This window comes from Salvia splendens, chromosome 5, assembly GCF_004379255.2.
Source record: "Salvia splendens isolate huo1 chromosome 5, SspV2, whole genome shotgun sequence".
NCBI classification, from domain to species: Eukaryota; Viridiplantae; Streptophyta; class Magnoliopsida; order Lamiales; family Lamiaceae; genus Salvia; species Salvia splendens.
In genome coordinates this window covers 9,646,498-9,775,079 of record NC_056036.1, presented here as the reverse complement: position 1 = coordinate 9,775,079, position 128,582 = coordinate 9,646,498, and the positions used below count along the sequence as shown (strand labels likewise).

Genomic DNA, 128,582 nt, shown 5'->3' with positions numbered 1-128,582 from the left:
TGCTCAATTCCCTGCCCAAAAGTTATGAGCACTTTAAGGATGCAGTGCTTCTTGGTAGAGAGGCCAAGGTTACATATGAAGAGATACATTCTGCATTGAAGCTGGAGGAATCGCAGAAGGCTGATGCTAAGCAACCTGATCCAGTGGCTGAGAGCCTGCATGTGAAGAACAATCAGAATAAGAAGGGTTCCAAGAAGAAGTTCCAGAAGAAGGAAGAGGGTGGAGGGTGGAAGGAGAAAAGAAGCTGTCACTACTGTAAAAAACCCGGCCATTTAAAGAAACATTGTTTTGCTTGGAAGAAAAAACAAGAGCAAGAAAGGGCTGGGAATGCAGAGACCGCTGATCTGGCTCAGGATGTTGAAGATAATGAGGCTTTGAATATCCACTCAGGGGCCAAGATTGAAGAATGCTGGATCATGGATTCAGGTTGCTCCTTTCACATTTGTTCCCACAAGTCTTGGTTCCAAGAATTATCAGATTGGGAAGGATCAGTGATGCTAGGGAATGATCAAGTGTGTAATGTCAAGGGCATTGGGAATATCAGACTAAGAATGAAGGATGGGAGTGTGAAAACTCTCACAGAAGTCAGATTTATACCTAAAATTAAGAGAAATTTGATATCTCTTGGAATGTTGGAATCAAAGGGGTGCAGGTTTGATTCTGGTAATGAGGTTCTTAGAGTAACTAAAGGCCCCAGAATTGTGATGGAGGCTCAGAGAAAGAACAGCCTATATTACTTGGTTGGTGAGACAGTGGTGGATTCTGTCAATACTGCTCAGTCAGAGAACTTGAATCTTTGGCATGCCAGGCTGGGGCATGTGGGTAAGAAGGGCATCAGAGAACTTGCTAAACATGGAGTTATGAAGCTGGGTGCAACAGAGAGGTTGAGTAAGTGTGAGTCCTGTATGCTTGGGAAGGCCAAAAGGTTGCCATTCACTGGAGGAAATCACACATCTACAAGACCTTTTGTGTATGCCCACAGTGACCTATGGGGGCCATCTCCAACAGAATCCATAGGTGGAGGTAAGTATTTTATCTCCATCATAGATGATTACTCTAGGAAAGTGTGGATTTATATTCTGAAAGAAAAGTCTCAAGCATTTGAAAGATTCAAAGAATGGCATACAAGATATGAGAATGAAAGAGGATCTGTCTTGAAGTATCTGAGGACTGACAATGGGATGGAATTTCTATCTGCTGAGTTTGATGATTTCTGTAAAATGAAGGGAATAAGAAGGCATAGGACAGTGCCTAGGACCCCTCAGCAAAATGGATTGGCAGAGAGAATGAATAGGACATTGCTGGAAAGAGTGAGATGCATGTTGCTCTACTCTGGGATGCCAAAGAAATTCTGGGCAGAAGCTATGTCTACTGCAGCTAATTTGATTAACAGATGCCCCTCCTCAGCAATATCAAATGAAACTCCAGATCAGAGATGGTATGGAAGCATTGGTGATTACTCCACTCTGAGGGTGTTTGGATGTGGTGCCTATGCACATGTCAAGCAAGATAAACTAGAACCGAGGGCAAGAAAATGTGTAATGCTGGGGTACCAAGATGGAGTGAAGGGGTACAGATTATGGAACTTGGATAAAGCAGGCCAAAATATCATTGTGAGCAGAGATGTGACATTTAATGAAGAAAAGATGTCATTCAAGAAGAAAAAAGAAGTATCTGATAATGAGAGCAGCAGCTCAGGAGTGCAGAATTTTGAGTTTAACAGAGAATACCACAGATCAGACGGTGATGAAAATTCTGAGCTCACAGAGAACCAAGAAGAAGGTGGATCATCTAACCATCAACCAGCTCAGGACACTAATAGCCAACAATCATCAGAACATCAGACTGATGCAAGTCAAAGAGTTAGAAGAAATCCCAGAAGAAATGCAGGATTGCCTAGCAGATTTTCAGATTATGATATGAGTTTCTTCGCTCTTTGTGTGGCTGAGGTACTCATGTTTTCAGAACCCTCAACCTATGAGGAAGCCATAAGTTGCAAGGAAAGTCAGAAGTGGGTCAGAGCCATGAAAGAAGAAATAGAGTCCTTGCTGAGAAATGGGACTTGGATTTTGGTGACTGATCCAGGGACTCAGAAACTGATTAGTTGCAAATGGCTATTTAAGAAGAAGGTAGAGGTGGGGGAAGTTGAAAGCATACGGTTTAAGGCGAGGCTGGTTGCTAGAGGGTTCACACAAGTGGAGGGGATTGACTACACTGAGGTGTTCTCTCCAGTGGTGAAACACACATCTATTCGGATCTTGTTGGCCCTGACAGCTCATTTTGATTGGGAGCTGCATCAGCTTGATGTGAAGACAGCTTTTTTACATGGAGATTTGGAAGAAACAATCTACATGGTGCAGCCCAAAGGCTTTGAGAAGCCTGGAGAGGAAGAGAAAGTGTGCTTGCTGAAAAAGAGCTTATATGGCCTCAAGCAAAGTAGTAGGCGTGGAATAAGAAATTCCATGAGCAAATGGAGTTGATGAATTTTGAAAGGTCAAGCTTTGATGGTTGTGTGTACATCAAGAAGAAGAGAGATCTGATAGTTGCCTACCTATTGCTGTATGTAGATGATATCCTACTGGCAGGCTCAAGCAAGAATGAACTGCAAACTGTGAAAGAGGAGCTGAAGCAGAGGTTTGAGATGAAAGATCTTGGAGAAGCCAAGAGGATCCTGGGCATGGATATTGTCAGAAACAGGAGGAAGAAGGAACTAAAGTTGGTCTAGGCTGACTACATCAGAAAGGTGGTGGAGAAGTATCAAGTGAAAGATGCAAAGCCTGTTTCCACTCCACTGGCATGTCATTTCAAACTTAGCAAAGAACAGATGCCAAGAACAGAGGATGCTAGGAGAGAAATGAGCCTGATACCCTATGCAAACATAATAGGGAGTGTGATGTATTTGATGATATGCACAAGACCGGATATAGCTCATGCCATAAGTGTGGCTAGTAGGTACATGGCTGATCCGGGCAAAGAACACTGGGCTGCCCTGAAATGGATTCTGAAGTACCTAAAAGGATCTGCAGTGATTGGCTTGAGGTTTGGTGGTGGAATTTGGTCTGAGGAAAGGGAAGTTCTCGAGGGATTCTGTGACTCAGACTATGCAGCCAACTTAGACAACAGAAAATCTCAAAGTGGCTACATTTTCACTTTATTTGGAACAGCAGTCAGCTGGAAATCGAATCTACAGCCTGTGGTTGCGTTATCCACAACCGAGGCTGAATATATTGCATTGACAGAGGCTGCAAAGGAGGGAAAATGGCTGCAAGGGATCATGCAGGATCTGGGAATGGAGTTGGGAGCAGTGAGGATTAACTGTGACAGTAACTCAGCAATATGTTTAGCCAAACACCAAATGTTCCATGAGAGGTCGAAGCATATAGATGTGAGGAGACACTTCATCAGAGATGAGATTCAAAGTGGGAAGATCAATGTGGTGAAAGTTCCTACCGAAGAAAATGCATCAGATATGTTGACAAAATCTCTGCCAACTTCGAAGTTCAAACATTGTTTGAAGTTGGTTGAGATTGTGGAGTGTTGAGACTTGTAAACAAGGATTGAGAAGGAAATCTAGATATTGATGGAGCTTTGCAAGGACAAGGTGGAGATTTGTGAATGTGTGTCCATGCAAACTATCATTCTTGCATAAGCAAACTATCATTCTTGCATACCTCAGCTTTCGCAGCAAGGTGGAGATTTGTGAAGGTGTGTCCATGCAAGCTACTGACTCAGTCGAGTGATAGAGCCGTTGGAGCTCGAGGAAGAGATCAAGAAAGGAGCTCGGTTTGGTGAGCTGGAACTAGCCGTTGGGAATCGGCGGTTATAACTGCTTTTGGAATATGGAATCAGCTAGTTGGTTATTTCTTGTTCTTCACACATATATATAGCTCGATAGTTTCAGTTGAAAAGAAGATTTGAGAAACACACAATACACATACACAATTAGGAGATTATTGCTTTAGCTTGTGATTAGTTTTGGAGTAATTGAATTGTGAGTGTGAGTTCATTGTAATTGAGAGTTGTTCATCAATAAGATTCCGGTCATCTTCTCCGTGGACGTAGGTGGTTTATCACCGAACCACGTTACATCGTTGTGTGTTTTATTCTTTCGTTCGTACGCGTGTGAGATTGGCGGTATCACGACCCAACACCACCACTGAAGATAGATTGGCTCGCATTATTGCTAGCAAGAGACTGAGGAAACGATTAAGAAAACAATACCGTTTTTATGCTGAGAGGAATTGTGAGATATGCAGAAAGAGGATGGTGCTGGACAAAGATGTTGCTGCTCTGTTAAATTGCAGTAGTGGAAATCCTCATGGGGTTGGACAACATCTCCACTTCTCTTTTTCATTAGTTAGCTAGTATTTGATATTTCTCCAAATTAATTAGCTAGTATTTGGCCTTAGGCATTACTACACTAACACTACTAGGCCAACTTACACAATTTGTTTAAAATTAGTTGTTAAAAAGGCTATGCAGTCTTTTAGATTAGCTACTGAAGAATAATTGTCTAGGTTGCCACAACTAAACTGAACTCAACATCTATACATAACATATTGTATTCCACTAATCAAACAACAAACACAATCAGCTCTACAATTTCCATCAACATATTTAAAGCAGGTAGTAAAGTCACCTTCCTTGATCAACTGTTGAAAAAGTGACATCATTAACTTGATCTCTTGGTAGAGGACTCTGTGGATTGAGAGGTCTGCATCCCAAGAAATGCTGGATGCTTTGGGCGAGCAAGCTCCACAATCTCACAACTAAGCATCGACAACACTTAAGACATGTTAGGCCTATCTGCAGCTATTTCTTGCCACCGAAAATCCTTGCCATATCAAAGTCGGATATTTTAGGGTTAAACACTTCATCCAACAAGATATTACTTGCCTTTAGATCTCTGTGAATAATCCTTAACCTTGAATCGCGATGTAGGTAAAGGAGGCCTCGACAGATTCCCTTAATAATTAATTTGCGTGTTTGCCAATTAAGAAAGTCATGTTTATGGGAACCTAAAAAAAAGTTATTTGGACCATCATAGAACAACTCCTAACACATAATACTAATCAAGAGCATCACAGACATACCAAAGAGATAGGTATCCAAGCTTCCATTTGGCATGTATTCATAAACTAGCAGTTTTTCTTCTGATTCAACACAACAACCAAGAAGTTTAACAAGATTGCGGTGCTGAAGCCGAGAAATCACCTCAACCTCATTCATGAACTCTTCCACCCCTTGGTTTGAGGATCTTGCTAGCCTTTTTACAGCAATTTCTACTCCATTTGGCAATTTCCCCTGAAAACCAGTTATAATATTACATTTCTTATGGCACACTACAGAGTGAAGAGACGTCTTGAAAGAAGAAGAACTACTCTGTAAACAGAACCAAAGCCACCCTGTCCGAGCTTATTGGTGCGATCAAAATTTTCTGTTGCATTTGAGAGCACCATAAATGTAAATACGGGTAGGGGTGGATAGGTACGGTATACCTTACCGAAACTACCATACCGTATACTTTACCGTAAATTCGGTATGCGAAAAAATCATAACTTTATCTTACCAAAATTTTCGGTATATCGAACTTCGGTATACCTTATTTTCGGTATGGAGAATTTTCATACCGATATCGTACCTCATTTTCGGTATGCCGTACCAAAGTTCGGTATACCATACTTTTGTGGTATACCTTACTTTCAATATCAATGAAAATTGAATATTTGAGTTTTTAGAATACTATTTATATTTTATAGTAATTTAAATAATATACGGGGTATTAAATACTAGTATATTTTATTCATATTATATTATATTTCAAAATAAATTTTATAATTTAAAAATATACTATAAAATACTTTATATATTATTATATTCATATTTTACGGTATATACCTTAAATTACGGTATATACCGAATTTCGGTATGTCGCGGTATACCGCGGTATATAAAAATTCATACCTTTACCTTACCGAAATATTTCAGTAAGGTATCATACCGTACCGAAAATCACGGTATACCGAAAATTCGGTATTTTCGGTACGATAAGATCGGTATTTCGGCATTTCGGTATTTTTCCCCAGCCCTAAATACGAGTAGCTCCTCAAGTTAAACTCCATGTTTATCATGTTTGAGAACCCTTTCTTCAGAGTATCCTGTATCACTATCATTGGTTCTGAAGAATGGCAATCTAAGTATATGTTTTCCTGCTGCATAAAGTTCAAATAAGACCAGACAATAAGGTCATCCACTACGCTGTCTCTATACCGTCCCTTAAACCGTCCCTTAAATACTATTTGACCACTATTTGAGGGTCCCAGTGTCCTTTTTTCCTCCATCCCTTAACTAAGGGACGGAACCTGCAACGCTCCGTCCCTTAACCGTCCCTTATTCCGTCCCTTAATTACTATTCATTCAATTTCATTTTTTATTTTTTTCTCAACCCAATCCAATTAAAACAAACACACTTTATTAGAAACACACTTTATTAAAAAAACACACAACATAAAAAAACACACAACATAAAAAACACACAACATAATTTAAAATATAAATTTAAAGAAAAATAAAAAAACTACTCCGCCGGCTAATCATCCTCCGGAGGCGGTCGAGGTTGAGGGGGAGTCGGAAGGCCAAGTTGTGCTGCCATATACACAATTCCGTTCCACCAGGCCGTGAATTGGGCGTACGAGAAGCGGGAAGTGTCCGCCATTGTGGCGGTATTGTACGCCACCATAAGTGTGTCCGAGCCTCCCCGCGAGCCCGATCCCAAGGCCGACTGGCTTGATTCGCCTCGACCCTTCCTTGCTCTAGTCGCTTTCGCCGCCTTCGTCCCTTGCGGCCGACGGCGCCCACTCGCGGATCCTCCAGCATCGCCGACCGTACCCGCAAACTCCTGGGATTCAGCCTCAGGTTGGCTGATGCCCTCAGCGGTGTCACCACCAGACGAGTATTGACCACTCGCCGTATGCTTCGTGCGCTTCGAGGTTGAGCCTGAGCTGGAGCGAAAACCGCCGGCCCACCGTTCCTCGTCCTTGACGGCCTACCAAACATCAACAAATCTGAATTGATGACGTTCGTCCTGGTAGTAGGCGCGCAAAGCGGACGTCAAAATGTCGGTTGCCGTTGTGCCGCTTTGGTAGCGCGCCTCTTCGGCCGAGTAAATGCCGCATAATTTTTTGACCTGTCGGTCGACTCGGTCAAAGTGAGAGCGGAGCATTTTAAATTTGCGCTTGCGGGAGCCTTTCGGCTTTATCTGGTGGTAGACCTCACAGAGCTTTTCCCAGAAACACTTCCGAGATTGTTGATTCCCGACGATGGGATCGTACGAGACGGTGATCCAGGCGTTGTACACTGCCAGCGTTTCGAGGTTGTTGTACGGATGCCGGCCTAGATCCTCTTCCTCTTCTTCCTCTTCCTCCTCGTCCTCGCCCGCCTGGGGTTGTACACCGCCTCGGCCACCTCCACTGCCTTCGCCTACTCCCAGCGTGGGATCAACGGGAAAATCCTCCCGGATCTGGGATAATCCCTGCGAATACCGCGGGGCGGAGGGACGGACATATGCATCAAGGTCAAAATTGGGTGGTTGGTACCCCCTGGCGTCGCCGAACCCTGGGTCCCCGGCGTTGACAAACCGGAACTGCCCAATGTGTTGATCATGGTCTCCCAATCGCCGAACGCGTTGAGATCCCACCCGCCGGAGCCGGAACCGCCGTAGTTGTCGTCGTCGTCACCGGACATCTTGAGTTGTTATATGAAAATTTGAGAGAAAATTTAGATGATAGGAAGAATAGATGTGTAGTTGTGTGTGAAATGAGGATGAGTTTAGGAGTATTTATAGACTAAAAAAATTAATTAAAAATTAAAAAAATTAAAAAAAAAAACAAAAAAAAAACGGTATTATTACCGTTACAAATTTTTTTTATTTTATTTTATTTTTTTTAAAATTCGAATTTTAAAAAAAATATTTATTGCGTCAGCACGTGACGACGCCCACTCGCGGGCCGGCGAGTGGGCGTCACGCACGACGCCGGGTCGCGCCACGTCGCTTAGGCGCGTGGCGAGACAGCCCGTCTCGTGGCTCGACAGGACGCGACGCGGGACGAGACGCGGGACGGGATGGTGAGCTGCAACGCGTCGCGCCGGGGTCCCGTCTCTCCGGGACGGGACACGAGACGCCGGCGAGACGCGTAGTGGATGGTCTAAGTGTGGGTGAGAGAGAATCAAGTTGAGAATATAACATGTGTATGTAGAGAATCAATTTGCACAAATATATTACCTCTGTATTCATCAAAAAGTATGCACACACAGCAACAAGTATAAATCCCAAAACTATTGCTATCACAATAATTGTTGTGTGGTCTTTCCTCTTATCTGATCTGTTTTAAGGCAGAGGAAGCAAATAAATGAGTCATTATCTCAGAAGTGTACAGAATGGTATATAAAGGGATGAAGTACCTAGTTCCGAATGTACCAATCGAATATACAAGTCATCATTACCATTAGCAAACTTTTGAGTATGAGTGTTAAGTTATTCATCATTGTGAGGCTTGTTCCTATAAGCTACCCATACAAAAGTCATCACTGGGAGATTATACATGATACCGAGGTAACGGAGAGAGCTGTTTAGAGGGCTGACGAAACTCAATTTGAATCTATTTCCATCAGAAATCAAAGCTTCAGAATCCCTGAGATATTCATCAGCTCTTATGGTATCGATGGCTGTAGAAAACATACAGAAACAAGACAACATGTAGAGAAATGGTTGGAGCATATAATATGGAAAGTTTTTATGGTAGCTCAGCCCCATGATTTCTTGTTCTTCAATAGTTATTACTAACTGTAACCTGCATCTCAGAGAAAAAAATCAGATATTTAGAGATCAAATAACTCGCAATGTTATCAGACTCTTCTTTGATATTTGTATTTGTAATTGTATTAATGTCCACAAATGTTTTTGACCTGGGTTTGCAAGTGTCAATGTCACAACTATATTCTAGTTAACAAAAACGAATTTTCCATATGTACAATTAATGATATAAACATGTCTAAAGTGAGTTCATGTCTCATTCATGAACTCCTCCACCCCTTGGTTTGAGGATCTTGCTAGCCTTTTTACAGCAATTTCTACTCCATTTGGCAATTTCCCCTAAAAACCAGCACTGGAATCACATTCTCATAGAGTATAAAAATTGAAAATATTTTAAGTAAATCTTGAAAGAAGATATACTTTGTAAACAGGACCAAAGCCACCTTGTCCGACCTTGCTGGTGCAATCAAAATCTTGCGTAGCATTTGAGAGTATTTGTTTTCATTACTAATATATCGTTGTGCTTTAATTATTAACCACTCGAATGAATGAATCACAATATCACACACAGTCACTCATCCAACCAAAACAAAATCGTGAAACATGTTTGATTCCATCGTATTGTAATTATACAACAACAAAAAATTGTGGGATATGTAATTATACGATAGCTTGTATAACCATAATTATAAAAATAAAATAGAACACGTGATGATTTTGATTTTTGAATCATGGTTTAAAAATAGGTAACTCAACTGAATCGCGGCGGAATAGTGGTGGCGTGCGCCGTTTCTCATCAGGTGGCGGATGCTTACTCCGCCAACATGTTCCTCGTCTCATGGGCGGAGATGATTCGTTGCAAGCAGCTATCCCAGCCTCCCTCCTCCTCCCCGGCCGCTTCGACCGCTCCGTCGACGACATGTTCGTCACCATCTCCGACCTACCTCCCGATCACTCCGACGGCGGCGAATCCGCAATCAGTTGCATCTACTACATCAAGGCCAACCGCATCGTAGAGCTCCAGCAAGAGGCCAACGCCGGAAACTCCAAACACACTCCAATAACCAAGCTCGAGGCCTTCTCCGCATTCCTCTGGAAAACTGTAATCTCCGATGACAATTCCTGCCGGGATAACGTCTGCCGCCTCGGGATCGTCGTCGACGGGAGGAGCCGATTGATCGACGGAGACGCCGATAAGGCGAAGCTCATCAATCCGTATTTTACGCGAAGGAGCATTGGGTGGAGGAGCGGCGGCTGGAGCCGGCGCTGGCGAAGATTTATGCAGCGAGGGCGACGGAGGAGGACCCTGCGGTGGTGGTGTCGTCGGGGAAAATGTTTCCAGTAGAAAAAATGGACTTTGGGTGGGGTCGACCGATCTTTGGGTCGTATGATTTCCCGTGGGGTGGGAAATCGGGATACACGATGCCGATGCCGATGCCGATGCCGATGCCGAGTGCGAAGGGCAACGGGGATTGGGTAGTGTACATGCATCTATTGAGAGGGCAATTAGAGTTGATTGAGAGGAATGCTGCATCGGATGTGTTCAATTCAACCCTCTCACTTCTGATTATGTTTTGTCTAACGTTTAATTTGTTTAGTGATGCGATGGTATATGCTAGTTAAGATTCTTACATTATTCAAAGGTTACTAACTAAGCTTCCGTTTTTATTTCGCCCAGCTCAAATAAAATTATACTCCTACTACTATTGTTTTATGAAAATATGGTGTGATTTAATCCTCCACAAATATGTAATATACATACACGGATAAGTTGTAGATTTAAAATCCTAAAATTTGAAAGAATGGACTTTTTTTTATAAAAGAGCAAGTGTTTGAAATTTGAAAGCACGAATTTTAAAGAATAAATCTATTGGGCCGGGCCACCAATTTATAGAATATGATTGAGTTTAGGCTAAAGCTTGGGCTGGGCTTTTCAAGACATATTAATGGACTTATCTGAAAACTTAGAAATATACACACCATTATAAATGTATGTTTTGACATAATTTTGTACACTTTCGATTTTCATAATGACAAAAATCAGTCTTATTTAGTTGGATATATTCTCCCGACGAACATTTGCTAGGATCAGGAACAAGGCGGACGCAGAAAAAAATATCGATAGATGCTATGATTCCTAAATTTTATTTTATTGTATGTATTTCGTGATTTAGATCATTTTTAGGGGCCTTCGAACAATTATTTATGGAGTAATAAACTTTGATACATTTCAGAATTTTATAAAAGGAAAAAGTCTATAAAATTATTGCGGTGAGGGCGATAAGGAACACTTGTGATTGTAAATAACCGCAATCAACTTTAAGACTAGCTCGGTCTAAGATGGTCCAAGATTTGCCTAAAATCACAAAACTGTCCGAATATTTAAATGGTATAGTAATTTTATTAGACAAATGTCGAACTAAGAAACTAAGTCTTAAACGTTGAAACATTGTAGAGTTTTAGACAAGTATAGACACAGACACAGACACATTTTAGGTTGTTGTATTATACTTCTCCCATCCATCAAATGTTCTTCACATTTTATCCGGAGTGCGTTTTAAGAAATGTGAAGAAATGAGAATTGAAAAAGTTAGTGGAACATGAGTCTCATTTTTATACACCGTATTAATTTTATTGTGTACTAATAGAATGTGAGTGTATTGAGTTAATGGAAAGATAAGAAGATACAATAAAATAAAATGGACAATATTTATGATGGATTGACATGGCAAATGATGGACAACATTTGTGGACAGAGAGAGTATTATATATAGTGATCAAAACTAAACAAAATTTTTATATAAAAAATCAACCATTAAGTTGTTTCAGTATCATCGAGCTCGAGATTTATTTCCCGATCGAATATCTCAAGACTAACAAGGTTACCCAATTATAATTGAGCTTAACTGGATTTTCTAAATTTAAATCTATACTAAAATATGAATTAATCTCCTTTAAATATAAATTATTTTATTCATTTGCATTTCTAAACATCCTTATTTTGTTAAAAAAAATATACTCCCTTCGTCCCACCGGAGATGACTCACTTTCCTTTTTAGTTTCTCTTATCCAAGATGACTCATTACTAAAAAATAGAAATCCATTTATCTTCATTGGATGGAGGGAGTACTAGTTTGAAACTTAATACTGGTATTACTAACTACTAACTACACTATATAAGGCATATATAGTACTCCCACCCTTGGGGAATGACATGAGATGTTAGGAGATGTTGTTTTGTGTGTTAGATGTAGAGAGAAAATAGTATATTTATATTAATGTTAGATGGAGCTTTTTTCAAAAAAGGAAATGTGACATCTTTTATGGGACAAACGAAAAAGGAAAGTGTGACATCTATTATACTCCCTCCGTCCCAGCCTAAGTGAGACGTTTTCCTTTTTGGTATGTCCCAACCTAAGTGGGACGTTTCCTTTTTTGGCAACAATCAACTCACTCCCATCTCCTACTTTTTTCTCTTATCTCTCCTACTTTTTCATCTCTCTTACTTTATTCTCTCTTTCTCTTTCTTACTTTTTCTTATCTCTTACTTTATTTCTTTCTTACTTTTTCTTATCTCTTACTTTATTCTCTCTTTCTCTTTCTTACTTTACCATCTCTCTTACTTTTTTCTTTCTTTCTCTTTCTTACTTTACTCTCTCTCTTACTTAACTATTAATAATTTAATTCATTAAACACCACTACCTAAATTCATGTGTCAAAATAGAAACGTCTCGCTTAGGCCGAGACGGAGGGAGTAGTAGTATTTAGTTATAAGGGGCTCCCACCAAATTTAGGTTAGTTAATGAGCTTCAATACTTTAGCTAAATTAGAGAACCTTTGAATGGATCTGAATGTTACTCCATTGCATTCCAACTAATATTCTTTATGAATTTTTTTATTTCTATATTAGTATAAGAATTTGTTACAAAACTACAAACTGGAAAGAGGTAATTAATGTGACTAATGTCTTATTGCATATGGCTTCCAAAATGTGAAGTACAAAAGTTGAATTGAATAGAGCAAAAGTTCAAATTACATTTCATTATTTAGAAGCATATACTAATAAATTAGAGGGTTCCAACATCCAACTTCAAAACACCACAACACCTGTCAAACTTATGGACTTGAACATCCAAAAAACCTAGACCTAAAAAATTTCGATCGTTGGGCTAGCTAAATCATGGTTAAATAAAAATATTCCATCAATAATCAGAACTTGAGACTAACAACACTTGCATTACTCTCTTCTCCTTCTACTCTCCTCCTCTCTCCGCTGTTATCCCCGCCGCTGTCCGCCTTCCAGCTCCCACTCTCCGACTTCCCGTCCTCGATGCTCTCAGACGGGTCTCCTCCGCTACCGGGAGAGCTGTTCCTCTGCGTCAGGGGAGGCGGCTTGTTGTACAACTGCAGATGCTGGTGCTGGATTGGGGCGGCGTGTGGGTGGCTCGGCGGCGGCGGCGCTATGGCCGGGTACATGTCTTGTTGCATGGGCGCGTTGAATGGGGCGGCTCCGTAGAGGGCGGCCTGTGCCCCTCCGTACTCTTGTGGGACCCATATGCCACCTAGGACCACCACCTGAGGGGCCGCTGTCACTGCCGCTTGTGGGCTCGGGCTCGGCCTTCGTGTGTGCAGTCTGTATTTCTGCTTTCACAAACTTTGATTCAGATTTACTATCATTCATGGGTCTACTCACAAAACACACACGATACACTCTTTTTCTTTTTCTTTTTCTTTTCTTTTTTTGTAGCATGAATGTCCCAGTTTTGATTTGATTTTTTGCGCTTTTTTAGAGAGATAGAGAGAGAGAGAGTCACCTGCAAATGACTTTTAACTTCATCATTGGTCAAGCCATCCACCTTCATCAGTTCTCTTATTTGTTTGGGAGTAGCTACTGCCAACAATAACATAAATTATAAAGCTGAGCTGAGTTTTTTTTTATTAAAAAATAAAAATAAAAAATCCCTACCTTGTGAGCCACCCAACATGTGGAGAGCATTAACAAAGCGGCGGTGCAAATCCGGCGACCAGCACCTCCTTGCCTTCCGGTGAGTCTGCGCACCATTCGTCGCGGTCCCACAGCCCTGCTCCTTGTCCACACTGTCCCTCTTCGTCTCCGACGAGCTCCTTTTCTCATCCATCTCCTCCTTGTGTGACGAGGCGAGGGCTAGCTCCGGATACGCCTCACCGGAGGGCGAAAACGGGAGAAAACCCCCGCTTCCGTTCGCTCTCTGCTTGCAATTCAAGGCAAGCTTGATCTCAGTCTCTTGAGGCGACGTCGTCGCCAATGGAAACTGGGGGGCCTTGGCCCCCTCATTCCATAGCTGCGCAGATGTCATCCAGTTAGCTTTATCTGCGTAAGTGTTTCCTTCGCCCATCTCAGCCTTGGATGAATTCGATTTCTTTAGAGGAATGAACTCTTCCAGCACCGGCCTTCCACCTCCGCCTTGGCTGGCCCTCTCCGACTGCAGCTGCTGCCGCGACGCCTCCATTGCTGCCACCAAACATCGATCAAGTAGAAGAAGAAAACTAGCTAGGTTTGGTTAATTGAGGCTTTAAGATTTTACCGTTGGCGAGGAGTTGCATACAGAGGGGGAGCTCGCGCTTGAAGGCGTCGATCTTGAGGCACTCTTCCTCCAACCGGCTGAGGAAGTCTTCGAGTTTCTGTGTGTGGTTGCTTGCTTCATCTCCTAAGGATTTTGGGAGCATGGAGTAGATTTGGGGTTTCGTGTCAAAGCTAAGTTCGGATGGAGATGCCTTCATTTCTTGATCTATAACATAAATTGAGCAATCTTCAATTTTTTTGTATGTGAAGAGATGGATATTTGTGGATGGAGTTACACCAAATAATATGATATGAATGTTTGTAAACACAAAGAGAAGGGGTGAGGTGAGGGGTGTATTTAGGGTTGAGTTGGAGGGAGAATAAAGTGGGTTTTTGGAGAGAAGAGGAGATGGGAAAATATATAGAAAAAAGAGGGGGAGAAAAGATAAGGGATGGTAACTTCTTGCAAAGAGCAAAGGCAAAAAAGGCTATATCTAATGGTTCTTGCAGGAAGGAATCAATGGTTTCTCAAAGAACCTTGGTCTCAAATAAATACTTATTTTGAGCCTTCAAAAACTATAATACCCATAAGCAAATTATTCTCGTCTTGGACTACTTTAATTTTCCTTTTCCTTTTTCACACTTTACATTGTTGATACTCCCTTTTGTTTTATCCCTTTAATGAAGGTTGTGTGAGATATTGAAAGAAGTTAGAATAAATTAATAGGATGGGAAAAGGATGAGGAAAAAGAGAACTTATATTCATCCACATCTTGATAACATGCATAAAATGGAATTATATATTTTATGGGATGATTTATGTTCAATGTCTTTTTATTCTACAAAGAAGATAATGTTAAGGTTTTGATACTTGATGTGGCCTTAAGTATAATACAGTAGATATTATAGTCCCTGCTTTCAATATTCCTCAAATTCGAAGAAATCGAGCTATCTTAATTTATCCATTGAGATTTTTAAGAAATTCATCTTAATCGACTACAAATGAAAATAGGTATCAACTTGAAGAAATGTTTGACTAGAGATAGTCGTTAAGCAAAAAGTGAACAAAAAGCCATCGTGACAAAAATTATTTTCCTTAAATTTGATGTCCACACTTTGTCTATAAACCTTGGATACTTGAATCAGAGTAAGAAACTTAAAATATATTTTCCTTAAATAGGTATGCAATAATAATTTCTATGGATGTACAAAAATCCAAATCTCAATCCCTAGCTGCATATCACCCGATTCACGAACAAAAAAAGAAAAGAAAAAAATATGGTTGTTTAAGATTTAAAATAGTAAAATGGAAGTCTCTAGTTAAAAGGTATTGGGAATCATAGCATGTACAATTAATGTGATCTCTGGTGGTACAAATATTCGTGAAATTGTACTTAATGAAGAAAAAATCGCAAATAAGTAAAATAAAAGAAGATAAATTAACGGCGTCAATAATTTGGAAACAAAATGCAGATTCATAGTTGAATGTGACTGGGGATTCGATGAGGATGGATTTAAGGCGGTGAAAGCATATTATTAGTTTATTATTATGATTAAATACAATAAAGGGCGTGAGGAAATATTCAAAATGGCAATTCAGTATCAATCCCACACACAGCAACTTTCTTTTTGGGTTTTCAACTTTAAAAAGTTGCATAATTCCCTTACATTAAAGTGCATTAAGAGAGGTGATAAAGCGAATATCTGTTCAAGTGCAACACATTTTTGTTTGAAATGAAAGAAAGAATATAATACGCACACACATACATAGATAAAGATAGTATATATATATATATATATATATATATATATATATATTTATTTGGTTAATTGAGAGAGGGAATATCTGAACTCTAATTCTACGACTCAAAATTAGGACCATAGAAATCCACGAAGCTTAAAGGAGGAAAAGATGTTCTTTGTTAAAGAATATCAAAGGATGTCTTAAGGGATATGGGAATCTTCTTTTGCATGCTACCAGCTTTACTGAAGTGGGCTGTAAGCCATCAAGATTCTCTCATATCACACCATTACTTAGGGTATTTATTTTGTCTTTTAACAAAATCAGTCATCTTTCACAAATAAATTGATTCCTTATAAATTCCATGGAAAAATTACATCAAGATAACATGCACTTCATCAAGTTAAATTTTTTTAAAAAAAGGAATAGGTAGTGTGAAATTAATTAGATATGTAGTATAAATGTGAACGAGATTAATTGAATTGAATGGAAAGGGAAAAAGGAAAAGAAAGGAATCGAATTCGGGGAATGCAATGATGAATGGTTGGTCGCTTTCTATAATAAGGCTTGAGGTACAAGCCTCCAATTCATACCTTTTCTGCAGATTCTCTCTTTCATCTTTGCCTCAAATTCTTCTTCTGACACGTATCCTAAATATTCTCTCTCAGCTTCTGAATATACCTTCTGTTTCCTGCTTAACAATTAGGGTTTACATGTCAACTATAAATTTTTTTAATTTTCATCTTTTGACTAAGCTATTGAAATGGAGAAATTGAAATTCGTATTCTGATTACAGAAGGGAGAATTATCAATGAACTATACACAATGTTTGTGGTTGGATCAATACCATTAGTAGCAACTTATATACTATTGAGCTTTAAATTAAATTCGACTTTAGTTTATAGCTAAAAAGGTTACAACTTGAGATGTCTTATAGTTGGCGTTTCACACGGGTGCATGCATGGTGGCACCATTTTATTTTTTAAAATTTAAAATCTAGGCAAATGATTATATTTTTTTAGATTTTCTTCTTCGTTATTTTATACAGTAGTATACTACTTTTATTTCTTTCAATCAAGTGATTGGCGCTGTTGATTTATCCGACTCATATTACATATACAAATCTGGAGTATAATAAAAGGGTTTTTTTGTCTCTGTGGAAAAAAATAATTATAACCAACTTTTTAGACAATTTTGTAATTCCAAACCAACACATTCCATTATAACAACTTTTATTATGCGAATGTGTCGATTTTTGTTTTATTTTTGCATTAGGTTTTTTTAATCTTAATTTCTCATCCCCACAAGCCGCCATCACCATTATCTGCCACTATTGTCATAATTCATCGCCACCAACGCACCAACACATTAATTATCAACACCTTGCCGGATATATTTATAAAAATGGAAGAACGTATTCGAAACTTAATACTTCAACGACCAAATTCACTTTGCTCCTTCTACTATAAACAAGTTATGATTCATTTAATTTAGTTAATTTTTTTTTTAATTTTTAATTAACTTTAGATATTAAAAGCAAGCCTTGTAGATATTTTAATTTATTAGATGTATTCATCTATTTCATATATATAGATGCACAGTCTCGACTTCGATGATGGGACCATATACGACGTCGATTTATATATGTTAATAAATATGCACATAATTTCTTCTTAATATTGTTATAGGTGTGCAACATGTGAATATGATGAAGCACATATCAATTTTTTGTTCAACATGGAACAGAAAGTTGCCAACTGTTTGGATTATTACTTATGCAGTCTTCAAATCATTCTAACATGGGATGGTCAAGCAAGATATCACGAGGAATAAATGAGAATTCTCAAGATATTCAAATAAATCAAAATATTCTTAAACATCTAAAATCCAACAAATGGGTGGTGAACGTGATGAGAATGATGTGATTTTAAGAGAATGAAAGAGTGTGAGTGAGATAGAAGAGTTTCTCAGATGATTTTTAAATTATGGAATAAATTAGAATTTAACCAAATTTTATATACATTTTACCACAATTTGCCCTTATTAATTTAGGGAGTACAAGTTGATTGAATTCGGTTGGGCCAAGCCCATTTTCTATATAGACGCCCAACGTGGGAAACGAATCTCTTAGTTGAGCCTGGTATTCTGGGGGCCCAATTGGCATCAATTCTGAATTTCTGACCACAGTGACCTGTTTGGATTAACAGCTTTCCCAAATTGGAAAAAAGATTAGTCTCGTTCGATCAATCTAGGGTTTCTTTCCCTCGATATCGCTTTCCCTAATTCCCCAAATTGAAACCATTCTTCCGAGTTCTTCAATCTCAGATCGCTAAATATGCCTCAGAGACACTCGAAGAACAACAACGATTTAGCATTCTTCACGTACGATGAGAAGCGGAAGCTAGGGTACGGCACGCAGAATGAGAGATTGGGAAGGGATTCCATCAAGCCCTTCGACGCATGCTCCCTCTGCTTGAAGCCCTTTATTGAGCCTATGTCATGCGGCAAGGGCCATGTTTTCTGCAAGGAGTGCATTTTGGAATGTCTTTTGGCACAGAAGAAAGATATTCACAGGTCACCATCTTTACCTGCTATGTTTATGCTTTCAATTTTTTGTTTTAAATGCTAATTGCTTGAATATCGGTTTAGTTGGTTCACTGCTGTGTGCTAAGTGAAGTGCAAATTATTTTGTTTTGCTGATGACCTATCATAGTGGTGTAGAATATGAGTTGCAGAAAGAATATTTGTTAATGAATTCTGTATTATTATCTAAGCACTGTGTTTCAAGTATATTGGTAATTCATAGTATTGGTGATTGTTATGGTCTTAGGATGTCATCCCATCTTGCTTACTATTGTTTCATGTCTTCATCTTTTTATTTTCAATGTATACTTTCTTGCTCAAAGCAAGTAAGAAAGGATTTGTTCAAATTGAAGAATCTCTTGAAGACCACCTTGCTTTGCCTACTTTCTGAGCCTTATTATTCTGTTTATGCTGTCAATCATTTTGTACTCAAATCTGACTTACTTATCTTGGATTGGTTATGTATCATATCATCTATTTTATGTCATAGTAAATGGATAGCTCTCGTATCCCATAAGTAAATACGAAATTTTGGGAAATTATGACTTAATGGTGTTCGGGATCCTGTTTTTCTGATGAGGACCGGAGAGAAGTTTCATACAGTGCAGAGTATAATTTTTTTCTTGTGATTTTATATTGAAAGAGATTTGTACCAAATGCAGGAAGTCAGCCGCCCATGCTGCTCAACAGAAACAGGAAAAAGAAGACGAAGAAGAGAAGCTAATGGTGCAAAAGTCTAGAGAGCTCGATGCATTTGATCAGCAGAACCATGGAGCGATACCTCAGTACAATGATAAGAACTACAATAGTGACAAGAACGGTTTCCATGGAGCCAACAGTGTAAAGACGACTTCATATGAAGAGGAAGCACTTCGTACGATGAAAGCATTTTGGCTACCTTCCGCAACCCCTGAAGCTCCTAATAAAGTACATGCCCCGTCAACAGACACAAAATGCCCTGAAGGGAACGAAAAACTCAGGTTGAAGACACTTTTTCCCTTGGTTTTCACAGAAGACACTAATGAAGAGAAGAGATCAACTTCTCTTGACAAAACTTATGTCTGCCCTAGCTGCAAGGTGACACTAACAAATACACTCTCACTTGTGGCCTTGAGTTCTTGCGGGCACGTCTTCTGCAAGAAGTGTGCTGATCAGTTTGTTGCTGTCAATAAGGTTTGTTTAGCCTGTGACAAGCCTTGCAAAGAGAGGCATCTTGTCAATCTTGCCAAGGGAGGAACTGGTTTTGCAGGCCATGGGGATCATCTCGAAGCCAAAGACTTTAAACATTTGGGAAGCGGGTCGGGCCTCGGGCTCGTGAGACCAGCAACCAAGACTTGATCTTGAGATTGTTTATATACAATTGGAGTTTGTTTTAAGGAGAACTATATAGTTTACCTTCGTACGACAGACTATATATGGTTTCATCTTTGTTGTAATGCAATTATTCCCCTCAACTGTGCAAGAGAAAGGTGCCAGGTTGTATTTTGATTTTCTAATTCCTCTACTGTCTCCAGCTCTAGCTTTCTCATGTGGAGTAATATTTTGATTTAGTCATAATTATGTAATCGTTGCACTACATTGTTTGAGGATAATTCATTTTTAAGTTTTCTGACACCACTAGAAAACAATATTCTTCCACTAGAAAACAATATTCTTCCAACATCAAAAATGATCTGTGTTCTGACCGTTCAAGTTTAACGTTGTTGAATTTTAGATACTCTCACTCACTGCATATCGAAGTCTTCTTACTTCTTCCACATTAATCTCGTTGTGCACTCTTGAGAAAAAAATATTAAAGCTTTCGTTTTTATCTTCATCCTCTAAAGCCGTATGAAATAATGGGTAATTCGTCCAACTCCAAAAAGTATGGAAGCAGAACAAAATGTGAAAACAGAATATGAAAACTGGGTGGTTAGATAATACTTACTGTAATACAGAAACAAATTTAGAATAAAGTAATTAAGAAAATTAAATTAAATTTTAAAGATATAAAGTTTAATATTTATCTTGAAGCAAATTAAAGTTTACTAGCTAATTTAATATACAGTAAATATTAGTATAATTTAATAACCTGTTATGAAATTAATCCTACTTTATCAAGACATTTCAGGCTACGACCATAACTTCTTAGCTCAATCATTAAACGAACCTCCAAAATGATTTTGACATGAAATTTCAACCAAAACAAATCAAATTGCTCTACCAAAGCAAACCAACACTTCGATTTGGTTTGGGTTTTAAATTTTAGGTTGGATTTGGGTTTGCTCAATCTTGACACCGTTTATATTGATGTGTCTAGAATTTTTTAAAATATTCTACTCAATAAGTTAAAGTTTATGCTCATGTCGCGGAGCTCCTTTATTCTTCATAGAAAGTTTAAGCTTATTTCAAATAGGTTTTGCAATTTCATTGATAATTTAGGCTCGTAACAAAGAACTCTGTCAGTTTTTTATTGACATTTTGACTCATGTCAATGAGCACTTCAAAAAATTCATCATTAACAATTTCAACTTGCATTGCAGACCTAATCATACAGTTTTGCTCATGCAAGGAGCCACTTCAATTTGAAATTGTATTGGATCATAGTTTAGGTATTACAGGGAACAAACTAGCGATTATTCATACATCGTGAACATACCATTATAGAAAATAAAATGCAGAATATAAAAAACTTAATGCAAAAAAATAAAAGACGGAAACAAATTGTGTTGTGCTTAGGTGGTTCAACTCTATAAACACCCAATTCTTTATATATAGTTCAATTCTGTACCATTAATAAGGAAGTAAATAATCTATTCTGACATGATTACCTTTGATTGATATATAGATTGATTCATGCCTTTCTTGAATAGGCTAATCTTGAATCACACATTTTCTCTTCATTCCAAAATGGAGTATATTTCATTATTTTATATTGCAAACTAATTTAGGTCATGGAGTATAGGAGTATTTAACTATTTATATTGATCCAATGAGCGACTTCTCTAAGGGATAGATTGAATAGGCTATACATAGACATTGGTGGTTTACAAGATTAGATGATCAAACAAGCTGAAAACCATTCAACTGGATGATTTTAAACAAAACATATTCACCAAAGAAGATAAACATTTGGTGAAGTAATAACTCAACATGAAAAGATATATTCACCAACAGCAAGAAAACCTAAATTTGAACAATAACAAACCCAAACCCCAAACCACCTGCGAAAATCATATTCACTGCAAGACTCTCACCAAACTAATAGTACATCACAACTTGACAAAAAGGTGGCATGGCAAGCTGAAACTTCAAGAATCACAATTTCACTCTTGAAGAGCTATTCATCAGTTATACTCTTCAATAGTGCAGAAAACGCGACTGAACAATATATAGTGTGCCACATCAAGAAAGTTGAAGATACATTTTGCTTTTTCCAATCTCGTCATCAAAAAATGCACATAAATTTCTGGCATTACCATTTTTTCTACCAGTAATGGTGGAGGCTCCTCGCCATCTAGATGTGTTTAACTTCAGAAGGTTTTAGAGACTTCCACATCAGATTTTACTTCCTCTAACATGGCTACTCAGTTGTTCATACTAGGTTTCGATAAGGTAAGCTAATATTTTTCTTACATGAGCCAAAAAGGAAATACGAATAGGCCAGAAGAAAACTTCAAGTTCCAAACAAGCATCTTTGATTAATGTGCCTTCTTATATACTCCATATTTTAGGATAGTACTTCCTATGCCATTCTTCTCAGTATCTCTAGTTTCAGATATAAAACTGTCCGTTGCTATTCAGCAGAATATATGTTTGAGCACATCTTTAGTATTGTGCTGATGTGCTCACAACATGCTACAACATCCACTAAGCCATTCAAGTTGAGAAAGATATGTTAAGATTCCTGCTGCAATGAATCATCTAAGTGATTCTCTGGGATTAAAACTTAATCCGTTGAACATCACATTGAAATGCAGAGTAACATACTTCATCAAGACCACCTATAGTCTTACAAGGATGGATACAAATATTAAGGTTCTAAATAGATCGAAGATCTATTCCATTAACTACTCCATCCAGATTCAGATAAACAAGTAACATGCAGAAATAAATGACAGCTACTACTTACTAGCCACGAATTATGCATATAACACGGAGATTGCTAACAAAAGCCAAACAGAGGATTTACAGCACAAATATCATACACTTTAAGCCGATCAAGGGAAGTTGCATTGCATGAACAGACATAAATATACATACTCAAAGAAACAGAAATCATATAAATCATCTTTGAACAACAGGGATTAAATAAGTATAACAACACGTAATACTAGCAAAGAACCAGGCGCAAGAAAGCATAACCACGAGCATTTCCAACTTACATTATGAACACGTTAACATGGAAGTTTCCATAATTATGTTAAGTGCCTCTTAAAGCCAATATGGTATTTGCATTGCAACAAATGCTGGATCCAACTAATTCATTCACAAAAAGCATAAAGCTTACATGATAAAAGTGAACCACCGCATAAGCCCCTAAATTCTAGATAATGCCCAAAATAAGCTACCGAAGATAGAAATTAAATACTATATATAACCATTAATCTGTTTCACCATTACTGTCATACTTGTTTGCACCAATACTATACCTCTACCAAGGAACCATTTGCTTTATAATCTTCATATCAACATCAGATCTACCTCTGCACATCAGATTCTCAAGTAATCAGCCGCTGTTAGGGAAAATCAAACCAAACCAGTTCAACTGAAAAGAAACTGAAGATAATGCAGGCAGCAACACTGTAAACATACAAAAACACCAATCCAGACAAAGCAACCACAATGCCCTTATTCCTGATGCATAATTAAACACTAATCCATCAATAATTGTTGGAATTTCACACAAAATAGCAGCACACAGTTCCATAACATGCATGCAGAAATGCTTCAAATATACAAAGAAACAGGAAAATCAGGCCATACCAAGACATCATAACCCGATAAGAGTCCGCCGCAACTCCAACCAAATACAATCCAGGAAATACACCCTGATACAAAAAGGGGGAAAATAAAACCCTTGTAAGAAATCAAAATATCAAAATCAGGAATATGTATATGTAGATGACATACTTCAAGTTGTTTCTGAACATTCTTAGGCCACTTTTTGGGGCGGCGGGCGGGCTTCCCTCCGGTCACGGCGTAGACATCCTCCTCAATTTCTTCCCTCGACAGAGAAATCCAGACCTTCCTCTTCGCATTGCGCTCAACGCCGCCGCTCTGGTGGGCCCCTTCCCTCAGTCGCTGCGACTTCAGCCCGTTGCTGCTGCCATCATTGTTCGCGGTTTCCTTTTTGGAACTCGACGCCGCCTTGATGGCCTCCTTCCTCGGCCGCAGCTTCCACGGCTTGGCCTCCTCCGCCGCTGCAGCGTCGTCCAGCGGTGGCGGCGGGGGTTGCGGCTGCTTGGGGTCGGAATCGGGGTGCTGATCAGCGGAATCGCGGCGGCGGAAGCGGTGGTTGTGGGGGGAGGAGGAGTTCTTGTGGGCCCATTTGAGGTGGGGGAGGGAGAAGTTGTGCAATGGTTGCGATTTCACAGGTGGTGCCGCCATCAGATATCACGGCATCAATACTTGAATAAAACCCCTTTTTTTATGGAATTGTTGTGGTCAGTAGCGGAGAATTGTGAGGAGTTTTGGGGAGGTGCTTGCGGCGGAGGGAAGCAGAGACGCAATGGCGTGTGGGTTTGTGTTCAAAATGCGGTGAAACGAAATATATGTAGGAAGGAAGCCAAGCTAGGCGTAGGTATTTTTTGTAAGGTGTGTTTGGTTGAAACTTGAGACACAAATACTCGTCCCTTTACCCTACTAGTATTAACACCCGAGTTATACATGGGCAATAAGAGTTTCAAATAATAAATATAAAATATAATAAATTTATAGAAAATAAGAATTGAACAATATGAAGATTTAAAAAAACAGAAATGTATGTTTATTGAAAGTGCTATGAAAGTCATTAATCCAAATAAAATGTAAATTAATATATAAATTTAATAGCTTCATTTATAAAAAAATATTTTGAAAAACAATATATGGAATATTAAACATATCCACATTAAATATATGAATAATTTAAATCATACTACCTCCGTCCCTAAAAATTCGTCCCAGTTTACCATTTCGGTCCGTCCCTGAAAATTTGTCTCACTTCAAACTTACTAAAAATGGACATATCTTTATACTCCTCCACATTCTTGTTATTTACACTTTGACCCATCCCATTTTGCAATCGGGTCCTCATTTCTCTCTCCACCCTTTTGCCTCCCTCAACACCCTCCCCACCCTTTTGCCTCCCTAAACCCTCCCTATTCAATGCAGTGAACCCACCCACCGCCGCCTTCAAAGCTCATCAACCACCCCGCCGCCTCCATCGGCGAATCCAACGCCTTCAGCTTGAATTCTAGGCCTCCGATCTGGAGCCGCGTGAAGAGGTCTCTTACAAAAACGTGAGCTCCTCCTTCGAGGAGGCGGAATTAGGGCGGGAGAGGACAATGGCGGTGGAGTGATGGAGGACACCGGAGCGGAGGAGGAGCTCCAGGTCGTTGATTTGCTTCGACAGCCACCCCGTCGCCATGTCGAGGTCGGATTGTATCAGCAGCTTGCCGCGGGCGGCGGCCTCGCCGCAGCAGTGGTGGCATAGGATCTCGGTGCGGCGGAGCGTCGGGAGGAGCGTCGGGAGGAGCGGATTGTCCGACCAGTGCGGAGAGTCGTTGATTTCGGCGGTGAGGGTTGGCGAAGGAGGTGACGGAGAGAGTGGAAGGGATGAATTTTTTAATCACAGAATTATTTAGCCACATTAATTTTGCAGTAATCCTTTAATCACATTAATTAGGTAATCACATTAATTATGTAATCACATTAATTTTGCATTACTTTTTTAATCTCATATTTTTGTAATCACATTAACATTTAATCACACCTCATTTAAACAACAATAAAAGAAAAGCAAGATGTGGGACCCAAACTCCACTACACTCTTTCATTTAATACAAAGTCAAACAATTCCTTAAAACCCTTGCCCGGTCAAACCGGGACGAATTTTGGGGGACGGAGGTAGTATAAATTTAAAACTTATTTGAGAAGTCAAGTTAGAAAATTTGTATTATCCAATAATCACATTTTAGTTGACTGTTTATTTCTTTCTTTTAATTTCAGACCATAGCATAACTTGATATACATTGCCAAAGACTAAATGAATTTTTTTATATTGGAAATAATAAATTTCTTACTTCCCGCCACATATACGTATAAAAAGTAAATTACTATTATCACTTAAAATAACGATAATATTTTATGCATCTTGTTTGTTTTGAATAATGTGAGAATTTACACTACTCTTTATATTAAGAAGTTATACAAACTTTATAAGTTAGATTTAATTTTAAATATATATAATGTCATCTTATTCCTTAGTTTAATCTATAAACTTAGTAGTATTGTTTAATTAGAGGCGAATTAAAATATAAGAACTAAAAACTTTAATTGAGTAAATATAGGATGGAAACTGTAAGCATTACATATATGTGTTGTCGTTTAGCTTGTGAATTAATTCGGAGAAAAAGTATTGCAATAAATGATTAAATCTCAATTTTAACCTAAATAAATGGAAGGCAAACTAAACTCTCTAGCACAATTCCAATTTAACTCAAATATAAGTCTAATTAATATATAAATTTAATAACTTAATTATAAAAAAATTTAATGGTAGTGCACTATTTAAATGTGTTTTAAAACTTCTTCAAGAAGTTAGCATTTTATTGGGCTATTATTTATCCAATTGTTTTTTCCTTAAAAAATTATTTTTGAATAGAAGACACCTCATCTTTCCATTTTTCCTCCAAAAATGGTATTAAGGACTTTTCATCAAACTTGCACCTTAGATTAGGATAGATTTTACCACTCAATGCCTCAAGGGTATGTTTTTAAGATTAACCTACACTAATCTCTATTCAATTAACCCATTTTATTAATGTTAATAGATGAGAATTATAAAGACACAATATGTACGAATGATATGAGAATAAAAGAATACAGTATGTTTGATTCTTTATATCAAGAGTGAACTATATATTTAGGCCTATAACTGTTATGACAAATGTTTGTGGTCCTTATACATATAAAATACCATTTGTGAGCCCTATACTTGTACGTATGCACGTTTTTAAGACAATCCACAACGCCGCGGGCTGAACTACACCTGGGTCCCGGCTCGCAGCATGGGCTGTTGGAGGGAGGCGAGACGCTTCTGAGCCACGCCTGGGTACGGAGGAGAGGCCTGAGGCCGGGTCTGGTTGCGGCCCGACCCCACGTTGGATGCTCCCGGGACGGGCCTCGTCGCGGTCTGACCCAGCGTTGGAGGGGGTTCGGGCAGGACCCAGGCTGAAATTTTGAATTCTTTTTTTAATTCAAAATTTTTCTATAAATTCCACACCATTTTCATTTCTATTCTACTTCATTTCTCTCCCTATCAAACTATATCATTAGCAAATATATCCGTAAAAAATGTCTCCTCGGCCTGATGATCAAAGAGCATTCGAAACTGAAATTGCCAGAATGTTAGAGGAGGCGATGCCCGCAATCGAAGAAATCAACAACGAGGCTGCTCGCTACCAAGCTACTGTTCAAGCGTGGAACGAACAACACGTCCGCGTACCACGGACTCATATGTATATCCACTGAGACCGTGAACAAGCTCATTTGCGGCTTTTCACATATTATTTCTCTAGAGATCCTCGATGGAGTGATCAGATGTTCTGTCGTCGGTTCCGGATGTGGAAGCTTTTATTCCTGCGCATTGTCAACGCAGTTGTAGCTCGTGACTCGTATTTCATGCAAACCACAGATGTTGTTGGCTGGCAAAGTATATCGACTTTGCAGAAATGCACATATGTTATACGTCAACTCGCTTACGGAACTACTGCAGATATATTCAATGAGTATCTCCATGTTAGCGAGCAAACTGGACGAGAGTGCCTAGCTAAATTCTATCGGGCAGTCATCGAAACATTCAAGGATACATACTTGAGAAAGCCAATAACCGACGACACCCAGAGGTTGGTGAACATGCACGAGCGGGTCCACGGCTTCCCCGAGATGCTGGGCAGCATCGACTGTATGCACTGGCATTGGAAGAATTTTCTAACGGCTTGGAGAGGACAATTCACTAGCGGGCACTAGGGCACACATCCAACGATCGTGTTGGAGGTCGTTGCCAACCAATGATTGTGGATCTGGCATGCCTACTTTGGTGGGTATAGTGAAAGGAGCGGCCCGTGGATGGCACCGTCCACTAATCGCCGACATCATGTATGCATGTATCATAATGCATAACATGATTGTTGACGACGAGAGAGAAAATGTCACGGCATGGAGCGACGATGCAAGCTCCAGCACCGCCAATAACCACGTTGTCACCGACCATCCGTGCAGGGTGTTCCTCCCGACATGCTCAATGTTATGACCCGTTCAGCTGCGATGCGCGAAGAAGAAGCACACACTCGCCTCCAAGCAGATCTATTTGGAGAAATTTGGACACGCTCCAACGTTTTCCAGCATTTATGTTATGTTTTAATTTTAAATTTCCATGTAATTTTCAATTTCCGAATGAAGAATGAATATTCCGTGTTTTAATTGTTCAACGTTTTTTATTTCACTCATAAAATATGTTGTAAATTGTGAATAGTGTAATTTAATAGTTGTGGCCTGGATAGGTCCTGTAGAGTTAGAGTTGTGGCTTGGCGCAGAAATTTAGGGGAATGATGACGTGGAGAGGACTTGGGGCCTGAATCCGGGTCGTGGTTGTGGATGCTCTAAGGTTCTTTTCACTTTTGACCTTTTTTCAGACGAAAACACCCCCAATAAGGTAGAGGGCAAATCTGTACACTATTTTCTCTCTTTCCTCTTCCTCCTTTATCTTCCTTTTTTCACAGGTTCGGGTTTTGGGCTTTTAAAAGGTTCGTCCATGAACTTGAAGTTGTTGACGAGGACCGCTGGCTGGCGGAGAATGTAGAGCAAAAGAACGTTGGTTCTTGGAGTGAGCCTCTCGGAGCTCTGGTCGCTAGCATACATCACTTGAGCTTACCAGGATGAAAGCCCGGCGAGTGCAAAACTATAGGAAACGAACTTATAGAGAGGTCTTATTGAAAACTGAAGGTGAACTATTTTTCTGAGTGAGTGAGTGAGTTTGTAGTGCTGGTCACTGATTTCTTACTAGTGGTAATAATTTCAAGGCAGCAGTACGAGAATATGGGGTTTGTGGCTTAAAGCCACACTCGATAGAGCTAAGAGATTAACTGAAGAATACTCTGGGGCATTTCTTAATGTATTCCCTAAAAGAATTCAGGTAAACTAAAAATCAAAAAAATTGTTGTTTTTTCTAGTGGTAACATATGTTAATGCTTATTAACTCATTTGGAGATCGACTCGATTTTGGATAGTGAAGCTTTTAGGAAACGCCTTTGGGATACCGGATAACACTGTTACGGCGTATGATGAAGCTGAGATCCCTGTCGTGTATGATACTCCAGTTTATTTATTATCTCTACATGGATGATTAAGTAATCATTGTAGCCATTTAATTTTCGACGGGAAAAATACAATGTCATTTTTCACGTTTCAAAAGTGTGCACCCTTCTTCTGAAAGCTTTTAGGAATGTTCTCGGATCTAAAGGCTGGGATATTCTTGTAAGTTTGTAACGGGAAATGTTGTTGGAACCCTCATCCATTTAAATTGCATGCTTTTATAGAGAAATTGGCTTAATCATTTCCGGAAAGAGGAAAGAGGAAAAAGGAAGAAAGAGAGAAAATAGTGTACAAATTTGTCATCTACTCCTTTGGTTGTGTTTTAGTCCGAAAAAATGCCAAAAGTGAAAAGAACCTTAAAATGTGCATAAGTATAAGTATAGGGACCACAAACATGCGTCGTGACAAGTATATGGCCTAAAAATGTAGTTCACTCTTATATCAATGACACATTTTGAGAATATGTGAAATCATATTAGTTTTAAAGTTATTTACAAATTACATTTCTAGACATTTGAGTCCTAACTTTTCCGATTCCCAATGAATTTTAATATCATGTATAGTTTTCGACATAGGAGAAAATCACATTTCATAATTTTTTTAACTGATCTTGGAATTTTTTTAACCTCTTCCCTCCCCCCTCCCCAAAATCTTTTTCCTTCTTGGATTGGATCAATATCGGCTTGACCCGAATAATGACCAAACCCACACGATTAGTCAGTCATAGGTAAAACTTATACCAAGCTAGCTCTGAACATTATGTATTTATGTATCTCGCTTGAAGTAAACATCGATTCCATGTAATGAAAACAAGACTATGAGGTTTACTTAAGAGCATCCGTAATGGGGTGGATGATAGGCCGCCTGATGCCTCGGGCGCGCCATCGTCCGCCCACTGTGGGTGCGCGGACGATGCAATGCGTTTTTTTTTATTCTGAAAAATTTATTTATATAAATACCTCCTACCCCACCTTCATTTGTAACCTTTCCATTCACTTTTCCACACTCAAATTACACTATAAAATAGATTCTGATGAATACCCAAGTCCGAATAGTCCGGTTTGGGGGTGGTGCACGTTGGTCGGGTACAGACCCTGACGAATATCGGCCGTTTTTGTAGAGTAGTCAACTTTTTTTTCATTTCTAACTCGTGTGAAACTTTTTTTTAATCAATGTAGGATTTGCTGTTTTTAATTAATCGTGGTATTTTTATATTATTTTGCATTGACATATTTGAAAACATTTAAATTAATTAATAAAACAATAGTGAAACCTATAGGGCGGCCTTTAGAGCAGCTTATAGAGCGCCCTACTGCAGGTGAAAGGATAGGAGGATAAAATGCTGACGTGGCGGTGCATAGGGAGGGCTTTAGGGCGTCCCTTAGGGCGCCCCACTGCTAATGCTCTAAAGTCCATGTTGATTTTTGCCCTAGAGAAAATATGTGTGACTTATATTGAAGAGTGATGCTAAATGGCCATATTATGGCCAGCCATAATATTAAAAAATTATTAAAATTCTGTGTACTTAATGCTAAATTGGTGAAATTTATGCATCTAGAGAGTTGCAATTTTTAAAGACTAATATACCATCAAATATTAAATACTTATGTAGTAGTAGAATATATTGTATTTGTATCTTCAAATATAAATGATACTCGTATATTTGTATCCAACCAATAATACGACAATTTGGACTTCAAATTTCATTCTTCATTCTTGACTTGATTGGAAAATAATAGATCCAACTCTAAGGCATGATGAAAAAATGTACTTTTTCCTAGTTATTTCCTAATGCTTACATTTAGAAAACATTGAACCATACAGTTTAGTTACGTAATTTAATTATTTTGAAAATTTTAATTATACTAATATTTAATTATTATAAAATTGTTTAGTAATCAAACATGCACTTATTTGTAATCAAACACATATTTTATTAATTCAAAAAGAGGTACTAAAAATTATTCAGATTATTTAATATGTATAACTAATTTTGAAATCCTAATAAAATATGCTCCTGATATTTCAATTCTATTATTAGTGATTATTTATGTTTAGCTTCACTTATTTAATATAAACTAATTTAAAGTATACTATAACTTATCCTATTATTAAAACAAGTTGTGATTAAAATACATGTAAATACTATAACAATCTATTGATATAAAAACAATTCAATTTTAGTTATACTATAGATTAGTTTTCTGTTTAATTATAGTGAAATAATTTAAATTAAATGAAAACAATACTATTAATAATATTAATATTTTGTCAAGATAATTCAGATTTAACTATTTACTAAATTTTATAACTAATTTTATATATAAAATATATTTAACCTTGGTGTTATGTCACAACCTACTCACTAATAAGGAAATGTAATGCTACATATTCACAACTTATTTGAAACTATATAGAAAATTGTTAAATTGAATTTTGATATTTCAATAGCTGGTAAACTAATGAATTAATATTGACTTTTAAAGTAATAAACTAAACTGAAACAATGAAAAAAACCAATGCATAGATGGACTAAATCAGAATTGTATTAATGAATAATTCTCACATAAAGTATGTAGCATAGTAATTTAATTTCTCCCTCTTTCTTGAGTATGCTATACCATAACATCTTATGGTACATAAAATTAATAATTAAATCTAAATATATTAAAATCCTCAATCTCACAAGACTTTATCAATCATTAAAAAATTAAATAATACTCAAAAAATTTACTTTACTTGAAAAATAAAATCTATAAAGGCATCTCCAACTATTTACACTAAACTCAAACTTATTTTTGAGTATATGTCACACCAAAAAGTGATTTTACTCCAACCATATACAACATTTTTTGGTATATGTGTCATAAAATTTTTGTAGTAGCTTCATATTAGATGTTGTTCCATAGAAATGCTTTTAATTAATAACTAAAATTTTAATTTTAACTATTTTTTTTAAAATTTAATCATAATATTCAAGTAACTTATAAAAATTAATAAAAATATTAATTTAATATTTTTCGAATAAGAGTATTTCACTTAAAAATATGATGTCATATTTTGATATATCATTTAATTTACTATATATGTATATAATATGAGTGGAGTAACTTCATCATTATCTTATTGATTATATATTATGGAGTATTGTACTCCTGGTAACTAAAATTAAAAACTATTATTAAGATTATATAATATTATAATAATAAAAACAATGTAGTAAAAAAGTTGAGTACAAATTATTCAAATAAAGAAAGAAACCACAATTAAAAACTAAGGATAATATTGTCAACTGAATTAAGCATTAAATGAGACCATTAAACTATTAATATAAAAAAATATCTATATTTACCGAAATGCCATTTATGGCCAGCCACATTATGATCACCTAGCTTTACCCTATATTGAAAGAGGTGTTTATTAGGACCCATAATATGTATTATGTGAAGTGAGATGGCAGCACAGTTAAATGTGGTGGCGGTTACTTTAGCTTATCTCTGGTTACGTCACCACTTAAGAAATTTGGTGATGACACTGAGAAAATATTTATTGGTCAAGTCAATCCACTCAATGAAATTATGATAAGTGGAAAGCTATATATGGAAATTAACAAATGTAAATTTATGACTACTCATAATTTTAAAATATTCTATAATACTGAAAATTTCCCAAAAAATTATTAGCGTATAATTATCAATTTTTAATATTTACTTTTTTCTTAATAGCATGCAAGAAATTTAAGGTTTTTTTAAAAAAATTATGAAATAGTATTAAATATTAGTTATAACATAATACTAATTAGAATTATAATTTATGAATAGAATTATTCGTATAGTTTATTTACTTTACACACTATATAATCATTTATATAATTAGTTTAATTTATATTAATTCAAAAATATGGAAAATTTCTTAAAACATTTTAAGCATCTCATGTATATACATAATACACATGAATATTCTAAAAAAATTATACTCTATAGCTAATAGAATATTCATATATTCATGGTAGTGGATTTAGTTTAATAAATAAATATTGACTATCTTATAATGAATATATTAATTCTATTACACCATTCTATTCATAAATTTTTATTAGAACTATTATAGTATGTTATAAAGAATATTTAATAGTGTTTAATACTTTTTAAAAAAAATCGAATTTCTTACATGCTATTAAGAAAAAATTAAATATTAAAACTGTTAAATATACGCTATCAAATTTTCGGGAAATTTTCAATATTATAGAATATTTTAGAATTATGAGTAGATTTAAATTTGTTAATTGTCATATATGGCTCTTTACTTGTCATAAATTCATTGAGTGAACATACCACATCGTATTGCCAAGTGGTAAGTCTTGACATTGAATATTTTTTCGATGACACTCCATACATGTGTATAATAATTATTGATTTTTTTTCTTTTCATGATTTAATTCGAATGTGGTTTTGAATATATGTAACAGTCAAAGAGGCATTCGCTCTCTTATCTATCATCAATCTTTTATATAGGCAAATAGAGAAATTTAAAGGTAACGTCATGATTGAATCGTACCCGAGACCAATCACTTTATCACTAGCTAGGTCAACTCACACACCCTCTATCAGTTGCGGATAGGGGTGAGCAAAAAAACCGGAAACCGAATATCCGAACCGAACCAAACCGAAATTTTGAAATTCGGTTCGGTTATTTCGGTTTTTCGGTTCGGTTCGGTTTTGAAAATACAAAAATTTCAGTTTTTCAGTTCGGTTCGGTTCGGGCGAAGAAAAAAATCGAATAACCGAATAACCGAATTTATTTTATTATTTATTTTATTATATATATGTTACTATTATTTAATTATAACTAAAAGTAAAAGCTCTAATTGGAAACTCACGTTTTTTAATTCTGAATCAGATCTGCCGCTCTCCGCTCTCCTCTCCCTCTAACCCTTAATCCCTCCACCAACTCCATCGTCCTCCGTCGCCGGTCGCCCCTCCAACCGTCGCCTATCGCCCCTCGCCCCTCCAGCTCCTGTCGGCCCTTCACACCGTCGTCTCCACTCTCCACAGCTCCGACTCCAGGTAAATCTCTACTTACACCTTCAATTGCATCCCTAAACCCACAGCTGTAAGCATGCAAATTCTTCCATCCCTCTAATAATTCAACATTTATTTATTAAGTTACCTAGTTCCTAATATGGAAGTATGATTAATTGATTATTAGTTTTTGCCTTTTGTTTCAGATTCTATCAATGAAATTTTTAGATTGTTTCAGATTCTATCAATGAAATTTTAGATTGTTTCATATTATTCCACTGTGTCTGATTCTATCAATGAATTTTTTTCCAGATTCTATCAATGAATTTTCTATTTTTTAATTCGGTTTTCGGTTTAAGGTTTTTCAATTTTTCAGTTTTTTATATAATTTTGGTTTTTCGGTTTAGTTCGGGTTTTTAAGTTCGGTTTTCGATTTTTCAGTTTTCGGTTCGGTTTTAGTTTTAGTCGAAATTCAGTTTTTCGGGTTCGGTTCGGTTAGGGCGAAAAACCGAACCGAAATCCGAATGCACACCCCTAGTTGCGGATGCAGCGTATAACAAGAGGGTACAACTGTATCCCAAAATATAATTTCTTAATGCCAAATTTAGATATCTTAATATTGTCGCTTAATGACCTAAGTGGTGAAAAAGTTGGTCTTCTCGGATTTAGACTAGGGTTTGATTCCTTATTATTCAATTTTAACTTTTATCATTTTCTAATGCAGTTTCTTTTTTAGTATTTTAAAGGTGAGACATTATAGCAATTTTCTGTCGTATTTCTATTTTTTTAAGTCAGTGTAATTATTTCTATTTTGGTTATCCCTTCTTAGTTGTGGTAGTACTATATTTTAAGGTTATATATGGAGTAGCGTTTTTCCATCATCTAATATTGCATTTTTGACATTTGAGTCTTTTTTATCATGTTTTTGAATTATCGTAATTATTTTTTGCACCCTTAATTATCCTAGATCCGTTATCGCCTTCTATCTGTTTTTATTAAAAAAATACCAAGAAGATAGAGGGGAGAGGAAAAAGGAAGGCTATAAAACACTATATAAAACAAAATTAAGAAGAATATGAGTGGCGAGAGAAAGCAGGTAATAATCCTTCATTGTTGACGGGTGTTTGAGAAAAAAAATCTCTAATCATATTTAATCAAAGTTATTTTTAAGTATCACATAAATACAAGTGACAAAGTAGTACATATGCTAAATTTAAAATTCTCTCCATTTTTTACCCTCAATTCACATTCACAGCCACCAACAATAATAATTAAAAAGATGCGTCATGTATTAAATTTGAAAATCTGCAGAACAGACAATATGTGAAATGAGTCATTTTCATAAGATGTGCAACTATAATATCCACAGATGAAAGGTAAAAATTTGTAGGAGTATCTCTTTATTTACTAGTATAAATGTATAATGTAAAGACAAAGATAATGGGCTCCATCACTAAAAAAATAACTACAAAGTTGACTTCTAATTAAATCTAATAGGAGTAGTTTGTTATTAAAATTTCATTTATTTATTAAAGGAAAAGCAGCTATTTATTCAATTTATGTCGCGAATAACATTTAAAAAAAAAGAATCAATCGTAAAACTGCAATTTTTGACATTAAAGAATAACACTGATTTAGCAAAGAACGTGCAGAAAATCCAACATATCACGAAAACTAAAAACTGTACGTAAAAATTTGCATTTTCACATATTTTTTTCCAGATCGTGGAATTCACAATGTTGTTTTCAAATTTCCACAAAGAGTCGATAAAACAATGAAGTTGTAGGGTTATTTATTTATTAAATAAATGAAATTTAAATAACTAAGTTTATTTTAATAATTTATTCCTTTTTATTAGTGGGATCCATTAAAGTAAATTTTGTCTTGAATAAAAGGTAGCGATTCATACTTATATGCAGTTCACCCAAAAAAGAATCTATATATATTTAGTTCTCTGGCATCTTAATTATTGTCTATACAATTTGATCCAACAGCAAATTGAATTATGAGCAACAAAATCCTATCCACATATTAACTACAATCCAAACCAAAGATATAAAACATTCTTATGTCCCACCATAACAAAAATTATTATCTTCAAATAAACATAAACACTTGAATTCCCTACCCCATTTTGCAAATCATTATAGGTTACCTGATTTTAGACCTATATTTCATGATCCTTGGGAGACCCGACCCGACATCATGTCCGGGCCGGGTGCCTGTGCCTCTTCCCCTCCGGGTACACCCATACCCGGATAAGAACCCGGAACAACGGCCACGTTCCTCGGCGGCCCGTAATAAACCGGCTGACCCGAATTATCAGCGATGAAACGGGCGGGCACTTCATACGGCCTCACACCCGCTCCATACACGTGATTCATACCCGGATACCCGATAGGTACTTGACCCGATGGAACCGGGTACGACTGCAGAAACTGTGCCCGGATTGGAACCTGTGGAACGGAGGCGTTCGCCGCCTGCACGTGACTGCCGGGCATGTAATACACCGCGGGCATGGGCTGCACCTGCGGGTTCGGGTAGTGCCAAACGGGTCCACCCGAATACCCGGTTGGTTGAGAGGCCATTTTATCGTGCACCATTTCACTCTCCTTTATATGCTCTGCAGCCTGGATCGGGTTAACGGGTCGGGTTTTCACGGGCGGAAGATCCGGGATCAGTTGTAAGTTGGGTGGGGCCAGGGACGAGGATGTGGAGCAGAACGGAGATGAGACGACCGGGGCGGGTGAGCCCGGATCCGACATCGAAACGTTGTCGTTTGGGAGGTTTTTGTTCCTGATTTTGGTGCTTCCCTCTTTCACCGCATCGTCGGAATTATCCAACCCGAATAAGTAATCCGGCACTTCGGAGACGATCGAGGAGACCTCAGACCGGCCGCGCTCGAGAACCGAACCGGCAGTCGGTCCACCGTTGAGAACGTCGACGAACCAGCTCTCGCGCTTGGCGGAGCCGTCGAGGAGCGAGTTGATGCTGGAGGCTCTGGAGTCGTTGAGGTTGTCGTCGATGGGGAATAGGAAGAGGCGGAGGCGAGCCGATTTCTGGCTCTGGCTGAGGCGATCGTACTCCTCCATCATGTTCTCGACGTCCTCGTCGGCGGTGACGGTTATCAGCGCGTCGAGGTCCTCGTTGGGGAGCTGGTACTTTATGCTTATGTTGGTTGTACCTATCGAAAACCGTTTCAATTGGATATGCCGTGATCAAAATCAAAATCGAAACTGAAATACAATTCTTCATCGCAGGCAGTTCAATTCAAATAATGAATTTTCGTGGAGTCAAATTAAAAATTAGTTTACTGGAAAGCTTGGAGAGCTTGGAGAGGAGAGCGGCGAAGGTGGTGTGGCGGTGGATGGCCACGATGCGAGTGTCGCCGCCGAAGTAGCGGAGCTGGTTGTCGTGGGGGCGGGGGAGGATTTTGCCGCCGAAACTGCACATGAAGCGGACGCGTGGCTGCGGGGCGTCATCGTGGAGGTTGTGGTGGTCGGAGCGTGGGGTGGAGGCGAGGGAATCGGCAGGGTTGGAGTCGAGATCGGCCATGAATCGGAAAAGGTGAATTTAGAGAGAGAGATAGTAGTAGCGTAGGAAGAAATGGGAAGAATGTGTTGGTTGTGTTGTGTTGTGTTGTGCGAGTGGTGGTGGGGGGAATATTAAAGCGAACGTAGCTGTCACAAAACCACCATTTTGATTTCTGACTGCATATTTTTGTCATGGACGGAGTAAACCGTAATTTATAAGGCATCTCCAGTGGCTTTCGCCCCGCAATAGCCATGCCACAGACTCTTTCTGCTCCTGCGACATCATCAGGATAAATAAATAGCCCAACAATAGCCAAGCCACATCACCCCTAATTATATAAAACAAATAATTGACAATCACACAAAATACGGAATTAAATGTACGACACAAATACGGGAAAATTCAATAATATTATTTAAATTAAAAAAGTACAATAACAAAAATACATTAATTTTAAAAAAATTACATTAAAAATATATTAATTTAAAAAAAATAGATTATTTAAAAAAAACAAGACCTCCGCATCACTCCTCGTCTCCGTCGCCCCCCTAGCCACCGTCACCGTCGCCGCCGCCTCCGTATCCGCCGGAACCCCCCGGTCTTCAAATCGTCACGCATGTTCACGAGCATTGCGTGAAGAAAACTCTTCTCCTCGGGGTCCGTCGCCGTCCGCCATTCGGCTAACGTCTTGGCCATCTGAGCGCGCGTTTGTTGACGCGCGAAGAATTTGAAATCCTCTGTCGACTGGCCAAGGGAGAATGCCGACTGTACCTCCTGGGACCCCCCGACGCCCCCCTCGCCTCCCGTTGCACCCGCCTTTGACCAACCGGGCGAGTTCGGCGAGCGAACGATGGCGAGGACGGGAGCTCCACCGCATTCTCGGGGAGGTCGTGGAAACCGCCGCTGCTGCCGCTGTAATCACCGGTATAGTTCAGTCGTTGCTTCTTCGGCCAGCCAACGTCGACACCTGCCCGGAACTTCTCGGAGTCGTTCAGCACCTCGTAGCAGTTCCAGTAGGTGAACTCCTTATACAACCCGGGCTGGGGGAAGGCTTTCTCCGCTATCCTCCTGCAGTCATCCTCCGTTTGGCCACTGCTCTGCATGCGGAGGGCGTTGGCGTACAAGCCCGAAAATCGGGAGACCCCAGCCCTGATTCGGTCCCACCCCTTCCGGCACTCCTCCCCGGTGCGCGGCCTCCCCTCCGGGCAAAATCTCATGTAGGCTGCAGCAATTTTGGCCCACAAGTTGACGATCCTCTGATTGTTCGAAGTCAGAGGATCATCACAGACACTCACCCATGCCTTGGAAAGCGCGACGTTCTCCGCGTCCGTCCACTTCCTCCGCACCGAGGGGTCGTCCTCAACCGGCTGCGACGACTGACCGACCCTCTTGTCCTTCCCCTTGCCCTTCTTCTTTGCGGGACCCCGACCCCGCCCTACTCCCCCCGTTTGAACGGGAGTTTCCGGAACACCGAGAAGATCAAACCCCAACTCCTCTAAGGAGAAAGTCTCATATTGCATGAACTGCGCCTCCGTTGGGGTCGATGTGTGCGAAGAATCAGTCGAAAAATCAAAACTGGGGCGATAGACGTCCCCCCCCCCCCTGCGTCGCCGGTACCCCTCCCGGCATCATCTGCATCCCGGGACCCCACCCCGACATCATCTGCATCCCGGGTGTCCACCCCGGCATACTCCCCCCGGGTGCCATCCCGGGCATCATCTGCTGCCACGGGTACATGTTGTAGTACCCGGGCATCGGACCCCATCCACCTCCCGCGGGTATCGGGGGAGTTTGAGACCCGCTCGTCACTGTAATACCTTCGTTGTTGTTCTCCATTTCGCGTTATTGATCTTGTACAGAAATTAAGATAGAGAGGGTACTCGTTAAAACAAGTAGTGTGAATGAAAATGACGTGCAAATCGCATATATATAGTGTTTCGAAAATTTAAAAAAATTTATATTCGCTCGCCGAACGCTTGCCGGTCCTGAGCCTGCAATGGCGGCGAGCGCTCGCGAATCGGCCAGCGCTAGCCGATTTTTTTGCCGAAATGGCACTCACCGGTTCCAATAGTTCGGCGAGCGCCGGAAATCGGCTAGCCGGCCCGCTCGCCGCCATTGGAGATGCTTTAATAGAGCACTATAAATTTGATCCATAGCAACATAGAGAGGCTACATCTTTTAGCTCCGTGAATGGAAAAAATATCATTTGAGTTTCTTTTTCTTTTTCTTTTTCGCCCATGAATCCTAAAAGGCGCAAGTAAGCTAGCTAAACCCACCGTCATTGACCCATTTTCGTATCTAATTTTAGCAATGTTGAATTAATACGATGCTTTCAACATTTGTGATGTAAGTTTTCAAACATTAAAGGAAAACTAGTGTCAAAGGTTAAAAAGAGTTAACCCATACATATTTTTTATATTCTACTTTCGGTCCAAAAATTTAATCCTACATTAACTATCATGCTATATCTCGTCAACACTAAAAAAACGAGTGCAAGGGAAATACGAAAACAAAAGACTTTAAATATTATTATTCATTTAAGAAAAATTTGTAAATATATTATATTTCTAATTTAGAGACATAAAAAGTGTAAATTCTATTTTCTAAAAAATAAATTGGAAGTCGTCTACATAATAAAAAGAAACTTATAATTTATGTCATAATTTGAATCAGTATAATTATATTGATCGCATGGAACACTCGAAACCGGACCATTCGTAATAAATTGAGTCGCGCGACATTATACATTGATCCCATTTCTTACTTTATTTAACTCTACATTCGAACTTGAACCACTTGTATAGAATGGATTGCCTTCTCTCATAAGGATATTTTACATTTTTTGCATTAATTTTACAATTATTTATCCAAAAGTAATAAGTACTGCTGTATTTGTGGCGTCAAACACAATGAACAAGCTCGTTGTTAGAATCAGAAGACAGAAGCAATGCGGTGAACTGGTGAGCATCGCTACCTACCATTAACTGAGAGAGTTTTGTCACCTATGTCTTGGTGTAACTGTGTGGATCACACGTTCGGGTCGTCCAGCTATGGACAATGATATATATAAGTAAGCCATAGATGTTCATGCCAGAAAATTATTCAGAAATGCGTCTTATATTTTTAGGTTTTAATATTTGCTCTTGGGATGTCAGATGTAATCATGTAATGATCATGCTTGGAGATTGATATGGATTTTCAAAAAAGATGAGGAAAAAGTAAACAGTCTTATTTATTTTGTACATTCGGAGGTGTTCGGTTGGCAAGATTAAATCTCATGATTAAATATGTATCATGTTTGGTTCATAAGATTGAACCCTTCAACTTAATCCTAGATGGATAGTCTAATGATAATTAGTCATAGCCTCCCCCTTCCAACTAAAATAATCCCACAACTCAATCCTAGATGGATAGTCTCATGATATTAGTCATGACAACCGAATGTCACCTCAAAATTGAAAATAATAACACTACTACAACAAAAAAAATGTACAGCATAATAGCTACTAGTAAATACTAGTATTAAAACAAAAAATCCAAAAAAATTATGTAATAAAAAGTTGATGAAAATGGACATGCATTAACAATGTAATAATTAAATAGCAAAAAATTTAAAGTAAGTCCGATTTTAAAAAAATAAAAACTTTTGTCTCAGACTCGATTACTTATAAAAAAATGGATTATTCTTTTTTATTTTGACTTACGCTTTTGAGTAGCCCAGTCGAAATTCAACTCCTATAGAGTACGAAATAGGCTGTGATTAAAATTTTAGAATGGAAAGAGAAAAGAGCCAAGAATGCGGTTAGTCAAATTATACAGTGTTCTGTACTATAAACTTTCTAATTTTAAAATATTTAAAAATATAGTATTATTTTTACGTATCATTTTATTTACAATTTATATCGCTACAGTACACTATTAATGATGTGGAGTCATGTCGAACCAAATGTTCATTCTTTTAGGGGGGGGGGTAATATTTAGTTGTATCCGAAGAGGTTCAAAGTATTAGCCAATAGTGACTATTCAACAAGTTTAAGTGCATCGATCGACTTGAAACACGAGGAACCCGCCAACCATGCCTCGTCTCCTAGCACTCAGAATCATCCCATAGTAACTAAAGCGGCAAAGTGAAAAGCGGAGGGGAAAAAGGGTATGACAGCTCCGGGTACTTAACCGTCTCTAGCTGGACCCACCTCGACTCTAGATAGGGTTGCTTTCGCTATGTTCAGCCGCAGCAAAACTCTCAGCTCCGACAATTGAAGACAATGGTAGAGAAAGATATATTGGTGATGTCTGAGTTAGCTTTGGATTTACACGAACATAATTAATGAACTTCGCTATGATATAAAGTTGAGGAAACTTAATAGGATGTAGTTTCTATTCTTTGAAAATTTTAAATTTTAATTTCTTGAATTTTAGTCTTAAGACCTGTATTATAATTTTTTTACTAGTTGTGTTTTAATGTTTTTTAAGAATTAATTTCCTTTAGTTATATTGTTGTGTATTTTAATTTTATAAAATAATTGATAAAAATACAAATTGAAATTAAATGAGAGTGGTATGAAGATATGTATGATTTGTATGACATAAATATTGAGGGAAATGATTATATGAGAACGACTAGAGGTACGACGAGAGGTATCACTGTTGATTACGGATGATTTTAGACCTATCTTAATAATAATATTAATAATTAATTTATAATATTCTTATGCACCTAAATTTGTTACTCATTATTTACTTGAATGATTGGAATAAAATATTTGTGTGGCTGCGAATTGAAGAAACTATGCACCAATGACAACTTAGCCTTCTTTTCTAATGGGAGTTGATCATGTCAGCGTAGACCGAGCAAGAACTATTTTTCTAAAAATATCTAAGTTTTGAATAAAATCCTCACATTTTGTTCGACCTAAAAATAAGACGAGTGTACAAACAATATTGGCAAAATATCACGTCATTTTTATGTATTTTTTATTCGACAATTGTTTTAGACATCCATCTTATAAAAATAAGCTATTTTTAATATTTTAAGCAATCTTATAACAATAGATATTTTTATTTTTATTAATTTTTTTGCTAATAAAATTTTCATTTTTTATTAATAATATGTCAATCACTTTTTCTGCCTAAATCTATTTTATTTTATTATTTATGTATTAAAATTTATATTATTCCAAAATACTGTCGGTATTATTTTTAGAAATGTTGGATATTTTAGTGTAATTGGATTAACTTGATTTATCAACGTGATCATAATGAGGCATCAAATAAGTTGGAAGTGCGGAGTGTACACTTATTTGAATTCCTTATGATTAGATGGGGGTTCGGGGGCAGCGCCCCCGAGTAGCGGGGTCCAAGGGGCAGAGCCTCTGGCTGGGGAAAATTTTTTATTTCCATTAAAGTTGTTGTACAGAAAATTCATCCGGAAACGTAATTTCCAAAAGTTGAAGGACTATTTTGCAATTTACTATTCCCGCCAAAAACTGTTGAAAACAGTTGTGAAACGAAGAGAAGCGACTCTTCGTTTTCAGCCTCTTCTTATGATCAATTTCTGGGTTCAAAGTTGTACAGAATCTACATACGAATATCTTTGAAACCTGAATTGTATCCGATCAAATATTGGTAGAACCGCCAAATTGATTTGATCTGAAAGTGTTTCAAGCCTTTCAGGACATCCGATTTGTTCACGTTTTGTTTAAACTCCTTAACCAGAAATAGATGGAATATTATTTTATTTCAAACTACTATTATATGGTAGCGTTGGAATAGACGTCAAATACTCCATATTTATGTATAGAACATGTCGCATCGAGAGAGAGAGAGATAAAAAAGAAATGGAGGAGAGAGTTAGCAGGTTTTGAAGGGAGGAGGTGGGCCATGAAAATGGGGAAGGAGAGGCGGTGGGCGCAGCGGCGGCGAGTGGTGGGATTAAAGCAATTAGTGGGGCCAACTAACAATCTTATTTTTGCTTTCTCTTACGTGTCATGGGATTCCAAATTATCTCTAGCTTTAACCAAACTTTTATTTTTATATATGGAGTTGTTTTAGCTACAAAAATATCATTGCTAATTATATTAACAATGGTAAGTACGTGCGGAGTCAACTTAGGATTTGGGTTCATGCAAAATTTTGCTTATCAGTCTTTTGATATCTCCGTATCTCTACCATCGATCAAGAAATTGTTTGAATAACGATAAATGTTTGAATGACAAACTAAATTATATATCTAAAATCAAACTTTAAAAAAAACGACCAAATAATTGCTTGAATAAACTACTCAATTGCTCAGAATCAAAATCGTTGTAAATTACAAATTCAATTATCTAAAAGTTGTAAAGTACGAGACACTGTCATTGAATCTACATGTATCATTGACATCTCAATTGGAAACATTGTCTTTCTTTGAATTGACACACCGACAATTTATTTACTACAGTACTTAATTTTCTGAGTCAATATGTCTAGTGAGTAGTGAATTGAAGCGATGTATATCGTGGATAGCTAAGTTTGCAGCATTATATCTCCGTCCCTAAAAATTTGTCACTTATTTCCATTTTCGTCAATCCCTAAATATTTGTCACATTTCACTTTTATCATTTTTTGGAGTGAACGTTACATTCTACTAATTCATTCTCACTCACATTTTATTATAAAATTAATATATAAAAGTAGGACTCAAATGTCACTAACTTTTTCAACCTACTTTTTATTAAATTTCCTAAAATTAATGCCGAGTCAAATGATGACAAATTATTAGGGACTGATGGAGTAAATATCAATAAGTTAGCTTCCAACTTCACACATTAGTTTTTAAGTTCAGAACAAATAGGTACATGCTTTATTTATATATACTGAAAAGTCTAATTTATAATTTATAAATTATAGTTAATTTTAGACAACTAGGGCATATTATAGTTCTAATGAAGTTAATTAAGGGATAATTTGTATAGTTCTTATAAATTGTTGCAAATTTATGCAATTGATGAATTTTTTTTCAAACACTCCTTATGTGAATCGAATCACTCATAATTTAACATTTTTTGACTTGGGCATTTCACATTAAAAATATAAACTCCTCTCATAAACGATAACTTATACTATGAAGTTATATACCCTCGAAAACCATATACTACTAATAATTAATTGGAAAGTCATGCAAATTCATGATCTATGATGTTGGTCATTTCAATTATTATGGCAATTGGCAAGTCATCCTAATTTAGAACTCATTATGTTACAAATCTATGTATATCAATCAAATCAATGTCATCTTTTCGACCAATTGAATATATTTGCAGTAAAAAAAGGAAATAATTGAAAGATTCGGAATTGATTTTTTTACAGTTTCGAAAGGAAAATTTACTATCTCTGAAGAGTTTTGAAAGGAAAATGATTTAAAAATTATTTCCGCTGCCGGGACTTGAACCCGGGTCTCTCGGGTGAGAGCCGAGTATCCTGACCAACTAGACTACAACGGATAATGATAATCTTCATGTTGTATATTTATAATTATATTTTTAATTTATAGTCTGATAAAAAGATATATGGAGTTACATGTTAGCAAAAGCTCTTTGAAGAACCAGGATCGTCATTTTTGTGCTGTTCATAGAGTGGTTAATTGACCATAATTTGAGCCATGGACATTCACTCTTTTTGTTGTTTCATAAGCAAATCATATAACAATCCAATGAATTTGTTGTTTGTATTTAGAAGGTCATTAGTATAGTACTACAAATCAAAATTTGGTTTTTCATTTACACTTACTCTCACAATTTGGTTATTTTCCATGTTTTGTGCTTATTTTCATCTTTCTCTCTCAACACAAATGTCTCTGGGAAGCTTCCAATTGTGAAGCGATTTCGCAATAGGCTGCTGTGGAAACTTCCAAAACATTTGATCTTGTTGTTGCTACCACATGTAGATAATGAACATGTAAAACTGAAAATGGAGAGATTCAGTTCATTTTGAATTAAACTATTTCAACCACAGTCCCCAATTATATGGTTATCACAAAGAGCTGATATTTGAGAATAAAGACGATACCTTCAACTTTTTCCAAGATTCTTATATAAAAACACGGGTGAACACCAACTAGTCTCTTGATAAGTCAGCATTCAATTTCTCCCCAATAACTCAAGAATCAGCTTGAATAAATTTTTAATACTTCTTCTAGTGTTTAAAGTGCTTGAAAATTGGGCAATCTCCATCAAAGTATGTAATGAGACCGTAAAATATAGCTTAAAATTGCAGCCATTGTCTTCGTCTAACGACATGAGTTTCATCATTTTAGGTACCGGAACAGGATGAATTGGCCAATATGTCAGTTGTATTTTTTCTTGGTGGTATGTATGTGTATGGGTGCTCTTCTCAACTGGTTGTGGGCTTTTATCAACAACGGATCATTTTGTCGTTTCATCTTAACTTCATTTATAGTGGAAATCAAGTGACTTTAGTTGTTCTATTTTCATGGAAGAACATGGAGCTCCTACATTTTTTTGGTGCATTTTCGTTTGAAGTAACAACCAATTTTATATGCAATATCATGATAGGAATCTAGTTTTCAAGAACTATTGATAAACTATGGTAGTATAAGATTTGCATATTTTCTCCTTTTGTTTTGAGCTACATTGTGATGGATTCTAATAGACAAAAATTGGATAATACAAAGGACCTTAGTTATTTCAAGCAATAGACCAAAAATATGGTAAAATAAAACGAGAAGGAAAAGGAAAAAGTAGTGATGGAATGAAACATAAACACCGGCTTCGTATCATATGCTAAACAGCTAAAGCACCGATAAAAAAATGATGAGAAGAAATATTATTTTAGTTACAAATAATTGGATATTACTATAATACTGTTGTACCATAATTCGTGTGTTCTAGTATGAACATAAGCGGCACACCTTCTTAAGTCCTTACCAGTAAATTTTTTTAATTTTATTTTTATCGAAATTTTCCGAAATTATTTTCATCTTTACTATATTGACATTAGATGAATAATAGGAGCTGAAATTAGAGAAAATAATCGAAGAAAAATTGCTACAAATAATTAGTATGAGAAAAAAAAATCAGGAATAGGAAGTAGTATAAGAAAAAGTAAAAAAAATATATAGTCTCACATAAACATAGTTTTAAGAGTATCCCCAACAAGGAGGGGACGGGCCGTAAATGGGGTTAGGCTCGGGCCGCGGGTGTTAAACGGGGTAGATTTGCGGCCTGGGACGGTCCTAGGGCCGCGCCGGGGTCCAGCCTGGCACAGGGTTAATCGCGAAGTGACGTGACGCGATACGGTCCGGCCCGGCGTTATATGGGGTTCGGGCTGAACCGGGGCCGGAACTTCAAATTTTTTTTTTGTAATTCGAAAATTTATCTATAAATACCACTCCATTCATTTTCATTTTTATTCAACTTCATTTCTCTCCCTCTCACACTATAAAATTCGAAAAATGCCTCCTCGCCATGAAGGTCAACGAGCAATCGAAGCTCAAATGGCCCGAATGTTAGAGACGGCGATGCCCGCAATCCAAGAATAAATCAACAACAAGGTGGGACGCTACCAAGCTGCTATTCAAGCGTGGAACGAACAACACGTCCGTTGTAATTTTCTATTTTTCGACTGAATAATGAATTTTCCCGGTTTTAATTATTCAACATATTCTATTTTACGAGTAAAATAGGTTGGAGTTGTGAATAGTGCAATTTAATAGTTGTGGTTAGGGTTGGGGCCTGTAGGATTAGAGCAGTTGTGGCCTGAGACTCAAATTTAGGGGAATGATGACGTGGAGGGGACTTGAGCCTGAATTGGAGATGTTGTTGGGGATGCTCTAAGATAGATAAATAAATTGTACTCCCTCTGTCCCATTAGAAATGAAACGTTTTCTTTTTTAGTTTGTCCCATTAAAAATGAAACATTTCCTAAAATGGAAATGTCTCTATTACAATTTTTTTATCTCTCTTACTTTACTCTCTCTTCATTAACTCACAAAATAACACTATATAAAAACTCGTGTCGATTTCAAAATGTTGAATATTTAATGGGACGGAAGGAGTAGTGATTTTAAAAGTACTAAGGACTAGTACATTATTGACACGATTTTTATATTAAATAGTATTATTTTAATATGGAGTATATTTTTATTTGATTATAAAAAATTAGACACAATGAAATCACAGCCAATATATTTTCTCTGATTCCACCACTTAGTATGAACATACGATCAAAAATAAGTCAACGTCGTTGAACAACCCGCCAAACCATTGACCTTAAAATTTAAGAGATTGTACAGTAATATAATTAAGAGTAGTGCTAAATGGCCACATTATAGCCAGCCATAAAAATAAAAAATTAATAAAAGTTAGTGCATTTAATGTCATTTTGGTGAAATCAATACCTCTAAAAAGTATAAATTTTATTTGGACAAATGTACCCTTAATTATGACATACTATAAATATGAAGAAACTAGTATAATTTATTCAATTGGATTATACATTAACTCATGTTGCATCAAATTTATATAAACAAAATCAAATTTAATAATGTTACATGATTAATTCAATTTTATCTTATATTTATAATACCAACGCATCGTGATAAGTATTTACGCACGAATAAAAGTATTGGTCCGATATTGAAATATTGGCATATTGCAATGATAAATTCAAATTTTTATTTTTAGCTTTATTTGTTAGTAAATATATTAAAATATGAAAATAATATTATATAAAAGATAAATGCATTAATATGTAGACTGTGAGTGGATTCTCAGAGGTAATATTATTATAATTTAATTTATTTAGTGGTTTAGCATATTTACATGAATTATAAAATATGAAATCATGATTTACTTTTTATTCAAATATAAAATATATGTGTCATTGTATTATTTAAATATTTATTTATTCTTTAAATTAAATTATTTAAGTAAAAGTTGTAAGCTAATACTTATGGAGTACACGGTGATGGTGATGGTGATGGTAATGATGTTAAGTTATGTAGTAACGGAGTAGCACATAGTATTATAGTCTATATTAACAGTAATAATATTAATTGCTATTATTATTAATTAGATTATATCACAACTTAATTGGAAGTATATAAACATATAAACTATTATGTATAACGTTACATTTTGGTACATATTTTAATGCACAATTGGTAAAGTAAGAGAGAGAAAGAAAGAGAGAGAGAGGAAGAAGAAGACAAAAATTAATAAAGTATTGTTAGAAGAGAATGAGTCTCACACTCTCACTTCAATTGAGAGAAAAAAGTTTTCCAAATTAGAAAGTATATATTCTTGTGAGACGAACTAAAAAATGCATATTATTGAGGGACGAAGAAAGAATATTATAGGCTTATAGATTACTAATATACAAATGCAATATGGGAATGATTTTGATTTTTATAAGAGAGTGGGAGATTGCCAGAGACTTATGGGAATGGGAATTTCATGTTTAAAAAAATATTTATTCTATTTTAAAATTTATTATTTTTAAAATAAAATTTAAGTTAGAACTAACGTAATGTGTTTAAAATAAAAAGAAAAGAATAACTATGTAAACACAACTATATCATAGTATATACAAAATAATTAGTATATTGATTTATATAATTATATTATAATACACCCTATAATTTTAGTATATTTGATAATCTTAAACTATAACATAATAAAAATATTATAGACTATTTGATTTTAAAAATAAATTACTAAAAACAGAAAAGTAAAAAATAAATGAATAAAAGAAAGAAATGTAAAAATCGGAATAAAGAAATGAAACTAAAAAATAACTACAATTAAATAGAAATGGTAATAGTGTAAAGTTATTGGAGCAATTAATAACCTATTTGAATCATTAATAGCCAATAATATCAAAATTTACTAAAATGACAGCCAGCATGGCTGCATAGCATTTCCCTATAAGTAATACATAAACAGCGCATATTGTCCATATGCATCTATACAGATTCCTTCTACATTGCTTTTTATCTATTCATTACTTTCCATCAATGCCTCCAATCGGGTCCTTTTCTTTATTTCAGCATTATCAATGAATTGAGCACATCAAGATGTGAATACAAACTAATTAATGATTCCGTCATATTATGGGAAAACGGAATCAATGAAAAGGAGATTGTACATCTGTTCTCATTTATTGATTCATAAACCATACAGAATCCTAATTTAATTTCGATATTTAGAGTACAGCTTCTTTTTCATAAATCTGAGTACTCTTTCAGAATCTTCAATTTGGCAGCCAGTCAATTTGAATCCTCAAATTCAATCATTTCGCGCAAATTCACGTCATTCCTTAGTTATTAGAGTTTCCTATTTTTTCTTTCAAGTAAAAAATCACTCTTTATTGTATAAATTTCTAGGTTTATAATATAATTAAAACTATACTTATAAGTTATACCCCTCCTCTCGCTCTCTCATTTTTCTCACTCTTCAGTTGTTTAGAGCAGAAGAAATGAGTAATGGAGTTTCAAGCATCGACACAGTTCCTACCAGAATTGAGGTTTTGTATTCAATTGATTCTACACCCTTAAATTTAATTCCCAGCACTTGAAAAATCAATCTTGATTTCACTTTTTTTTTTGTTTGTTTTGATGAAATTTTTCAGGGAAAGTTTAAGGCAACGGTGGTTTGTTGGTTTCTTGGACTCGGATCTCTCGTCTCTTGGAATAGTATGCTGACAATTAGTGATTATTACTACAAAATTTTTCCAGTAAGTTTATGCCTCAAATTCAATATCTTTTCCCATGATTTTGTTTGCCAACTTATCAATTTATTTAATTTGCAGGATTACCACCCTTCAAGAGTACTCACTCTGGTTTATCAGCCATTTGCGATCGGGTCAATGGTGATTCTTGCTTACAAAGAGGCCAAGATCGATACAAGGAAAAGAAACATTTTTGGTTACACCCTTTTCTGCCTAAGCACATGTGCACTTCTCTTAGTAAGCTCTTCATTTTTGTTGCTCAAATTAGATTGATTCTCCACTGATTGAAATATTTTTCTAGAACTGAATGAATGATTGTTTTGAATGAAGATCGATATAGCCACATCAGGGAAAGGAGGGATTGGGAATTATATAGGTGTGTGCGTGTTTGTTGCTGCTTTTGGAGTTGCAGATGCTCATGTTCAAGGTGGAATGGTTGGGGATTTATCCTTCATGTGCCCTGAGTTTATGCAGGTCTCTCTTTTTTCCAATCCCATTTCAGCCTTCTCTCTTGGATAACTTGATTTGTGTGCTGATGTTTTGTGTGAATCGCACAGTCATTCTTCGCTGGCGTGGCTGCTTCGGGCGCCCTAACCTCCGGCTTGAGGCTCGTCACGAAAGCAGCTTTTGATAAGAAAGAGGATGGCCTTAGAAAGGGAGTTAGTGAGTCCTCTCTGTGTATATGTATAGCAGTTGCAATATTTATAGTCTTAGGTAGTTGATGGTGATGGTTTTGTGTTTTGTAGTGATGTTTCTTGCAATCTCGACGTTCTGTGAGTTTCTGTGTATATTCGTCTACACGTTCGTGTTTGGGAAACTGCCTATTGTGAAGCATTTCCGAAAGAAGGCAGCATCAGAAGGATCGATGACAGTTACAGCCGATCTTGCAGCAGCCGGAATCAAGACTACAGATGGCGAAATTGTAAGCCATTTTTTGACAAAATCGAGTATTTGAAGTCATGGAGCCTGATTTCAGCTGCTGTTGTTGCAGGTAGATGATGTTAAGCAGGATAGGTTGAGTAACAAGGAGTTGTTGCTTCAAAACCGTGGTTATTGTTTCGATCTTTTCCTTATATACGTGCTCACTCTGTCAATTTTCCCTGGCTTCTTGTACGAGAACACGGGTAAACACGGACTAGGCGATTGGTAAGTCTCTATAGCAAGATTGTTTATTAAGTGGGATAATACAAGACTAAACGAGTTGAGCTTGAGTTACATATTGCTAAACGTACGGATGTAGGTATGCGCTTGTCCTAATAGCAATGTACAATGTTTGGGACCTGATAGCAAGGTACATTCCTCTGATCGATTGCATAAGGTTGGAATCGAAAAAGGGTCTTATGATAGCATGCTTGTCGCGTTTCTTGCTCGTTCCTTGCTTCTATTTCACGGCCAATTATGGGGATCAAGGGTGGATGATTTTGTTGGTGTCATTCTTGGGGCTGTCTAACGGATACCTAACTGTTTGCGTCCTCACAGTTGCCCCGAGAGGCTACAAGGTAAGGTCGTTGTTGCGGTGCAGGATGGCTTGACTTTGTCTCCCTATTTTGGTATTTTAACGTGTTTGTGTGTTTTGCAGGCACCAGAGCAAAACGCGCTCGGGAATTTGTTGGTAGTGTTCCTTCTTGGTGGTATATTTGCGGGCGTTGTTCTCGACTGGTTGTGGGCCATCGGAAAAGGCCCTTTCTAAACGCCTCGTTTAGATTTCATGTATCATTGCCCAGTATGCAATTTTCATTCGCACAAAGTAGTCGAAATGAATTGGGAGGTAGTTAAATGAATTTGTGTTATAATTGTACACACTTGAAGTTGATGGCTACACCAATTATGTCCTTCGTGTAAGAGGAATTGTATTGATATACAAGTAAACACTTATTTATTTCCATCTCACTTACGTTACGTATGTCTACTTTGGGACTTTCAAGTCTTTTACATTTAATTTGTCCTATCGCCTAATATTGATTTATACTATCAATTTCACTTTAAATATTTATAAAAAGAAAAAAACTTTTCGTATAGAAAAAAGTTAGGCGTCTCAAGTAAAAAATACTCGATAGGAAACTTTAAAACCGAAATTGTGCTTAAAACGCACACAATTTAGCTATATGTTTTTTCATTCTTTCTAGGAAGAGATATGAAGTTTGATACTATAAGAATATGAATTTCTAGATAGATTTTATATTTATTCCGAATTGTCTATATTAAATTAATTGAAGATGGCATTTCGGAACTCAGAATGCAATTTTCTCTGAAAACCATGCTTTTCAAGGTGGACCCTACTGCTCCAGCATAAATGGTCATTGTTCTTAAATTAGAAAAGGACAAACATAGTATATAATTCCAAAATCTTTAATAATGACTAAAGCTGGGTAGCATTTTTCTACTATATGGATTTCCCCATTTTAATGAAAAACTAAAAGCATGTGATAACAACAGTTGACCTTTTCCTCTACAAATAATAGTCAAATTTGCCAAAATAAGTGGAGTAGTTATTTCCGGAAAAGATATCATTCCATATAAACAGTTGATTACTTGATTAACCAATGGAAAACGAGTTTTAAAATATCTCCATAAAGTGTTTCTTTTGAGCACTTGCTTTTAAAAGTAATGCTTAAAGAATTAATAGAGATAAACTAAAGTAGAGGAGTGAAATGATAATAGATGATACAATAAGAGAAAATAATTGTATTATATTTTGTCAAAAAAGAAGTGGCCAGTGGGGAAGTGGGGACAGAGTAAATGTTTTCTCCTTATGTTTCATAACTAATTGATTTTGAATAATTTCATATTTTCTTTATTGATTATAGATTTTTTTCATCGAATAGGGAAAAGTAATCAAGAATTGAAAAGTGAAGAAAAAAAAATTTAGTTATATTTTTAACTATATTAGTATTTCATAATTAAATTTTCGTTCATTTACAATTGTTTTATTTCTTGTTATACTAAAAAAAATCTACTGAAGTCATTCCTTTGTAACATTTTAATTTGTAGTTTTAACTTTATCATAATTTAGTTTCGATAATATGGAATACTATTTAATTTTGAAGTAAGTTATTTACTAGTCAATTTGGATAATTAAATTTAATGTTTTTACTATATATTTTAATTCATATTGATAATTAAATTTAATGTTTTTACTGTATAGTATCCGATAAAAAGAATAAGAATATAAAAAGGAAAAAGAAGTAAATTTCTTTTAAACCACACCATATATTTTTTCTCCTTTTTTGTATTTTTATTTTTTTATAGAAAATCTTTTTTTATAATAGTTATAAATTTAACTATCAAAATGACGTATAACTAAAAGGATAAAAAAAACTTAAAAGATAAAATATACTCCATATTACTGGGCTGCAATAAAAAAACACAATCCTATAAAAATAATTAAGAACATAAAAGTTAAATATATGAAATTATAACAGAAGAAATCCTGGTAAAGAAAAAATAGATTCAAACACGGCGGCGAGAAAACTCACATACTCTCCTAGTAAAATTGGATTCCAAAAATAAATAAAAGTGATTAATATGTGCAACATATAAAATCTCTAGAGATATATTTTAGTACTATATGTTAGTGCTGGAATATATGATTTGTTGCATAGATAAATTTGATTAGATTTGTTTTTTAAAATAAAAAAATCAAAATATATTATTATCCTGATCGATAAGAGGGCAAGAATATCTATATACTAATACTAGTATACTAGTACAAAAATTATTATTTAATAAATATAAATAAAATAATAATCCCTATATAAAGTAAATCACTATCCTTAACTAATTTAGAGAGTGTGCACTAATGATTATTTAAAGGAATGACTGAAAAAATTAACCAATTTTAAATAAAATCTTAAATTAGGTAATTGAGCTGTGTTACTAGAAAATAATAGCTAATAAAATATGGGAAAAAACACAAGACATATATGTCATGACTTAGTTGTTTTGCTCTATGCATCAACTCACTCTCTCTCCATTTGTTTAGAGGAACAACAATAACCAATATGAGTAATGGAGATTCAAGCATTGTTTCAACTCCTAGCAGGATAGAGGTCTGTGTTTAAACTGATTTTTCACCCTTTCCCAATACTCAAAATGATCCTCTTCTTTGTTTTTGTTTTGTTTGAATATGAAATAGCAGGGGAAGTTTAAGGCAATGGTGGTGTGTTGGTTTCTTGGACTAGGGTGTCTCATTTCATGGAATAGCATGCTAACAATTGTAGACTACTACTATCAAATTTTCCCAGTAAGTAAACATATAATGAAACAATCCATAATTTTTTTTGTTATGATTAATTGAACACAAACAAAAACAAACTGCAGAGTTACCATCCAGCCAGACTCCTGACTCTGGTCTACCAGCCCTTCGCCCTCGGATCAATGGCGATTCTCTCTTACAACGAGGCCAACATCGACACAAGGAAGCGAAACATGTTTGGCTACGCCCTCTTCTGCTTCAGCACACTCGGACTTCTCTTGGTAAGCCACTATATATCCTTCCATTTCATGAAATTTCTAAAACATAGTTCTAGACTGATCTTCTTGTCCATGCAAGATTGATGTGGCTACGTCGGGGGGAGGAGGGATAGGGAACTATATTGGAGTGTGTGTCTTTGTTGCTGCCTTTGGAGTTGCAGATGCTCATGTTCAAGGTGGGATGACTGGTGACCTATCTTTCATGTCCCCTCACTTGATGCAGGTCCAGTCTTTTCATTTGTCTCTACTTGACAAGTTTTATTGTATGTTAATTGATGTTTTGTGTGAATCGTTGCAGTCGTTCTTGGCCGGTTTGTCTGCTTCAGGGGCGTTGGTTGCAGGCCTGAGGCTTGTGACAAAAGCGGTTTTTGATCAAACTGATAATGGTCTTAGAAAGGGAGTTAGTAAGTCTCTTTATAACATGTATAGTCTCAAGTACACTAGTTGACCAAGTTATTATTATCTCACTAGTGATCTATGTGCAGTTTTGTTTCTTGCAATCTCCATCTTCTGTGAGTTTCTGTGTGTGTTGCTCTACGCGTTCGTGTTTGGGAAACTGCCCATTGTGAAGCATTTGAGGAGGAAGGCGGCGTCTGAAGGGTCGAGGACAGTCTCAGCTGATCTTGAAGCAGCCGGGATCAAGACAGCTGATGGCAAAAACGTAAGAAACTTAATGATTTTTGATGGCCTAATTCGGGTTGTTGACACCATGTTTAGTTTTTGTAGTTGCAGGTGGATGATGATCGGTTGAGTAACAAGCAGTTGTTGCTTCAAAATATCGACTACGCATTGGATATTTACCTCCTACACGTGCTCACGCTGTCTATTTTCCCGGCTTCTTGTATGAGAACACGGGTAAAAATCACGGACTAGGGGAGTGGTAAGTCACCGTATCAGTATATAACTAAACGAATCGATCTTGAGTTATTTATTGCTATAAGTAAAAAAATGCAGGTATGCACTCGTCCTTGTAGCAATTTACAACGTTTGGGACCTGATAGCACGGTACATTCCTATGATCGGGTGCATAAGGTTGGAGTCAAGAAAGGGTCTTATATACGCGTGCTTGTCGCGTTTCTTGCTCATTCCTTGCTTCTATTTCACGGCCAAGTATGGGGATCAAGGGTGGATGATTTTCTTGGTGTCGTTCTTAGGGCTGACTAACGGATACCTAACGGTCTGTGTCCTCACGGTTGCTCCAAGAGGCTATAAGGTAAGGTGGTTGTAGTGGTGCACGAGGCTTGATGTTCATCTATGTTTTCGTGTTTTAACGATGATCGGGTTTGCAGGCACCGGAGCAGAACGCGTTGGGGAATTTGTTGGTTATGTTTCTTCTTGCTGGTATATTTTCGGGCGTTGCTCTTGACTGGTTGTGGCTCATTGGCAACACTTCCTTTTAAACCAACTCCTTTTTATGTGAAATCTATTCATATGTTGGCTTGTATTTCATGTTTCAAACTTAGTGTCAATATAAAATCTCATTTATTTGATGATATGCTTTAGGATTTTACATTTCTATTTACAAGTTGCAATGATTAAGAAAAGTTTAGAGCTTATGTAATACTCCTCTAGCATTTGCCAGCTACAAGTTGCAATAATTAAGAAAGACTAAATGATTGTAAACTTGTACTAATCAGGTCGCAGCTTTATATTTGGATTTGCTTATGAAATAGTAGTACTAAAAGATCTGAAAGCAACATTTGATTTTTCTAATTTTAAATGCATCCAAGAACATAGTAACAAGTTTTTTAGGCACACGATAGCGACATGTACATGTTAATCGTGGAATAAAACGTCAAAACATATCTTTCTGTATTTGTTTGAGATGATTGTATCTTTCTTACTCAATTAAAATATAAGGATCAAATCAGCTCTTGTTGCACTCCTTCCTTGACAATATTTAATTACAAACTTATAATCTAGCCGTATCTTTATTTTGGATCTGCTTATTAAACAAAAAACAACATTTAACTTCTCTATCTTTTGTCCAAGTATAAGATAGTAACGAGTTTTCTTTAGGATCATGAGGTTAACGAGTTAATCATGGAATAGAACACCAAAACATAACTTTCCATATTTGTTTGTGGGTTTTTTAAGATTATATGAAAAAAATTTATTTTTTAAGGGAAGTATGTATTACCAAACACACTCATGAGCAAATGATAAGACCCTTCTTCATAAAGATTGGAGTTTCATCCCTAACATAAGAAAGAGAAAAATTTTGGACATTCTAGCATTTTTATGACCTAAAAACAAATCTGTGTGAACTTAATCCAAATCGGATAATATCAAACTAATGTGCAGTCGACGATCCTAACACTTATTAGTGGATGTGAGTAGGTGACAAGCATTTGTGCAAGAAAGTGAAAAGTTGGTTCTACCATATTTTTGTTTGATGGTGATGGAAATACTACCGTTAATGTTAAAAATTGATTATTTTTACTTATATTAACCTTTATTTGATTCATAGTTTATTATTTTTTATTATAATTTAGATTTTTTAAATAAAACTAAGTTAGCTTAATCTACTAGTTAATCTAACCTACCAAGCATATCTCATTTTTTTTCAATTTTGATTTTAATTTTACCTGTTAAACAATAACATAGAAACAAATGGAGTACTTATAATATATTAATTTACTCAAACCAGCCCTTGTATGTATAGAACAAGAAACATACTTACCATTCACTGTTGGCGCTTGTGCACCACTATTAATTTTATTCTTTTTAAATTTCAATTTAATTATATAATTATATATTTCCCACGTCTACGTATTAATTCCCTTTTAGAATGTCTCACTTTAAATGACATAGTATTTCTTAAAATAGAAAAATTACTCTTTCTACATCATTCTCTCTTACTTTAATATTTTTTCACTTAAGTTAGAAAATAAGAGTATTACATAAATCATGTGCCAAATAAGAATGTTGCAAATGGTAGGAGAACAATTAGAGTTCATAGTTTGTAGTAGTTCTTAGAGTTTAACGTTCAATGTTTCAGTTAATAATCTATAATCAAGATTGGTTATTTTATTAATTGGAGACATAAATTAAAAAAAATTAATTGATGTATTCAGCATTAGTACTACTTAGTGTCCCTCATTAATTTTTATTTTTATAATAACTACATTTAAACGTACGATTAGGGAATTCGATTCGACCAAACGTTTTGTGTCCGTGAAGAAGTTGATTAGCCCATTAGCCCATTGTAAATGGGCTAAAATATTGAAGGTCCATAATTTTTGACCCACCGATTTTGCTCATGACTAATTTACATTACTTTCTGATTTATAATATTGGGTTACATGTTAATAAACCATCATATACCTAAAATCTAGAAAGCCCATAAAAACGACGAAGTGTGGTCAATCACTAATTCACTATTAAATTATTTTATTTTTTATATTTGTTCTGTATGCTCACTGTCATCACATCTGTGAATGTGAATCATAGTGCAAAACACAATATAAAATGGAGATGTGCAGAAAATGAAGTGGCTTTAGAGATATAAAGATTTACTAGATGTTACTCTTGAAATAAATGCATGTTAAACGCGGAGGGTGTGAAATTTAATTAGGTGCTTCATCACATTCCATACAAGAAAAAAGAAAAAAAATAATGCAATTGTAATCTGAATTGAAGTTTTGCACAAAAAAAAAACAGATGAATTCATGTTTCCATAAATTCCACTACACTGACTTTATACAAATGGGTCCATATAAGCATCATCACTTGACAGCAAAAATATCTCAGTAGAAGAGCCAACATATAATATGTATGTAAAATACTAAAATAACTAAAATCTGAAGAAGAAACTTATAACGTCTGCATGAAGAAGCAATAGTAGGAGCAATAATTCAAAAATCAAGTGTGCAGATTACTTACATTTAACTGCTTTGGACCACCTAAATCAGTCATAAATATTCGATTCCACCATAACGCAACCTCTGAATTCCTGTTAATTTATCTATACAAAAATATAATCCCAACACAAGTCTTTTTGATACACCAGAGAACACAAATCAATTTATTGCTTATTTCTTACCAAAAATGCAGATTTGAGTATACTACTAAACAAATCAATTTTCTGCTGTCAGATGTAAGTAAAATGCATGCAATGAATTAATCAAACCTTATTAATCACGAAAAAATAAATCAGAAAAACAGAATACTTACCATCTCTGTTTCTGTTCATTGGTATTCATTCGTACATAGACGGACCTACGCTACATTGCAATACTACGCGTAGTTCACTTTTTAGTGCGTGCGTATAAACCTATACATACAGTAAATTGTATTTATACATAAAATTGAGAAAGAGCTCTCAGTATTTAAAGTGGCAGTGTGGCTGAAGCGAAGCGTCTGTTTTAGGGGCAAAAAGTTTTCCTAATTTCTACTTTTGTCTCTCAATAAAATTCTCGCCCTTCTCAAACCCTAGATTTCCTTCTTCCTCGATTTCCACGGCGAAACCTCTCCTTTTTCTCTAATTCGGATCATCGGGGGATAATGCGGGATAAGGATCCGGTGCCGGAGGAGTTCCGCTGCAAGCGGACGGACGGCCGTCAGTGGCGATGCAAGCGGCGGGCGATGGACGGGAAGACGCTCTGCGATATTCACTATCTGCAAGGGAAGCACCGCCAGAACAAGCAGAAAGTGCCGGACTCGCTCAAGCTGGAGAGGAATGCGGGGAAGAAGAGGGAGGATAGTAACGGGGAATGCAGCCGTAGGGTTAAGAAATTGTCCAACAAGCCACGGGTGGCGGCGGAGAGGAGCCGGAGAAGGGGCGTGTCGGAGGCGTTGGATGAGACTTTGAAGCGGATGAAGTTGAAGAGAGGCGACTTGCAGTTGGAATTGATCAGAGTGTTTCTGCAGAGAGAGGTGCAGAAGAAGAAGGAGAGGGAGCTCAAGGAGAGCTCCGTAGCGGATGAAACCAGAGTATTGCCTTGTGGAGTCATGGCGATTTCTCATTCGCATACGAGTCTGCCAAGCATTCGGGAGAATCATAGCTTGGATGTGAAAATAGGAGATGGTTCTAATAATGCGCATTCGTTGCTGGAGAGGCATTTTCGCTCGAAAAATATTGAACCTTTACCGATTAGTACAATGCAGGCTTGTTTTCTTGCTTCCTTTTTTTAACTACTACTATATAATTTTGATGTGCGTTCTTGTTTTTAAAGTTAAATGTTCAGCCTCTGATTCTGTGTTTGGTATAGGTGTTTCCATTGACGGGGAATGTGAAGGCCAAGAAAATCAAGAAATGCCACTGGTGCAGGGGAAGTAAAGGTCGCTGCTTGATCAAGTGTTTGACTTGCAGGAAACGGTTCTTCTGCCTTGATTGTATTAAAGAGAGGTTTTTTCTTCTAAACTTTCTCTAATCATAATGTTTGACTGCAATCTGTTTCTAGAGATCATGTCCTTGTTTACTTGATAAAGCTTAAAAAGATTATATCCTGATTGTTTGCATTGAACTGGGTACCTTATTCAAATGTTAGATAGTGTTTCCACTTTTCACTACCATTAGATGTGGTGTATGTTATTAATGACTGTCTTAAGAACTTGACTGAGCTTCCGGAATGATGCACAGTAAAAGTGAGACTAAATGTTCTCTTATAGGCACTGTGTATATTGATGTCTCGATCAACATTGAAATGTTTGGGGTTATGTGCGAGGTTAAGTCTCAATGCTAACTGGTTGTTACATTTTCAAATTTTGTTTAGGCATATTGAGAAGCAAGAAGTGAAGGCAGAATGTCCTGCCTGTCGTGGAATTTGTGGCTGTAAGCTCTGCTTGAAACAGAAAATCAGGCCTAATACTAATAAGGTTTGGCATGTATCTGATTTCATATCTATTCAGTTCTTGAACAAGACATTAATTGAGATTCTCTTTTTCTACAACTCTTCTTTCCAGGAATCTTATGGAGTTGGAAGGAAGTTGCATAGGAAAGAATTGCTTCTTTATTTGATCCACATGCTTTTTCCAGTGCTGAAAAAAGTCAATAATGATCAGATCATTGAGCTTGAAACAGAATCTAAGGCTGCAGGTTTGAGATACCTGAGCTCATCCTGTAGTAGCTAGTAGCATAGCTGTGCTATTTAACCATAACTCAAATCTATACTTGCAATAGGAAAAGAAGAATCTGAAATTCCGATTCCACAGGCGAAGCTTGGTATCAGTGCATCATTCTGCTGGTAAGTTCCTTTAGGCAAATACCATATAATCATACATTGTGACAATGTTTTCCCCCTTTTGCTATAATTTTATAAATATTTTATAAAAACCCAACAAATTCATACGTAATGTTTCAACAATTATGCAATGATGTCATGAAATCTGAATTTTGGTATCGGATGGTTTGTGTTTACGTGATCTGGACACAAAAATATTTTCTATTGGCGGCTGACACTAAGCTTTTCACAATTCAGCGAGAGAGAAATAGATATTTTTGGGCTTCAGGACATTGTTGCAACAATACTGAAACATTATGTATAAATTGTCAGATTTTAAATGTGATGACATTATTGCAAAAGCAGTCAAATAGTGACAGTATGGTCTTTGCCTTTCTTTATTTGCTCTCATATACCCACACACATGCTTTATGCTCAATTGTCTCTCTTAGTGACTGTTTCTTGGTGATTTACCTTGAAGTGCAGCAACAAATGCAATGCATCAATTGTCGACTACCACAGGACTTGTTCAAAGTGCTCATACAATCTTTGCTTAAGTTGTAGCCGGGAGCTTTCTGAACGTAGTTTATCTGGAAGTTGTACACTCAGAAGTTGTAAGAAGAGGAAAATCCTTTCGTCTGGTGATGACCTAAAAATTAAGCAGACTATGTCAAGGCATAACTCTGGCGGGCCACTCAGTCAGTCCATGATCTCCTTTCAAAACTGGGAAACTAGTGAAGATGGTAGTATCCCGTGTCCTCCTACAGATATTGGAGGTTGTGGTGGCAGCCTTCTTGATCTTAGAAGTATATTTCCATTTAATTGGGCTAGAGATCTCGAAGTTAAAGCTGAAGAAATACTGGATAGCCTTCACTTTCAGACTGCAGATGCTTCTGTGTGCTGTTCGCTATGCAATGACTCTGGTAGAGACTATGGCATTGGTGAGCCCAAGCTGCAGAAAGAGCCATCTAAGAGAATAGGCTTTAACAACAACTATCTGTATAGTCCAACTGTAAAGGATCTTCATCAAGAGACCCTTGAGCATTTCCAGAATCACTGGGGTAAGGGTCACCCCGTTATAGTCCGAAATGTGCTTAGGAGTAATACAAGCTTGTGTTGGGATCCAATTATCATGTTTTCTTTGTATATGGAGAAGAAGAGCTCAGGTTCTTGTCATGAAGGTGGCATGAATGCGGCAAACTGTTTGGATTGGTGTGAGGTATGTACTGTGCCTCTTTCTATCTCTGCTGCATCTGACTTCACCACTTCCACTTATAACCCTTTCATGGAGTAATTAATGTTGCATCTGATTATTCATTTAGACAAATTTGCAGTATAGATCATAATGATGTGAATGTTCATTCAGCGAGAAGGCAAAACTATATTCACTCCGGATCTTGCACACCACTTTCCCTGTCTCTATATGGTTCTTCATTCACCTACCTACCCAGAAACATATTAACAGTTCTCTGCTTTGTAAACATGCTATTAAATTATAAAGTTCACATTGGTTTTCTATATTCTACCAATCAGGTCCACAGACCACAAGCCTATAATATTCCAAAATGCAAAACATTGTGTTGATTTGCTTCATTATTAAAAGGAGCTCCATAGGATTTTCCCTTTTGGGATCTTATTACGCTGAGATTTATATACCTTTTTAGTTCATCTTATGATAATGCCAGTTCCGCTATTGCAGGTGGAAATTGGTCGGAAGCGTATATTTATGGGATCTCTAGAGAAGAGAACACATGCAAGCGTACAGCAGAGAGTTCTAAAGTTCAAAGCATGGCTTTCTTCTCATCTGTTTCAAAAGCATTTCCCTCTCCATTACAATGAGATTTTAAGTTCTTTACCTCTTCCAGAGTATGTCAATCCAGTGTCTGGCCTATTGAATGTCAGTGTGAAGTTGCCAAAGGAATTGTCAAAGCATGACTTAGGTCCTTGTATCTATTTTTCATATGGAGGTCCAGAAGAACTTATGCCGGCTGATTATTTGTCAAAATTATGCTATGCATCACATGATACGGTAGGAGTCGGTCAAATCTGCCGTATCTCTTTATTTGCATCAACAAGTACTCCTGCTCTAAACCATTCTTTTCTATAGCTGGTGTATATATGTATCTGATGATGTACATTCTCTAAACATTTGATTTGATGATGGATCATCTAGATATAACTTACATTATTTGTATCAGGTAAATATTCTAGCTTATGCTACGGATGCTCCTGTGTCCCCAGAACAGATTGATAAAATTGAGAGTATGATGAAAAAATACAAGGCTCGTGACCACCATCGTGGACAGTCATTTAGTAATTCCAGTGATCAGAAAGGCAAATCATCTTTGCAGAGTGAAGACACTGGTGAATCAGGATTGCAGGACATTGGTGAAAAGATAGTACCGCCTGATGGAATTGAAAATGTGCCCTTTTACTCCAGCGAGCCACTTAAAGGTCAGGCACCACAAGTTGAAAATGGAAACATGTCTGATGACAGTGAATATGATGATGATGCATCAATTCTTTGTTGTGGAAGTTTTGAAAACTCTGAAAACCTTGATGAGAATTTTGAAGAGGAAGATATAGAAAGCTCTTGTTCGAGTGAAGATAAGCAAGGAACTGATTGTTGTGGTGCCCAATGGGACATTTTTCGCCGACAAGATGTACCAAAACTTTTAGAGTACCTTGGTAAACATTCAAATGAGCTCAACCCTGCATGCCACTATCCGAAACATGTATGCTTCTCTTTTACTTGTTTCCTTTTTTTCTTCTCATTATGAAAGGAAATTGCAAATTGCAAGCATGTGGGGTTATCGCTTTCTTTATTTATGCAACAGGTTCATCCTGTTCTTGATCAGAACTTCTTCCTTGATGCATATCATAAATTGAGACTTAAAGAGGAGTATGGTATGTATGCTTGAGTACCTTATATTTTCTTGTATTCAAGCATACTTCCTACGATAAACATTTTTCGTGATGCTTTTAGATATTCAACCATGGACTTTTGATCAATCTCCTGGAGAAGCTGTCTTCATTCCTGCTGGATGTCCTTATCAAGTTAGAAAGATCAAGGTAACTTTTGGCCCAAACACTTTCATGGTTGAAATATGCAATTAAAGTTCTAGAACTAGAAAGATCATCTCCTTACCATTTGCAGCTCTTTTACTTTTTCAGTCATGTGTCAATATCGTGGTGGACTTCATCTCTCCTGAAAATGCTGCTCATTGCATTCAGTTGAATGATGAGATTCGTCTTCTTCCTACCCGACACAAAGCCAAAAGAAAAGTGATGGGGGTAAAGATCCAATCATCCAACACATACTTGCTTCCAGTTTTTTTATCGATCAATTTTGGGATTAACTATAGCTTTGCAAATTAATTTTACAGGTGGAGAAAATGTCTCTCCACAGTATTAGTGCTGCCATTGAAGATTTGTGCAACCATGCTGCGGACCAAGTAATCACCTCACTTCTCTAGCTTTTAGTACTTTGCCAATCTATAGCTCTTCCAAGAAAAAATCTGGATAACTTTACAATGCCTAGGTATTGCCACCAAACTGGTTGATTGCAGCCACCCTCAATGTTTGGCTATTTTCAGTGCATAATCTTAGAATATTTTCATGGAATCAATCCTGTAGCATTCTCCCTCGTGACATAGTGGATCTAAATAGCATCTCTGCACAGCCATATTGTCTATTGATTTCTTTTCTATATCGTTGCTGATGCTAGTTTCTGAATAATATTCGTCTGTTGCAGTTAAAATAAAATAAACCTAGTTCTTGTAGACATCAGCATGTGACGCCTGCCAAAATTCACCATGATGAACTGAATAAAACCTCCGTATGTCGACAGGAGGCAGGTAGCAAACTTTTGTTATGCAATTTGAAGCTTGCTCTGCATTTCAAGTTTGCAAAAGTTCATGAGTCGCTAATGTCGTCCCTAATTTCTTACAGATTGATGTAGATGTCATTCCAATAGTCCTGACCTTATGCATGTCGTTCAAGTCCACCAGTTCGAAGATGCACAGAATAGAACACCAATTCAATCAATTTTTTATTCTTTAAATGTGTTCTAGAAAATTGATGTACATAAATAATTTTACCATGTAGATCCAACTCATTTCATTCAGATTAGTTTTTAGGTATTCGATACAAACTGTGCTACATTCTTGTAAACGGAGTATTTAGATACATAAAGATGCAACTATTCAATTATTAAGAGCTGTAAAATGTAACTTTATTATATTTCTCAGTTGCAGTATTTACGGCTGAAGATGAATAAATATGAGAGAAAACAAAAATCACGTAGAAAATAAAACTAGGTTATGGACTGAAAAAGTAATATCTCCGTTCCCTCATAGTTTGAGTCATTTTTCTATTTTTGAAAAATTTCCTCATAATTGAGTTATTTCCATATATAAACATTTTTTTCACTCTTATTTTACTCTCACTTACTTTATTCACTTTCTACTATATTCTCTCTATTTTTATCTCTATTACTTTTTTTTTATAAATCTACTTAACGTACTAAATATCAATTTCAACTTCATGCTGAATAGTTTCACCTCAACTGTGAGGGAACGGAGGGAGTATAAAATTTGGACGATACATTTCAACAATCAATTGTAGATAAGGCAAGAACAGTGGGTATTTGCAGGCGATTATTAACCTCAAGGTCGCCTTGTCGCTGTTTTGTCAGAGAAAAAAATACAAGATACCATATCCTTACAAAATTGTGAGATGTCAAGGAATTATGCCCGAGAACTAATGTATACTTATGATTCTGTCAAGTGATATACAATTTCGTCTTAAGAGAGTGTTCCTACATTTTAAAAAATTGGTTTTCGGACCTCTCATGGTGCCATCAGCCCTTCGATTGTGTAAGAAAGTGATGCAGCCCAGTCGGATTTTAGAAGCAGCGTCTGCAGTGTATGCATCACGTCATAATCTGGGTCGAGCTTCCGTTGCCACCCCTACAAGCCAAAGATATTTGATCCTTATGGAAGGGTACATAATAGCATGTAGGTTGATTTCCATGAAGTAAGATGTTCCCGAATAACTGAAAAATTAGATATAATTACCTCAAGGACCAGAAGCGTCACCATCACAGTGCAAACGTTCCCATCAACATTAACTTTATGGCGCCGAACTTTCTCAAGCAGTTGCTGCATGCATTCAGCTGGATGGATCAAATCTCCTTCTGGTGTACCCCAGAAATCAAATGATTCTCTCACTTCCTGTTAGCATATAGTCAAGAGTGAGATGAATGTAAAGTCTCGACCTCCAAGTTCTGAGATGAACATTAGAGGCTGGTAGCGGGAGTTTCACCACAAATAAAGTTAATGAGCATTTGTAGGCAGGTACAAATCGGTTTCAGAAACACAAGTCAGTAATGCAGGCATCATATGAAGAACTAAGATAAGAAATCCTCAAGAGATATTAATGAATTTGAATGCAATCAGAATTTCTTGAACACAAATCCACTTGATTTAATGCTAATGCAGGACGACAGTTATTCACCTCGATGAAGGCCTCAGGTTTTGGACAATTCTGTTTCTTCGACAATCTCAGTGTGCACTCTGCTGCAGTTTGTCCATCTCTACGCGCAACAGCCTTGAAGAATTCCAGTAAATTTACACGATCATTTTTGGAAAGTTCAGCAGTCATCCCAACGTCGAGGAATATAACATGTGGCTTAGTTTTGAATATCTTTTTGCGAGTAGGCTTTTTCTGAGCTACACGAACAAGGATGTTTCCAGGATGCATATCAGCATGAACAAAGTTGTCCACCTGGTAAAAAATATCTCACGGATATGAAGTATGCATTGCCAATAGCCCAATAGACATGAATATTAATCACATGGACCAATTTCAACACCTTTGTGTCTTAACTTATACTAACAGAAGTCTCAAGTCCGTACTTCTTTCTGTAGCCACTATAGTAAAAAGAAAAGCAAATTAAGTGCTCTATGACTGAGCTCTTATAGACAAACCGTACACCACACATGGCATACTATTGTATTAATGGCTGATAGAATTCAACTATGACAACAGATACACACAGCATTATGCCGCATACAAGTTGTATACTAGAAAAGTGAGAAACAGATACTAAAAAGTAAATCAATGTCTGAAAAACCATGTCATTCGCATCTTTACCAATATCCACATGCAGAACGAAAAGAAGACAGATATAGTGCAGTCCATATAACCTAATTATGATGAAAAGAGAACGATAACTAGATACGAAAAATGAGGAAATAAGATACCAGGAGCATCTTCAGCAGGGCATGGGTTCCAATGTGGGCAAGAGCACTACTTGTTCTATCATTCTTCCCCTCAAGCACATCCACATAGTGAGAAACACTTTCTCCATGCTCAAAAGTTTCCACTAACACAGCTGGATGAACTAAAGGATATACAGGCTTTGGGAAAGAAACATCCTTCCATTGGCGAAAATTATATATGAAGCGGTTCAAATGAGCAGCTTCTCGTGCTAGATCAACTTGAGACATCATGAAAACTGCAAACTGCTGGACACTTTCATCGAGCCTCAGCCAATTCAGAGCAGGTATGAACCTTGACATTCTTGCCACTGCATTAATTATCTCAAAATCCCTTTTTATTGACTCACCAACACCTGGATGTCTCACCTTAACTGCAACTAGCATTGGTTTGACCTGGAGACCACGGTAGCGAGACCGCAACGAAGCTCGATGCACTTGTGCAATGCTTCCAGAGGCCACAGGTTCTTCCTCAAAGTCATCAAAAATTTCTGATATTTTACGGCCGAAAGCTTTCTCAACAGCCTTCTTAGTGTATGCAAAGCTATGTTCGGGGGCTTTGGTGTGAAGTTTCGACAGCTCAATACACAAGTCTCTAGGGAATAGATCTGGCCGTGTGGCCGCCCACTGTCCCCATTTTATGAATGCTGGGCCTGCTCTTTCAAGAGTTCGATGAACAACCTTAAGCCATAACTTCCTAAACTCAGGTCCAAAACTATCTGCAAATGGAGCTATGGCAATACTTGGTGCAAACAGAAAACTGAGATGTATAGCTCTCAACAACAAGATAAGGCTCTCAAAAATAGAAATTATCAGTCTGGTCAAGAAAAGATGGCTGTCCTCAGCATGCGTGTATAAACTGTTCCTCGGTGTAATAACATCCGTTTCTGGAACAGAATATGCAAATGTCATCTGGGAGCCACACATCATAGTAAATATACCAGGAACCACAATGTAAGAACGGCTCAAACCCAAGCTGACTGCCTGAGCAATACGGTTAATGGTGTGATGAGTTTTGCTCCCATCAAGTGCAGATGCCTGAGCCAACCTCTTCCAAACAACTTGCGCATTATAGGCTATAGAACCGCTAGAAGCAACAGATGTGTAATTCCTGATGCAGCTATTGCAGAAAACTTTTCCCACTTTATATGTTGCATTTGGGGCATGCTCTGCTTTAGGCAATAAATATTGTGAGAACAATCTATATTGAGGAGTACACAGCCCTGCTCGAACCATGGGCCCATATTTCACCTCTTCCGAAGAGACACTAGCTCGTTTTGTCCGCAAAGATAGAAATGCTCTCCTAATGTTTCCAACTTTCAATAATCTGCAGTCCAATTGCTATGTTTAAGCAAAATTTCAATCAACGAAAATAAAATAACTTGTTCTAGCAACAATTCCAAATTTTTAGGATACAGAACTGACTAGATTCCCCCTACGGTAGCACGCAATCACTATTGGATCGTTTCACTATACATAATTTGTCTCCCAAAATAAAGGGAAAAAAAACATTAAAATTAAACACGCACTTGAAATCTGTTTGATCAACTATACTCAATACCTAGTTTTAAACACCTCAACACACAACAAATCCCAAAAACCGATTCAGTTAGTGCAAAATAAGAAATCAGCTCAACAGAAACTTGTGAGGGAAAAGAGAAACAGACAGCGCGTTGTACGGACCTCGACATGGCGAAAACTGGCTGTGAGATAAAAGGATGGGGACTAGAGAATTCCGGTGATGCAGTGCGCCGTCGAAGAGCATTTTGTACCGACCGGTAAACGTTCAACCATATGGATCACACAGTTTTCTTAGATTCAAAATTTATACCATAATATTAGTAATAGTTAGCTGCTGATCCCGCCTCCAAAAAATCTAGAATCAAAATAGAGTACAATGAATATGAAACAATTGTCGCGCAATAGCAGCTAATATTGAAACAGCAATTCTGAGCAGAATGTAAGAAATTGTGACAGAAATTGCTGCATTCATTCAATAAAACCTAAGCTAAGGCGGCGAACAATTTATTGAAATCTAACGAAGACGAATAAACCGGGTTCGCGTAACTCCGGCTTGACCCGGTTCAGCTGTTAGTTATGTGATTTGATTTTTATTCGTGTTTGATTGGGACAGAAATCCAATAATAGTGGGAAAGCATAATACTACGAGATTACGAGTTGCGAAGATTTTTTTTTGTTTTGTTTATCACTTTAATTTTAATTTATTTTTTACATATGAATTTATACTAGTAGTATTTTTTCTATAGGGGTTACTTTTATTTGTGTGTTTGTTTACCATGTAACTAAATTATTTTAGCCAAGTTGAAACAAAAATTAGCATCGAAATTGTGATTGAGTTGATAATTTAAATTTAAAATGAGCTTTAACCTTTTATATTTCACCTTTAAAAATTTGACGTTTGTTATGTCCACATTACCAAAGAAAATGTCACATTTCAAATACTGTTCCATATAATTATCGATTATCATATCTCTTCATGATGAATAAAATCCATCGAAGATGGAAAAAAATATAGAATTCTCGTAGTTTAAATGTTTGAAGTATCGCATAAGAATACGAACGACGTTTCTATTTGATGATGTGGATATGAACGATGTCTTTTTCTGTTGATGCGAAAACTAAAAATTCACTTAATTTTACTTATTGTATGAGTTATATACTTTCTATCACCTAATTTTACTTATGCTTGTTTGGTTGACATGTTAACATGTTAAGATAACTAGGTAAGACGAGCTTGTTTGCTTGTATCACCTAATTTTACTTATGCTTGTTTGCTTGTATGATTCATATATACTTTTTAGGGCTGCCAATTTGGGTTCTATGATATCAGATATTACTTGTCGTCATACTTTAATTTGATTGTTTGGGAGTATATGTTTTAGATGCAGCTATTGAATTTGATATAACATATATAAAAAAATAATTAAATATTTTAAGAGGAGAAAGAAGAGAAATTTTATATTAAAATATGAAAAGATGACATTTTAATTAGAAAAATTTAAAAATAAAAGATGAATATTTTAAATGTAACGGATGAACTATTATATTATTTACTAACTTTTGATTAGCTATTTTTTACTATTAATGTTTTTTTTAAAACGGTAATGATATTTTATAATCTAGTGTGTTATTTGGCGTCGTGGAATTATAAAACAATGAAGTACTTTAAGATATAAAATTAAGACACTAGCGATAAATCTCGTTTTTTATGCATCAAAATATGGCTAGCAAGCATTTAAATTGAAACAACAGCTAAAACAGGGTAACACCAAAATTAGCAGAAGCTAAAAAAAATTGACATAACGAGCACAAACAATAATGAAAAAGACAACCAACGCACAACACAGTGTAAGTATGTATGTATTTGTCAATATATACAAGTGGTGTAACATTAAATTGATTATTTTGTAATGCTATATTGATTGTTGGATAAAACTATTAGGATGACAGTTTGATAACGCTATATAGATTGACTTGTTTAATTAACTATGTTGATTAATGATTGTTATTTAACGTTATATTTATTACTATGGTGGTTGTTTGGTAAAACTAATATATAGTTTGATAACGTCCATATTGACTCGTCTTACTATGCTGATTAATGTCCACACAAATTTCTTCATATGATTGTATATAATAAGGTTTTTTTTTGCTAGTTTTTTCATATAAGTATGATGTAAAAAATTGATTTAAATTGGGAGTTATATTTTGTGATATTTTTAAAAGAGAAAAAATGGCCGATCTTCAAATTCAAACACATAAAAATTGCATGATTCCATAATTAACTGCTTTAATTATTTTTATCGGATAATTGTAGTACCCTTGTACTAATAAGTGGAGTACTAAACCCAAGGAGTATGGTCGAATGACATGAGACTCGTCCATCCTTAATAAAAAATGGTAGGGAATCGATCCCTGCCTTTAGGTATTGGGCATCTTTAAATCCTTGGACCAACTGTCTCACTCATTGAGGTGCCTACAAATCAGCTAGTTGTCCTATGAGGCAGCTTTAAAATCCTTGGGTCAGTTGTCTCACCTATTGAGGTGCCTACAAATCAGCCAGTTGTGGTGCCTACAAATCAGCCAGCTGTCCCACCCATTAAGGTGTCTACAAATCAGCGCGAGAATAGTCACTAAGTTGTCGGTAGATACCCTTGATAATTAAAAAAATAAAATAAAGTGGAGTACTAATTTTTTCAATACTAATAAGTCTTTTAGTTAATATCGATCATCCATATGCTAATCCAATGATTTATATTTTGTCTTAGTTCAGATTGTATTGCAGGGACGATTTCATCCCAAAGGTTGCTTGTTGGCCAAGTAATGCATAAATAATAGTTATGGTTCAAATTAACTTTTAAAGTATGACAATTACTGTGATGTTATATCGACCAAAATGATCTTATGATTACCTAATAGAGATTGTACAATGAATGTTTGCCATTTGGATTGAAAAAGTTTGCTTGTTGGCCGAGTAAACACAAATATAAAGAGTTATGGTTGAAATGAACTTCCACGAGACAACAATGATTATGATGCTCTATAGAACAAAAGTATCTTGTTGTCAATTCCATTACAATGTATGTGTGTCGGTAACTTCGATTTAAAAGGTTGCTTGTTGGCCAAGTAAATGCATAAATAAGAGTTATGGCCAAGGGACGATAGAGTTGTGATCAATTGAGATTTTTTAGCCTAATTGAAAATTGAGATGCATTATCAGCCACTTATTTTTATTAAATGAGTGGTCCAGAATTTGCCACATTGAAAATATTTTTAGATTAATTAATTATGAAAGGGCAGAATGGTAATTTCATGGTATATTTTATTCAATAAATACTTTTTTAAATTTTTTTTAAATTTGTTTTTAAAATTTTTTTGTCAACTACACACATATAATGTCAACTATGTGTACAATCCATGTCAACTACATATATAATGTCAATTACATATACAATTCATGTCAACTATACACATATAATGTCAACTATAAGTTGTTGACATTTGATGTGCAGGCTATTGACGATAATACCCCCGAGTTGACATAATCTACTTGCAGTTGACATTTCGAAAATGTTGTGGATGAGTGGCTGAAAATGCATCTCAATTCTCAATTAAGCTAAAAAATCTCAACCTAACAGGATCATATATATATATATATATATATATAGGGTAGTGATCAAGATATAACTAATCTTAAGTGTATAACTAGAGAACAAATCTCAGCCACACATCTTAATGGAACAAATATTATTTATTTTAATAATACAAAATAGGCTAAGGGTATATTTGGCAATTACATTATGAAATTTAAAATCACATCAGATTTTTCGTCAATTAGGGATTTCGGAGTACAGATGGTTGGAATCTCCGATGAGATTAGTGGCATTAAGAAAAAACTGGTTGGAGGTGTGAGGCCATGCGGCATTTTCTGGATTGTTGGGAGGGCTGGCAGCGGAAGAACAGTTACTGCGAGGATCATCCTTGAAGAGCTGTTCTATTAATAAAAATTGCATGGCGACGCCCTCCTCCACCGGCGGAAACGGGGTGGGTGATGCCAGCGGTTAGATCGGGGTGCAGGGGCACCGTGGTGGAGTGTCTGGCCAACGAGGAGGAGGTATTTGAGCTGGATTCGGAGTCGAACAGGCGCATTCTAGCCGCGCGCCGCTGCTCACTGTGCTGAAGATTCTGAATTTATTTTGATTCAGATAATGAAATTTGAATTGAATGTATTGTAATTTTGATTGGAGTATGATAATTGATACCTTTTTTGGATAAAAATATTACTAACCTTTCATCGTTTTCAAAATTTTCACAATAAAACTCATGGCTGCCAATCAACTTCTGTTAAAAAGAAAAGGGTAAATGGAATAACACTGGAATGGTGTTATCATGAGGTTGAAGATTAAGATGAATTGATCTGAATTTTGAATATTTTCTGTTGATTCGAAAGCTTTTTTTTGAACTCATTTTACTTCAATCTTGTTCACAAAACACGTCACTCTTACTCTGATTTTACTTCACTCTTGTTCACAAAACACGTCACTCTTATTCCGATTTTACTTCACTCTTGTTCACAAGACACGTCACTCTTATTCTGATTTTACTTCACTCTTGTTCACAAAACACGTCACTCTTATTCTGATTTTACTTCACTCTTGTTTACACAACACGTCACTCTTATTCTGATTTTACTTCACTCTTGTTCACAAAACACGTCACTCTTATTCTGATTTTACTTCACTCTTGTTCACAAAACACGTCACTCTTATTCTAATTTTACTTCACTCTTGTTTACTAAACACATCACTCTTATTATGATATTACTTCACTCTTGTTCACAAAACATGTCACTCTTATTCTGATTTTACTTCACTTTTTTTTAGGGTTTAGGTTTAGGGTTCTCTTGTTCACAAAACACGTCACTCTTATTCTGATTTTACTTCACTCTTGTTCACAAAACACGTCACTCTTATTATGATTTTACTTCACTCTTGTTCACAAAACACATCACTCTTATTCTGATTTTACTTCACTCTTGTTCACAAAACACGTCACTCTTATTCTGATTTTACTTCACTCTTGTTCACAAAACACATCACTCTTATTCTGATTTTACTTCACTCTTGTTGACTAAACACATCACTCTTATTATGATTTTACTTCACTCTTGTTCATAAAACACGTCACTCTTATTATGATTTTACTTCACTCTTGTTCACAAAACACGTCACTCTTATTCTGATTTTACTTAACTCTTGTTCTGATTTAAAACACATCACTCTTACTCTGATTTTACTTCACTTTTGTTCACAAAACACATCACTCTTACTGTTATTTTACTTCACTCTTGTTTACAAAACACTAGTTCCTTATTCAGTGAAGTAAATAGATACAACACAACAGTGAATTAAAGAGTAAACAAGATATTAATGTAAAATAAATACTTGCTATTAAATTTAAATGAAGTTTTCTACAATAGTTCATAAACGCTTGAAGTTTACAAGAGCAAATTTGTTCTTCTTAGCCTTTACAATTATTACGATGGGCATGATTAAACACGTAATCGGTGACGGCTTGTAGCACGGCGTGCTATCGGAGTCTCCCAGCCAGGAACAAGCATTCCTCCGCTATGTAATGGCTGATGTGGACGATCGTGCAATGGGGAATCTCAGTAAGTTCGTCCAATTTGGCGGAGGTGCCGCCGCAGATTTCAATTTTAGCGGCGGCTTTGGTGTGGTGGATCAAGGGATCGGTGGGGAGCAATTTGGGGGAAGCAGCTTCATGCCCTCGCTCCCAATTTTCCCAAACACCAACAGATCCAGTGTTGAGAAGATTGGTTTGGTTCCCAATCCCATTTCTTCAAACACTAATTTTAAATTTCCCCCAAATTTGATGAATTCATCTTCGGTTTCAAACAATCTGGGTGCAACATGTAATATAGGCGACGACTTGAATGCGGTTTAATCGGCGATTTTACGATGGTGAACAGAGAAGAGGAGAAGAGAGAAGAAGAAGCGGTTTCAAATGAATTCAATTTTCGAACCTAACCTGATATTGGAGTTAATTCACTGTGCAATGACCATAATACCCCTGACTTGTTATTATGGAGTAAATTTGTGATTGAGGGAGCTAATATCTCCTTAAATTCAAAAATTAATACTAGCCCTTGATTTTTTTAATCTTGTGGCTATGATTTGTTCTCTAGTTATATGGTTAAGAGGTGTTTGCCATAGATCATGACCCTATATATATATATATATATAGAGAGAGAGAGAGAGAGAGTTGTGATCAATTGAGATTTTTAAGCCTAATTGAGAACTGAGATGCGTTATCAGCCACTCATTTTTATTAAATGAGTGGTCCAGAATTTGCCACATGAAAAATATTTTTAGATTAATTAATTATGAAAGGACATAATGGTAATTTCATGGTACATTTTATTCAATAAATACTTTTTTATTTTAATTTTTTTTATTTTTACATTTTTTTTGTCAACTACGTATACAATCAATGTCAACTACACATATAATGTCAACTATATCTACAATTTATGTCAACTACACACATATAATGTCAACTATGTGTACAATCCATGTCAACTACATATACAATTCATGTCAACTACACACTTATAATATCAATTACATATAGAATTCATGTCAACTATACACATATAATGTCAAATATAAGTTGTTGACATTTGATGTGCAGACTATTGACATTTGATGTGCAGACTATTGACGATAATACCCCTGAGTTGACATATTCTACTTGTAGTTGACATTTCGAAAATGTTGTGGATGAGTGACTGAAAATGTATCTCAATTCTTAATTAAGCTAAAAAATCTCAACCTAACAGCACCTAGAATATGTATATATCCTCAGAAAATTTGATTAAGTTGTAAATATTGTAATGGATCAAATATTTTGTCTCAAATATATTACTAATATTTATATAGCGTACCTTGCATTGAAAGTTATTTATATATGCATAAATAATTTAACTAAGCTGTTACCAAAATTGAAGTTTGGGGTGGATTTTGATTGGAATAAATCAGTTATTTTTATATTAAAGTAGAAATATCACGTTTTAATTATGAACAGTGAGAATTAAGCAATAGACAACTCTACAATTCTTCAAATTGTTATTAAATGAAATCACTATCCACGCAAATTAGATCTAAACGTCATGCCACACACTTGGTGAAAATTGACCGATGAAAAATTTGACCCTTCATCTAAGTCGAACATCACCAATTTATTGTTTGAGTCTTTGGAAATGAATTTCATAAAAAATTAAAAATATATATTCGGTTCATTACTCCATATTTGTAAAACCATTCATACGAATGAAAAGTCATCTTCATCGAGATTTCTTCCCAATCACCCAACTCTTAAAATAAAGCATTAGAAATCGATAAAACAATTTAAAAAGTTATAGGGTCAATTTGATTTTTGGCTTATTAATTAAGATGATTGGTTGAGGCTACCTCTTTTATACTTCTATATTCGGTTACATTTGACTTTGAGATTTTATAATTCCAAAAGGTAAATGCGAGGAACAAAATTGGGACAACAAAATTCATGGACCAGCTTCTATATATGTGGAGCTTTTCATCACCGATCATTTACATGGATGTATCTTCTTGAATTAATTGGGGCTGCAACTACTTATCATATTTAATGCCATCAATAAATCATAACTTCCATTTTTAAAGGATTTTTTTGTTATTTTTTTCGGGATATTGGTCTCTAAAACCATGAACTTTGGTCAAATTTGGGCATTTCCCATGAACGTTAAAATTGGTCTAAAATATCACAAATTTTACATTTTGTTTGTTATTTCCCATGATAGGTCAATCACCACATCCAACCAACTTCCGTGCATTTTTTTATCCTATTTGGGACTACTAAATCAATGTGACTCTCTACGTAGTTTTTTTATCCTACTTGTCACAAACTTAAAAAGTAATCTAAAATATCGTAAACATTTCACGGTTGTCCACCTATAATAAGATTTTTACCGAAGATATCTTATTTGGGCTGCCATGGGAAATAACAAACAAAATGTAAAGTTTGTGATATTTAATACCAATGTTAAAGTTAATGGAAAATATCAAAATTTGACCAAAGTTCATGATTTTAGGGATGAATATCCCATTTTTTTCATTGTTGTGTTATAAATGTCACACACACGCAGAAATGATGAACTCAAATAAGTGGCATGACAATATATGAATATGTAGCCCATAACAAATCAGTAGCCCACAGCCCCACACTTTTCAAAGAAGTGTTGGTTTTAGAAAAAAGAGTGAAGTGCAAAAACTATTACCCAATATTACGCTTATAAATTTTGCCAGTGATAAGAGAGTTATCAGATTTGAGGTTTATTTTGTATTATTTGTGACCTTTTTGTTCATTTTGAAAAATTTAGGTTCAGATCCATTTTTGTCTATTGGCTATATCCATTAAGAGCATGCGTAATAGTGCCAAAAATTTAGCCTCGCCGGGGTTATTGTAAGAGGAAAGTCGGTGGGGCGTCTGGCGGATGCGCTCGCCCGCGGCGGGTTGCTAGGCGATCGACGGATTCCGCGACGCTTTTGCGTGCGGTTTCCGCCACAAGATTTCAAATTTTAAAAGAATTTATTTATAAATACCGACATTCTTCTCCTCATTTTACCATCCCTATTTCCATTTTTTTCTATGTTTTCCACTTTCTACTACTCCTTCCGTCCCCAAAGAGTATGAACGTAGTATTTCTTTTTTCGCCCGTCTTTGAAAAGTATGAACTTTTTAATTTTGATAAAGTCAAATAACAAATTGCCTCTACATATCATTTTATTTACAACATATACCATTACTATTACCAACTTATATCATTACAATAATGTGGACCCCAATCTCCACTAATATTATTTCCAATACTCTCTCTCTCTCTCTCACTTGTTCCCCATATTTATTAAAACCTGTGCCGAACCAATTGTTTATACTCTTTAGGGACGGAGGAAGTCCTACATATGAATTCTGAAGATGATTTTTCAAATTTTGAAGATGAGCTCATGTTGAACTATGGTCAGCAATATTACAAGAAGGTCCTGCAGCAATGGCAACAACCGGTACCTAGGGCAATCCAACATCGTGAGCTCGTGTTCCGAGAGCATGTCGTGGCCGGCCGAACGGCTAGTCGCGGACTTTGCTGGCAAACCACGGTGGGGCGTAACATTTTTTCGCTGTTGTTTCAGAATGTGCCGTTGTGTTTTCTTAGGCATTGCAAACACGTTAGCGGGACGTGATGCTTACTTCCAGGAACGTCCTGATGCATCCGACAAATCAAGTTCTGCAGAAGTGCATGATTGCAATTTGGCAGTTGACGTATGGAGGCAGGACATATCAATTTGATGAGTTTCCACATCAAGAAAGAGATGTTTAGTGTGTTAAGAAGATGAATAAAAATGTAAGAGAGTTAAAAAAAGTAGAGAGAATAGAGTAGAAGTGAATAAAATAGAGAGAATAAAGTAAGAGAAAGTTAAGTAAGAGTGAGAAAAAGTGTTAATTATTTCTCCATCCGTCCCTAAAAATTATCACTTATTTTTATATTAGTCCGCCCTAAAAATTTGTCACCGTTCACTTTTACCATTTTTTGTAGTGGGCACCCTACATTCCACTTACTCATTCACACTCACATTTTATTATAAAATTAATATATAAAAATAGGATCCACATACTAATTTTTTTCAATCCACTTTCTATTGCATTTCTTAAAATTCATATCGGGTCAAATGGTAATAAATTATAAGGGACAGAAGAAATACTACAAATGAAAATGACTCAACTATGAGAGAAATTCATAAAATAGAAAAATAATTCAACTATGAGGGAACTGGAGTTTAAGTAATTGAGTATACGAATAAATACAACTAAGACCGTCTCCTAGGGTACATTAAATCCAAAAATATGATAGATTATTAACTATAATAGTACTCCAAAACCAATCATATTTTTATTTTTTGGGAAAAAAATATTTATTTTTAGATTTACACTAAAACCAAACCCAAATATTTTTTAAATTTGTGAGTAAAAAAAATTAAGTTTGAGTTGAACTTAAATGACGGTAGTAAAATTATTATTTAAATGGACGTGAGAGTGCTAAAAATTGCCGAGATTTATGCTTTTGCAATTAATCTAGAAAATAAGTGAAAATGCAGAAAAAATGAGCTTAAATCATCCACACTGAGAAAACAAAACATAACGTCGCGCAATTTTCGAGTTGTTAATCAGACGGCGATTTTCAGCTTCAGTTGCTAATCACATTATTTGTGAGGTATTTTGCGTAAATTGCTTTTATTTTTTCTTTTTTACTAGGGTTTATGAAACTTAATTCGTCCCCATATTTTTCTTCTCCATATTTTGCTCTTTTTTTCTGAATACATCACATCAGATAAGCTCAAACGAGAATGTTGCCGAGGTGGGGAAGAGTTTTGAGCCGTATAAACAGTATTAATAGTTTCCAGAAAAACAGTGAATTTGTGAAGAGAGAATCATCACCTTTTCTATTTCGGGATTATGCAAAGGTTGCTGCAGCTGTTGAGCCAGATGCTAAGAGCGACATCAGTAAGCCCGAGGTATGGGGATCGCTTATTGATTTAGCTCCTTCAGTCATATGCTAAAAATTAGTAGTAATAGAGTACATGTTTTATTTTATTATTTTTATTATTATTTTTTTTTTCTATTATGGAAAGCATTTGTTTGGATCGGTTGAATTATTTTGGGATTGGGATAGTTTGGGGCACTGTCAGTTAATGGATTGTTGATTGTTGGTTGGAGTTAGTCTTGTTTACTCAATCAGATTATCTTGTTATTATGTAAAGGGAAATTCTTCTAACAGTTTGGTAGATTTAGGGGTTTAAAGTATTAGTGAGAAATGAATCAAATGATGAAATGTATGTATTGCTTCTGTCTGGATGTGCCTAAATTTTTTGTAGAGAATTTTTTTGTAGATGGGTTTGATTCATTACAGAAACTTATATTTTCATTGGGTGAAGGCTGGTGTGGTACTGTGGTAGAAAGCAACATAAAGTGAAGTGGTAATGTAAATATAGTTTATGTGAATTCATGTTGGCTTGGCTAATATGAGATTTTGTCGCTATTCAGTTTTCCTTGCCTGACCTACAATTACGTGCATCAATAGGTGAATCTTAACAACTTGTTTTGGTCGAAGCCACGTTCATTGGCATTGGCAGCTGACTCACCATATAGAATTGATGAACCCCAGTACGTGGGTATTAGACGATTTATACTGAAGTTGATGCTGTTCTACAGCAAGCAGAGTCAGTTCATCCGTCGGGCTAATGCTATTTACACTCGTGTACAATATCAAGTTGATAGGCCTGCTATATACGATGGTCAGTTTTTTTTTGTAGCTTGTTACAGACATTTTACTGCAATCTATTTACTCTTTCTGTTTGACATTTGTTGAGTTCCATGTAAAAATAGATATGATAGAATATGTCCAGTGTTCCTGTTGTCCGTATTGGTTGCTAGATTTTGTCATATGACTATCATTTAAGTTCCATGTCTTAAAAAAAAAGATTTTTTTTGCGATTCTTAACTACTGTCGCTTTGTTACTTTAATATATACTCCTATTTACCATATTGTCATGCAGTGTTTTGCTTGGAGCAGACTTTCAAAACAACCTTTTCCTTGCTTGTACTCCATATGTGGCTTTGTCTACGTCGTTTAAAGAAGGAGGGGAAGGACGGTGTTGAGTTGGGTCAATACTTATCTGAGATTTACAATCATGATCTTGAACTGAGGGTCTCCAAGGCTGGGGTGAGTTACCTTCAAGTTCTGTTGGTAGTAACCTGGTATTGGTTATTTCTACATTGTCTTTCACAATTTGATAGGTTAATACTTAAGATTATATTTAGTATATTTATTGATCAGTTACTGCATTGTAGATTATTGTTAGCATGATAGGGTTCATAATTCAATAGGATGTTGTCAAAGTTCAATTGAGCAACTTTATATAAAAACCCTGGAAGTGATTTGGGAACTTTCTCTCTTGATACTATAGTTTTCTGATGCTGTTATTTTAAATTATCCCTGAAATTCAGGTAAATTTACTGTTATCCAAATGGATGAAAGAATTGGAGCGAATATTTTACGGAAATATTGTTGCGTACGATGCTGCAATTGGAAAACATGATGAGCTGCAAAATGTTATCTGGAGGTATGGGATTTTCATAATATACACAGCTACATGTGATGCACAGTGTTGTGCATGCTTTCCCCTCTTTCACCTGTATATAAAATATTACAATAGCTAGCTAGCTTTTGGCATCAAGCCAGCAATTTTTCCTAAGCTAGAGCCTTGATGAATCTGAATAACTTATCATATGTGGCGAAATTGGTGGAGGCGAAGGTTATGCTGAATTATCCACCATGAAGGATTGTGATGTAGAATGTATTGATGTTTAATGCCTTTGGTCTTTTGACTATAATGCAGGAATGTGTATTCAGATGATGGTAAATCAAAACCGACCGAAGGTGCCTTACTTTCTGTCCAGGCAAGTTCCCATATCTTACTTTGTTGCATATATTGGCTTAGTAATTTTTTTCATACAAATGTATATCTTGAGTGAATTGCACGTGGGTTGTATGGCTATCATTGAATATCTATTGATCAAACAATTGTACTTTTTAAATACCAACTGTTTTATTTTACATCCAATATTCTCACAATAAGAAAAGGAGAATAAAGCAGGAAAAAGCATTAGAAAAGAGCAGTTTTCTGAAATAGGCAGAGTTTTTTTTTTTTTTGGGGGGGGGGGGGGTGAGAGGGTTATGTAAGATTTGGAATTTGTAGAATTTCACTTATTTGGATGAGTGATGTAATTATTAATTGTTTGAGTCCCTCACTGAAATATGACCGCAGTAAGGTATACTGTTTCTTCTACATTTGTGGTGCTTCTGTTTTTCTTATATATTTCTTCAGCTTCAGATTCTTGTTAGAACATGAAATTTACCTCCATAGTCCTGTAGACGATATTTGCACCAAATTCTGACTTCAGTAACTTCAGTTGGGTTTATGTTGCCATAGTTTCAATCGTTATTTCCTTTTAAAGAAGGATATCACAAAAAGGGATAATTGTCATTTGAAGCCTAACTTTTCGTTGAATTCTGGTCAATCCCAAAACTTTTGAAACTGGAATATAAAATCATAACTCTTTAATTTTTCACAATTATCCACAATGGTCAAAATTGAAACTAATATGACAAAATCAAATATGAAGTGACAACAAAACAACATTGTTTTTGGACAACAACGTCATTTTATTTTGAGTGTTGATTAAACCAATGGCAATTCATCAGAAACGATGTGGTTTTGTTGCTACATCGTACTATTTTATTTTGGCACATCAGTTTTGACTCGACTACCATTGAACGATTGGAAAAAAATTGAAAATTATGATTTTATGTTCCAATTAAAAATTATGGGATTGACCAGGAGGCAACGAAAAGTTGTAATTTAAATGGCAATCACCCCTTCCAAAAATATCATTTTATTGAGCATTAAAGATCCCCCCCCCCCCACGCCCCCACCTCCCTGCCCCTCCGATATGATTCATAGGTGGGAAACCATAGGTTGATTGGATTGTCACTTCGTTTGCTTTACATATTCCCATTTTCATGCATGAAATAGAAACTTGCAGTTAATGGAAAGTCCAAATGTTTAGACTTCTTTCTAGCTAAAGTCCTTAGAAAACTAATCATGTGTCGAGTGATTCATATTCTTGATTATAGCAGGCAACATATTATTTGGATCATGTGATACTTCTTATGTGATAAGATGCAATGTATCTCTGTACTTGCAGCATGCTTTTGATCTCTCTTTGCTTGTTTGTTATCTCTGGTAAAATTTTGATGTCTCTGACTAGTTATGAATCAGCTTTTGTTTTCTTGTATTTGATTCAGTCTGTTGTGTCCTTGAGCTACACTTTTTTCCTGATGCAATGCTTGAATTACATTGTAGTTGAAGTTCAATAATTAGGCAGCCATATTCATCTTTACTTTACTGCCTTTAGGCATTCACAAGATATGTTCGTCATGAAGCAAGTGCTCTCTCATTAACAGGTATGGTCCAGTTCTCATGTGTGCGAAAGACATTAAGCTTTGCTACTTGCTAGGATTGCACTTTCAGATTATCTTCGCATCTGTTCAGGAATTCATAATTTGATGGGAGAAAGTAATTAAGTGAAGAACATTAGACATATAGTATTATATAAAAGCCTATAGTAGAAGATTTAGACATTTAGTAGTATTATAAAAAACCCTACAGTATTAACAACTAATGAGGTGAAGGCTAGGGTTCATACCCCATGTTCCCCAACATCCAAGGCAATAAAAATTTACACTATATTTATTCATTTCAAATGGCGTAGTATTTTTATTTAATATAGTACATTGATTTGAGCACACCCAAGTCCTTACCACATGATTTATCCGATGATTTAGCTGTCCCCAACTCATGACTTATGTTCTACTACCAAACTGTCCCCATTTAGCATTATGGTATATATATATTTTATCTGAGTACTATGTGAAGGCACTCACATACCATATAAATAAAATAGGTTTGGGTTGTGTGAGTTGGCCAAGTTAACCAAAGGTCTCAGGTTCGAGTTCTCCGTGGCTCGACCTTTAAATTTAAATTCATTTGTCTATCAAAAAAAAAAAAGGTTTGGGTTGATAGAACCTCAGTGCAGTGGAAAATGTGATCCTCTACATATCATAGTCTTCCATATACTTTTCGTTGAAACCGTTTTATCTAGTGTTGGCTTGAGGAGTGGAATTTCAAAACTTGTTACATCTTGTGCTTTTAAGAATTTTCAAGTGACTAATTGTGGCATCTCTTTGTGTAGACAAAGAAGCCGTACTTACAGGCAACTTCAAATTCACATCGTTGGAGGATGGAGGGAGGGAGGGAGTGATGATAGAGTGATAAAGTAGGGAAATAGAGCAGATGATTATAAGAATAATCTTATGTATTATACCAAAACAAATTTGTAGAGTCAATTTTTCCCTCCTGAATTGGAGTCCAAAATCTCCAGTGACTGTTCAGCATTTGAGATTCAGTTAAAGAGACCGATTTGTTTCTTAATTTTCCCTTTTTCCTTTTCCTTTTCCTTTTCCTTTTCCTTTTCCTTTTCCTTTTCTTATAATACGCAGATAGTCCAAAGGCAGTTAGTTACTGTATTTGTTTTTCCTTGAGCTCGTATATACTTCAATTCGATCGTGATAATATTGTTCCCAATTTATACTTTTATACCACATTGAGTTCTATTTACGTTTGTCGTAATTGCAAACTTGTTTTTTTGGTAATTTTTTTGTTCAAGGTAGTGGACCTCTTTCATTTTCTTTAATACTACTAGTTGAGGAAGTTGAGTGGATTATTGTTATTTTTGTTTTATTTACATTAATTAACATAATCGATATTATGGCTTATAGTAGGAAAAATTAAACACACTTATAAATAGAGAATATGTGAGACCAAGTTTTGAGCAATGAGCCCCTGGTTTTCATCGAAACCTACAAACCTCTCTCTTTCAGAGCCTCTTGGTTTCTCAAAATCCATCAAACTAAATCTATATGTATATATTGTGGTTTTATGGAAAGAAAGTTGTAAAAGAGAGTTTTGGAAATAGTGTGGCGTAGATGAGGTCGATGCAGGGAAAGAAAGAAGTTACCATCAAGGATTCTGCTTTGCCTTTGCAACTTTCCGGCGGAGTCAACTCCACGGATTCGATGGCAGTTGCCGTGAAATCTGATAAATATAAACAGGCCGAAGACACTCTCCGCATTGTCATGTACTTGAGCTGCTGGCCTCCCAATTAACATCTCTCTCTACATAAAACTAACAACTGTCTGCGTCCATGTATATACACAATTACTAGGAAATCGAAACATAGGATAGGAGTATTTTATATCGCATACGTGATTCATTGTTTTGCTGAGATTATTTATAGTTGTATAGTTGAAATAACTCTTCAATATTTATAGCTAAAAATAAAATAATGAAAATTATAATATAAATCCTAAAATCATTCATGGATTATTAATTAGAAAATTGAAATGAAAAAGTCATAACTCCTAATCAGATTATCTTAAAACTAAAACTAAGAATGATTTTAGAAAATCATCATGGAGTACATAAAATAAAAAAGTCCAAGACCAAGCCCAACACAGATAGGATATGAATAATAGTAGTAGTAAACTATGAATTGGATTTTTAACAAAAACTTATCATTTCATATTAATAGCTTCACCTCTTGAATTCCATCTAAACGATGAATGCAATCAAACCACACGCCCTACATTGCTGCCAATCAACTCCACCCTTCAAATCTCGCATTTTCACGCGCTTGGTTCATCAAAGATAAGCTCAAAAGAGAGCAAAATTTGGATGCAGTTCTGCAATGGGATGATTCTGAATTAATCTTTTGATTATTCACTATTACTTCATCTTATTTCTTCTATACTTACATTTCATCATCTACTCTTAATACTTTATGTGCGTCGTGATGCAATCTTGTTATTACAGTATTTGTTTAGGGTTTAGGATTAACAAATTTTAATTGGAATTAATCCTATCCTAATAACATGTCGTGTGACCTTTGTAATAAAACAAATTAATAACATCGAGCTATATAGGATAGCTGAGCGTTTGAGACAATAAGCGATGATGCCATTAAAATTTTCAAACTTACTTGTGTGACAATCTCTTTAATTAGATTTGACAATCCAAAATATAGAAGTATCATTTTATCATTTTGCTAATAAAAATTTCATTTCACTTTTTATTGTAAATAACAAGTACTTCAAATTATGCTAATAAACACCTATTTTTTTTATAGATATGTGGCGGTAATCAAGCTTTGAATATTTTTATAGAGAGACTTCAATGTCTTTATTGAGAGACTTCATCAAATTATGCTAATAAACACTTATCATGGCCACTTGATTGATAGTATTTAACATAATCTCTTAATCTTTCTTTCTTGTGTTGTAGTGTAAATTCCCCTGCTCAAAAGTATTTAGTCCATTTTAGTAATCCTGAGAAAAGGTAGCAATATGGAGTAAACAAATGGAGTAACAGAAGCATTACGACAGTACATATCTTAACATCATTTATCAATCCAAGAGAGAGGAATTGTTTCACATCATATTCAAGCCGATGAAAAATTTCCAGATAACAACCACTAAATACATCAAACAGCGTGTGGACTTTTAAAGAATTTAAATGCATAATACTCTTGATAGTATTTGAATTATTTTGATAATTAATGATGTAATTAGATCCAAAATGACTACAGGGGTATAACTTATCACCCTCAGCGGCTCCAACTCTAGATTAAAAATAAATAAAGTCGAAATTACTTTAATAGAGATATCACGTGCATTAATTAATTCCACCATTCAAAATGAGTCGTTTAACCAATCCAACCAACCACGCTACACATTATTGGGAATAATTTATTCCTCTAACTTTTTTTCATATTATTTATTAATTTATTCTCATCCCCACTGCCCCACCACCATCAACTTAATTTTGTCGATATCTAGAGTACAAAATATTAATACTACTTTCTGAATATTTTCATACCAAACCACAAGACTATTGCCCTTCTAAAAGCCCTAAAAAATATTTAACACACTATCATTGGTAATATGAGTCAAATAATCCTCTACTACAAAGAAGCTTTTTTTTTTTCCTTTTCAAATCATCCTTCCTCTGCAATTTTTTAATCATACAAATAAACTAAGCAATCAGCCTGCCTAACTCATATCTTTTCAACCACTACTACGGTCGTTAAAATTTTCAATTAGACCATCCACAATAGGTGCCCAGCGACCGCCCAGCCGAGCTCCGGCGCTGGGCGGTTCGCTGGGCGGTCTATTGCAGCCGCCCAGCGGCTGAGTGGAGAGAGAAATCGCGCAGCGCTGGGCGGTTATGTGGCGCTGGGCGGTGGGCGGTCCGTTCGGCGCTATTGCAGCGCCCGGATCGCCCAGCGCACCGCCTAGCGCGAAAATTAATTTTTTTTTCCCGAAACACTATATATACGCGCTTTGCTCGTCATTTTCATTCGCACCACTTGTTTTAACGAGTACTCTCTCTATCTTAATTTCTGTTCAAGATCAACAACGGGAAATGGATCTCAACAACGAGCCTAGTTCCGGGAGTAGCGGGTCACAAACTTTTCCCGTATATGTCTCGTAAATTAAATTTTGCATATTGTGTGATTGTTAATTATTTCATTTTGTATATATTTGTTAATAGTGATGTGGATAGTATTATTAATGTTTCCCGTATATGTCTCGTAAATTAAATTCCGTATATTGTGTGATTGTTAATTATGTCATTTTATATAATTGTTATTAGTGATGTGGCTATTGATGTGGCTGGGCTATTTATGATGTGGCTAGGCTATGGCTGGGCTATTTATGATGTGACAGGAGGATTTTTAGTGCTGATGATGTGGCAGTGGCTAGGCTATAGCTGGGCTATTGCTGGGCTATTCCTATTGTGGATGGCCTTAATAAATAAATTAATAATCAGTATTTTGAAAACTCAATTATTATTATAAATTAAAAGCACAGCGAAAAAAGAAAGTAAATATAGTGTTGTGAACTTTCCAAAAGCACAAGTTGCAGGAGGCACCATTCCAACAACACCTGTTCAAAGAGTAACTCTTCCAACTCCAAAACCCAAAGTGACGTCGACGCGACTTCCCTCTCAGCGGCCGAATCAGCCATGGCCATCGTCGAGGAGCGATCGTCTTCCTCCGATGGCAAAGTCTGGGGTCTGTTCAAGCTCCCTTTCCGTAATTCGCATCATACGACGTCGTCCTCCTCTTCCGCCTCCGCAAATTTCGCTCATTATCAGCAGAATTACGGCCACGGAAACGGTAACGGTCAATTTCCGGTTGAAGGATCAGCTGCGCAGGCCACCTCGGTCTCTTCAGTTGCCAGATCGCTGCTCCCTGGACGCCGTCGTCTGAAGCTCGATCCCTCTAAGAAGCTTTATTTCCCCTGTATGGACGACCTCTGCTCTCGCTAATTTGCTTGATTTTTGGATTTTTGTTTGTTTGTTTGGATAATTGGTAATTTTGTTTGATTGTTACGTTTTGCTTGCGGGATTGATTGATTGATGTTAATTCTTTCGGTATGAGTTTGTTTTGTCTTTACTAGTTTTGCTGAGCCTGATCTGCGATCATGTGGTTTGAATTTCTACTTTAATTGATTTAGATGGTTGATATAATTGAAAATTTGGTTTTAGGGAGGATTGGCAAAAATTATCATATTGCTTTACTTGGAACCCCTTTTATCCTTATCTTATGTTTGAAAACTTTAATTCGATACTCAGAGTTTCTGTGAAAATTGACAAATCAGTTATGTGAGATTTCCCCAATGGCAGTTGTGAGTTTGACATTAATATTTCTGAGTCTCGTGCTACATTTTTTTTTGTGCTTCGAGGGGAGATTGATCTTCTGTGATAACTACATATTGTTGGAACACTAGATACTGCTTGCTATCTGACTTGATGAAGGCTTACTAGAACAGAAGTTTGGTTAGCTTTGTTTCTTGTTTTCCATATATCCATTGTGCTGTCAATGTTTTCACATCTTACTTGTTGGGGTTCATTTGAGAGGAGGCTTACTTGTTGGGTTTGGACATGCATGGAAGTGCCTTTATCTGAATATCGGTCTTTGTATAGCTTGTGTGTCTGGACAAGCAAGAGCTAATTGAATCGGTTGAACACAAGGATGTCATATATTCATTGATTTACATTAATTTTGATATTCCTGCAGATGAACCAGGTAAGCAAGTCCGAAGTGCTATCAAAATAAAAAATACAAGCAAGTCTCATGTAGCTTTCAAGGTATGCCGAGTTGCATTTTCTTTATGATTCTCTCTTACCAGTAGTTTTTAAGCTCTGTACTGACTTTTTTTTATATTCATTTTTAAATTTCATATTTATATTTCTCTTTCTGATAAATGTTCGATTGCTGTTACTTAGTTTCAAACGACTGCGCCAAAGAGCTGTTTCATGCGTCCACCTGGCTCCATTCTTGCTCCTGGCGAGAGTATCATAGCAACTGGTAATCAATCGTTGCAATCCCTAGATGAATTGTGTGCTCTTAATATTTGCTTCCTGATTGAAATTTTGCCTTTTATCCTTCTTGGTCATGTTAGTATTCAAGTTTGTCGAGCCTCCAGAGAACAATGAGAAGCCGATGGATCAGAAAAGCACAGTGAAGTTCAAAATCATGAGCCTAAAAGTGAAAGGGCCACCGACTGACTACATACCTGAACTGGCATGTCTCATTCTAATTTCATTCCTAATCAAACTATCTGTTCTTAAGTTCGTTATGTACGTTTCGAGTATTGTTATAGTCTTAACTCAGATGAAGCTTGTAACTATCTTTATAACAATCTCAGTATACTATCACTAGAAGAATAAGCTATAATTGTTTTAAAATATTAGCATAACTCACCCTACACTGGACCTTATCGCATATGCTAGTTATAGAGGTCATGCTATTTATTGATTCTAGACTTATGAATCACTAAAGAAATAAATTCTGTGTTCGTTTCTATGCATTCTCATCTCTTCCATTTTTTCTTGAATCAGTTTGATGAGCAAAAGGATGAAGTGGCTGTGGAGCAGATACTTCGGGTTGTTTTTCTAGATGCAGAACGTCCTAGCCCTGTAAGTGGATATTTCACGGCTTCTTTATCCGTATGTATTTCTTATAGAAATGATTGCATCTGATCCATGTGCATGTGATCTTTGAAGGCGTTAGACAAATTAAAGCGCCAGTTGGCTGAAGCAGAGGCTGAGCTCGAGGCTCGCAAGAAGCCTTCAGAAGACACTGGGCCAAAGTTTATCGGAGAAGGACTTGTGATCGATGAATGGGTAAGCCGCCCAACCTTCAAATTTCCTTTTCTCGAGCGGCTCTATGCATTTCGTCATTACTATCTCTGCCCTCAACATTTTGCAGAAAGAAAGAAGAGAGAGATACTTGGCTCGTCAACAAGTGGAGGGGGTAGACTCCATATGACTGGAGTTTTTTTTGTGAGTTTTCTGCACTATGGTTTGAGGAATGTATTTAAATGACGTTTAATGAGTATGCTAAGTTGTGGACTTTGTTGTATTCTGTCAATATGAGTTGTCAGTTGTATCTGTGACATGTTGTAATACTGATTATTGGCTTAACGCCATATGTACCTGTAGATATGTTACTTTTCTTCTTCAAATGAGAGAAACCATTTCCCCTAGCATGCTCTCCTTTCTCTCTCTATAGTCTAAACAGAGGCAGTTCTATTTTCTTTTTCTTAGCGTGGATGGCATCACTTTTCCTTATGAAGACCGTTATTGAATTTACATATTCATTTTTATTTTAGTTTTTCTCTTTTCCGTAAAGAATACTAGGAGTAAAAGATATGGATAATGTTTCATTATCATGAAAAAGGTTGGTTTCATTATTTTTTGAGATAATGTTAGAGTTGACATTGGGGCAGCATGTGAATTGGATTCTTTCTTCTGCTAAAGGAGTGAATATTAAGGTTTTCTTATTTATTAATGCCAACAAGAAAAATCTAAAGTCCCTTTAATTTGCGAGGTTTACTTAATAAAAATATTAATGTCAAAAAACAAACATTTTAGTTAGAGCATCCACAGCTAGGGATGTCAATGTAACCCGAACCCGCGGGTCAGCCCGAATAACCCGATAAAAATACAGGGTTAGGGTTGTAATTTCGCAGCCCGAATTTAAAATCGGGCCATTCGGGCTGACCCATTCGGGTTGTCGGGTTAGGCGGGCTGACCCGTTCGGGTTACGGGTTGGCCCGTCGGGTTGAAGGCTTCTGCACAACGAGCAGTTTTTGTAACGGTCATAACTTTCTCTACAAAGCTCCGATTGAGGCGTGCAATATATCCACACGAAGCTCTTTCGAAGACGAAGAGAATGATATGTATTAGAGGTTTATTAGACTTCAAAATCGCGAGAAACATTGACTCAAACAAGGCTGCTGCACATCCACATATTTTGTGTACATTTTCTAATCAATTTTCCATCATTTCTCAACAAACATACCAAAATATAGAAATATAATCAAAATCATCCAAGACAACCCTCTAAAACCATGCAAAATCCAAATACGTAAACCGACTATATAAGATCACGAAAAAAATCACCATGTGGTTCATGGATTCATAAATACTCGTATATAAAAGCTTTCTTTTAGTATATTTCCAATATAATAGTGCAAAGTGTTTTGACGTCGCTTCGTCATTGAATTATGCGTACTTTGATGATTCTTAAAACAAAGATAAATTATTATTTGACTTATTTACAGCTGGAATAAATTAAATTTGACCAATCATAATTCAAGAAAACTTAGAGTTACTCCAATTAGCTAGCATCTTGATAATTCACTCTTTAACAATTCAAAATATTTTTGTTACATCTACGATGCACCTCTCACGTTATGAAAAATTTATTTAATTTTCTACGAATTGATTTATGTTTGAATTTTGAAACAAAGTGTTGATTTATGTTTTAAATACATAAACATACTATTTATAGATATTTTGTAAATAATTATGTAATGAATAAGTTTTTTAAATTTAAATAACTTAATCTTTTTTAAAAATATTAAAGAAAATTAAAAATATGTATTTCATTGTTGAATGATTAATTAAAAATATGTATATAATTAAAGAAAATTTAAAATACATATTATTTTTTGAAAATATTAAAAGAATTAAAAATACGCATTGGCCCGAATAACCCGGTGGGTTAGCCCGAAACCCGAAGGGTTAGGGTTAGGGTCGAACTTTTATAACCCGAAAAAATCATAACCCGAATAGCCCGTACCCGAATGGCCAGACAACCCGAACGGGTTGGCCCGAACCCGAACGGGTTGGCCCGATTGACATCCCTATCCACAGCGGTGCTCTCTCGGAAGTACGACGCCCGTGCCGCTGGCGCGGCTCACCGCTGGCACGGCGCTGCTCGATGCATCGAGCACGTCCGTGCCGCTGAGCAGCTGACGTGGCGGTTGCGGATTGGCCAACGGCAAAGCCGTTGGCATTTTCGTTTTTTTCTTTTAAAAAAAAATCAGATTTAATTAAAAATATCTAAATTAAATAAAAAAATATTTTCCCACTTCCCAATAAATTATATCCGTTCTCTCTCCACTTTTAATTTATTTTTCAATTTTTTTCCCCAAAATTCACATTTCATCTATAGATACCTCCACTTTCACAAAAAAATTTTTACACTACACTACACAATTCTCATCTAAATTCTCTCATCTTCTGTTATCAATTATCAATCTTTCACTCTTACTCAAAAAAATGTCCGGCTCCGGCGATCACCCCTCCAACTCCCGCGGTTGGAACAACGAATGGTTCGGCTCACAACCATTCCCTAGTCCGGAAACGCAATTTTCGGCCCATCCTCAAACCCAAGGTTCTCAAGTTCCAGGTGGCTACCGGCCTTACCTGGTGGACGACCAAGATGCCCCCGATGGGCGATACGGGTGGGCACCCGAACCTAGATCAGGAGGGAGTTGCGGCTCTCAAACTCCTCCTCTTCCTACTCCTACTCCTCGTGGTGTCCGCACGCCGTACACTCCGGCGGAGATGGATCAATTATTCAAAGCCTATTTGATTATCTCCGAAGATCCGGAGGCTGGCATGAACCAAAGCGGGGATAGGTTTTGGTGGTGCGTCTCTCGCCATTACAATGAAAATCGCCCGGTTGGAATCATCGAGCACAATGAGAGTATGGTGCGCAATGCCATATTCAGAGCCAACAAAGAAATCCAAAAGTTCCAGGGGTATTACCTCCAGGAAGAGTGGTCGGCGGGGAGCAGCAGGAGCGAACTCGACATCATCAGTGCCACCTTGGCGATCTACCAATCCCTAAATTACAAACCGTTCAAGTACCTCAGCGCTTGGCAGGAGGTGCATGTGCATTCGAATTATAGGGGAGGCGTATCATCCTCCTCCAGCAAACGGTCGAGGTCGGTATCCCTATCCGACGCCGGCGAGGATGAGGTGGCTAGCCAGCTCGCCGGAGCTAACTTAGTAGCCCCAACGCCAGCCCGAGCAGTTCCCAACGCCGGCCGGCGACGACCAACCGCCGTCGCGCCGCTACTCCATCCGCCCCCGCTCCCGCTCCCTTTGTGCCACCTCAACCCCCCACCAACTCGTTGTGGACCCTTTTGGCTCAACTCAATTTGGCCGATAGGTCAAATATGATCCCCGAGCAACTCGATTCACATTTGACAATGATACGGGGTCTCCGAAGAATATTGGGGATAGGGCAAGAGGAATAGTCTTCCACGAGGGTATTTTTTATCCTTTAATTATGTATTTTATTTTATTTTTTAGGATTTTAATTATGTATTTTTATTTTTTAGGATTTTAATTATGTAATTTTTAATTTTTAGGATGCTCTAATGATTCTGGAATAACTAGCCCGTTGCCCACTTTTGTGTATATCTCAATATTAAGGAAGATAATTGTACAGAAATTACATACTTATTTTGCCACACTTTTGTGTATATCTCATTATTAATTTAATCATTGTGTTTAGTTCAGTTTGCAGATCAGCTCCCTAGTGCAAATTATCAGAATTTTTACTCATTTTTTTAATTTACTAAGGGCCAGTTTAGTTTATTAGATATGCCAAGAAATAGGCTCATTTATGAGGTTAATCCAATGTTCACTTTCATTCACTCAATTGTGTGTGGACCTAGAGATGGCTTGGGCCCGCACTATTCAGTACAGAAACAACTAAAAAAAATCTTGATGAAGAGGTGGTTTTTGAATCTGTCTGGGCCCACCAATCCAGAAATGTAATGAAGATTACAATTTTGCCCCCGAATTTTTCAAATTCGCCCTCTTTTTCATTTGCTTCTGCATTTTTTAGGCAAGGTTAATTTGGTCGGTTTGTAATCTGTATTTGTCCTGTTCAGTTTTTTGAATATAGCCAGTTTTGGTGCTATTTTTGGGAGATTTCATCCGTTCATCTTCACGGAATTAAATTTGATCGGCCCGAATATATTCCCAAAGCCCGCACTGTTCCTCTTTGATTTACCAACATTCAATTCTCCATTCTCCGTGTGGAGCTGGTACATGAAAACTAGAGACAGCTGTAAAGTCCTCAATCAGTGCAAGATTACTTTTATGCCCCCGCAATTAATTTTCATTTGGAGTTTGAAGTTTGCTGCTTTTTGGAAGACATTCATAAAAAGGGATATTTTTGGAAGACGATCATAAAAAGGGAATAAATAAATATACCATAAATGCAAATTTGACTTTATTTCTGCCTCCTTGAATACGTGAATTGATTTACAAATATGTGGGCCCATCCTTATACAAATAGTAAAGGAATTTAATCAATACATTTGGAATGGCAAAAGCTGAACACGCCCTAAATAAATTATTTAATTCACCAAATCTGGAGTTATTTCCTGATAAGTGAACCCCATATAATATTCTTCATATGGTGGGCCATGATGCCTCATTTCTAGTGTTGGTACAAATCTGAATATTGGCTAAAAGGGAAACTGAACGGGCCCTTATGAAAGCGCTATGTAATAATTTATACTGCTTCACTTTCTTTAAATCAAACATCATCCACATGCCACACACAACATAGTTTAGTCGTGTCGCATAAATATGCATATTACAAATTCTATTCGATTTCTCCTTATCTTCTCTAATTTGATCTGTATTTAAATTATATTCAGTTTTAAGTTTTAACAAATTAATCAAATACTTTTCGTAATTGGAAATTCATCTCTCGATTATAACATAAACCAAAATATAATTCATGAATTACTTCAGACAGCACATTACATTACATCAACAACACATCTTCTAGTGTAAAAAACCTCTAGGCACAAGAGTGATCTACAACATTGCCTTTTGAAATATTACTACTATTTTGTTGTTGATAAATAAGCTGAAAGCCCTCCAATCATCATACTTTATGATAGGTATCTCCTCTCCCACTCTTCAACTCAACACTTCCATGACCATTCCCATACTCAACATCAGTCATAAACCTAGACCAGAACCAATGCTGCTTCCACACAATCACCATCTCCTCGATCGGAATGTTCTTCGTCTCCGGCAGGAAGAAGTAGATGAATATCGTCATCACCATCACAAAGAAGCCGAAGAACAGAAACAGCCCGAACTTGAGGTGGCAGAGCATATTCAAGAAGACCTGCGCCACGATGAAGGTGAACACCATGTTCACCGACACGTTCAGGCTCTGGGCGGCCGACCTTATCTCCAAGGGGAAGATCTCACTCGGCACAAGCCACCCCAGTGGGCCCCACGACCACGCGAACCCTGCCACATAGATGCATATGAAGAGCACCACCACGATGGCATACCACTTGGGCAGATTGCCGGGATGCCCGTCCACCCCAAACTTGATGGCAATGAAGATCGCCACACACACCTGTCCAAACAACAAGAGGTACATCTGTTAGGATTGCCGACTACACATTAATTTGTTTTTGGATCATTTCCAAAAGACCTTAAATTAATTGAGGTTGGACAACACGTACCTGACAAATAAGCATCTGAATGCCACCCTGGATGAAAAGGAACCTTCTCCCCAACTTATCAACGTAATAAATGGAGACGACAGTGGCGAGAACGTTGACACCACCGGTGATGACAGCAGACATCAAGGCGGCATCGCTCCCAAAGCCGATGGTCTTAAACAAGACAGGGGCGTAGAACATGATAACATTGATGCCGGTGAGCTGCTGGAAGAAGGGGATGGCGATGGCCATCGTCAAATGGGGGCGGTACTTCCTCTGCAGGATGTTCCGCCACGGGTGCTCCACCTTGCTCGAGGCCTCGCTGGCTGCCACAAGGTCGTTGAACTCCTCGTCCACGTTGTCTATGCCGCGGATCCTCTTGAGCTTATGCCGGGCCTCCTCGCTCTGCCCCCGCTCGATCATCGAGTTGGGAGTCTCAGGGAGGATCAGGGAGCCCACCGTGATGATCAGCGCTGGCACCATTGCGCCGCCCAAGCTCAGCCTCCAGCCCCACCCGCCCTTGATCTTGGCGAACCAGTAGTTGAGCACATTGGCTGCTAAGATGCCTATTGTGATTGAGAGTTGGAAGCCAATGTTGAGAGCTCCTCTGTATTTGTATGGCGCCATTTCTGATAGGTATAGTGGCACTGACTGCAATGCAATCAAACAACAAACGCATTTTACATCAACAATTATTTGGAGATTGTGTAATAAAAAGGTCTCCCATGATTCTTGCACTCCAAAGCTAACGAAAAATACTACCCCCTGTTTACTTTACTTGTAACTTGTTGACTTTTAAGAAATATTAATGAAAGTATGTGGAAAAAGTTAATGGACTACATGTTCTATTTTTATATACTACTATAAGTTTATAATAAAATAAATTAGTGGAATATTGATTTGGTACCAAAAGTAAAATGTAAATATGACTAATATTGGAGGATTGAAAAGAAAACTTTGTGATAGTAAAAGATTAGAAAATAATTGAATTAAAGGAGGATGAAGAGGTAGTTATTAAGTGGGGTAGTGGTGTTGGGGATTTTCATGTCATTGTAATAATTTTGTCAGTGGATAACGAAATAAATAGTTATAGTGGAAATTAAATAAAGGAGGGGAGCTATTAAGTCAATGTCTCCGGCTTTGTTTGTATTCAGCGCCGTTGCCAACCAAAGAAAAATTGGGTATTTAATTTTAAAGAAATGTCATATAGTTGATTTCTATCATATAAAAAAACTAGATCTACATATAGTTTTTTAAAACACTTGATGAACTACTACAAAGCATTGACCCACAACTTGATATATTTTAATTCCTGCCCGAAAAGAAACTTACGGAAATAACAGGGGATGGAATAACCAAGAAACATAGACGAAACCAAAAATTTACTCCCGAAAAAAAAAGCATTTTGGCTTTGTTCTTGTGAGGGTTTGTTGCTTTAAACCCAAGAATCATAGGTCAGGTCTTGATCTTGATCGAACTCACACAAAGCCCGACCAAAATCAGGGCTCTGATTCCAGAGTGAAGCACACACGAATTCTACATTAATATACTAGAGAAGTAGGGTTGCACTTATACATTGCTTGCACATTTTCTGATTCTCCGATTTGAACACCAACAATTCTAAACACAATTTCTAGCCAAATAAAAAATGTAATGGAAAGAATTGGGAAACCTGATTGGCGAATCCGATTCCAAAACCGAGGAAAATCCGGCCGACGATGAGCATCCAAACAGCCTTAGCGAAGCCATTGATCAAGGCGCCGAGACAGAAGAGCACGCCTCCGCACAGCATCGACAGCTTCCGCCCCAGCTTCCTGGTGACGGTGGACGCCACCAGCGACGAGCACAGCGCCGCCAAGTAGAGCGACGACGTGAACATCGTCAGCGTCTGGCTGTTGAATTTGCAGTACTGGTTGGTCAAATCAGCGGCCTCCTGCTTCCTAAAAACCGACGGGAAGAACTTCTCCAGAAACGAATCCATCGACGTCACTCCGCCTGAGATTCCAATGTCGTAGCCGAAGATGAGCCCACCCATGGCCGCGATGACGCACGTGATAACCACGTACGGCGTCAGGTTGCCGGGGTATTGCTTTCCGGCGCCGGGGCCCGGCCCAAAACCGCCTCCCGCCATTTTTTTGTTCTTGCTCGAGACCTTGAAAGATGTAATATAGATAGAATTAGAGAGAGAGAGAGAATGAAAGTGTAGGAGAGTATATATAGATACAAAATTGTTGACTTAGTAGATTTTAGCTGTCAATACTCCCATAATGACAAGATTATGTAGTTTAAGCTACCGTTCTTTTCCCATAATAGTATATGAATCAATAATTATTTACAATCCAATGATTTCTTATCTCAAACCATGATTTATAGCTAATATTATGGGCTGCATACATTTTTTGACATCATACAATATTCATAGGTCGGTGTTCACTATCTGTGTCCATATTTATACATACAATGAGACGTTGCTATTTATGTTTTATATAGTACTACTACATGTTTATGCATGGATAATATGTCTTACTATGAAATCTGCTATACTTATTTAGATAATCGTATGCACCAACAGTTATTGGATATATAGAGCATTAAATTGATGATCCAATACACAATTGGAAAATATCTTTGTGAACAAATTTAATGATCTTAACTACCGCTTTATCTTTATTAATGAGACTCAGAGTCCATTTAATTCTCGAAAAATTGTACAAAAGCAATAATAATGCAACGTATTTTTAAAGTAATATACAAATGAACTGGACCTTTTAGTCAACACCGATAAATGATGATATACTATCGAGTGATATAAATAATTTGGCAGTTATAATAACTTTATTTCATTCGTCTTCACATGTTAATTTGACCTCAAGTGGGAGGAGGTATGCATTTAATACATATTGGTGGAATATATTACATTCAATCCCAATAGTTTTTTTTAGAGTAGTGATTTAGAGACATAATGTCTCTATGACATAATGCCCCTATGTCACTTTGCCATAACCTTAATTTAAATATGTACTAATATACCTTTATTTTAGATAAAAGGAAAATTAGTAGTTATGTATAATTGATTATTAGGGAAGGGAAGTCAAATCTAATCAAATTAACTATCTATAACTAATTAATACATAGTAGTATCAATTAAGATTCACGTTTATTAGCAAAATTTTAACAAAATTTCAACTATTTTCACTACTTAGTTTCTTATTGATATCCAACAAAATAATATTTATATTCAATTATTTTATTATTAAATAATTCTTAAAATTCTAAATAAAAAAACTAAATTTAATTTTATAAAAATTAGAAGTAAATTATAATTATACTAGTCACTGTCATCTAATTATTTTATTATCAAATATTTATAAAATTTGCAAGTTATAAAAAATACTTCATGTCTAATATAAAATAAATTAAAATGATACTCCATTAAATAGTAACATTTAAATTTTAAGTCATATAAACGATTATATAAACTCTATGATTTTATTCACCATTTTCGGATGGTAAGATGTAAACTTTTGAAACTAATGCATTTGTCAAATTAATTCACTAGTATTGTAAAGATATGAACATTTCAAATCAATGCTCTAATTTTGCAATTGTCTATATTTTATGATTCTAAGCGCTAGCCAATAAATTGGTAAGATACTCCATATCATAAATTGACTTTCTACAAAATTTGCATTATATAAAAACATTTGAATTCAATCATCTAATAGTCATATAGGAATACTTAATTTCTTAATATTATCCTCCAATGAAATAAAAATATTCATTCGCATCCAATTATTTTATTATTAAATAATCATTAAAGTTCTAGAATGTAAAAAGTATATACGTACAGAAATATATTTAATTTTTAATTAGTATTAAATAATTACTAAAATTCTGAATCATAAAAATGATTGCATGCATATACATACTTAATTTCTTAGTGTCATCGTTCAACGAAATAGTAATTGTCACTCACATCAACTTTTTTTTTTCTTCTATAACAATGTTTAAATTTCTAAATTGTAAAATACTTAATATATACTTGCACCATCTAATGAAAGGATAAAGTCATTTGCGTCAAATTATTTTATCAGTATTAAATAATTACTAAAACTCTGAATCATAAAAATGATTGCATGCATATACATACTTAATTTCTTAGTGTCATCGTTCAATGAAATAGTAATTGTCACTCATATCAACTTTTTTTTTCTTCTATAACAATGTTTAAATTTCTAAATTGTAAAATAGTACTCCAGTAGTATACATATGTTATATACTTAATTTCTACATGTACCATCTAATGAAAGGATAAAGTCATTTGAGTCAAATTAATTTATTAGTATTAAATAATTACTAAAATTCTTAATCATAAAAATGATTGCATGCATATACATACTTAATTTCTTAGTGTCATCGTTCAGCGAAATAGTAATAGTCACTCACATCTATTTTTTTTTCTTCTATAATAATGTTTAAAATTCTAAATTGTAAAATAGTACTCCAGTAGTATACATATGTTATATACTTAATTTCTACTTGTACCATCTAATGAAAGGATAAAGTCATTTGCGTCAAATTATTTTATTAGTATTAAATAATTACTAAAACTCTGAATCATAAAAATGATTGCATGCATATACATACTTAATTTCTTAGTGTCATCGTTCAACGAAATAGTAATAGTCACTCACATCAACTTTTTTTTCTTCTATAATAATGTTTAAAATTCTAAATTGTAAAATAGTATTCCAGTAGTATACATATGTTATATACTTAATTTCTACTTGTACCATCTAACGAAAGGATAAAGTCATTTGCGTCAAATTATTTTATTAGTATTAAATAATTACTAAAATTCTGAATCATAAAAATGATTGCATGCATATACATACTTAATTTCTTAGTGTCATAGTTCAACAAAATAGTAATAGTCACTCACAACAACTTTTTTTTTTCTATAACAATGTTTAAATTTCTAAATTGTAAAATTCTAAAACACATTAATTTGACACCATGTAACAATTTAATTCTAGTATACAAATTTAAATTGTTGTTCCCTAACATTTTGTCCATTAATAAAATAAAGCATAAATAAATTTCGAATCTTTATTTGATGCTATAAGAACTCAAGCAATTAAATTGATTTATTAATTTTATAAATAGCTAAAAATGGATAAACTTTTACTTATACATTCATTAATTTATTTTTCCAGCAAATTTAAAAAAATAAACTACTTATAAAAATTACTCCCTTAGACAAATAATCTTCGAACTTAGGGTGTCCACAATGGGGGAGCCGCGGCCCGCGGCTCGGCGCGCGGCCCCCCATTGCAAAGGCCGAGAGCTGGGGCGGAGAGGCGAGAAGCGTGGCTGAGCCACGGCCGCGGCCTTCACGCGGCTGAGCCGTGTGAGCCGCGGCCCTCCCTTTGCAAGCGCCGCGAATCGCGGCTGGGCCGCGGAAAATAAATTTTTTTTTTATTTTGAAAATTTTTTATAAATATACACTCTCATTTCCATTTTTTCACTTCATTCTACACTTCAAATCCCTTCATTTTACACTCTCAAACACTACAAAAAATGCAAGGTGGAGATGGTAATTTCCCGGGGTATGGAGACTCGGGATACGGCAACTTCCCCAATCAGACGTGGAGTCCGCACTCGCCCCAATTCCGGGTCCAGCCATCCCAGCAGAGAAACTTGGTTCGCCAACCATCGGGGTTCGGGGACTACCGACCGAATATGGACGCGATCAACAACCCATCCCAGCAATTCAAATCCTCCCAATTCCAATCCTCCCAATTCCAATACTCCCCGTCTCCTCTGTCTGAATCTGATAGATTCACATGGGAACAGTTGAAGATGACGGATTCCGATGACGCCACCGAGTAGGAAGCGGTGGCGTTTTTTTCTTTTTATTATTATGTTGTGTTTTTAAAATATTTTCGTTGTAGAATTTTCCCCTATTAATAGTACGACGAAAATTTGTCTCTACTTCTCTCTTTATTAAATTATTTTTATTATCCAAATTATTAATCTACTAAAATTTAATAACATTAAATTAAATTAAAAAATAACATTAAAAAAAGCAAAAAAAAAATAACATTTTAGAGGGCCACATTTGGTTGCCCTTTGAATTTGCATTGACTTTTTTACATTTGCCATTACAAAGGCCACATGGGAGCCACAATTGGTGGCCGGGCCACAAATGGTGGCCTTTGAGGGCACCCGCAACGCTGTGCCGTTGCGGTTCCTATGCCGTTCCGGCGGAACGGTTCCGCGGCGGCACGCGTTGCGGGGTGCGTTCCGTCGCCGTTCCGTGCCGTCGCCATTCCTATGCCGTGCCGCGTTCCGTTCCGGAGGAACGCGGAACGGAACGTTCCGCCACGCGCCGAGGCGACGTGGCGGCCTCCCATTCGACGCGTGAAGCCCACTCGCTGCCCCGCGAGTGGGCTTCGTCCGGTGACGCAATAATTCATTTTTTTTTAAATTCGAATTTAATAAAAAAATTTTTTTTTTTTGCAACGGTAATGAGACCGTTTTTTTATATCCGTTTTTTATTTTTTTTTATTTTTATTTTATTTATTTACTCTATAAATACTCCTATTTCATACTCATTTCAATCACAAACACACATCTATTCCTCTCTATTTCCACCCCAATTTTCATCTCAAATCAACTATATTTTCCTTCTCCCAAATTTAATCAAACTAATGGATCCTTATGAACAAATGCGTCAAATATTGGAACAATCACTTGAAGAAGATCGACGACGGGAGGCGGAAGAAGTCGCGCCGCCCCAACGACGCTCCCGTACGTACATCCATCGTAACCGGGAGGAAGCCGCCGCAAGGTTAGTACGCGACTACTTCTGCGATAACCCGGTTTGGGGAGATACGTACTTCCGTCGCCGTTTCCGCATGGGGAAACCGTTATTTCTCCACATCGCGAATACTTTGGCAGCCCGGGAAGAGTTTTTCCAGGAAGGGTTCGACGCGGTCGGCCGTCCCAGCCACACGACGCTGCAGAAATGTACTGCAGCAATCCGCCAGCTTGCGATTGGACAAACGGCCGACATGTTCGACGAATACCTCCACATCGGAGACAGCACTGGGCGAATGTGCTTGCTCAAATTCTGCCAAGGCGTCCGGGCAGCCTTCACCGACGAATTTCTCCGAAGGCCAAGCACGACCGATTGTCAGTTCCTGCTCAACCTTCACGAAACAGTGCACGGATTCCCCGGGATGCTCGGCAGCGTCGATTGCATGCACTGGCAATGGAAGAATTGCCCGGTGGCGTGGAAGGGGTCCTACACGAGCGGCCACAAAGGCACCCACCCAACCGTTATACTTGAGGCCGTTGCCGACTACCGCCTTTGGATCTGGCACGCGTACTTCGGGGTCCCCGGGTCGAACAACGACGTAAACGTGCTCCACCAGTCCGACCTCTTGACCGAAGTTTTGGATGGTAAAGCGCCGGCCATCAACTTCATCGCCAACAACCGGCTTTATAAAATGGGGTACTATCTCGCCGATGGCATCTACCCGAAGTGGCCTACCTTCGTGAAGACGTGCAGTGGGTCTGCGAACCCAAAGCAGACTCTTTTTGCGCAGAAGCAGGAGGCTGCTCGCAAGGATGTGGAGAGGGCGTTCGGGGTTCTCCAAGCGCGCTTCAACATCATCAAAGCCCCGGCTCGTACGTGGTTCATGGAAAACATGGTCGACATCATGTATACGTGCATAATCTTGCACAACATGATTGTCCAAGACGAAGGACCCGAGGCGGGAAATTGGTTCGACGACGAATCCCCCGGAAGCTCAACCGCAAGTAGTCCGCCTCGAAGTGGAGCGCATCCGTCTATACAAGAACGGTTATCTATTCGTGCAAGGACACGCGACTCTAGTGCCCACACCCAACTCCAACATGATCTAATTGAGCACATTTGGGCAAATTTTGACGGATGAAATTATTAAAATTGTGTACTTTTATTTTTTTAGGATTTTAATTGTGTGCTTTTTATTTTTTTACGTTTAAGTTGTAATTTTTTTTAATGTTGTGTGTTTTTTAATAAAGTGTGTTTATTTTTTAAAGTGTGTTTATTTAAATTGAATTGGGTTGGAAATAAAAAAAAATGAAATTGAATGAATAGTAATTTAAGGAACGTTAAGGAACGGAGGGTTGCAGGTTCCGTTCCTTAGTTAAGGAATGGAGTAAAAAAGTACAGTGGGGCCCTCAAATAGTGGTTTAAGGAACGGTATAGGAACAGCGTTGTGGATGGCCTGAAGGCCACCATTGTGGACACTCTTATAGGAATGTATTTGAATATTAATCCATATCTTCCATATACATTTCCCATAATGAAGCAATCTTATTTATATCATACGTAATTAATACCCCTTATTTAAAATTTCCATTTTCTAGATGTAAGGGGCAAAAAAGTACCTTTATAAAATTCAAATTTTATTAAAAGTAGAATATAATGTAATATTACTATTTAACCCTCATTATATCTTAGACATTATGTCTCCAAAACATTTTTCTTTTTTTTATTCATATGTACTCAATAACGGCTATGATAAACCGTGGGAACAAATTCAAGTTTCAAAGTAGTTTGACGACTAAAGTCGATATCTTTGGATAGATAGTCACCTTTGGAAATTCATAAAAAAAAAAATTTAATCGAATACTTTTGGATAATTAGTCAACTTTGGAAACCAGCCATCTACATAAATTGTGTTAATAATTAAATGGCCCAATAATTAGTACAATTTATAACAGAAGTATTGTACTATTAAGATTCCACAACCGCGCCTAATTTTCGAGAGTGATCTCAATGTGTGAATCAGAGTAAAGTTGTTGCAGTAGGGATTTTTTTGGAACTATCCAAAAAAATGAAAGCTATAGTTTACCTAAGAAAATGAAAGCAATAGTTTAGCATGATGCATGGTGTAAAAAACAAATGCGCCACAGATAATCAAACCCATCTTGTGTGCGATGATAGACTAGCATTTTATTACTCCACTAGACTATTGATATGTCTTTGTTAAAAAAAATTTAAATATATTATTAGTCGATTCATGAGCTACGGCCTACGATGAATCACGAATAATTAGTTAAACTTTTTAGGATTAATAGAAATGAATAAATAAGTCCTTGTTCAGTTAAAGGATTATAGTTTTGCATTACGTCAAGTATTTAATCTATTTTCGAATGTTATATATTAAAACTATAATTTTGTAGAAATCCAAATTAATGAGGATAAAATTAGTCAATCTTTTTTTATATCTTATCAATCTTGAGAATTGATCTTGACATATTCGGATTAGTCTTGATTCTGGGATTAATTCAGTTAAACATGAATCAGGTCCAAATATATACTGATACGTATAAATGTTATCTTCAAACCTATAGAAATACTTCGTGGGCTTTAAGCATTGTTTTGAGTATCAGTGTCCACATATGTTGTATTAAGGCAATTAATGTACGATTTTATAGACTAAATGTGATCTTTCCTAAGTACTTACTAAATTAGTTTTTTGGGATGAAAGCTCAAGTTCGGTATGTAATAGTATCTGTGTATTTATTGAGCAGAGCCCAACGATCCAAATCAATGACCTACGAAAGAAGCCAACCATTACCAATGTGGTTGTGACATGAGAGTAAACTCGAAGTGAATAGCCTGGTAAAAAGTTTGACCAATGTGGTCATGTATTGGTCCTTAACAGGAGTCGATTACTACAGACCATAGTGTCCCACATCGGTTAAGTAATGGAACTGATGTGTGATTTATAGACCACATCATCTCTCTAGTATGTCGAGATTATGTATGGGAAATTGGTGTCTTTTGATTCACTAATTTGGTGTATGAACTCTCTAGTATGTCGAGATTATGTATGGGAAACTGGTGTTTTTTGATTCACTAATTTTGAAATGTGTTTTCTATTTGGTTTGTAACAAACATTAAAAAATTTCTGCATTTCGTCCGTGAAAAAATGTCTCATTTTATCATTTTGGGATGTCCACGGTTTAAAGTCTCATTTACTTTTTTCAATTTTAGGTTATAAGTGGACCTCATCATTCAACTAAATCATTAAACTCGCATTTTACTCTAAAACTAATACTCTACCGTCTACATAAAAGTGAGGTCTATATTCACTAACTCATTTTCCCATTTTTTTACAAAGTCAGAACAATTTTTTAAACTCATATTGAATCAAAATGAGACTATAACTGATATGCGTACAAGTATCTGTTTGTTATCTGTTTGTTATTGGCAGTACTTTTAGTGTTTATTGTTTTCCTTATATAAATACCAATATATACTAAAATTTAGGGAGACTTTCAGCAATACGAAATCTAAATTAAAGAAATGAATCAGTTGTGTGAGAAACGATTCAAAATTTATGGATAAGGAAGGATAGGCAATACATGGATTTGGGTGATTCAACAACTACGTGTTTCTTCCGTTGGCGCCAATAATAATTAATACGGTTAACGAAACTTAATTTCTAAGAGCATCTCGGACCCATTTTTATTAATTTTTTACTTCATGTTCTTCCCAAAAGCACAACACCCACATTCATTCTCTTCCACAAGTACATGCTTAAGGGTCCCACCATTTTCATTATTTAATTTAAATACTTCAATTACTAAAAACATTTCTACAATATAAAAATACATTAAAAATACTCGAACTACTATTACAAATTTTAAAAATATAAAAATTACATAATTAAATCCTAAAAAATAAAAATTACAAACTTAAAATCCTAAAAAATAAAAATTACAAACTTAAAAGCCTAAAAATAAAAATTACATAATTAAAATCCTAAAAAAATTTAAAAAACTACATAATTAAAATCCTACAAATTAAAAATTACATAATTAAATGCTAAAAAATACCCCCGTGGAAGACTAGTTCTCCGGCCCTATCCCCAATGATTGTCGGAGACCTCGTATCATTGCCCGATGCGCTTCAAGTTGCTCGGGAGACATGTGAGACGTCTCGGCCATATTGAGTTGAGCCAAGAGGGTCCACAACGAGTTGGTGGGGGGTTGAGGTGGCACAAAGGGAGCGGGAGCGAGAGCGGTTGGCCGTCGCTTGTTTCCTTCCTTGCGGCCGGCGTTGGGAACTGCTCGGGCCGACGTCGGGGCTACCCAAGTTACCTCCGGCAAGCTGGCTAGCCACCTCATCCTCGCCAGCGTCGGATAGGGATACCGACCTCGACCGTTTGCTGGAGGAGCTAGAGGAGGATGATACGCCTCCCTTATACTTCGAATGCACACGCACCTCCTGTAAAGCGCTGAGGTACTTGAATGGTTTGTAATGTTGGGATTTGTAGGTCGCCATGGTGGCACTGATGATGTCGAGCTCGCTCCTGCCGCTCCCCGCCGACCGCTCTTTCTAGAGATAATACCCCTGGAACTTTTAAATTTCTTCGTTGGCTCTGAAGATGACATTGCGCACCATACCCTCATTGCGCTCGATGGTTCCATCATGTCGGTTTTCATTGTACCGACGAGAGACGCGTCACCAAAACCTATCCCCGCTTTGGTTTGTGCCAACCTCCGGATCTTCGGAGATTGCCAAATAGACTTTGAATAACTGATCCATCTCCGCCGGAGTGTACGAGGTGCGGACGTGAGTGTCACCGCCACGACCCTGAACACGAACACCGCGAGGAGTAGGAGTAGGAGGAGTTTGAGTGCCGCCGCTCCCTCCCGATCCGGGTTTGGGTGCCCACCCGTATCGCCTATTGGGGACATCTTGGTCGTCCACCGGGTAAGGCCGGTAGCCACCTGGAATTTGAGAACCTTGGGTTTGAGGAGGAGCCGATAATTGCATTCCGGGCTAGGGAATGGTTGTGAGCCGAATCATTCGTGGTTCCAACCGCGGGAGTCAGAGGGGTGATCGCCGGACCCGGATATTTTTTTTGTAAGAGTGAAAGATTGAGAATTGATGATAGAATTTAGATGAGAATTGTGTAGTGTGGTGGGAAATTTTTTGTGTGGAAATGGGAGTATTTATAGATTAATATGTGAATTTTGGGGAAAAAATTGAAAAATAAATTATAAGTGGTGAGAAAAACGGATATAATTTATTGGGAAGTGGGAAAATATTTTTTTTAATTTAAAAAAATGAAAATGCCAATGGCATAGTCGTTGGCCAATCCCGTCGCGCCACGTCGGCCTGCTCAGCGGCACGGACGTGCTCGATGCATCGAGCAGCGCCGTGCCAGCGGCAAGAGCACAGCGGCGGATAGCACAAAGCCGCGCCAGCAGCACGGACGTCGTCCTTCCGGGAAAGCACCGATGCGGATGCTCTAAGTCGTTTCTTCCCATTAAACACAAATAAAATATCATCAAAGTTATAAAATTATACTCAAAAGAGGAAATCACAAAGGATAATTAAAGGGTGACAGAGTAATGTGAACGTAGTTTTTGTCAATGGTGTATCAAATTTCAATACGTCGTCGCCACATTTCTCAATTTGAAGCTGACAAAGTCTTTCAACGCACATCTCATTTTTGTGGAAATTTTTAGAAATATTTAATATAGCATGACTTTGAGTAAATGTTGTTGCTATTATGTTAACATTAATTTTGAAAGTGATAATTAATGGATAATCTTGATCGGATGAACTTAAGAAATGTAGCACGAACTCATTCAGTTCAACTTAATCTTGATTCAATAAGTACTTATTTCTAAAGAATAATACACTATGGAAAAAGAAATGCTACAACGACATAATATTGATGATCCCCAAATCAACGTCTTAATCGTAGTTTAACTTCAAAAGGCGATAAAAAGTACTCCATATATCTGTATTAAATTAATAAATACACGAATTGTAATACTCTATTAATCATAAAATGAAAATTTTATGCATTTTGAAAGTTCCAATTTGACAACTGGAGTAATGACCCACATACGACTTGACCCGATGAAAGCGGCCCCTAATGCAGCTTGCAAGTTGGAATGTGATATTTCACGTTGAGGAATATAAATATTCAATTGTGAATGGGTGGATTTTAAAAAATACTAATAAAAATCTGGTTTCCAAATCGTTTTTTTTCAAGTATAGTTTTAATATCTTCATTTTGACTCTAATTTTATGCATTAATACAGATACAGTCGATGCTTAATAATCAATTTAATAAATAATGATAATATAAATTGCGGCATGTTGGAATAAGATCGCATAATATAGGGAGAATATTATGTGATTGATTTGAGAATATATCATGCCTAAATTAGAGTAGTAATTATTGTAAATTTAAGTTTACCATATATGTAGAATACCTAGTCTATAAACATGTAATCTGTGTACCGCTTATTCATTCAATATACACGAAGTAATCTTCTCCCACATATCTCAACATGGCCTCAGAGCAGAAACGATCCCGGCTCAGAAAAATTTCATCACAGCCGATATACCTTTACCCGACCTGTTTATCAGCCAAAACCAGCCCAGAAAAACACCAAAAAAATGTCAGATTCAGAGGACGAGAAGAAACCCAACCAAGAACAGACGAAAAGCTTAAGGAATAGCAAGAGCATCACTATAGCATTCAAGTTGAATGAAAAGAACTACCCTTTATGGTCGAGACTGATCAAAGTAAAGATCGGCGGCCGAGGGGCGTATTCTTACATTAAAAATGATCCCCCAGAACCGGGGAGCAAGGGATTCGACGAGTGGGAGGAGAACGACCTAGTGGTGTTCTCATGGATCGTGGACAACATTCGAGAATGACATCATCTCGGATTTTGCCCATCACCAAACATCGAAGGCGCTGTGGGAGAGCCTCGCTGTGACTTTCGAAAACATGGCGGATAAATACCTTATCTACGATCTGGAAGAAAAGGTAATCGCAATTAAACAGGGAAATCTCGATTTAGAAACGTATTACCGAAAGCTCCACGGATTGTGGGTGGACATCGATCGTTCCCAAAAGCAGCCCGTGACTTGCTGCGACAAAGGAGTCAGCCAATATAGAGTGCACTCGAATGAGAAGAGGTTAATCAAGTTCCTTACGGGACTAAACCAAGAGTACGACTCTGTCTGGAGAGAGATCTTGAAAGAAGATCCATACCCATCAGTAGCGGCAGTCTATGGGTGGGTGAAGACGGAGGCGGCTCGACGTCGAATCATGCCACCGACATCGCCGTCACCCACTGGAGAAGCCGACGGCAGCGCCGATTCATCATTTGGGGGTGAAATCGGACATGGATTCGCGGCTATCGGACAGAACTCAATCGGACAGAGTCAGCGACCACCGAACCGCGGCGCACCACCAAACCGCGGCGCACCACCACGCCCCCCCGCCACCAATCGATCGGGAGGTCAACGACCCGACACCTAAAAATTGTGGTGCTCCCACTGTGGGAAACAGAAGCATACATGGGAGAATTGCTTCAAAAGATTGGGATACCCGGAGTGGTGGGAAGAGCGACAAAAGGCGAGGGCTGCTCAGGCCAAGCTCGCCGTCGCAGTAGACGGGGATGGAGGAGCCCAGTGGCGTAACGACACCGGAAACCATGGGGATCAGACTAGAATCGGGGTGGGTACGCATCAGGAGCACCCCCCCGAACGGCGGCAACGTGAGGGGAGCGGACAATTTCGCCGGGGAGAGTGAAATCGCCAGAGACGTCGGCTGAAGGAGGTAACGGGTTTGGCACAATGCCAAACCCTAATTTACTTTCCTATTTTAAATCTGTGATTATACCCCCAAAAATGAAGAAATATCAAAAGAAACCCCACCTCATTATTTTTTGGCCCCCTGATTCCTTGAATATTGAGATTCGACCCCCTGATCCCCTGGAAATTAGAATTAGACCCCATACAGTTCAGAAATCTCCTAATTACCCCAATTTTGTATCAATTAATCGTTTTGCACCCCTACTAGAAACTTCCGCTGCATTTCACGTACATGATATATTTGATAAACACTCAAAGGGCTGGATATTTGATTGTGGGGCAACTGATATCATGACTCCGGATAGACGTGATTTTATTATTTTTTATGGAAGCACTAAATCCTTTATTAGAACTGCAAATGGGGAACTAATTACGGTTGAAGGATCGGGCACAATTAAAATATCTCCTACACTCAGGCTTAGGAATTGTTTATATGTTCCTACTTTATCTCAAAGATTGATGTCTATTAGCCATGTGACCAAGGAATTGAACTGCACACTTATGATGAATCCCGACTTTTGTATTTTACAGGATATTCAGACGAGGAGGATTCTTGGGCGTGGCACTGAAAAACAAGGGCTCTACTATGTGGACGAGATAGCTCAACATGGCAGTGTGATGCTGGCTCACGGATCCACAAAACAGGAAACTTGGCTCTGGCATCGAAGACTAGGACACCCTTCTCCTGGTTACTTTAAACTACTTTACCCAAAACTTTCAATTCCTTCTGATTTTTCATGTGAAACTTGTGTTTTGGCCAAGAGCCATAGACAGTCTTTTAAGCCTACAAATACTCGTGTGAAATCTATGTTTTCTTTAGTACACTCTGATGTTTGGGGTCCTGCACCCACTGTTGGGAATGGATTTCGATATTTTGTGCTTTTTTATTGATGATTGCACGAGGATGACGTGGATTTATTTTTTAAAACACAAGTCTGAAGTCTTTGATAGATTTACCTCTTTCTTTAAACTAGTACAAACACAATTCCGAACCACTATCCAAACCCTTAGGTCAGATAATGGGAGGGAATTCGTCAATAGTGCTATGACCCAATTCTGTAAGGACAAGGGCGTGATCCACCAAACTTCCTGTGCATATACACCCGAGCAAAATGGGGTAGCTGAAAGAAAGAATCGAACAATCCTAGAAATGACCCGAGCCCTCATGATTGAATCCAAAGTCCCTAACTTTTTTTGGCCCGAAGCAATTGCTACGTCTGTTTACCTGATCAATCGCCTCCCGACAAAAATACTGAACATGAAAACCCCACTTGCTCTCTCCAAACAAGCCAAAAAACCCGTGCACCTAAATCTTCAGCCAAAGATCTTTGGTTGTACTGTATACACTCATGTCCCAAAACACGAGCGGAATAAACTATCTCCTTGTGCAACCAAATGTGTTTTTGTGGGGTATGGGGTGAATCAAAAAGGTTACCGTTGCTATGATCCTTCCACTCGAAAAATCACCACCACCATGAACTGCAATTTCCTAGAAACCAAATTCTTTTACCATACCCACCTTAGTAGTCAGGGGGAGAGTGGTCCAACTACACATGAGGACTATCTAAGTTGGGTTGTGCCATTGCCAAGCTCCTCGACTGAGGATCCACCAGAACCAGTGATGGTCACTGCCGCCGAGCAAATCTCACCACAAGAACCTTCTCATCCGCCCCCGAGTGATCCTCCTCCGACGATATCCGAGGTAACTCTTGAGCCAAATATTGTTGAAAGTTCAGTTACTACTGACCCCGCTGATACAGAACCCCAAGAGGAGAATAACACCGTGGATGGAGATACAGGGAAATACGTGCTTCCTCACCGAAGTAAAAGGGGAATCCCGGCCAAACGATACTCCCCTGAAAGGATAGGGAAGAAAACTCGTTATGGAGTGGCAAACTTCGTACAAGGAAACCTAACAAAGATGGCCCGGGCATTTGAGGCTGCACTATACGAAGAAGAAGAAGAAATCCCACAGACAGCCGAAGAGGCAATGAAGCATAAGAAATGGAGGGAAGCAATGCTCGTTGAAATGAAAGCTCTAATGAAGAATAGTACGTGGATAAAATCGAAGCTACCCGAAGGAGCTAGAACTGTTGGGTGTAGATGGGTATTTACGATAAAGAGAAGACCAGACGGGACGATAGAGAGATACAAGGCACGACTCGTGGCGAAAGGATACACCCAGACTTATGGGGTGGACTATGCAGAAACATTCTCCCCAGTGGCTAAGATTAATACCGTGCGGGTGCTGTTCTCGATTGCGGCTAATAAAGACTGGCCGCTTCACCAGTTTGATGTGACAAATGCATTTCTGCATGGAGAATTACCTAAGCCAGTATTCATGGAACCACCACCTGGTTTCACGGGAGAGTTTGCAGATGGGGAGGTGTGCCAGTTGAAGAAGACACTATACGGGTTGAAGCAGTCACCACGTGCATGGTTTGGGAGATTTACAGAAGTGGTGAAGAAGTACGAGTATGAACAGAGTAATTCAGATCATACCTTATTTATCAAGAAAAAAGGGGGAAAGATCACATGCTTAATCATATATGTAGACGACATGATCATTACTGGAGATGATGAGGAGGAGATAGCCGAACTAAGGAAGAATTTATTCCATGAGTTTGAGATGAAGGATCTTGGTCCTCTTAAGTACTTCTTAGGGATAGAGGTGCTAAGGTCAAAGAAGGGAATCTTCATAAATCAGAGAAAGTATATACTTGACTTGTTGGCCGAAATAGGGATGATTGACTGCAAACCCGCGGATACTCCGATGGTACAGAACCATGGGTTACAGATGAAGGAAGGTGCGAAGCTGACCGATAGGGGGAGATATCAGAGGCTAGTTGGTAAGCTTATCTATCTATCCCATACACGGCCTGATATTGCATATGCAGTTGGAGTAGTGAGTTAGTTTATGCATTCACCACAAGAAGAACATTGGGAAGCTGTGCTAAGACTTGTCAGATACTTGAAGGGAACAGCCGAGCATGGGCTTGTGTTCGAGAAACATGGTCACATGGAAATACACGGCTTTACTGATGCAGATTGGGCGGGAAATCCGAATGATCGAAGGTCTACCGCTGGCTATTTTACCTTTGTAGGAGGTAACCTTGTAACATGGAGAAGTAAGAAGCAAAAGGTAGTTGCACTTTCTAGTGCAGAGGCAGAATTCCGGGGAATCAAGAGTAGACTGACGGAGGTACTATGGCTGCGAAGACTTATGACCGAATTGGATCTTCGATTTGCGCTACCTTGTAGATTGTTCTGTGACAACAAGGCAGCAATTAGTATTTCAGAAAACCCGGTACAACACGATAGAACAAAGCATGTGGAAGTAGATAGGCACTTTATAAAGGAGAACCTCGAAGCAAAGGTGGTGGAGATGCCTTATGTCAAGACCGAAGTTCAATTGGCAGACATCTTGACAAAGGCAGTGAATTCGAAGGCGTTTCGTGAAGTACTGGGCAAGCTAAAGATTGGGAACCCCATCACTTAGCTTGAGGGGGAGTGTTGGAACAAGATCGCATAATATAGGGAGAATATTATGTGATTGATTTGGGAATATATCATGCCTAAATTAGAGTAGTAATTATTGTAAATTTAAGTTTACCATATATGTAGAATACCTAATCTATAAACATGTAATCTGTGTACCGCTTATTCATTCAATATACACGAAGTAATCTTCTCCCACAGATCTCAACACATATTTATGGGATTTTGCCTAGTTTTCAAGAGTCAAGCCTACATATATCATTTAGCTTAAGTCAACTCCTAATGTAACTTTACTATCAAATTGACAGCACCTTATTATTTCCCAATAAGTGAGCATTAATTGAATAAAAGAATCATATAGGAACAATTGTTTTGCAGAATAAAATATAGTTTTACTTATATTGAAAATATAATTGATAAACTACCAAAAAAATTTATAATGTTATGTTGTGCCAGTAATAGACCTGAAATTTGGACCGATATTCAAGCCATGTGAGTCCAACATTTTGAGAAACAATTCTTGGTTAGAGAGAGTGACCATTTTCCAGCAAGGTGCCTCACAATTTAGGAAAGTAAGGTCCATTCGATCGATGAAAATTTCCCATAGATATTTAGATATCAAAAATTGAGTCTCATGCCTATATATTAGCTTCAAATAGAACAATCGAATCATTATATTAACCACAAATTCGAGAGGAGACCGAAAAAAAGGAGTATCTAAAATTCTAAATTACAAGTAATCCTAGTCCTACTACTTAAGTGGCTAGTTTTGATTCAAATCATATTAGGCAATTTACCGTACCACAACATAACAGAATCATATTTTTATGGTTGAGCTTTTCATTAACACTCCACAACTTAGTTAGGAAGCTATCTAATAGTATATAAAAAGGTTTAATGAAATTGTTTGTCTTTTATTAGATAAAATGCGAAAGAAAAACCATTTCTAGAGAAACATTTGTTGGTATTCATATGATCAAGAAGAGTTCACACTTGACACAGTCTATAGATTCGCAATCAATCAATTAAAGCGCGTGGAAAAATGTGGTGGGAGAAAATGACATAAAAAATTAATGCATTACAAAACTGCATATCATTATTACTACTAGATTAAAATTAAAGACTAGAACATATATAGTCTATTAATTATTTTCTTTTATATTTACAATTATTTTTAGATTTCTTATACTTTTTTCATCTCAATTTTACCGATTAATTCGTATTTTTCAATGTTTTTTCTACAATTTTATTTGATGTGTTGCTTATTTTGGTCAAAACCAGTAGTTGACTTGATGAAAAGCTCAAAAATATTGAAACCAAAATTGAAGGGTTAGAACCAAATATAAGTTGATTCTGACAGAGCCCGTGTCATGGATGAACCAATTATGGTTCAAAAATCAAAACCTTTGATTCGGTTCTGGATGAACCAATTATTCTAATTGGACACTGCAAAGAAAAAGAACTTAAGGATCTAAGAGAAATTTATGACAATTTAGATCCTTTTGTGGCATGTTTAAATAACTTATCATTGTTTTTCAAATGTGAAGTAATAAACATAATCGATAATGTAGATGAGGTGGTTATGTTGTTATATTTAAACATCAATTCAAGATTATGTAGAAGCCAATAGTCTGTTTTAATAGACATGGTATTGCGTAGTGACAGGAATTAATTGCTCCGACATTAAATCCTTTTACAATGGAAAATAAAGACCTCGTGATAAATATTAAAGGGCCATAAAATAGACTAAAGTAGGACCCAGTTTCCAATTTTTAAACACTAGACAATGAAATGATGAACCATAATAAACATTAGTAACAGACAGGAATTGATAAGGTAACGAAAGCAACATTTTTCTTCTTTATGTGTTTTTATTAATATATATATATATATATATATATATATATATATATATATATATATATATATATGGATGTATTAATTTCCTTTTCCTATATTTCCTTCTTAATATTAGTCATTAGATTAGAGAAATGGACGGTCAAGATCAACATTGGGTAATTAATCCCGTGTTGCATTATTGGTCCTATTTTGTGCATTATGAGGATACAATAGTAATCTAATAATGGCTGGAACATTACTAATGAATTGTAAACCGCTACGAATAATGCACCACATGGTAACGAGTAATGCATATAATTGACTATATAATGCACAATTTGTGAACTGCAATGCATACGAACAAGATGTGCTGTGTTATGATGTTTGACACACGTTTCTTGTTTCCCCTAAGGGTTTAATAAGCTTAGGGGCTAGGGTATAGTACGTACACATTAATAATAAATTATAAAACGATACGAATAATACACCAAATTGTCACGAGTAATGGATGTTATTAACTATATAATGCACAATATGTTAACTGCAATGCATACGGATAAGATGTATCATGTTATGATGTTTGACACACGTTTCTTGTTTCTTCTAAGGGTTTAATAAGCTTAGGGGCTAGGGTATAGTACGTAGACACGTATGTAATCTTCACATGGTAACGAGTAATGGATATAATTGACTATATAATGCACAATTTGTGAACTGCAATGCATACGAACAAGATGTGTTGTGTTATGAAGTTTGACACACGTTTCTTGTTTCCCCTAAGGGTTTAATAAGCTTAGGGGCTAGGGTATAGTATGTACGCATTAATAACAAATTATAAAACGATACGAATAATTCACCAAATTGTCACGAATAATGGATGTTATTAACTATAAAATGCACAATATGTTAACTGCAATGCATACGAATAAGATGTACCATGTTATGATGTTTGACACACGTTTCTTGTTTCCCCTAAGGGTTTAATAAGCTTAGGGGCTAGGGTATAGTACGTAGACATTACTAAATGCACGTATGTAATCTTCACTGCGTTGATTAACCCATATACATAATACCTCTAATAATGCATAATATACTCAGATAATGACAATTAACAGCTACATAATGCACTACCTAAACCAAATAATGCACATACGTATATTCCAATAACAACAATTTGTTAGTAATGTCTACGTACTATACCCTAGCCCCTAAGCTTATTAAACCCGTAGGGGAAACAAGAAACGTGTGTCAAACATCATAACATGGTACATGTTATTCGTATGCATTGCAGTTCACATATTGTGCATTTTATAGTTAATAACATCCATTACTCGTGACAATTTGATGAATTATTCGTATCGTTTATAATTTGTTATTAATGCGTACGTACTATACCCTAGCCCCTAAGCTTATTAAACCCTTAGGGGAAACAAGAAACGTGTGTCAAACATCATAACACATCACATCTTGTTCGTATGCATTGCAGTTCACAAATTGTGCATTATATAGTCAATTATATCCATTACTCGTTACCATGTGGTGCAGTATTCGTAGCGGTTTACAATTCATTATTAATGTGTACGTACTAAATCCTAGCCCCTAAACTTATTAAACCCTTAGGAGAAATAAGGACCATGTGCCAAACAACGAAACATTGTAGTTCACATATTGTGCATTATATAGTCAATTATATGCATTACTCGTTACCATGTGGTGCATTATTCGCAGATACCAAAATGTGGCAGTTCCTTTTCCGTCAAATGTCAATAATAACCCTGTAATGCATACAACCCCCTTCTATAATGCAACACGGAACCAGATTTATAGAATCAATCTGATCCGTTGATGCCTTAGATCTAACGCGTAATATTAAGAAGGAAAAAGGATCTAAGATGTGAAAAGGAGAATAACGCACCCCTATATATATATATATATATATATATATATATATATATTCACTGTTACGGAATCAGGACCATGAGAGCATCTCCAGTAAGACTGGACGTCAAATAGCCCTCACATAGCCTTCACACTGCCACATCATCAGCACTACAATTCTCTTGCCACATCAGCTTGCCACATCAACTGGACATTAAATAGCCCTCACATAGCCTTCACACTACCTATCCACATCACTAATAACAATTATATAATTTAATTTACACTCGTATCAACATACGGAATGTAATTTACGAGACAAATACATTTAAATTGAATAATACTATTAAAATTTCAAAAAGTACAATAATTTTAAAAAAATACATTTAAAAAAATTACATTTAAAAAAATTACATAAATTTACATAAAAACTAACGCCTTGCAATCCTCCGCGCCCACAACTCTTCAACTAAATCCTTTTGGAGTCGAATATGAGCCTCCGTCAGACGCATGTCGGCATGTGCTTGGAGAAGGGCTTCTTCATCGTGAGGTACCCCACCTCGTACGTTGGCGGTGGCGACGCCGTGGCTTGGACCGGCCTCATTATCGTCGTTGGCCCAATCAGTCAGTTGTACACCTTCATCTTCGACAATCATGTTGTGCATGATAATACAGGCGTACATTATATCAGCAATGCAGTCGACATTCCACAAACGCGTTGGTCCCTTAACTGCAGCCCATCGAGCCTGAAGCACACCAAATGCGCGCTCCACGTCCTTTCGCGCCGACTCCTGCCGCGTCGGAGATACTGATCACCGAATACTTCGATCACGCCCTGACAGAAATACTTCATACATTCGATGGCAGTCGTCTCACCGATGTGGAGGTATTCGTCCCACATGTCTGCCGCGGTGCCGTTGGCCAACTGCCTGATTGCCGCAGTGCACTTTTGATTAGGGGTGTGGCCGGGTCTGCCAGCCGCATCGTGCCTGAAGCGGAAATACAGATATCGCTGCTCCAAAGCGTTAACAATACGCATAAACAAGTCCCGCCTCATCCTAAAACGACGCCTGAAATGGTTGGCGTTAAAACGCGGCTCCTCTGCGAAGTAATCTGTGAACAGGCGCTGATGTGCAGCTTCATGATCACGATCAACCACTTGTCGACGGTGAACAACTGGTCGTGGGCGAGGTGCCGCCGGCTGCATATAACTCTGCATCCATCGATCAACCTCACGGCTCGTATAGGCATTTAGCTCTTCGTTCATCATACGCTCGTACTCATCCGCATCCCCACCACTACCACCGGCATTACTCATTTCTTAAATTGATCTTGTACAGAAAGTAAGGTAGAGAGAGAGTACTCGTTAAAACAAGTGGTGCGAATGAAAATGACGTTCAAAGCGCGTATATATAGTGTTTTCAAAAGAAAAAAAATAAAAAATAAAATCTGACGCTGGTTTGACGCCGATTCGGGACCCACAATGGCGCCGTGAGGATCGGCGTCGGAACCGGCGTCATCGCGCGAATCGGCATGGCCACGCTGATTTTGACGCCGATTTCACCGACGCCGGTTCCAATGGTTCGGCGTCAGAACCGGCGTCGGCGAAAAATCGGCGTCGCGATTTTGACGCCGGCATTGGAGATGCTCTGAAAGCATGTTCCAGTGTTAGCAAATATCTTCAAGTATAGTATTTTAAGAGTAATGTTCTACCTTATATTAGTACAGTAGTAGTGAGATTGAGAGAGTGAAGAAATAATGATTTGATTACATTGTATTAATCCATAGTTTTTCTCTACTTTATAGGACATGATCAGTTTTGAGTGATCAATAAATAATAGGGGTAATTATAGAATATTATATAAATGGTTGAGATATTTCATAGATTTCAATACAAGGTTAAGGATTTTTTTTTGAAATGCCACAATTTCTCATGGTGATTCGTGAATTGTAATGGTGTCGAACATTATATACATCTGAAAATAGAGATTCACTTTAACTCTCAAATTCAATTATGTGTTTCTTAATTGAGACTTCTAAGGCCATCCACAACGCTGTTCCCCCACCGTTCCTAAATCGTTCCTTAAACTAGTATTTGTGGGCCCCACTGTACTTTTTTACTTCATTCCTTAACTAAGGAACGAAACCTGCAACCCTCCGTTTCTTATCCGTTCCTTAACCGTTCCTTAAATTACTATTCATTCAATTTCATTTTTTATTTTTATTTCCAACCCAATTCAATTAAAACAAACACACTTCATTAAAATTAAAATAACATTACAACTTAAAATTCAAAAAAATAGAAAAAGACATCATTAAAATCCTAAAAAAATAAAAAATGACTTAATTTAAAATACAATTTTATAGAGACAACCAAGAATGAGTTTGTCCCACATCGAAAGTGGAACATAAAACATTTAAGGATGTCTCTATAAAATAGAGACAACCAAGAATGAGTTTGTCCCACATCGAAAGTGGAACATAAAACATTCAAGGATGTCTCTATAAAATAGAGACAACCAAGAATGAGTTTGTCCCACATCGAAAGTGGAACATAAAACATTCAAAGATGTCTCTATAAAATAGAGACAACCAAGAATGAGTTTGTCCCACATCGAAAGTGGAACATAAATCATTCAAGGATGTCTCTATAAAATAGAGATAACCAAGAATGAGTTTGTCCCACATCGAAAGTGGAGCATAAAACATTCAAGGATGTCTCTATAAAAGAGAGACAACCAAGAATGAGTTTCATAAATTCGCAAGCCCATCAAATATATATGGGCTAATACGAATTTCTAGTATTCATTTATTTGTAAGAATTGTTTTTAAATATAAAAACGATTTTTATAAATAAAAAATATTTTTTTAAAAAGTCATTTTTTTAAAAAAAATGAATTTATTGCGTCAGCGTGACGACGCCCACTCGCGGGCCGGCGAGTGGGCGTCACGCACGACGCAGGGCGAGCCACGTCGCCGAAGCGCGTGGCGGCACGGACCGTGCCGCGGGTCGTGCCGTCGGCACCCGGCACGGCTTGGGAACGACACGGAGACGGAACGCACCTCTGCAACGCGTCGCGCGCCGGTTCCGTTCCGCCGGCACGAAACGCGGAACGCGGGCGGCCTGCGTTGCGGGTGCTCTAAATATTTATAGTAAGTAGTCATCGAAAAGTTGACATGGCATAATACATGAGCCAGCAAAACACTTTATAATTACACCACTCACAATTTTTGATTCGTTAAATAGTACATTTGACATTATCGGAAGCTTAGTTAAATTGCGGTTGCATCAAACAAGGGCAAAAAAAACTCAATTAGCTAATTTGATAATACTTCTAAAATACGGCATCGTATTTGCAGGCACAATAATGGGGGAAATAATACTCAAATTATAATTGAAACAAAATTGCAGAGAGTGACAGCTGAGGTATTGCGAAAAAAGTAGTGATGATGAAGAAGCATCCATTTTTCTTAGGCTTAAAGATTGAGAGAGACTGATCATTTCTTTATGCTTTTATACGCAAAAGATGGTGATATAACATGGGCTTGAGAATTTAATGTTGTTCATTAATATATGTCAGTTATAATTTTTTACTATCTTTATTTATTTTGCCCTATTCGTTGAGCTGTAGCAATCGCAGTAAAGACTGGATAGTTTAAGGATCTTTCCGGGAATATCTTGGAAATACTATAATTTAGTTTTTCTCTAAAAGATAGATGTTTTACATATATTTTTATAATAAAATAAAACGTGAATGTCATTATTTAGTATAGTATAAAATGTAAATAAGATTTTAAATTTTGAATATCATAGAAAATGAGACTTATGATATGGGCTGTGAGTCAAGCCTTTTAACAATAATAGTATCCATTCCATTCCCATGTCATCTGGGTAGAGGCCCATTTCAAATTGTAAATCATCACATAGTATTATATTGTGGGTTATAGTATTTGAATTAAGTGGAACACAAAAGATTAATAACGTTTAGCCCTTATTATTCACAAAACTTCAACAAAGTATAATATAACAAACTCAAAAATCAATTCTCGTCGTTACTCCAGCTTTTAACTAATAAAATGGAACTATCGAATTCGACTATTAACTTAAACTCAATTACTTAATGGAGAAATAATTATTAGGTGACTATGCAGGCTGTTTCTTTATTGTTATTTTATAGGTATTTTGTAAAAATATGAAAACATGTGGTTATAAAGATTAATGAGTAAACATTTTCGTATCTGATAAATTTCTAATCCATCAACTGCAATAATGGTATGTAGTTGCAAGGCCTGTTTATTCCAACACAGTAGGCCCATTTAATTGTTTCCTAAACCAAATTATTTGAACCATTTTGGCCCAATTAGACGAGAAAGATCTTATTTTTGCAATATTAATAACTTTTCATTAAATTTAGTTATTCTTGTTTTTTGTTAATGTTTTAGAATTTTGAATCACGGAATTTATGAACTTCGATCTTTGTCCTAATTATAAATATGGAATATATTTTTTGAGAAATAAATTAAGTGCTACCTCCGGTCCCCATTAACTGTCTCATATTTGACCGGTGTAGGGTTTAAGAAATTATTTGACTTTATGAAGAAAAATAAGTTGAAAAAGTTAATGGAGATACCTAGTTTAGAAGGAAAGTGATTAGAATATATTAATGGGATACGAGGCTCACTCGCTGAAAATAATAAAAGAGAAATGAGATATTTATTAAATTTGTCTAAACAAGGAAATATGAGACATTTAATGGGAATCGGAGGAGGTAGAAGTTACGAACAAAGAAAAAGAAGATCGTTGAAAGTGACCTAATTCTAAAACAAAGAAAAAAAAAATTGGAGATGAAGAATAAAGCAACTTTAAGATACAAATTAGAAACACAGTCCAATGCTACAATTTCGTTATTTAGTTGAAGCTTCATACCAATTTCTAGAGTTGTTTTGTAAACATAGTAAACAATTTTCTCCCCTGTTAAATTAAAATATTATTTCATTCTTAATTTTATTTTTGGAGTTCAAATTAAAATTTAATCTTACTCCGTTTCTACTTTGTGGAGACCTATGCTACATCCATTCTACCAAAACAGTTTGCACCTCTTACCTCAATACATTATGCTACATGGAGTTCATTTTTAGGGCAGAAATATTCTAAGTAACAAATATGCCCAATACATTTTTTAACCTTATTTCTAATTCATACTAAACCTGCCAAGGTCATATTTTAGGCTGAGCACATTTAACCCAAAAATATACTCCTTAAAAGACAAAATAATGAACAAGCAACAAAAAATTGGAAAGTGGCCAAGAAAGGACAGGAGAGAGGCAGATCATCTATCACATTCTTCATATGTATATGTATATGTATATGTATATGTATATGTATATGTAATATGTGTATAGCTAATACAGTATATATTTCACATGACCTTCTCCCAACTTCATATAATTCTCATGTGCATATGGTCACACCCTATAGCTAATTATTCACATGCCTCGCTTAGTTTAGCCAACAAACGCCCACACCTCTATACACCGATATATACGACCTATAATATGTTTCAATAGGATCTGCATAATCTATAGTAGTAGTATATTTCGTATTCCAAATGTTGAAATTGAAAGAAGCATTTTCTTATTAATCAATATAAAATTACTATTTTTTGAACATTTTTTCATAGTCTCTTGTGGAGCTCACTTTGTTTTCAACATTAATACATCATAATGATCATATATGTAGAACGTAAACGGTCTTTAATGAAAAATGAAATTTATGAATAAGACTAAAATAAATAACTAAAAACAAATTTCTGAAGTAGAGAATTTATTTAGGCTCGAAAACCCATATAGTAAAACTTAGAGAGTTAGTTAGGTAACAAAACAAGCACTTGATTCATAAACGACTTGTACTAAACCACATTCAAATATCACGTGACTTCTCACGAGCAGCGATGGATGACAAGACACTGTACAACCAACAAACACAAACGCAATGAATATGAAGTTACGGAAGTCACTCTCCCAAACAAGCTTATTAGTATTATTGGTATTGATGGTAAAGATGGATTTTGAAAGGCCATTCCCACTACTAATAATCAACAAACTCTCTAACCAAAACGGGGACTAATATGGATTTACAGAACAAAATTCTTGAACCAAACATTAATACAAATAAAACAAAAGGTGAAGTGTAATGTAGAATTTTCAAGAATGCCGGAAAACATTGAATACATTACGAAATCTAGAGGAAGACAATTTCTTGACAATCTTCTTCGCATCCGAAGTCTCATCCTCACCCTCCTCCTCGGCTAGCTTCTCGATGTTTTTAAGGTATCCCGAACTCAACATTTTCTTCCTGCCGCTATTACTCCTTGCCAACGACATCAAAATCGAAAGCAGAAGCTTCTTATTCCCCAACCCCCCTTGCTCGGGGTCAAGCATTTGCATCAAAACGACGACATTTTCGTCATCCTGCACGAACCTCTTCCTATTCTTAGGCACCACGAGCATGCTCGATAGCGTCTCAGCCGCAATTTCTCTTATCTCAAACGACTTGGAATCGAGAAACTTTACGATTACAGGCATGAACCCTGCGTCCCCCATCGCCTTTTTAGCGTACTCGGACGCTCCACACAGCCAGAAACTGGCCTTTAAGGCCAGTTCCTGGACTGGACCTTCCCCGAACCGGAGGAAATGTAGTATGTGATCCGTTAAACCCGAGCTCAACATCGACCTCTCGCACGACAAGCATATCATCGTCATGCTTCGAAACGCAACCTCTCTCGTTTTTGTAGAAACTGCCCCAGCCGGATCCATGATCCCGACAAGCGTCGGAATTCCGCCGTGTGTAATGATATTCTCCCGAATTGATTCATCTCTATAAGCCATCGTCTGCAAAAGATCAAGAGCGCTGATCTGCGCCGCCTCGTCGCCCCTGCTTCCGGCCAGGGCGACGAGGCCGGATACGGCGCCGTCTTCCACCATGAACCGCTTGATCTCCTCCACCGCCGCGAGGTTTTTCAGCACTCCACAAGCCAAGCAAACCAGCTCACTCCCGCTAGCGCCCTCGCTGAAACAGATTTTTAACAGAGCAGGGACGCCGCCGTGGGCGGAAACCGCCCAAACGTTGTCGGAATTCTCCGTCATTTTGATCAAGCACCTTGCCGCGAACTCCTTGCTCAGCTCGGTGCCGCTCTCCACCACTCTGATCAGCGGCGCAATCGCGCCGGCGGCGATGAGCGCGGATTTCCCCGGCGGGAATCCGGTGATGGAGGAGACCGCCGCGGCGGCCTCCTCCTCCACCACCTCCTCGTGAAAATCAAGTAAATTGACAAGTAGGTTGACGAAGCCATCAATTTCTATAGCGATCTTGACGCATCTATCATCTTCTCGAATCACTTCGTTGAAGGCGATTAGGGCTTCCAATTTCATAATTTTACCCCCAATTTTGAGCCTCGAAACGACGTCGTTGAGGTAGAAACGAACGTCGTCCTTGGAGGCGGAGGGGCAGCTCGGTCTCGACACGACGAGTGCGTGGCTCTGCTCGAGCAGCCCCGCGGCGTATATATCGCGGAGGCTACCGGTGTGGGCGTCGAGCCTCGCTGTGAGCATGTCGAGATCGCTCTGCATGAGGAGCTTCCCGCTGTAGGAGGACTCCGAGCACTGCCGCGCTAGCTCGCCGTAATTTGCCAGCGTAGCGAGAATCTCCTCCACCGCCGTGGACAGCAGCTCATTTTGGTAGCCCAATCCGCAGTTCTCGATGGCGGCGAGGTGAGAGAACAGCTCCTCGAGCTTGATCCTCGCCGCCTGCCATTTCGCGGTGAATACCTTGATTGAATGGGAAACTGAAATTAAAGAGGAAATTTGAAGAATTGCTTGCTTTAATTGTTGTTTTTCTGTTATAGATGAGGACGAGGGGGCGGTTTCTTCCTCTCCCATTTATTTATTGGATTTGGAAGGAACCCATTGCGGCGGAGATTCAAGATTCCGGCGGGGGGTGAGATTGAGAGGTGTGGGTTTTGTGGGAATCTTATCTGTTGCGAAGAACTGGTCTCTATTGAAATTTGTACTGTAATACAGTTTGCGACAGAACCGCAATTTTGTGTGGAGTTACAAAAATAGGCATGGCTGTATGCGAATAATGACGCCGAGGGTAGGGGTCCCTTGATAATTGCGGCACATTTTTTCGTGATGATTTACATTAATTTTTTAACGTTTTCAACAATTTCTATAAAAAAAATGAAATTGTTTTGTGTACAATCGTATTCATTTCTTGACTTCGTGGGCTCATATTTGGCGGTTAACTGTAGTTTTGAATCTTGTTGTTTTAAGTAATTTATTTACCTATATTTTGAGTTTACTTTTTATACTATCATCAAGAGTTCATCCTAATTCCTATGCCCAATTTGATCAATTAGAGCGAATTCACGAGACATGCTAGTAAAGGAAATTTATTTTAATCCAGTATAACGTGCATTTGATGAAATAATGGGATTGGCAAAGTATATAATTCCAACCCTTAAGCTAGAGCTCAAAGAGCCAATTCAACTTAACAAAAACTCCAAAAAAGTAGTCACGTAAAATGTGTCTTTTTCAGATAATATAGTGTCTTAGTCGAAGATAAGCTGAGTCATAATACTGACATGCACAATATGTTTTTGTCACGTCTCTTAGAATAAAAACTACTCTGCATATGTAAAAAAGTGAGCTCGTTTTGACTTTTTTTGTATTTGTATGTTTCTACTCATTAGTTGTGTAGCTTAGTGGTGCAGTAAATTGTGATTTGTTGTTGGAGCATGGTAATTAAGAGGGATGCAGATACAGAGGGTTAAATGTATAGAAAATGGACCACAGAATAAGAACATAGCCTTTTTTTTAAATAAGGTGAAATGGATACAACAGATAAAAGAGTAGCTTTCGATATGCATTCTCCTCAACCCCCACCACCACGTGTGAGATTCTTGCTTTTGAGGTCAGTCTTTTCTACTACTACAATAAAATTCAGTTAACATTATTTATCACTTTTATTAATGACGAAAAATAAATAATGTCACACTCCTTTGGCTGAAATAGTATACTACTCCACCTATTTAATTATTATGCGTCACTAGCTGCGAAAATAGAACTAGGGGGTTTAAATGATTTTGGAATCACAACAAGTATTAGTATCATTGATGGTCGATCCCTTCAATCATGTTGCTTGCACTCTTTTAATTCTTGGGATTTTTATTTGTTCCTGACTCTCCAAATTCCAAAATGTAATAAATCTTTAATTATGATCTAGGAAGGTCATCTTATATATAGAGAGTCCAAAAATATTATGTTGGCCAATAAATCATGGACCCGAACGTCCCACTCAGTCGACTGATGGGGCTCTCAACTTTTCACGTGGGTCTCATAGTTTGATGTGTTACGCACCACACGACCGTGTGGCGTGTCCTAGGTCGATGAACTCGACTATGTGACTTGTCCTACAATCAATGCAACCAAGTGTAGCTCTACTCTATGGTACATGAGATAGCGCTTGACGCGGATTGCATGAATCGTCCTACAAACCACGCAGCCACATCATTTATTATGTTTTGGAGGACGACGGTATGCACAGGTCATACCCCTTGCCAACCAAGTGCACGGTCTGCACTTCTAGTACAAGTCCTTGTCTCATCATATTTTTTCTCCGAACTTTGTCTTTTTTTTTATATTTTAGTCTTGAGTCACGACCTATAGATTTATTTATCATAGTAAAAGTGAATCTAAAAACAATGGTCTCATGACAGATTTATGCTCCATATAATAGCGGATGGTGAAGTATGACTGTTTTGTAAATCAAATTTTGAAATAATACATTTTTCGAAAAGCAATATGCATGCATACGATATTTCGACACGAAGCAACTCCTATATGTAGCTAGGTGTTACTGGTTGTTAAATAGAAAACGATTTTGTAACAATGAATTTAACGGAAAATGGGGAAACATGGCATCACATGGCAAATATTTTCTTGTCAAGATTTTGGAAAGTTGGGAAACAAAATTTAGTAAAATAAAAGGGACCACAAAAAAAGTAGGCTAAGTGTCTAATTAAGGCCAATCCGTTTCATTACAAGACAAAAATGACCATAATTTGGTTTGTGGCGGATTCTTATTTAATATTTCCTCTTTGTTGTAATGCCAGCCTTTAAATTATTATTATTATTATAAATATGCATCAGTTTTATAGTTTATACAATTAACCATGAGTTAAAAATTATGTATATTTTAGAGAATAACATTTTTAATTTTAAAAGTGATATTAAATGGGGCGGTGCCTTGTATAATATTTTGGAATGTACATGTATAGATATGGACTCGAAGCCGAGAGGCTAAATACATTCATCACATTATTAGTAGAGCAAATGTCACCAACACCTAGAATTAATTACTATATAGACGATTATTCGGCATGAGGGATAATATCATTGTAATGGTGAATTATGTATATTATTTTTTTTAAATATGGACTTGTTTGCTTGACAATAGTGTATGGAATCATGAGACTTGACATATTTGGCTAAAATGTTTTAAATTATACTTGTGGAGTACTATAAAATATGCTCCCTCACCCCTTTCTCACAATTCTATATAACTATATTTACATACAATTTCCATACTATATATTATCACATATATTAATACAAAATAATGATGAATTGAAGTTCTAGAAATATTAAGACAATTAATTTCATATATGCTGTATTGTTAAGCCCCAAAAGTTTGTTTCGTTCAGGAATACTTTTCCCTTCCCTGGCATGATTGAGTTGGCATGCATTATTTATTAGTAATACAATCATTTCGTTAACCATACTACTGCTATTAATAAATAAATAAATAAATAAATAAATAAATAAATAAATAAATAAATAAATAAATAGGAAACCAAGAAATCACTTCTACTCCAATCAATTTTAGTTTTCCTTTTTCCATATATATATATGTTTAGCTAGCTATCTCTGTCACGAAATCACTTATAAAATCATATTATTCTAACAGACTTGCGTATGTTGATAGGCTGGATCGAATTGGTAAAGACTTCCAAAGAA

At 36.8% G+C, this 128,582-nt stretch overlaps 12 protein-coding genes, 1 non-coding gene and 2 pseudogenes across 15 annotated transcripts; 7 read left to right on the top strand and 8 right to left on the bottom strand.

Moving 5' to 3' along the window:
- Positions 1–4,812: 4,812 nt before the first annotated feature.
- On the bottom strand, positions 4,813–5,459 carry LOC121803765 (G-type lectin S-receptor-like serine/threonine-protein kinase At1g11330). The gene is made up of 3 exons (XM_042203376.1): positions 5,382–5,459; positions 5,094–5,304; positions 4,813–5,018 (listed from the first exon to the last, which is right to left on the bottom strand). Exons 1-3 carry the CDS (start codon positions 5,457–5,459, stop codon positions 4,813–4,815), a joined length of 495 nt encoding a protein of 164 aa, XP_042059310.1.
- A 3,587-nt stretch (positions 5,460–9,046) lies between these two features.
- Positions 9,047–10,401, top strand: LOC121803764 (annotated as a pseudogene).
- Positions 10,402–12,827: 2,426 nt separating this feature from the next.
- Positions 12,828–14,881, bottom strand: LOC121805004 (myb family transcription factor EFM-like). 2 transcript variants are annotated; one of them, XM_042204749.1, is made up of 4 exons: positions 14,377–14,881; positions 13,779–14,303; positions 13,627–13,700; positions 12,828–13,453 (listed from the first exon to the last, which is right to left on the bottom strand). In XM_042204749.1, exons 1-4 carry the CDS (start codon positions 14,570–14,572, stop codon positions 13,022–13,024), a joined length of 1,227 nt encoding a protein of 408 aa, XP_042060683.1. In that variant the 5' UTR covers positions 14,573–14,881; the 3' UTR covers positions 12,828–13,021. The 2 variants fall into 2 exon arrangements, with proteins under 2 accessions (XP_042060683.1, XP_042060682.1); XM_042204748.1 differs by having other exon boundaries at positions 13,627–13,703; positions 14,377–14,880.
- Positions 14,882–18,314: 3,433 nt separating this feature from the next.
- LOC121805676 (E3 ubiquitin-protein ligase CSU1-like) lies at positions 18,315–20,174 on the top strand. Its single transcript, XM_042205623.1, has 2 exons — positions 18,315–18,669; positions 19,341–20,174. Exons 1-2 carry the CDS (start codon positions 18,431–18,433, stop codon positions 20,014–20,016), a joined length of 915 nt encoding a protein of 304 aa, XP_042061557.1. The 5' UTR covers positions 18,315–18,430; the 3' UTR covers positions 20,017–20,174.
- A 2,917-nt stretch (positions 20,175–23,091) lies between these two features.
- On the bottom strand, positions 23,092–24,464 carry LOC121802353. Its single transcript, XM_042202018.1, has 3 exons — positions 23,791–24,464; positions 23,644–23,708; positions 23,092–23,363 (listed from the first exon to the last, which is right to left on the bottom strand). Coding segments are annotated over exons 1-3 (543 nt in total). The 5' UTR covers positions 24,268–24,464; the 3' UTR covers positions 23,092–23,362.
- Positions 24,465–36,237: 11,773 nt separating this feature from the next.
- Positions 36,238–37,974, bottom strand: LOC121804926. The gene is made up of 2 exons (XM_042204641.1): positions 37,571–37,974; positions 36,238–37,440 (listed from the first exon to the last, which is right to left on the bottom strand). Exons 1-2 carry the CDS (start codon positions 37,809–37,811, stop codon positions 36,431–36,433), a joined length of 1,251 nt encoding a protein of 416 aa, XP_042060575.1. The 5' UTR covers positions 37,812–37,974; the 3' UTR covers positions 36,238–36,430.
- A 7,224-nt stretch (positions 37,975–45,198) lies between these two features.
- TRNAE-CUC lies at positions 45,199–45,271 on the bottom strand. Its single transcript has one exon. It is a non-coding gene; the product is annotated as a tRNA-Glu (tRNA).
- A 4,522-nt stretch (positions 45,272–49,793) lies between these two features.
- LOC121805149 (equilibrative nucleotide transporter 3-like) lies at positions 49,794–52,401 on the top strand. Its single transcript, XM_042204936.1, has 9 exons — positions 49,794–50,312; positions 50,418–50,522; positions 50,598–50,753; positions 50,847–50,990; positions 51,074–51,179; positions 51,263–51,438; positions 51,508–51,662; positions 51,757–52,015; positions 52,096–52,401. The coding sequence occupies exons 1-9, from the start codon at positions 50,265–50,267 to the stop codon at positions 52,204–52,206; spliced, it is 1,260 nt and encodes a 419-aa protein (XP_042060870.1). The 5' UTR covers positions 49,794–50,264; the 3' UTR covers positions 52,207–52,401.
- A 2,062-nt stretch (positions 52,402–54,463) lies between these two features.
- LOC121803198 lies at positions 54,464–56,440 on the top strand (annotated as a pseudogene).
- Positions 56,441–59,336: 2,896 nt separating this feature from the next.
- LOC121804812 (lysine-specific demethylase JMJ25-like) lies at positions 59,337–65,365 on the top strand. Its single transcript, XM_042204492.1, has 14 exons — positions 59,337–60,098; positions 60,203–60,339; positions 60,707–60,809; positions 60,897–61,029; positions 61,114–61,177; positions 61,640–62,372; positions 62,853–63,182; positions 63,352–63,888; positions 63,991–64,060; positions 64,140–64,225; positions 64,328–64,447; positions 64,540–64,608; positions 64,908–65,010; positions 65,105–65,365. Exons 1-13 carry the CDS (start codon positions 59,496–59,498, stop codon positions 64,914–64,916), a joined length of 2,994 nt encoding a protein of 997 aa, XP_042060426.1. The 5' UTR covers positions 59,337–59,495; the 3' UTR covers positions 64,917–65,010; positions 65,105–65,365.
- A 408-nt stretch (positions 65,366–65,773) lies between these two features.
- On the bottom strand, positions 65,774–69,412 carry LOC121805409 (probable serine/threonine-protein kinase abkC). Its single transcript, XM_042205252.1, has 5 exons — positions 69,118–69,412; positions 67,420–68,761; positions 66,671–66,940; positions 66,232–66,387; positions 65,774–66,123 (listed from the first exon to the last, which is right to left on the bottom strand). Exons 1-5 carry the CDS (start codon positions 69,123–69,125, stop codon positions 66,004–66,006), a joined length of 1,896 nt encoding a protein of 631 aa, XP_042061186.1. The 5' UTR covers positions 69,126–69,412; the 3' UTR covers positions 65,774–66,003.
- Positions 69,413–79,129: 9,717 nt separating this feature from the next.
- On the top strand, positions 79,130–84,116 carry LOC121802709 (ubiquinol-cytochrome-c reductase complex assembly factor 1-like). Of its 2 annotated transcripts, XM_042202387.1 has the most exons (8): positions 79,130–79,276; positions 79,394–79,577; positions 80,144–80,357; positions 80,619–80,785; positions 81,070–81,185; positions 81,462–81,522; positions 83,041–83,089; positions 83,878–84,116. In XM_042202387.1, exons 2-8 carry the CDS (start codon positions 79,410–79,412, stop codon positions 83,955–83,957), a joined length of 855 nt encoding a protein of 284 aa, XP_042058321.1. In that variant the 5' UTR covers positions 79,130–79,276; positions 79,394–79,409; the 3' UTR covers positions 83,958–84,116. The 2 variants fall into 2 exon arrangements, with proteins under 2 accessions (XP_042058321.1, XP_042058322.1); XM_042202388.1 differs by lacking the exon at positions 83,878–84,116 and having other exon boundaries at positions 82,989–83,079.
- A 3,518-nt stretch (positions 84,117–87,634) lies between these two features.
- LOC121805160 (vesicle-associated protein 4-2-like) lies at positions 87,635–90,295 on the top strand. The gene is made up of 7 exons (XM_042204948.1): positions 87,635–88,047; positions 88,825–88,895; positions 89,034–89,115; positions 89,210–89,331; positions 89,649–89,726; positions 89,814–89,933; positions 90,019–90,295. Exons 1-7 carry the CDS (start codon positions 87,768–87,770, stop codon positions 90,076–90,078), a joined length of 813 nt encoding a protein of 270 aa, XP_042060882.1. The 5' UTR covers positions 87,635–87,767; the 3' UTR covers positions 90,079–90,295.
- Positions 90,296–94,843: 4,548 nt separating this feature from the next.
- On the bottom strand, positions 94,844–97,784 carry LOC121805955 (sugar carrier protein C-like). Its single transcript, XM_042206008.1, has 3 exons — positions 97,266–97,784; positions 95,615–96,244; positions 94,844–95,505 (listed from the first exon to the last, which is right to left on the bottom strand). Exons 1-3 carry the CDS (start codon positions 97,722–97,724, stop codon positions 95,017–95,019), a joined length of 1,578 nt encoding a protein of 525 aa, XP_042061942.1. The 5' UTR covers positions 97,725–97,784; the 3' UTR covers positions 94,844–95,016.
- Positions 97,785–123,710: 25,926 nt separating this feature from the next.
- LOC121803763 (protein CELLULOSE SYNTHASE INTERACTIVE 1-like) lies at positions 123,711–125,444 on the bottom strand. The gene has a single exon (XM_042203373.1). The coding sequence runs from the start codon at positions 125,442–125,444 to the stop codon at positions 123,711–123,713; it is 1,734 nt and encodes a 577-aa protein (XP_042059307.1).
- Between the last annotated feature and the right edge of the window lie 3,138 nt (positions 125,445–128,582).

Excerpts from the sequence above, each read along its gene's own strand:
- LOC121804926 (XM_042204641.1), bottom strand. The coding sequence starts at position 37,811 with ATGGCCGATCTCGACTCCAACCCTGCCGATTCCCTCGCCTCCACCCCA. Across the intron at positions 37,441-37,570 it reads CAAGCTCTCCAAGCTTTCCA|GTACAACCAACATAAGCATA; the intron begins GTAAACTAATTT and ends GGTTTTCGATAG.
- LOC121803763 (XM_042203373.1), bottom strand. The coding sequence starts at position 125,444 with ATGGGAGAGGAAGAAACCGCCCCCTCGTCCTCATCTATAACAGAAAAA.
- LOC121805004 (XM_042204748.1), bottom strand. The coding sequence starts at position 14,572 with ATGAAGGCATCTCCATCCGAACTTAGCTTTGACACGAAACCCCAAATC. Across the intron at positions 14,304-14,376 it reads TATGCAACTCCTCGCCAACG|CAATGGAGGCGTCGCGGCAG; the intron begins GTAAAATCTTAA and ends GTTTGGTGGCAG. Across the intron at positions 13,704-13,778 it reads CATGTTGGGTGGCTCACAAG|TAGCTACTCCCAAACAAATA; the intron begins GTAGGGATTTTT and ends TATTGTTGGCAG.
- LOC121805955 (XM_042206008.1), bottom strand. The coding sequence starts at position 97,724 with ATGGCGGGAGGCGGTTTTGGGCCGGGCCCCGGCGCCGGAAAGCAATAC. Across the intron at positions 96,245-97,265 it reads GAATCGGATTCGCCAATCAG|TCAGTGCCACTATACCTATC; the intron begins GTTTCCCAATTC and ends ATTGCATTGCAG. Across the intron at positions 95,506-95,614 it reads TTCAGATGCTTATTTGTCAG|GTGTGTGTGGCGATCTTCAT; the intron begins GTACGTGTTGTC and ends TTGTTTGGACAG.
- LOC121803765 (XM_042203376.1), bottom strand. The coding sequence starts at position 5,459 with ATGGTGCTCTCAAATGCAACAGAAAATTTTGATCGCACCAATAAGCTC. Across the intron at positions 5,305-5,381 it reads GCTTTGGTTCTGTTTACAGA|GGGAAATTGCCAAATGGAGT; the intron begins GTAGTTCTTCTT and ends ACTGGTTTTCAG. Across the intron at positions 5,019-5,093 it reads CTTGGATACCTATCTCTTTG|GTTCCCATAAACATGACTTT; the intron begins GTATGTCTGTGA and ends ACTTTTTTTTAG.
- LOC121802709 (XM_042202387.1), top strand. The coding sequence starts at position 79,410 with ATGTTGCCGAGGTGGGGAAGAGTTTTGAGCCGTATAAACAGTATTAAT. Across the intron at positions 80,358-80,618 it reads TAGGCCTGCTATATACGATG|TGTTTTGCTTGGAGCAGACT; the intron begins GTCAGTTTTTTT and ends ATTGTCATGCAG. Across the intron at positions 83,090-83,877 it reads AAGTGCTCTCTCATTAACAG|ACAAAGAAGCCGTACTTACA; the intron begins GTATGGTCCAGT and ends CTCTTTGTGTAG.
- LOC121805409 (XM_042205252.1), bottom strand. Across the intron at positions 66,388-66,670 it reads AACCTGAGGCCTTCATCGAG|GAAGTGAGAGAATCATTTGA; the intron begins GTGAATAACTGT and ends ATATGCTAACAG. Across the intron at positions 66,124-66,231 it reads TGACGCTTCTGGTCCTTGAG|GGGTGGCAACGGAAGCTCGA; the intron begins GTAATTATATCT and ends TTTGGCTTGTAG.
- LOC121802353 (XM_042202018.1), bottom strand. The coding sequence starts at position 24,267 with ATGGCGGCACCACCTGTGAAATCGCAACCATTGCACAACTTCTCCCTC. Across the intron at positions 23,709-23,790 it reads ATGTTCAGAAACAACTTGAA|GGTGTATTTCCTGGATTGTA; the intron begins GTATGTCATCTA and ends TTTTTGTATCAG.
- LOC121805149 (XM_042204936.1), top strand. The coding sequence starts at position 50,265 with ATGAGTAATGGAGTTTCAAGCATCGACACAGTTCCTACCAGAATTGAG. Across the intron at positions 50,313-50,417 it reads CAGTTCCTACCAGAATTGAG|GGAAAGTTTAAGGCAACGGT; the intron begins GTTTTGTATTCA and ends GAAATTTTTCAG. Across the intron at positions 51,663-51,756 it reads AAACACGGACTAGGCGATTG|GTATGCGCTTGTCCTAATAG; the intron begins GTAAGTCTCTAT and ends GTACGGATGTAG.
- LOC121805676 (XM_042205623.1), top strand. The coding sequence starts at position 18,431 with ATGCCTCAGAGACACTCGAAGAACAACAACGATTTAGCATTCTTCACG. Across the intron at positions 18,670-19,340 it reads CAGAAGAAAGATATTCACAG|GAAGTCAGCCGCCCATGCTG; the intron begins GTCACCATCTTT and ends TACCAAATGCAG.
- LOC121804812 (XM_042204492.1), top strand. The coding sequence starts at position 59,496 with ATGCGGGATAAGGATCCGGTGCCGGAGGAGTTCCGCTGCAAGCGGACG. Across the intron at positions 60,810-60,896 it reads TCAGGCCTAATACTAATAAG|GAATCTTATGGAGTTGGAAG; the intron begins GTTTGGCATGTA and ends TCTTCTTTCCAG. Across the intron at positions 64,226-64,327 it reads ATCAAGTTAGAAAGATCAAG|TCATGTGTCAATATCGTGGT; the intron begins GTAACTTTTGGC and ends TTACTTTTTCAG.
- LOC121805160 (XM_042204948.1), top strand. The coding sequence starts at position 87,768 with ATGGCCATCGTCGAGGAGCGATCGTCTTCCTCCGATGGCAAAGTCTGG. Across the intron at positions 88,896-89,033 it reads AGTCTCATGTAGCTTTCAAG|TTTCAAACGACTGCGCCAAA; the intron begins GTATGCCGAGTT and ends GCTGTTACTTAG. Across the intron at positions 89,934-90,018 it reads GACTTGTGATCGATGAATGG|AAAGAAAGAAGAGAGAGATA; the intron begins GTAAGCCGCCCA and ends AACATTTTGCAG.